At 46.4% G+C, this 144,179-nt stretch overlaps 1 long non-coding RNA gene across 1 annotated transcript; it reads right to left on the bottom strand.

Moving 5' to 3' along the window:
• Window positions 1-41,646: 41,646 nt before the first annotated feature.
• LOC142309872 (uncharacterized) lies at window positions 41,647-95,882 on the bottom strand. Its single transcript, XR_012754020.1, has 3 exons — window positions 95,828-95,882; window positions 93,077-93,207; window positions 41,647-41,952 (listed from the first exon to the last, which is right to left on the bottom strand). It is a non-coding gene; the product is annotated as an uncharacterized LOC142309872 (long non-coding RNA).
• Between the last annotated feature and the right edge of the window lie 48,297 nt (window positions 95,883-144,179).

Below are 144,179 nucleotides of genomic sequence, written 5' to 3'. Positions count from 1 at the left end.
GACGGGATGATGGGCATGCATATGAAATGATCGCCCCACGTGGTCAGGGTAGCGCTGCTACAGCCTGCTTGTGCCTCTGATGACCCGCTCCACCGCACCCGGCTTCACCCACTTCACCACCACTGCACCGCAGCCATCGGACTATAAGATGCACCCCCCACTTTCACCCAAAATACGGTAAATTTACCATTTAATATAAATGGAATGTGATAGAAAAAAAATACAATCTCAAAATATTGCAGAGTTATTACCACATAATGAGCTGTCAGATTTTGTCTGGTCACTGAGGGGTTAATACCATATTTGCAGGTTAATAGCATTTTTAAAGTAATAGGTTCCCTTTAATATAAAATATATACTTGTATTAATTTTGTATTTTACAAAGTTTTATAAATAAATATATAAGCTTTATATGGTGTTGTTTATGTGTTTAACACCTGTATTTTTCTCCTTTTATTTTTTTAGGGGGTGGAGTACAGACAAGGCTAGTACTGTGAAAACACACTGCCGCAGCTCTGCTGTATCACTGTAAACTGATAGCAGAGCTGTGTACTGTATGAAGCACTACTAGGGCACATTATATTATGGAGCATGATATAGGGTGCATTATATTATGGAGCATCATATAGGGAACATTATATTATGGAGCATCATATAGGATGCATTATATTATTATCGTATTCCATCATTGCACAATTTTCGCAGGATGCAGCTAGGCCCTCCAGGGTGTCAGTCCTGTGTGCTCAGTGCACTTTAATAGTGCTGGTCAGCCTGCCTGATCTAATAGAAGGGCGTGATCAATAGGCTGTGAACCGGACACTGTGCATTGCACATATCTGTGTGACTGGTGCCCTATGTATTCAATACCAGCAGCCACCCCCTCCATGAATTGGTAGGTTGAGAGTGGCTGTTCCATCGGTATTCCGCACCTGTGTTACCTATACCTTTATCATGGTCGTCCGGCTGCATCCTGCGAGTGCTATTGCCATTTTGACCTGAGTTGGCTGATGGCTTTTTTCTGGTGAGTTTTTTTTTATTTTTTTCCTTGAATTTGTCCTTTTCGGTGAAATATTTTCTCACTATATTATGGAGCATAATATAGGACACATTATATTATGGCGCATCATATAGGACTCATTATATTATGGCGCATCATATAGCATGCATTATACTGTATGGAGGGCTATGTGGGGGCACATTATTCTGTACAGAAGACTATATGGGGCACACTGTATGATATGGAAGGCAGTGTAGGGGAAATTCTAGTATATGAAGGATTATATAGGGAATCTAGGTGGTTCAGTATGTGGCACCCCTAGGGGTATTAGCCACAGTAAAATCATGATTAGTTACTCAATACAAGCACTAGAGCAGACACCGCACTACCACCTCTGGCCAGAAGGGGGAGCTCAAGAGACTCCCCTAGAGATATTCTGATCTGAGGTAAAATTGACAGTTACTTTTTCATTTGGAGCCGGGACGCTCAGAGGAGCAGTCACAGGGAAATTGCTCTGAGGTCCTTAGGAGAGACTGACAATTTCCAGGCCCAAGCCATCGGTCTGAGGAGGAGGAGACAGAGAAGAGGAACATTTTAGGAATCGGGTAGCCATTAATATCTACCCCTGAAAAGGCGCAGATACGGACACCGGATCCGTGGCTGCATTAGTTTCACACAATACAGCAACCAGGAAAAGTGAAGGCGATTCAAGCTTCACCAGGGTCAGACACAGCAACATCCAGAGAGTTCAGCGGTCCTCCCGGAGGGGGTAAGCAGAGGAAAAGGACTCAAGTTGCCTGTTGAATTAGGACCCGGGAGGGACAGTTTTGGCCGGCAGCCAGTTCACAAACAGCAGCAGGGCCACACACAGACAGCACAAAGAAGGAGGCCAAGGACCTGGCAGGGCAGAGTAACTTAGTCCTCCTTATACAGACTCCGGTGACGGGACTTGTTGTTATGTAGTTTTTGTTAAAGTAAACCGGTTAAACGTTGCCTGCGCCTCAGTCTCTCATTTGGACAGTTGCCACATATCTAGGATTGGGACCATCGAAGCTGAGAAAACTTGTTGCTGATCAAGTAAGTGTCTGCGCCCCCAAAGTCTCCTCACAATACCATCATCTATAACCACCATTGACTTTTACCTCACCTGCCTGGGACCCACAGCCCTACCCGGAAAGGGCTTTCCACCTCAGCTGCCCCACATCATCATCCCCGGCCAGCTACAGGCAGCGGTGGCCATAAATAGCCACATTTATTCCGGGTGGCGTCACGAAAAACTCTTATAAACTTTTATTTATCCCCTGTTTATACCCCCTCATTGCACTGTGCATCGCCTGAGACCACAGCCCGGGTCCAGCCACCCGTGACATCCCCTCAAGAAATAGACCCCGATCCGGTGCTGGGTACCCCGGTCTCCTGGGCGTCACAAAATGGCGTCACGAACAGAATCTACCGTGCCCAGCTAAACTGGGTATTGTGTGCCGTGATTTCCAGTAAAATTGGCCAAAACCTGTGTGAAAAACATCAAAAATTGACTTTATTAAATAAAATTTATTTTCCCCATTGAAAACCATTGAAATTGACTTTTTCCCATTGAAAGACATGGGGACAAAATGGCCGCCATCCTCTGAGGTAATCACATTATAACTGCCTGGACGCAAGACTGTGTTATTTGAACTGCGCCACAGCCTGAGCTCTGACTAAAAAAAAATAAAAAAAAACAAATCCTGCTGCACCGCCGAACTATTGTGCGCCATCCCGGCGGAAGCAGAGGACCGGAGGGGTCCAAATTATCTAAGGGGGCGCAACATGTCGCAACACGGAGATGCTGATGCACCAGGTGATGCGACCGCAGCAGAAGGACAAAATATGAATAGAGCGTCTGGCAGCCCAGCGGCGCAAGGAGCAGCGCCCATTATGCCACTTCTGATGCCCTATACTCCAGGTGCCCCTTGGCTACCACACTATGAAGGTAAGCCAAATACTCTTGATAACTTTAATGAGAAGCTGCAAGCCTACTTCAACATGTACCCTGCCCTGACAGAGATTCAGCGTGTTGGTCATCTTATGGGACAATTAGCTGGTAGTGTCCTGCGGGAAGTCACAGCCTGGCCAGTAGATGCAAAAGACACTGTTGAACATGTAATTGCCGGATTGAAAGCAGCTTTTGAAATCACTGCCGGCAGTAAGGCTAAAACAAGATTCTTTAATTGTAAACAGAAATCCAATGAGAGCGTGAGAGACTTTGCTTTAAATTTACAGGAGGCTCTCAAAGCACTTACATTAGCCTCAACCTGCCCTGGAGAAAACCTGGGATGAAACCCAAAATTGCAGAAAAACTGAGATAAAGTAGCAGAGCTAGCCCAATTATTGAGAGCAAACTCTGCCAATGGCAAAAACGAAACCCAGTTATCCTGATCCGCAGATACAAAACACCTCAAATAGGTTTCCAAGGTCTGGTTTGCTCTCTCAGTCTGAGCATTGGTCTGAGGATGAAACGCTGAAGAAAAAGACAGCCCAATTCCTTATTTAGAACAAAATGCTCTCCAAAATCTGGACACAAACTGAACTTCTCTGTCTGAGACAATATTCTCAGGAATACCATGTAAACGAACCACCTGTTGAAAAAACAAGGGCACCAACTCTGATGAAGACGGTAACTTAGGCAATGGCACCAAATGGATCATCTTAGAAAATTGATCACAAATAACCTAAATAACCATCATCCTCAAAGACAGGAAGATCTGAAATAAAATCCATAGCGATATGAGTCCAAGGTCTCTCAGGTACAGGTAATAGCAATAACAACCCAGTAGAACGTGAACAACAAGGCTTGGATCTAGAACAAACCCCACAAGATTGCACAAAACTCCTGACATCCTGAGATAAAGAAGGCCACCAAAAAGACCTACTCACTAGATCCCTAGTACCAAAAATCCCAGGATGACCAGCCAAGACGGAACAATGAATCTCGTAGATAATGCTACTCCTCCATTGATCAGGAACATACAGTTTCCCCACAGGACATCTCTCAGGTTTGTCCCCCTGAAATCTCTCAAGTGCTAACCTCAAATCGGGAGAAATGGCAGAGAGGACCAAACCTTCATTCAGGATGGTAGATGGCTCAGCAGCATCAAGAGAATCAGAAAAGAAACTTCTAGAGAGGGCATCTGCTTTAATATTCTTGGTGCCCGGTAGAAAAGAAACCACAAAATGCAAATGCGTAAAAAATAGAGCCCACCTGTCCAAATAATCCAAACATGAACAGGGAGCAAGCTCGCTTTCTTGCTGGAGGAACTGCCCTGCTGACAAAAGCAGAGAGACAGATCCTCACATACAAGAAACCAAACACAGAACCAAATGGAATAAGCAGAAAAACCATTAAGTGCAATTCCAGCAATTAAGCAAACATACTAGCAAACTTATCTGGAGTAGATTCAGGCACAGAATAAATGGGATAAACTGAAGGGAAAACTCCCAGTTATCTTCAGAAGCAGCAGGAAACAGCTATCACCGGCAGCCACCATGCAGAAACTGCTCTCCTAAATATACTAGGCAGATTTGCAATAGGACTTCCTGGATTCCTAATTAATTTCAACACCTATTTGAGTCACAGATTCAGACTTCGCTTCATTACCATTCCTGGCCACAAGAGGGAGCTCCATACCAGCACCCACTCGGATGACAATCACAACACTATGCCCAATCTTCAAAAAAACTCCTTTCTAGTCACCTCAGCACCGACCTGTCGAGAGTGGAGACTACGATGAGGTCCTCAAAAAATCCACTCCAATTTAGCCGGTTCACTAGTGAACCATCTACAATGGGGTTGCTAAAATGAGGGCCTCAAAAAAATCAACTACAATCCAATATTGTAGACTGTGACGACTCTGCTGCGCTCTGCTACACTTTTTTATTATTATTATTATTATTTATTTATAGAGCACCATTAATTCCATGGTGCTGTACATGAGAAGGGGATTACATACAAAATACGTATACAAGTTACAGTAGACAGACTAGTACAGAGGGAAGAGGGCCCTACCCTTGCGGGCTTACATTCTATAGGATTATGGGGAGGAGACAATAGGTGGGGTGTAGGTCGGGCGGCAGCTCCGCACGGTGGTCGGGCGGCAGCTCCGCACGGTGGTCGGGCGGCAGCTCCGCACGGTGGTCGGGCGGCAGCTTCGCACGGTGGTCGGGCGGCAGCGAGTTCATTGTAGATTGTAGGCATTTCTGAACAGGTGCGTTTGTGAGGCTCAGCACAATCTTAAAAAAAAAAAAAAAACCCAAAACCTTCATTCTAGTCACCTTAGCACTAACTTGTCCAGGGTGGAGGCTATAGGGAGATCCTCTTCTACTTCTCCTTACCATTAGGAGGTTAGAAGGACCACACAGGGTATAATATAATGCAGGAAGGCTTGATTAAGGGAGAGAACACATTCTGCCATGGGCTTCAGCATTCATCACCAGGATAACGTCAGGGGATATCTGCATATGTGACAATAAGCTATGCAGCTGTATGATAACCCACCACAGCTTCCTTTGTTCAGCGAGTGCGACATGCTCCCCTGCTGTGCTGAAATCTGAATGTAAATCTGCTGATCCAGCTTTCCCTAGCTTCTGCACGGCAGGTGCTCGTTATGTCCCTGCTCACTCTTGTGCCCTGATTCAGAGCAGGGGGCAGGTGTTGTTCTCTTCAGTGGCACCTCCCCCATCCACCGGAGACCCGATGGAGGAGTCCTGTACTGAAGTCTACCACAGGCGCCCAGAGTACCTGGGAACTGACCACGAGGTGTAGCAGTAGGTAAAGGTTCTTGTTAGGCCACAGGCCTGTCTCCACGCTGCTCCAGCAAGTTATGCCCCCAAAGTCCTGCTGCACAATCTTCTCGGTCCTCAAATTGCTCGATTGAGATCCGTGGACACTTCCCTCGCACTCCGCTCCAAGTCGGCTCTTTTCCATGTGGGTGCTCAGAGCTCTCAGCAAGCACATCTAACCCGTGCCATTGCCAGGCCACGCCCCCCATTTATTGCTTATTTTAAACTTTTTTAAAAATAAATCATGGAAAAAAGGGACGTGCAATATTATTCATCCCCTTTCAGTTACTACTTTGTAGCGCCACCTTTTGCTGCGATTACAGCTGCAAGTCGCTTGGTGTATGTCTATCAGTTTTGCACATCGAGGGACTAAAATTCTTGTCCATTGTTCCTTTGCAAATAGCTTGAGCTGAGTGAGGTTGGATGGAGAGCGTTTGTGAATAGCAGTTTTCAGCTCTTTCCACAGATTCTCAATTGGATTCAGGTCTGGACTTTGACTCCTGGATACGTTTATTTGTGAACCATTCCATTGTAGATTTTGCTTTATTTTTGGGATTTTTGGTCTTGTTGGAAGACAAATCTCCATCCCAGTTTCAGGTCTTTTGCAGACTCCAACAGGTTTTCTTCAAAAATGGTCCTGTATTTAACTCCATCCATCTTCCCATCAATTGTAATCATCTTCCTTGTGCCTGCTAAAGAAAAGCAGGCCCAAACCATGATGCCGCCACCATCATGTTTGGACAGTGGGGATGGTGTGTTCAGGGTCATGAGCTGTGTTGCTTTTACACCAAATGTATCGTTCGGCATTGTGCCCAAATAGCTCGCTTTTGGTTTCATCTGACCAGAGAACTTTCTTGCACATGTTTGGTGTGTCTCCCTTGGCTTGGCTTGTAGCAAACTTTAAACATGTTTTATGGATATCTTTGAGAAATGAGTTTCTCCTTTGCACTCTACCATAAAGTTAACAACCTCATGTCCTGAATGCGTATAGCACTCCAAATATCATTATTAGACACAACTTTTGGACATCAGTAGATGACCAAATCAAAGGAGTGACATAAATGGCAATAAAAAACAATCTTTATTTATATTTCATAAAACAATTAAAATGTTAGCATAAAGGTACCGAATAAGTAGAGAGACACAAGCAGGAAATCAATTGAGTCCCTAACGTTATGACAAAATTACAACTGGGACATTCACATAAAATCCAAGTACATGTATTTTTTAAAACAATACTGCACGTCCATTCATCAAAGTAAAAGTGCTATTCTGTGGTCCTGTTTGCGCTAATAGCCATGAAGGATAGATGAATTTTATTCCGACTGCAAGAGCACCTCATCCATAAATAATTCCCATATAAATAAATGAATAAAAGGGTATGTGGATTTAAGGTTCTTAATGCAGCAGAAAGTGCTCAAAATTCCGTCTTTATACCTAATCCCAAAAATCCACAAGGATCCAACTAACCCCCCAAGGCAGGCCCATAATATCAGGGAATGGCAGCCTCATTGAATTAGTGTGTCAGGTTATAGACTATTATCTGAAACTGTTGGTGTGCGAGTTGCCATCTTACATCCAGGATACCACAGCCGCTCTGAGGCATCTGGATGGTATTCACCTGGAGGATAATATGTTGATGGTGTCTGCTGACATCGAATCCTTATATACCTCCATCAGACATTCAGACGGCCTGAGAGCAGTCTCGTGGTACCTGGAGTCTAGTAGTATTCCGCGACCAACGGTTGAATTAATCCTAGTTTTACTGGAGTATATCCTGACACACAATATTTTTACATTCAATGGGAAGATCTACCTTCAAACACAGGGCACTGCCATGGGTGTGTGTTGTGCGCCATCTTATGCCAACCTTTTTTTTGGGGGCGTAGGAATGGCAGATCTTTGTGAGTGACAACAATCCATGCACACATCAGGTTTTAAATTGGATTAGGTATATAGACGATGTGTGGTTTATCTGGGAGGGTGATGTTGATGGTTTACAGGATTTTATGCAATGTTTAAATCATAATAATTTGAACATTAAACTTACCTTCGAGTATGGCCGTGAAATCAATTTTTTGGATTTAAGGATTATGACTCTGCCGGATGGCCTCCTATCCACTCAAGTGTTTCGTAAGCCTACTGCTACAAATTCTCTTCTGCTGGCGTCATCTGCCCACCCTAAAAATACCATCAAGGGGATCCCTGTTGGCCAGTTCCTCAGAGTGAGGAGAATTTGTTCTGATGATATCAGTTTTATGACTCAATCTGAGGAACTTTCTCATAGGTTTGAATTGAGAGGCTATAGCCGTAGGACCATTAGACATGGTTTTAAAAGAGCTGGCAAATCATCCAGGAACTCTCTTCTGTTCTCTAACACCATGAAAACTAAAAATGACCAAGTAGTGCGTCTTATCACCACGTATAACAACAAGTGGGGCAGGATGAAGGCTATTGTCCAAAAACATTGGAATATCCTTTTGACGGACCCGGTCTTGAGAAAGATCCAACCTTCATGACCATCCATGGTGGCCAAGCGTGCCAAAAATTTGAGGGACTTGCTGGTCCATAGCCACTATAAACCACCTCGGGTGGGTTTATCCAGTCAACCGCTACCAGTGGGCTTCTTCCTGTACGGTTTATGCAAGGCCTGTGGAAATCTTGTTAAAACCAAAAAAATTTCACAACTTTGATGGGTCACGTGAGTTCGACATAAGACATCGGATCACGTGTTCCTCCAAAGGAATAATTTACAGGATTGAGTGCCCGTGTAAAAAAGTTTATGTCGGTTTAACTACGAGGGAGTTAAAAATTAGAATCCGTGAGCACTGTTTGGACATAGATAAAGCTAAAAACATTACTGATGAGAGTCTGCTAAAAACCATTCCCAGACATTTTAAAAAGTTTCATGGTTGTAATTCAAATTTTTTGAAAGCGAAGGGTATAAATCTCATCTCAATGGGATCCAGAGGAGGTGATTTGGGCAAGGTTCTTGCCCAAGTTTAAAGCAAATGGATATATAGACTGGGAACCTTGACCCCTAATGGTCTGAATGAGAATATGGGGTTTTCAGCCTTCCTTTAACATATACAGTAGCATTCCTGTTGGGGTTGTCATTCTGAGCCCATATGGCTCTTCATGCGTCCTTGCATAGTCGCACCTGGTTTTTAAGTCTAGGTGTTTGTTGTGGGTTTTGTTTCATATGATCTTAATTTTTTGTTTTGTTTTTTTAGTACATCAGGTTACCGCATGTCCGGTCTATTCTTCAGCCATACAAAATGGATACAGCCGCACACTAAATACCATCAATGTATAAGGGAACTCTGGTACTGCATTACTGCTATATGAAAAAATGAGTCTTTTCAGTCTTTTGAAATATTTGCAGTGAGTTTTTTTCTGACTGAGCACTCCGCCCTATAAACCAGGCTGTGTTCACAATCCTTATACCAGGAGTCCTAGCTGCCCAGACATGGAGGTTAGTCCAGATAGTGGCATTTCAAGTTAGATTTTTAGTCTAGCTGCCCAGACAAGGATGTTTTTAACCTAGATAGTGGCATTTTAGTTAGGGACCCGGAATATTGAGATTTACCTTGCCGTTTGGTTCCGGGCTTACATGCATTGGCCAATTCATAAACTAAAAATCTCATTTTTTCATATAGCAGTAATGCAGTACCAGAGTTCCCTTATACATTGATGGCATTTAGTGTGCGGCTGTATCCATTTTGTATTTGCTAGTTTTTTTCAGCTGGCACCTATACACACTTGTAGGATGTGCAGGTCAGACTTTTGAAATATTTATTCTTCAGCCATGTGACGTTCATCATCTCTACATCTAAAGATATTTGCCCATGATAGTCCTCAGACGGCCTGAAGTGGGAACTTGTTTTCAAGCATTTAAAAATGTTACATAATTTTGTTATAGTATATTGTTGTGCATAGAAACAATGCAATGTTTTTTTGAGCATTATTATATATTACTGTTATACAATGATATTGAATTATAACTAGTGTGATGTTGTCTATTTATATAAATATCGTTTTATTCTTCTGCACCTGTATGACATTATTATCTAAATCAGCAGGTTTCTTCATGACAATTGTGATCTAAATGCCCATTTTCCTTATACGAAGCATGAAAGGGTTAAAACGTCTCCACTTATCTTCTCACTTTTGTTTAAGTGTAGTAATCTGTCCAGTGCGCATGACTGCTGTGCCGTCCGCTGACTTCCCACATCGCGTCAGATAGCGTCCCGTGGTTTCCATGACTCACCACCATGTGGGTCATGACATCACGGTCACATGATCGCGATGTATGGGAGGTCTATTGTATTAGCGGTTATAGCAACGGTTGTCATGCGCCGCTCTATTGGATAAGTTTGCTTCCGTCTCAGGTCTAAACACATGATCAGGGTTCATTCATTTCATTGGCTACTGCTTGCTATTAAACCAGCCTGCCCCTCACCTCTGACACGCTCCTCGAAAAAGCTATTGCGAAACACGTGTCGGAGTGTGAGGGTCACAGCAGGACATTATCTTTCAGGTGATGTAATCTACTCCGATATTATTCTGTTCTTTGTCTGTCCACTTAAATGACTTGTGCTTCCTCTCTGCATTCTGTTTGCGCTTCCCATGTATGCACACATTGTGCTTAGCACTTGTGAATTTTGTGCACTTTCTGCTGCATTAAGAACCTTAAATCCACATACCCTTTTATTCATTTATTTATATGGGAATTATTTATGGATGAGGTGCTCTTGCTGTTGGAATAAAATTCATCTATCCTTCATGGCTATTAGCGCAAACAGGACCACAGAATAGCACTTTTACTTTGATGAATGGACGTGCAGTATTGTTTTAAAAAATAAATGTACTTGGATTTAATGTGAATGTCCCAGTTGTAATTTTGTCATAACGTTAGGGACTCAATTAATTTCCTGCTTGTGTCTCTCTACTTATTCGGTACCTTTATGCTAACATTTTAATTGTTTTATGAAATATAAATAAAGACTGTTTTTTATTGCCATTTATGTCACTCCTTTGATTTGGTCATCTACTGATGTCCAAAAGTTGTGTCTAATAACTGCCATAAAGACCAGATTTGTGCAGTGTACGACTAATTGTTGCCCTATGGACAAACTCTCCCACCTCAGCTGTAGATCTCTGCAGTTCATCCACAGTGATCATGGGCCTCTTGCCTGCATCTCTGATCAGTCTTTTCCTTGTTTGAGATGAAACTTTGGATGGACGGCCGGGTCTTGGTAGATTTGCAGTTGTATGATACTTCTTCCATTTCAAAATGATTGCTTGCACAGTGCTCCTTGGGATGTTTAAAGTTTTGGAAATCTTTTTGTAACTAAATCCGGCTTTAAACTTCTCCACACCAGTATCATGAACCTGCCTGTTGTGTTCCTTGGTCTTCATGATGCTGTGCTTTAAACAGAACACTGAGACTATTACAGAGCACGTGCATTTATACGGAGACTTGATTACACACAGGTAGATTAGATTTATCATCATCAGTCATTTGGGAGAACATTGGATCATTCAGAGATTCCCAATGAACTCGAGTAAGTTTGCTGCATTGAAAGTAAAGGGGACGAATAATATTGCATGCCCCAATTTTCAGTTATTTGTTAAAAAAGTTTAAAATAAGCAATACATTTCAATCAACTTCACAAAAGTGTCCCACTTGTTGTTGATTCTTCACCATAACATTAACATTTTTATCTTTATATTTGAAGCCTGAAATGTGGGAAAAGGTTTAAAAATTCAAGGGAGACAAATACTTTCGCTAGGCACTGTATACTGTGCAGAATTATTAGGCAAGTTGTATTTTAGCGGATTTTTTTTTATTATTAATCAACAACTATGTTCTCAATCAACCCTTAAGACTCAAATATAAAAGCTTAATAATTTTGGAAGTTGGAGTGGGGTTTTCTTTAGATTTGGCTATCTTAGGAGGATATCTGTTTTTGCAGGTAACTATTACTGTGCAGAATTATTAGATGCTTAATAAAAACCAAATATATTCCCATCTCACTTGTTTATTTTCACCAGGTAAACCAATATAAGTGCACAAAATTTAGAAATAAACATGTCCCCGAGTATGGCACACCTTGTGCTTTTTGATACTCCAGTAACTTTGCAGCTCTGAAACATGGCCAACCTGGTGGCAAATGGCATCTTGGCAGCTTCACGCTTGATTTTCCTCAATTTATGGGCAGTTATTTTGCGCCTTTTTTGCCTAACACGCTTCTTGCGACCCTGTTGGCTATCTGCCATGAAACGCTTGATTGTTCAGTGATCATGCTTCAAAAGTTTGGCAATTTCAAGACTGCTGCATCCCTCTGCAAGACATCTCACAATTTTGGACTTTTGAGAGCCCGTCAAATCTTTCTTCTGACCAATTTTGCCAAAGGAAAGGAAGTTGCCTAATAATTAAGCACACCTTATATAGGGTGTTGATGTCATTATACCACACCCCTCAATACAGAGATGCACATCACCTGCTTTACTTAATTGGCAGTTGGATCTCAAGCCTATACTACTTGGAGTAGGACAACATGTATAAAAAGTATCGTGATCAAAATACTCATTTGCCTAATAATTCTGCACACAGTTTGTACGTGTGTGTATATACTGTATATATTTGTGTGTATATGTTTGTGTGTATATGTGTGTGCGTGTGTGTGTATACATATGTGTGTATATATGTGTGTGTATATATAGTGCCTTGCGAAAGTATTCGGCCCCCTTGAATTTTTCAACCTTTTCCCACATTCCAGGCTTCAAATGTAAAGATAAAAAATGAAAATTTTCTGGTGAAGAAACAACAACAAGTGGGACACAATTGTTAAGTTGAACGAAATTTATTGCTTAAACTTTTAAATAATAATAAACTGAAAATTGGGGTGTGCAATATTATCCGGCCCCTTTACTTTCAGTGAAGCAAACTCACTCCAGAAGTTCATTAAGGATCTCTGAATAATCCAATGTTGTCTTAAATGACTGATGATGATGACAAATATAAGCCACCTGTGTGTAATCAAGTCTCCATATAAATGCACCTGCTCTGTGATAGTCTCAGTGTTCTGTTTAAAGCACAGAGAGCCTCATGAAGACCAATGAACACAACAGGCAGGTCCGTGATACTGTTGTGGAGAAGTTTAAAGCCGGATAAAGTCAGATCTACAACTGAGGTGAGACAGTCTGTCCATAGGACAACAATCAGTCGTACACTGCACAAATCTGGCCTTTATGGAAGAGTGGCAAGGAGAAAGCAATTTCTCAAAGATATCCATAAAAAGTGTTGTTTAAAGTTTGCCACAAGCCAGCTGGGAGAGACACCAAACATTTAGAAGAAAGTGCTCTGGTCAGATGAAACCAAAAATCAAACTTTTTGGGCACAATGCCAAACGATATATGTTTGGCGTAAAAGCAACAAAATTCATCACCCTGAACACACCATCCCCAGTGTCAAACATGGTGGTGGCAGCATCATGGTTTGGGCCTGCTTTTCTTCAGCAGGGAAAGGGAAGATGGTTAAAATTGATGGGAAGATGGATGGAGCCAAATACAGGACCATTCTTGAAGAAAACCTGTTGGAGTCTGCAAAAGACCTGAGACTGTAGCGGAGATTTGTCTTTCAACAAGATAATGATCCCAAACATAAAGCAAAATCTACAATGGAATGGTTCACAAATAAACGTATCCAGGTGTTAGAATGGCCAAGTCAAAGTCCAGATCTGAATCCAATTGAGAATCTGTGGAAAGAGCTGAAAACTGCTGTTCACAAACGCTCTCCATCCAACCTCACTCAGCTCCAGCTATTTGCAAATAAAGAATGAGCAAAATTTCAGTCTCTCGATGTGCAAAACTGATCGAGACATACCCCAAGCGACTTGCAACTGTAACCGCCAGAAAAGGTGGCGCTACAAAAGTATTAACTTTAAGGGGATGAATAATATTTCACGCCCCTCTTTTCAGTTATTTTTTTAAAAAAGTTTAAAATAAGCAATAAATTTCGTTCAACTTCACAATTGGGTCCCACTTGTTGTTGATTCTTCACCATAACATTAAACTTTTTATCGTTATGTTTGAAGCCTGAAATGTGGGAAAAGGTTGAAAAATTCAAGGGAGCTTTCGCAAGGCACTGAATTATATATATATATATATATATATATATGTATACCGTATTTTTCGGACTATAAGACGCACCGGACCATAAGACGCACCCTGGTTTTAGAGGAGGACAATAAAATTTTAAACAAAAAATGTGGTCATGACACACTTATTGGGCGAGGATCTGCTGCTGACACTGTTATGGGGTAATGTCCTGCTCATATACTCCCCAGCCTGCTCATATACTCCCCAGCCTGCTCATATACCCTCCTTGCTGCTCATAATATAGCCCTATCCTGCTCATATACTCCCCATCCTGCCTGCTCATATACTCCCCATGCTGCTCATAATATACCCCTATCCTGTTATATGCCCTCATCCTGATGTATGGCCGCATCCTGTGGCACATAAAAAAATAAAAAATAAACGTTCATACTCACCTTACCTCACCTCACTCCCTGCAGAACCGCTCCTCTTACCGTCTATGTCAGCGGCAGCGCCGCTGAGTGGAGCCGTCCCCGATCCCCCTGCAGCATCGCGATGTCCTCCGGTGGTCTGTGCCGGCAGCTGCGTGTGGACACGTGCGCACAGCGATGACGTCATAGATTCGTTCCCGTTCCCCGCTAGATTCCACGCAAGTCAGCTGACCGGCACAGACAGAAGATCGCGATGCTGCAGGGGAACGGTGAGTAATGTGTACTGATTCACTGCCCCCCGTACTGATGATGATGCGCGGGGCCGTTTTGCCTACACTCTGCGGTCTAGCTCACCCCAAACGATCTCGATTGGGTTCAGGTCTGGTGACTGTGGAGACCAGGTCATCTTGCGTAGCACCCCATCACTCTCCTTCTTAGTCATATAGCCCTTACACAGCCTGGAGGTGTGTTTGGGGTCATTGTCCTGTTGAAAAATAAATTATGGTCCAACTAAACGCAAACCGGATGGAATAGCACGCCGCTGCAAGATGGTGTGGTAGGCATGCTGGTTCAGTATATTAGAAATAGAATACAGGAAGTCATAGTATACATATTAAATATTGAAATTGACTAAAGTCACCATATCATATACTAGTAGAGGAATTTGACTCAGAATCAAATTTAAATAGACCATTAATAAAGGCAAAATGCACAATAATATTTTGCAAATATACAAAAATAATTTTTAATGTTTTCATGCGTGACTAGAAAGGACACACACAAACAAATAGTGATTTAAAATCAACACAACAGAAAAAGGGCCGTGTGGTAAGATGGGGTTTCTTTGTATTGCACAATGCAATTAGTAGTATAAGAGCTTCTAAAAGGGAAAAATATGTAATTTTCTCCACAATTTAATGATGATCACATAATTAGAAAAGCTGTGTAGCGGTTTTTTAGAGGTCACATGACCTATGTTGGCAGTAGATAAAATAAAACACTCATATGGCATAACAGGGCTGAAGATTAATAAATAAATGTACATCACATATTAACAATGATGAAGAGAACCAGTCCTGTAATCATAATGTCCCGATATATCAGTTTGTCTAACAGCCTAGAACTATCAATGAATAAACTGCCACACAGATGCAAGAAATGCTGGCCAAAGCTGCTGCAGGAAGCAAGCAAAGAGTTAAAGACTGAGTAGTCCTGCAAACCACAGCAGCAACTGGACAGCAAATACAATTTAGATAGTATCAAAGCACATTGAATATTCAGAAGTGGCGCGTATAACATATACCAAGTGTCAAAAATAACCTGCGGATATAATAGCAGGATGGTGAACTCAAATCCGCTATCCACATAAGACACATGTGCTGAATATCAAGGATATAAACATGGTGGAAAAATGCTGGGTTCGACCCCGTTGTCACAAATGAAAAAAGACCATATACAGAAAAAATGAGAAGGAGCTCAATAGGGGATGTACCCACCAATGTGCTGATCCCACCAGAACACACTGCCCACACCTCGACGCGCGTTTCGTAACTTCTTCGTTGAGAGGTGTGGAGGCTGTGTGTCTGGTTGCTTAAATCTGACGCGTGTGCCGCTTACCAGCCTACAGCGGCGCCGGCCGGCCCGTCGATGCCCGTCCCCCACTGCACGTCGGCGTCCAGGAAAGACATGGTGTGCAAGCGCAAGCATGAATACCTAATTGGACGCCAGGTGCAGGGAGGAGAAGCATCTGGGAGCCGGCGTGCGCACAGACATGAAGCCGGAGACATCATCTTTAAATGGGGCAAAAGAAAGGGCAAGTAGCGATGATTATATTATAGGACCCATTAATGGTACAACGAATTACAAGTAAGTTTTATATATATATAAAAGGTCCTGACATATAGCCAATCATAACATATAGACAAAAATTTGTCATAACAATATAAAGGATGAATTATTAGCGATCGTGCAAATCCATTGTGGCCTTTGTTGCAGACATGTTGCCAGAGGTAATTTCTTAAATAAATAAATAAATATAAAATAAATCTTTATTTTTATATAGCGCTAACATATTCCGCAGCATTTCACATACATCAGGAACACTGTCCCCATTGGGGCTCACAGTATAAATTCCCTATTTGTATGTCTTTGGAGTGTGGGAGGAAACCGGAGTACCCGGAGGAAACCCACGCAAACACCGGGAGAACATACAAACTCCTTGCAGATTTTGTCCTTGATGGGATTCGAACCCAGGACTCCAGCGCTGCGAGGCTGCAGTGCTAACCACTGAGCCACCGTGCCGCCTTCAGCCACAATCACAAGAGGGGGAGAAAAGGACCAACCAGATCTATAAAGAATACAAACAATTAAAATCATAATTATGGCAAGGACACATAGCAACCACTTTGCCAGAGACCATGTGCAAAACTCATAGAGGTAGCACATATGGTATTAATAATATGTACAAAATCCAGCTAACCCACAGTGGAATGAGCCACAAGGTATTCAGGAAAAAAAAGCAATAATGATAAGGCATGGGAACAGACATTATAAAAGGAATGGCTTGAAACGGACAGCATCATTGAGACCTTTTGGCTTTGTAGTATTTAAAACGGTAATCCATCTGGCCTCCTTTTTATGCAGATTATTTTTAATGTCACCTCCTCTCATCCCAAGATGTACTTTGTCTATCCCACGAAATTTTAGATGCCGCCAATTACAGCCATGTTTTTCTTTAAAATGTTTAGGTATATTTTTGAGCAAAAATATTTGCTCGGGTTTTTGAATCTTGGCAGCATTTTTGATATCGCGGACATGCTCCAAGATCCGCACCCTGAGTTCACGAATGGTAAGACGAATATAGATAAGCCCACATGGGCATGTTGCCCAATACACAACATTAGAAGAGCGACAATTAATAAAGTGCAGTATTTGATAAGTCCTTGACCGCGAGGAGTCCCAAAATTCGGATGCACGGTCCATTTGTGGACACGCACCACAATCGCCACATGAGACCGATCCCCATCTAGGAGCATTGGATGTCAGAAAATTGGTAGGTCTCATGGGCGTATAGTGGCTCCTCACGATCAGGTCCCTCAAAGTTCTAGATCTCCTAGGAGTGATGGCCGGCTTAGGGGTGAGAATGGAGGCCAGGTCACGATCCGCTGTCAATATAGGCCAATATTTAAAAGTTATAGCTGACATCTCACGCCATTGTAAATGGTAGGGGGTAATCAGTCGGATGGTATCATCAGTTGTTTTAGATTTAGTTTTAAGTAAATCATCACGTGCTGTCCCCCTAGTTCTTTCATAACCTTTTTGAATAACATAATGTGAGTAATATCTGGCCCCAAACCGCCTCCTCAAATTAATAGATTGCTTTTCAAACAAGGCATCACTTGAACAAATCCTCCGCGCCCGTAAAAACTGTCCAGTAGGAATGGAGTTTATTACCTGGAATGGCTGGGAGGATCTGGCACTCAAAAGTGGACTGCGCCAAACTCAGAATCCGGAAAAATAATAGACCGTTCCCAATGTCCAAGAAAGAGGTTTGCGTATGAGGGCGCACAAGACGCCCCCATCGCAACTCCTCTCTCTTGGAGATAGAAACGGTCCTTAAATAAGAAAAAATTATGTGTGAGAATAAATTTGAGTAATAATAAAAGGACCACCAGTTGGCTATCAAGCTTGGTTGTTCGAAGAAAATATTCCGCCGCCTCCATCCCATCATCATGGTTGATAGACATATACAGCGACTCAACGTCAGCTGTCACCATAGCAATATCTGTCTCAAGTACAATACCATCCAGTCTGTTTAACAATTCCGTAGAATCACGGATGTATGATGGCAAAGTAATCACCAAGGGCTGAAGGTAATGGTCTAAAATTCTACATGCCGGTTCGCATAAATTATTGTTACCGGAAACAATGGGCCTTCCCGGTGGACAGGTTAGATTTTTACGCACCTTCGGGAGAAAGTACATAGTTGGGATAGTAGGGAATTCAACCAGCAATCCCTCAAATACAGATTTCGGGATGACACCCCTATCAAAAGCCAAATTGTAATATATCAAAAAGTTCACCCCGAAAACGGTCAGAGGGATTGATGTCCAATCTAGAATAGCAAGACCTATCACCAAGTTGCCTAAAGGCCTCTGCCTCATATTTATCTTTAGACCACAAAACAACGTTCCCACCTTTATCAGCCTGCTTAATCACCGAATCATCCATTTTTTGAAGTTCCCTTCGAGCTTTACGCTGCTGACCAGTAAGATTATAATGAGTTCTTTTTTCTGATAAACCTGTAAGTTCCTGGGATACCAGTTTAGTAAACATATCGGCCGATAAAGGTGAGAAGGCGGTTGAGCGTCTTTTAGCGTGTGCAGGAAAGATGGAGGAAGTGCCACTGTCTTTTTGAGCAAGTAATGATTCTAACATCCTTATTGCCTCACGTTCCTCCTTGGAGAGGTCTGTATCTGGTTCTTGATGTCTTCTCAAGAAATATTTCTTGAGAAGAACCTTACGACTGAATAACTGCAGATCTTTGACAGCAGTGAAAAAGTCAAAGTTGGCTACTGGAGAAAAGGAAAGGCCTAATTGTAGGGCATCAATCTGATCTCTTGTTAGAGTTCTATCAGTAAGGTTAATTACCTTTAAAGAATCCGATTGGTCTTGAATATTTCTTTTATCAGGTTGCTGCTTCTTCTTGGTTGAATTTCTAGTCTCCATTCTGTTGTAAATGTAGCCATATCTGCCTTTACCTCTCTTTGGGCCAGATGGTCTAGATGAACCCTTACCAGAAGACATGGATTCGGTGGTGTTTTGTGACACAGATCTACCAATTGAGCCTAGTCGGGATGTCTGATTATGATGCCATTTAAAAACGACCCCGTTCTTATAGTCGCTGACATCTCTCTGAAATTTTTGGCCCTTTAATTGTTTGATCTCAGCTTCCCACTTATCTAAATCTTTTTTCAATTCATCTTCAAAAATTACAAGATTATCCCTAGATATATTCTGCTTGATCTTTCCATTTACTTTCTCAATCTCAACCTCCAACGCCTCAATTCTGCATTTGTCTGCCCCAATGAGCAGTTCTATCATTGTGCGATAACAATTTTTACATGTCTCTTCCCATCTAATTATGAATGTCAAATCCTCCACTGCATAGGATGGGAAGATCTGAATGCGAAGTCCCCTAGGGAAAATGTCCCTACTAAGATATTGTTCGAGTGAAGCCTTGTTCCACCAAGTTTTAAACCTTTTGTACATAAAATTCTTTAACCCCTTCACGACCTTTGACGGATCTTTCCGTCATGGAGCGCGTGAAGTTAAGCCCCGCCCCCTGCCGCGGGCAGGATGCGGCGATCGGCGCACATATCAGCTGTTTTCAACAGCTGACATGTGTGCCTGCATGTTACGAGTGGAATCACATTCCACCCGTAACATTAACCCCTTACATCTCACTGCCAAATTCTGGTAGCTAGATGTATACATGCGCAGTCACGATTTTTACTTACCGCCGCCACCAACGGAAGTCACGTGAGTGATCACGTGACTTTCGGTGGTTGCCATGGTAGCACAGGGTCATGTGATGGCGCCTGTAGTTAACATGAGTCACTTCCTCTCAATGCCGGAATACAGCCGACATTAAAAGTAAAGCACCAAATCTGCAGTTCTCTCTGTGTAGCTGAGATCTGCAGATAGGGCAAAGCGATCGAATTGCTGATCGCTATAGCCCCCTAGGGGGACTAGTAAAATAAAATAAAAAAAAAGTTAAAAAAAAAAAAAAGTTTTAAAAAATTAAAATAAAAATAAAAAAACCTAAAAGTTCAAATCACCCCCCTTTCAAAATTAAAGGGTTAAAAAAATAAAAAATATACACATATTTGGTATCGCCGCGTTCAGAAATGCCCGATCTATCAAAAACTAAAATCAATTAATCTGATCAGTAAACGGCGTAGCGGCAAAAAAATTCCAAACGCTAAAATTACGTTTTTTGGTCGCCGCAAATTTTGCGCAAAATGCAATAACAGGTGATCAAAACATAGCATCTGCGCAAAAATGGTACCGTTAAAAACGTCAGGTCGAGACGCAAAAAATAAGCCATCACTGAGCCATAGATCCTGAAAAATGAGAACGCTACAGGTTTTGGAAAATGCCGCAAAACGTGCACCACTTTTTTCGGTCAAGCTTGTGAATTTTTTTTAACCCCTTAAATACAAGTAAACCTATTTCATGTTTGCGATCTACAAACTCGCACTGACCTGAGGCATCACAGATACATCAGTTTTACCATATAGTGAACACGGTGAATAAAATATCCCAAAAACTATTGTACGATCACACTTTTTCCTGCACTTGGAATTTTTTCGCCGGTTTCCAGTACACTATATGGTAACACTTATGGTTTCATTTAAAAGTACAACTCGTTTCGCAAAAAACAAGCCCTCATATGGCAGGATTGACTAAAAAATAAAAAAGTTACGGCTCTCGGAAGAAGGGGAGCAAAAAACAAAAACGGAAAGTGCCCGGGGGCTGAAGGGGTTAATTGAGCGTGTAGCTCACGACACTGAGTGGGGGTGGGGGACTCTGGAATGACAATGGTGGGAACGTTGTTTTGTGGTCTAAAGAAATATGAGGCAGAGGCCTTTAGGCAACTCGATGATAGGTCTTGCTATTCTAGATTGGACATCAATCCCTCTGACCGTTTTCGAGGTGAACTTTTTGATATATTACAATTGGCTTTTGATAGGGGTGTCATACCGAAATCTGTATTTGAAGGATTGCTGGTTGAATTCCCTACTATCCCAACTATGTTCTTTCTCCCAAAAGGTGCATAAAAATCTAACCTGTCCACCCAGAAGGCCCATTGTTTCCGGTAACAATAATTTATGCGAACCGGCATATAGATTTTTAGACCATTACCTTCAGCCCTTGGTGATTACTTTGCCATCATACATGCGGGGGTTTTAAGCAACCAGACACACAGCCTCCACACCTCCCGACGAAGCAGTTGTGAAACGCGCGTCGAGGTGTGGGCGGTGTGTTCTGGTGGGGTCAGCACATTGGTGGGTACATCCCCTATTGAGCTCCTTCTCATTTTTGACTGTATATGGTCTTTTTTCATTGGTAACAACGGGGTCGAACCCAGCATTTTTTCCACCATGTTTATATCCTTGATATTTAGCACGTGTCTTATGTGGATAGCGGATTTGAGTTCACCATCCTGCTATTATCTCCGTAGGTTATTTCTTATATACTTCTGAATATTCAATGTGCTTTGATACTATCTAAATTGTATTTGCTGTCCAGTTGCTGCTGTTGTTTGCAGGACTACTCAGTCTTTAACTCTTTGCTTGCTTCCTGCAGCAGCTCTGGCCAGCATTTCTTGCATCTGTGTGGCAGTTTATTCATTGACTAGAAGGTGGCCCGATTCTACGCATCGGGTATTCTAGAATTTACATATTGTGTAGTTAATGTATGATTTTTGTTATATATATAGATGTTGTTGTGTGTAGTTACCAAGTGTTTGTGTAGGGCGCTGTACATGTTCTGGGTGTTGTCTGGGTGTAGCGGGGGGTGAGAGCGGTGTTGTTTGTGTGTTGCGTTGTGTGTCGTTATTTGTGGAGCGCTGTGTATCTGTATCGTTGTGTGTGTGTGTTGCGCGGTTTGTGTGGGTGTGTGTGTGTGTGTTTTGGGGGAGGTATGTTTTGTGCAATGTGTGTGTTGTGCGGCATGTGCGTATATTTGTGTGTGCCGCGGTGTTTGTGTGTTGGGGGTTGTGTGTGTGCGGCGTTGTCTGTGTGTGTGGGTGTCTGTGTAGGGTGGTGTTTGTGGTTCCCAGTGTGTGTGTGGTGTGTTGTGCAGTGCGTGTGTGGCAGTGTGTGTGTGTTTTGGGGGGAGGTGTGCACCCCCCATTGTGGTCCACCCCCCATCGTGCTCCATCCCCCATGCTGCGCACCCCCCATCGTGCTCCATCCCCCATGCTGCGCACCCCCCACCGTGCTCCATCCCCACTCCCAATTGTGCTCCATCCTCCATGCTGCGCATTCCCCATCGTGCTCCATCCCCCATGCTGTGCATTCCCCATCGTGCTCCATCCCCCATGCTGCGCATTCCCCATCGTGCTCCATCCCCCATGCTGCGCACTCCCAAACGTGCTCCATCCCCCATGCTGCGCACTCCCCATCGTGCTCCATCCCCCATGCTGCGCACCCCCCATCGTGCTCCATCCCCCATGCTGCGCACACCCCATCGTGCTCCATTCCCCATGCTGCGCACTCCCCATCGTGCTCCATCCCCCATGCTGTGCACTCCCCATCGTGCTCCATCCCCCATGCTGCGCACTCCCCATCGTGCTCCATCCCCCATGCTGCGCACTCCCAAACGTGCTCCATCACCAATGCTGCGCACTCCCCATCGTGCTCCATCCCCCATGCTGCACACCCCCCATCGTGCTCCATCCCCCATGCTGCACACCCCCCATCGTGCTCCATCCCCCATGCTGCACACTCCCCATCGTGCTCCATCCCCCATGCTGCGCACTCCCCATCGTGCTCCATCCCCCATGCTGTGCACCCCCCATCGTGCTCCATCCCCCATGCTGTGCACCCCCCATCGTGCTCCACAGTCACACATCAGACAGTAAACACGCACACATATGATCGCATACACTCACACACACCCCACTTCTCCCTGTGCCCACCGGTGGGCGGTCCCAGCAGCTGTGCTGCACGCCGTGCTCCTCTGCCGACACTCACAGATCCGATCGTATACACTCACACACACACACACACACACTCACACACATCCGATCGCATACACTCACACACTTCCGATCGCATACACACACACACTGACGATATCGCACATACGCGCTGACACACTCACAACATCCGGAGATACCACATGCTTCCGGCCATGTGATCCTCCAGCAGGTCCTGGAAGCTCACAGCACAGTATCGCCGCCGAGAAGCAAGCGATATCACGGGATGTTGTGAGTATGTGGATGCGAACTGATGTGTGTGTGAGGTGTGTGTGAGAGTGAGTGTGATCTGATGTGTGTGTGTGTCTGTTCTTATGTATGTGTGAGGTGTGTGTGTTCCGCCGCTGCAGGACGTGGATGCGATCTGATGTGAGTGTGAAAGTTTGAGTGTGCGTGTGAGTGTGCGTGTGAGTGTGCGTGTGAGTCTGAGTGTGAGTCTGAGTGTGAGTCTGAGTCTGCGTGTGAGTCTGAGTGTGAGTCTGAGTGTGAGTGTGAGTCTGCGTGTGAGTGTGAGTCTGAGTGTGAGTCTGAGTGTGAGTGTGAGTCTGCGTGTGAGTCTGAGTGTGAGTCTGAGTGTGAGTCTGAGTCTGAGTGTGCGTGTGAGTCTGAGTGTGCATGTGAGTGTGAGTGAGTGTGCGTGTGAGTCTGAGTGTGCGTGTGAGTCTGAGTGTGCATGTGAGTCTGAGTGTGCGTGTGAGTCTGAGTGTGCGTGTGCGTGTGAGTCTGAGTGTGAGTGAGTGTGCGTGTGAGTGTGAGTCTGAGTGTGCGTGTGAGTCTGAGTGTGAGTCTGCGTGTGAGTGTGCGTGTGTGTGTGCGTGTGAGTGTGCGTGTGAGTGTGCGTGTGAGTCTGAGTGTGAGTCTGAGTGTGCGTGTGAGTGTGCGTGTGAGTGTGCGTGTGAGTGTGCGTGTGAGTGTGCGTGTGAGTCTGAGTCTGAGTGTGAGTCTGAGTGTGAGTCTGAGTGTGAGTCTGAGTGTGAGTCTGTGTGTGTGAGGTGTGTGTGTTCCGCCGCTGCAGGACGTGGATGCGATCTGATGTGAGTGTGAAAGTGTGAGTGTGCGTGTGAGTGTGCGTGTGAGTCTGAGTGTGAGTCTGAGTGTGAGTCTGCGTGTGAGTCTGAGTGTGAGTCTGAGTGTGAGTCTGAGTGTGAGTCTGAGTGTGAGTCTGAGTGTGAGTGTAAGTCTGAGTGTGCGTGTGAGTCTGAGTGTGAGTCTGAGTGTGAGTCTGCGTGTGAGTCTGAGTCTGAGTGTGCGTGTGAGTCTGAGTCTGAGTGTGAGTCTGAGTGTGAGTCTGAGTGTGAGTCTGAGTGTGAGTCTGAGTGTGCGTGTGAGTGTGAGTCTGAGTGTGAGTCTGAGTGTGCGTGTGAGTCTGAGTGTGCGTGTGAGTCTGAGTGTGAGTCTGAGTGTGAGTCTGAGTGTGCGTGTGAGTGTGAGTCTGAGTGTGAGTCTGAGTGTGAGTCTGAGTGTGCGTGTGAGTCTGAGTGTGAGTCTGAGTGTGAGTCTGAGTGTGAGTCTGAGTGTGAGTCTGAGTGTGAGTCTGAGTGTGCGTGTGAGTCTGAGTGTGAGTGTGAGTCTGAGTGTGAGTGTGAGTCTGAGTGTGAGTCTGAGTGTGCGTGTGAGTCTGAGTGTGAGTGTGCGTGTGAGTCTGAGTGTGAGTGTGAGTGTGAGTGTGAGTCTGAGTGTGCGTCTGAGTGTGAGTCTGAGTGTGAGTCTGAGTGTGAGTCTGAGTGTGAGTCTGAGTGTGCATGTGAGTGTGAGTCTGAGTGTGAGTCTGAGTCTGAGTGTGAGTCTGAGTGTGAGTCTGAGTGTGAGTGTGAGTCTGAGTGTGAGTCTGTGTGAGTCTGAGTGTGAGTCTGAGTCTGAGTGTGAGTCAATTTTGGAGCATGACAGACAGACAGACAGACAGACAGATAGACAGACAGACAGAATAAGGCAATTATATATATAGATATTTCTAGGCTGTTAGACAAACTGATATATCGTGACATTATGATTACAGGGCTGGTTCTCTTCATCATTGTTAATATGTGATGTACATTTATTTATTAATCTTCAGCCCTGTTATGCCAAATGAGTGTTTTATATTATCTACTGCCAGCATAGGTCATGTGACCTCTAAAAAAATGCTACACAGCTTTTCTAATTATGTGATCATCATTAAATTATGGAGAAAATTACATAATTTTCCCTTTTAGAAGCTCTTATAATACTAATTGCATTGTGCAATACAAAAAAGCCCCATCTTACCACGCCGTCCTTTTTCTGTTGTGTTGATTTTAAATCACTATTTGTTTGTGTATGTCCTTTCTAGTCACGCATGAAACCAATAAAAATATTTTTGTATATTTGCAAAATATTATTGTGCATTTTGCCTTTATTAATCCCTTCACCCCCGGCCACTAAAACACCCTAATGACCGGGCCATTTTTTGCAATTCTGACCAGAGTCACTTTGACAGGTTATAACTCTAGAACGCTTCAACGGATCCTGGCGATTCTGAGATTGTTTTTTCGTGACACATTGTACTTCATGTCAGTGGTAAATTTAGGCCGATATTTTTTGCGTTTATTTGTGAAAATTTAGGAAATTTTGCGAAAATTTTGAAAATTTCGCAATTTTCAAACTTTGAAAATTTATGCCCATAAATCTGAGAGATATGTCACACAAAATAGTTACTAAATAACATTTCCCACTTGTCTACTTTACATCAGCGTAATTTTCGAAACAAATTTTTTTTTCGTTAGGAAGTTAGAAGGGGTCAAAGGTCATCAGCAATTTCTCATTTTTCCAACAAAATTTACAAAATAATTTTTTTTAGGGACCACATCACATTTGAAGTGACTTTGAGAGACCTAGGTGACAGAAAATACCCAAAAGTGACCCCATTCTAAAAACTGCATCCCTCACACTGCTCAAAACCACATCCAATAAGTTTATTAACCCTTTAGGTGCTTCACAGGAACCAAAGCAATGTGGAAGGAAAAAATGAAAATTTTACTTTTTAACACAAAAATGTTAATTTAGCCATAAAATTTTCATTTTTACAAGGGAGAAAAGAGAAAGTGCACAATACAATTTATTGTGCATGTTCTCCTGAGTACGCTGATACCCCATATGTGGTAAAAATCAATTGTTTGGGCGCACGGCAGAGCTCGGAAGGGAAGGAGCGCCATTTGAATTTTTGAACGCAAAATTAGCTGCACTCATTAGCGGACGCCATGTCGGGTTTGAAGACCCCCTGAGGTGCCTAAACAATAGAGCCCCCCCACAAGTGACCCCATTTTGGAAACTAGAGCCCTCAAATAATTTTTCTAGATGTTTGGTGAGCACTTTGAACACCTGGGGGCTTCACAGAAGTTTATAACGTTGAGCCGTGAAAAGAAAAAGTTTTTTTTTTACCACAAAACGGTTGCTTCAACTAGGTAGCTTTTTTTTTTCACAAGGGTAACAGGAAAAAATGCACCATAAAATGTATTGTGCATTTTCTCCTGAGTACGCAGATACCTCATATGTGGTGGAAATCAAATGTTTGGACACACAGCAGTGCTCGGAAGGCAAGGAGCGCCATTTGAATTTTTGAGTGCAAAATTAGCTGCACTCATTAGCGGACGCCATGTCGGGTTTGAAGACCCCCTGAGGTGCCTAAACAATGGAGCTCCCCCACAAGTGACCCCATTTTGGAAACTAGAGCCCTCAAATAATTTTTCTAGATGTTTGGTGAGCACTTTGAACACCTGGGGGCTTCACAGAAGTTTATAGCGTTGAGCCGTGAAAAGAAAAAATTGTTTTTTTACCACAAAACGGTTGCTTCAACTAGGTAGCTTTTTTTTCACAAGGCTATCAGGGAAAAAATGCACCATAAAACGTATTGTGCAATTTTTCCTGAGTACGTAGATACCTCACATGTGGTGGAAAGTAATTGTTTGGGCAAATGGCGGGGCTCAGAAGAGAAGGAGCGCCATTTGAATTTTCAAACGCACAGACGCAGTGCACTGATCGGCCGCTGCAGGACGCACGGTCGGATGCGATACAAAAAGCGTCGGGGATACGTAAAAAAAAAAGTCCCGCCAAAAATTGACCATGGATGCAGATCCGTTATGTGCATCCCTGATCAGCGCTTGGCGGGACGCACAGACGGATGCGATACAAAAAGCGTTGCAGATACGAAAAAAAGTCACGCCAAAAATTGAGCAGGGATGCCGATCCGTTATGTGCATCCCTGATTAGCGCTCGGCGGGACGCACGGACGGATGGGATACAAAAAGCGTTGCGGATACGTACAAAAAAAAGTCACGCCAAAAATTGAGCAGGGATGCAGATACGTTATCTGCATCCCTGATCAGCGCTTGGCGGGACGCACGGACAGATGCCATACAAAAAGCGTCGGGGATACGGAAAAAAAGGTCCCGCCAAAAATTGAGCAGGGATGCAGATACGTTATCTGCATCCCTGATCAGCGCTTGGCGGGACGCACGGACGGATGCCATACAAAAAGCGTCGGGGATACGGAAAAAAAAAAGTCACGCCAAAAATTGAGCAGGGATGCAGATACGTTATCTGCATCCCTGATCAGCGCTCAGCGGGACGCACGGACGGATGCCATACAAAAAGCGTCGGGGATACGGAAAAAAAAAAAGTCACGCCAAAAATTGAGCAGGGATGCAGATACGTTATCTGCATCCCTGATCAGCGCTCAGCGGGACGGATGAAGTGTAAAAATGGACAGGGGATACAGAAAAAAAAAAAAGTTATACTCAAAGTACCCAGAGGATGACTGACCAGAAGTGCTGCAGAGGAACAGATGGCAGAGAGATGGACAGCTTTACAGGAGCAGCAGGCAGATCAGCAGAATTCCCAGGAAGGACCCAGCGATGGAGGCAGATGTGATCGGGCCGGTGAAGACAGGTAAGAGGACGTCGGGGGAGAGCAGAGGGGGAGAGGGGGGGGAGAGCAGAGGGGGTGGGGAGAGCAGAGGGGGAGGGAGGAGAGCAGAGGGGGAGACCGGAGAGGGAGCTGCAGAAGCAGAATAGAGATAATGGGGGAGGCAGTCAGATCGCGGGGGGAGCAGATCGCAGGGGGGCACGGGCAGGGGCTAACACGGGAGCGCGCAGGGGCACCACGGGAGCGCGCACGGGCTGCAAGGTGAGCACAGTACTCACGTGCAGCAGGAGCGGTGACCCCAGCAACGGCGGCGGCGGCAGCAGCAGCGGTGGCGTGGTACCACAAGTACCAGCCACTGCACGCTGCATACATGTTGGGGGATGGCTCGCAGGCCAGCACAGGCCTGGGGAGGGCGGCCACCGGCAGATCAGACCGCCCCACTGCACACTGATTGGAGCGATTGCGCGTCATAGCACGATCGCTCCAATCAGTGCTGCAGGGGCTGGGGGTGACATGTTTGAGGTCCACCTATGATATGCTGCAGCAGCTGCGGCATCTCATAGCTGGATCTCACAGTATCGCACTATTTCCGGCATTATTTTTGCCGAAATTAGTGCGAACGATGTGGTTGGCGGTTCAGATTTGAACAGCCAATCACATCGATCGTCAATAGGGGGTGGCGATGCCGCCCCCCCTGGGGTCAAGCAAAGGCCCCTGCTGTAAGAAACAGCAGGGGACATCATTTGAAAGCCATTGCTATGGCCACGGCAATCAAATGAAGTTTAGGCAGTAAAATTACGTCCCTGGTCATTAAGTCACGTTAAAATAGGACGTAATTTTACTGCCCGCGGTCGTGAAGGGGTTAATGGTCTATTTAAATTTGAGACTGAGTCAAATTCCTCTACTAGTATGCTAGTTCAATATGCCTTCAATTTTGAATAAATCCCCAACAGAGTGAGCAGCAAAGCACCCCGACACCATCACACCTCCTCCTCCATGCTTCATGGTGGGAACCAAGCATGTAAGTCCATCCATTCACCTTTTCAACAAAGACATGGTGGTTGGATCCAAAGATCTCAAATTTGGACTCATCAGACCAAAGCACAGATTTCCACTGGTCTAATGTCCATTCCTTGTGTTCTTTAGCCCAAACAAGTCTCTTCTGCTTGTTGCCTGTCCTTAGCAGTGGTTTCCTAGCAGCTATTTTACCATGAAGGCCTGCTGCACAAAGTCTCCTCTTAACAGTTGTTCTAGAGATGAGGTGTGTCCAAACTTTTGGTCTGTACATGTATACGTATACGTACATGTGTACGTGTATGTACATGTGTATGTACGCATGTACATGTGTAGGTGTGTGTGACGACGTGGGCCCCGAGCGTGTGGGGAACCATGCGTCAGGTAGCGGAATTGAGGCACCAGGGCTGTGGAGTCGGAGTCGGTATAAAATGCACCGACTCCGACTCCTAAAATATATAATAAATTGGGGACAGTAGTGCAATGCAGAGTGTGATGAAATTTTTTTCATACGAATTTGGGAAACTTATGAAATGTCCTATAAATGTCTGTTCTATTCCTGATCTAAGGCTGCATTCACACACACAGCGTTTTTGCTGCGTTTTTTGAGGATACATTTTTTAGCTGCAAAAACAGATCAGCTTTTTAAAAAACTGCATCACCTGAAAGGTTTTTGAGCTCATAAATAATGTTTTCAATAGCAAAAGCAGATTAGAAAAACACCACACAAACTGACATGCTCATTCTTTGTGTGGATCCTCACAAAACGCTGTGTCTAAATGTCCTATCTTGAAACCCATTGCCTTTGCTGGGATGCCCAGAGTCACTGTATTTCACTGAATTATTTTGCCATCAATGTTCGATATGTTAGTGACAAGAAAGAAATTGATAGTAAGACACTGGCAGTAAAAGATAGTAAAGCTCATCACACCGGCCAGTTTCTCCAGGCCTTAGTGGAATAAGTTCTGCAAGATTACAAACTCAAAAAAGAACAGGTTCTTGCCATTGTAACGAACAATGCTTCAAACATAAGTACAATTAAACTGATGGATGAGAGTAATGAACAACAGCTAGAAGAAAATTTAGGATTCAGTATGTTTGAGATGGAAGGTCACAGTGCTGTTCATGTAACTGAGGAACAAACAGATATTACAACAGAAAAACAGCAAAATGATACTTTAGGATTAGATGATCTTGTTGAAGCTGCTTCAAAACACTTTTCTATTCATCACATGTGCTGCATTCTGCACACGCTGCAGCTGGCAATAAGAGAGAGTCTGCAAGAGGGACCCCGGTTTCACACATCCGTCTATTCGCCGGTTTGGCGGATGCGGCGCACTCCTGTACAGTGTATACAGTACAGTGGCGGCACGACAAACGACGGTCACATGCTTTCATGTGACCGGAGCATGGTGACCCGGAAGTTGTGGTGCTGCCACTGTACTGTATCGTACTGTACTGGCGTGCGCCACATCCCCCAAACCGGCAAAAAGACGGATGTGTGAAACTGGACGGACATACTGGAAATCTGATTGCAAAAGTGAGGAAGTTGGTTATTGCCGCCAGAACCCTTAAAATTGATTCCATCTTGAAGAGATGTGCTGGGAAAGGGGCAATTGTTGATCAAGCCACTCGGTGAGGCAGCACTTATTTAATGACTGAGCGATTGCTTGAACTAAAATCGTTTCTTATAGATATGGTAAACCCTCAAGTAACCTTAAATGATGGTCAATGGACACAGGTGGCTGAATTGAAGGAATTGCTTAATCACCCATTTACCGTGACTAAAAAATTACAAGCTGAGGATTTACAGTCAGGGCCAGAAATATTTGGACAGTGACACAAGTTTTGTTACTTTAGCTGTTTACAAAAACATGTTCAGAAATACAATTATATATATAATATGGGCTGAAAGTGCACACTCCCAGCTGCAATATGAGAGTTTTCACATCCAAATCGGAGAAAGGGTTTAGGAATCATAGCTCTGTAATGCATAGCCTCCTCTTTTTCAAGGGACCAAAAGTAATTGGACAAGGGACTCTAAGGGCTGCAATTAACTCTGAAGGCGTCTCCCTCGTTAACCTGTAATCAATGAAGTAGTTAAAAGGTCTGGGGTTGATTACAGGTGTGTGGTTTTGCATTTGGAAGCTGTTGCTGTGACCAGACAACATGCGGTCTAAGGAACTCTCAATTGAGGTGAAGCAGAACATCCTGAGGCTGAAAAAAAAGAAAAAATCCATCAGAGAGATAGCAGACATGCTTGGAGTAGCAAAATCAACAGTCGGGTACATTCTGAGAAAAAAGGAATTGACTGGTGAGCTTGGGAACTCAAAAAGGCCTGGGCGTCCACGGATGACAACAGTGGTGGATGATCGCCGCATACTTTCTTTGGTGAAGAAGAACCCGTTCACAACATCAACTGAAGTCCAGAACACTCTCAGTGAAGTAGGTGTATCTGTCTCTAAGTCAACAGTAAAGAGAAGACTCCATGAAAGTAAATACAAAGGGTTCACATCTAGATGCAAACCATTCATCAATTCCAAAAATAGACAGGCCAGAGTTAAATTTGCTGAAAAACACCTCATGAAGCCAGCTCAGTTCTGGAAAAGTATTCTATGGACAGATGAGACAAAGATCAACCTGTACCAGAATGATGGGAAGAAAAAAGTTTGGAGAAGAAAGGGAACGGCACATGATCCAAGGCACACCACATCCTCTGTAAAACATGGTGGAGGCAACGTGATGGCATGGGCATGCATGGCTTTCAATGGCACTGGGTCACTTCTGTTTATTGATGACATAACAGCAGACAAGAGTAGCCGGATGAATTCTGAAGTGTACAGGGAAATACTTTCAGCCCAGATTCAGCCAAATGCCGCAAAGTTGATCGGACGGCACTTCATAGTACAGATGGACAATGACCCCAAGCATACAGCCAAAGCTACCCAGGAGTTCATGAGTGCAAAAAGTGGAACATTCTGCAATGGCCAAGTCAATCACCAGATCTTAACCCAATTGAGCATGCATTTCACTTGCTCAAATCCAGACTTAAGACGGAAAGACCCACAAACAAGCAAGACCTGAAGGCTGCAGCTGTAAAGGCCTGGCAAAGCATTAAGAAGGAGGAAACCCAGCGTTTGGTGATGTCCATGGGTTCCAGACTTAAGGCAGTGATTGCCTCCAAAGGATTCGCAACAAAATATTGAAAATAAAAATATTTTGTTTGGGTTTGGTTTATTTGTCCAATTACTTTTGACCTCCTAAAATGTGGAGTGTTTGTAAAGAAATGTGTACAATTCCTACAATTTCTATCAGATATTTTTGTTCAAACCTTCAAATTAAACGTTACAATCTGCACTTGAATTCTGTTGTAGAGGTTTCATTTCAAATCCAATGTGGTGGCATGCAGAGCCCAACTCGCGAAAATTGTGTCACTGTCCAAATATTTCTGGACCTAACTGTAACTCCTGGCATTTTCATAAGGGAGTGGAAGAACTTGCTATTTTGCCTGTCCCAAAGAGGAGGTTTAATCGCAGATGGCATTTCTACTTCAATGAAACGGAGAAAGACACAGCTATTGGAAAATAAAATTCTTCTGGCAGTTGTTTATGTGGACCCAAGTCATCATATACTGCTTGATGATCAACAGCTTACTAAAGGAAAAGAAGCTTTGAGTGAGGTAGCAGTTAGGATGAGCAGCTACAGGACTGCCAGGTGCAAGAGGACTTGGGGCATGACAGTGCTACTGCTGCCATATCTTCATCCTCATCAGATGAGGAGTTTAACTTTGACAAGTATTTGGATGACATGGAGCAGCAAAATATTGCCGCAATGAAAAAGATTCCACTCCATCTCCTATAGCAGCAGATTGACCAGATTTCAGTAAAATTTTTCACTTGCTCTCAAAGAAATAGAATAATTCAACCGTTCATCAAAACTGACTGTGCATGAGGCAATTCCTTTATACCCGGAAATTATTAGAGATGTTGCCCATGTGGTTACGGCTTTGCCTCCAACCCAAGTTAGTGTAGAGAGGTTGTTCTCTAGCCTTAAAATTATTAGGTCAGATTTGAGGTCATCTGCCAAGAAGGATCTGATGGAGGCAATTCTATTTCTTAGAACAAATTCATAGACTGCACAAATGTTATTTAGTAGGTTTTTGTTGAAAACTTTTTTCTGCCACTTACATAGTGTTATATATAACACGATGTAATACACTATGTAAGTGGCAGAAAAAAGTTTTCAACAAAAACATACTAAACATTTAGCATATTGCTTATATTTAAGTGAAAAAGTTATTGTAGTACAATGTGAACATCAGACAATCATTTTTATGATACAATAATCAAGATATTTAGATATAATATAATTATTGGAATACTTTAGAACACAAAACTGTAATAAATTGTAAATATGTAATACAATATATTATATATAAATTATATAAATATATATTATACATGCACACAAAATATATCTGTAATCTACTGTATATTACATATTGTATAACATATTTACAATTTATTAGTTTTTTTGTGTTCTAAAGTTGTATTCCAATAAATATATTTTATGTTCTACCTAAACATCTTGATTATTGTATCATAAAAATGATTAAATGTCTGATGTTCACATTGTGCTACAATACATTTTTCACTTAACTATAAGCAATATATGTGGGAGTCGGAGTCGTGGAGTTGGTGCAAGGGAAATTGAGGAGTCGGAGTCGAAGGTTTGGTTTACCGACTCCACAGCCCTGTGAGGCACACAGGAACACTTTGTCACGTAAACAATCTAGGTGATTTATTCAGATCCTCATAAACCGCGTCGTATAACGGGCCACAGCCGCTCTCCCCGCAGTACAACAATGTCTCACTGTCGGTTTCAACTGCCGAGTGTCCATACAGTTCATTCTCTCGTATCAGCCATACTTCTATAAATTTAATAAAATTTTGATTAATGAAAAAATAAGCAATACATTTCGTTCAACTTCACAATTGTGTCCCACTTGTTGTTGATTCTTCACCATAACATTAAAATTTTTATCTTTATATTTGAAGCCTGAAATGTGGGAAAAAGTTGAAAAATTCAAGGGAGCCGAACACTTTCACAAGGCACTGTATATATACACACACACTGTATATACTGTGTATATATATTATATATACACACTGTATATGTGTGTGTGTGTATGTATATGTATATATGTATGTGTACTGTGGAGACACGGGGGTCAGTGAGCGCTCTCGTCCACTGGCCGCCTTTAGAAAGACAGCATGGCCCAGGGCTCATCCCAACTGAACGCCCGACCTCCTTAACCGTGGGTGGAACACTACTCAGACAACACAGGGTGATGGAATCACAATATTAAGACTTTATTAGATCCCCAAACAATTAACGGCACATAACCAGCAAAACACAAATGTAACAGGCAACAGAGTCTCACCCTTCCGCTGGCTCACCAGGGATTTAGAATGTCCGTGCCTCAGAACTTCCAGGGCTACTTACTCCAATCCAGGAGCACCCCGCTTTCGGCGGGCACCCACAGAGAATGGAATAACGCCAGATTTAGGAAGCTGGCTGTGGTCTGCAAAGTCTGTAGTCCAGTGACTGTATTGTCCCAAGCTGGATTCCTTCCTTAGGTAGTCCTTGATATCTCAGCCGAATCCTTGCATTTGATGCTGAAGTCCATATACAGTCATATGAAAAAGTTTGGGCACCCCTATTAATGTTAACCTTTTTTCTTTATAACAATTTGGGTTTTTGCAACAGCTATTTCAGTTTCATATATCTAATAACTGATTGACTGAGTAGTATTTCTGGATTGAAATGAGGTTTATTGTACTAACAGAAAATGTGCAATCCACAGTTAAAATTTGATCGGTGCAAAAGTATGGGCACCCTTATCAATTTATTGATTTGAACACTCCTAACAACTTCTTACTGACTTACTAAAGCACTAAATTAGTTTTGTAACCTCATTGAGCTTTGAACTTCATAGGCAGGTGTATCTAATCATTAGAAAAGGTATTTAAGGTGGCCACTTGCAAGTTGTTCTCCTATTTGAATCGCCTATGAAGAGTGGCATCATGGGCTCCTCAAAACAACTCTCAAATGATCTGAAAACAAAGATTATTCAACATAGTTGTTCAGGGGAAGGATACAAAAAATTGTCTCAGAGATTTATACTGTCAGTTTCCACTGTGAGGAACATAGTAAGGAAATGGAAGAACACGCCAGCTACATTTTGGAAGAAGGTCCTGTGGACTGATGAAACAAAGATTGAGTTGTTTGGTCATACAAAAAGGCGTTATGCATGGAAGCAAAAAAAAAACACAGCATTCCAAGAAAAGCACTTGCTACCCAAAGTAAAATTTGGTGGAGGTTCCATCATGCTTTGGGGCTGTGTAGCCAATGCCGGCACCAGGAATCTTGTTAAAGTTGAGGGTCGCATGGATTCAACTCAGTATCAGCAGATTTTTGACAATAATGTGCAAGAATCAGTGATGAAGTTGAAATTACGCAGGGGATGGATATTTCAGCAAGACAATGATCCAAAACACCGCTCCAAATCTACTTAGGCATTCATGCAGAGGAACAATTACAATGTTCTGGAATGGCCATCCCAGTCCCCAGACCTGAATATCATTGAAAATCTGTGGGATGATTTGAAGCGTGCTGTCCATGCTCGGCAACCAAACTTAACTGAACTTGAATTGTTTTCTAAACAGGAATGGTCAAATATACCTTCATCCAGGAACTCATAAAAAGCTACAGGAAGCGACTAGAGGCTGTTATTTTTGCAAAAGGAGGATCTTCAAAATATTACTTTTATGTCACTTTTATGTTGAGGTGCCCATACTTTTGCACTGATCAAATTTTAACTGCGGATTGCACATTTCTGTTAGTACAATAAACCTCATTTCAATCCAGAAATATTACTCAGTCCATCAGTTATTAGATATATGAAACTGAAATAGCTGTTGCAAAAACCCAAATTGTCATAAAGAAAAAAGGTTAACATAAATAGGGGTTGTGACGACATGGACTCTCATGGGTTAAAGTTTCTTAACATTCAGCCAGACTATTGTTCTTATGTGTGCTAAGTCATGTTTGCTTAGCTATTGCTCTCCAGACTTTTCCAGTAATCATTGTATTGTAGTTGTGTATTGATAATGTAATTACCTTAGTAGCCATTGTCTAGTCGGTGACTTGCCGACTCCATGTAGATATAATGAGTCTTTCTATGCACATCATTTAAATGAACATTATCCATGCAGCTTGAAATTCATCCAATGGGAGAAGCAATCTTGTCCAACCAATCGATGAGGACGCAGTGTATCCTAAGGGAAAGTTATGGCTATAAAAGGGACTTCTTTAAGCCACCAGGGTGGATGAAGGTTGATGGATGCTGATGGATCCAGTCTAAGCTCTTTGGAGCTGACTAGAGGATCAGGATATCTTATGGCTTCAATCTAGGGATTCCGGTCCCGGTTGGAGACCATATCCACAGTCTAGGGATTTCGACTCCGGCTGCCAGGATTGTAACATCATACCAGGACTACCTAAGGAGGACACTCAGGTTGGGACAGTTCAGTCACCTGGAACAGACTTTGCAGACCTCAGCCAGCTTCCTAAATCTGGCATTATTCTTTTCTCGGTGGGTGCCTGCCAAAAGCGGGGTGCTGCTGGATTTGAGTAAATAGCCCTGGAACCTCTGAGGCATGGACATTCTAAATCCCTGGTGAGCCAGCGGAAGGGTGAGACTCTGTTGCCTGTTACATTTGTGTGTTTTGCTGGTTATGGGTTATGTGCCGTTAATTGTTTGGGGATCCAATAAAGTCTAATTATTGTGGTTCCCTCACCCTGTGTTGTCTGAGTAGTGTTACGCCCATGGTTAAGGAGGCCGGCGTTCAGTTGGGATGAGCCACGCTGTCTTTCTAAAGGCGGCGGGTTTTAGTGGACGAGAGCACCCACTGAGCCCCGTGTCTCCACAGGGGTGCCCAAACTTTTTCATATGACTGTAGTATTATAATCCAGGTTTGGTAATGGCTTGCCAATCGGATCCACAGATCCTAGATTGGTAGCATGTAGCAGGAGTCTCCCTGGGCAATGGACAGTCCTCCTTCTTATACCCCTGAGCTCTCCATTCAGACCATTGGGGTCTTCACGATTGGTGGAAAAGACTGGGCTCTTATTGGCTAGATTTCAAGCCATATTCAAATATCCAGAGACAAGGGTGAAACAGGTAAAGGCCACGTCTCACTAAGCAACATCGCTAGCAACATCGCTGCTGAGGCACGACTTTTGTGACGCAACAGCGATGTTGCTAGCGATGTTGCTGTGTGTGACATCCAGCAACAACCTGGCCCCTGCTGTGAGGTCGCTGGTTGTTGCTAAATGTCCTGGACCATTTTTTAGTTGTTGCTCTCCTGCTGTGAAGCACACATCGCTGTGTGTGACAGCGAGAGAGCAACAACTGAATGTTCAGGGAGCCGGCTTCTGCGGACGCTGGTAACAAAGATAAATATCGGGTAACCAAGAAGCCCTTTCCTTGGTTACCTGATATTTACCTTCGTTACCAGCATCCGCCGCTCTCACGCTGTCAGTGCCGGCTCCCTGCACACATAGCCAGACTACACATCGGGTAATTAACCCGATGTGTACTCTGGCTAGGAGTGCAGGGCGCCAGCGCTAAGCGGTGTGCGCTGGTAACCAAGGTAAATATCGGGTCGGTTACCTGATATTTACCCTAGTTACCAAGTGCAGCATCGTTCCACGCGTCGCTGCTGGCTGGGGGCTGGTCACTTGTTGCTGGTGAGATCTGCCTGTTTGACAGCTCACCAGCAACCCGTGTAGCGACGCTCCAGCGATCCCTGCCAGGTCAGGTTGCTGGTGGGATCGCTGGAGCGTCGCTTAAGGTACCGTCACACATAACGAGATCGCTAGCGAGATCGCAGATGAGTCACCGTTTGATGACGCAGTAGCGATCCCGTTAGCGATCTTGTTATGTGTGACACCTACCAGCGATCAGCCCCCTGCTTTGAGATCTCTAGTCGTTGCAGAATGGTCCAGGCCATTTTCTTCAAAGGCGATGTCCTGCTGGGCAGGACACATCGCTGTGTTTGACACTGTGTGACAGGATCACAGTGACTGCTGAGATCGTTATACAGGTCGCTACTGCGACCTGTATTGTTTCTGCATCGCTGGTAAGATCTATCTGTGTGACATCTCACCTGCGACCTCCCAGCGACTTACCTGCGATCCCTATCAGGTCGCATCGTTTTCGGGATCGCTGGTAAGTCGTTGTGTGTGACTGGGCCTTTAGTGTGATGGTACCTTTAAGGCCCCGTCACACTAAGCAACATCGCTAGCAACATCGCTGGTAACAAACAACTTTTGTGAAGTTGCTAGCGATGTTGCTGTGTGTGACATCCAGCAACAACCTGGCCCCTGCTGTGAGGTCGTTGGTTGTTGCTGAATGTCCTGGGCCATTTTTTAGTTGTTGCTGTCCAGCTGTGAAGCACAGATCGCTGTGTGTGACAGCGAGACAGCAACAACTAAATGTGCATGCAGCAGGAGCCGGCTTCTGCGGAGGCTGGTAACCAATGTAAACATCGGGTAACCAAGAAGCCCTGTCCTTGGTTACCCGATATTTACCTTTGATACCAGCCTCCTCCGCTCTCACTGTCAGTGCCGGCTCCTGCTCTGTGCACATGTAGCTGCAGCACACATCGGGTTAATTAACCCGATGTGTGCTGTAACTAGGAGAGCAAGGAGCCAGCGCTAAGCATTGTGCGCTGCTCCCTGCTCTGTGCACGTTTAGCTGCAGCACACATCGGGTTAATTAACCCGATGTGTGCTGTAACTAGGAGAGCAAGGAGCCAGCGCTCAGTGTGCGCTGCTCCCTGCTCTCTGCACGTGTAGCTCCGTGTAGTGGTAACCAAGGTAAATATCGGGTTGGTTACCCGATATTTACCTTAGTTACCAAGCGCAGCATCTTCCACGCTGCGCTGGGGGCTTGTCACTGGTTGCTGGTGAGCTCACCAGCAACTTGTGTAGCGACGCTCCAGCGATCCCTGCCAGGTCAGGTTGCTGGTGGGATCGCTGGAGCGTTGCAGTGTGACATCTCACCAGCAACCTCTTAGCAACTTACCAGCGATCCCTATCGTTGTTGGGATCGCTGGTAAGTTGCTTAGTGTGACTGGACCTTTAGGGGTGCTTCACACATAGCGAGCTCACTGCCGAGATCGCTGCTGAGTCACGCTTTTTGTGACGCAGCAGTGACCTCATTAGCGATCTCGCTGTGTGTGACACTGAGCAGCGATCTGGCCCCTGCTGCGAGATCACTGCTCGTTACACACAGCCCTGGTTCGTTTTCTTCAAAGCCGCTCTCCTGCTGTGACACACAGATCGCTGTGTGTGACAGCAAGAGAGCGACAAATGAAGCGAGCAGGGAGCAGCAGCCAGCGTCTGACAGCTGAGGTAAGCTTGTAACCAAGATAAACATCGGGTAACCAAGGTGGTTACCCGATATTTACCTTAGTTACCAGCCTCTGCAGCTCTCACGCTGCCTGTGCTGCCGGCTCCGGCTCTCTGCACATGTAGCTGCTGTACACATCGGGTTAATTAACCCGATGTGTACAGCAGCTAGGAGAGCAAGGAGCCAGCGCTAAGCAGTGTGCGCGGCTCCCTGCTCTCTGCACATGTAGCTGCATTACACATCGGGTTAATTAACCCGATGTGTACTGTAGCTAGGAGAGCAAGGAGCCAGCGCTCAGTGTGCGCGGCTCCCTGCTCCCTGCTCACACTGGTAACTAATGTAAACATCGGGTAACCATACCCGATGTTTACCTTAGTTACCAGTCTCCGCAGCTTCCAGACAGCGGCTCCGTGCAAGCGCAGCGTCGCTTGCACGTCGCTGCTGGCTGGGGGCTGTTCACTGGTCGCTGGTGAGATCTGCCTGTTTGACAGCTCACCAGCGACCATGTAGCGATGCAGCAGCGATCCTGACCAGGTCAGATCGCTGGTCGGATCGCTGCTGCATCGCTAAGTGTGAAGGTACCCTTAAGCTGGTGTCACACATAACGACGACGACAACGACGTCGCTGCTACGTCACCATTTTCTGTGACGTTGCAGCGACGTCCCGTCGCTGTCGCTGTGTGTGACATCCAGCAACGACCTGGCCCCTGCTGTGAGGTCGCCGGTCGTTGCTGAATGTCCAGCTTCATTTTTTGGTCGTCACTCTCCCGCTGTGACACACACATCGCTGTGTGTGACAGCGAGAGAGCGACGAAATGAAGCGATCAGGAGCCGCCAGTGCGGTAAGCTGTAACCAGCGTAAACATCGGGTAACCAAGGGAAGACCTTTCCCTGGTTACCCGATGTTTACGCTGGTTACCAGCCTCCGCTCTTGCTGCCAGTGCCGGCTCCTGCACTGTGACATGTGGCTGCAGTATGCATCGGGTAATTAACCCGATGTATACTGTAGCAAGGAGAGCAAGGAGCCAGCGCTAAGCAGTGCGCGCGGCTCCCTGCTCTCTGCACTGTGACATGTAGCTGCAGCACACATCGGGTTAATTAACCCGATGTGTGCTGCAGGAGAGCAAGGAGCCAGCGCTAAGCGCGGCTCCCTGCTCTCTGAACATGTAGCACAGCGACCTTATGATCGCTGCTTCTGCTGTGTTTGACAGCTAAGCAGCGATCATAACAGCGACTTACAAGGTCGCTGTTACGTCACCGAAAATGGTGACGTAACAGCGACGTCGTTGTCGCTGTCGTTTAGTGTGACACCAGCTTTAGTTACATCACATCTAGCAAATCACTTAGTAATACAATGGGAAGTTTGCATAATTGATTTATCTGTGTGTCTGTCATTCATTAGCCAAGGCAACTACATGAGTCAACAAGAGTCTTGTAAAACAATGAGGGCTTATCCCCAATCTATAAACAATCTAGCTTCATGTCTGGCTGAATTTTAAGAAATTTAACCCTTGCTAAGCACTGACAAAGTCCATGTCATCACATGTCTATGTATATGTGTATATAGGTGTGTGTGTATATATGTATATGTAGGGGTGTGTGTGTGTGTGTGTGTGTGTGTGTGTGTGTCCTGTGACGACGTGGGCCCCGAGCGTGTGGGGAACCATACGTCAGGTAGTGGGATTGAGGCACACAGGAACACTTTGTCACGTAAACAATCTAGTTGTTTTATTCAGATCCTCATAAACCAAGCCGTATAACGGGCCACAGCCACTCTCCCCGCAGGACAACAATGTCTCTCTGTTGGTTTCAACCGCCGAGTGTCCATATAGTTCATTCTCTGGTATCAGCCAGTCCACATTTCCTTTTCTCAGGGTTACCTGTCAGTCGCTTTGCAGGTTTCTATGTAGGCTCGACCTCCAGAGAGACTCTCACTGGGCTCACTAACCTGGCCCTCGGACCAGCTCCGTTCGACGGCACCTGCTGTCAGGCCAGAGCCCCAGTAGACTCTGCAACTCCATGGACTTTCACAGCCCTTTGCTGTCTCAGCATGCACATGATCTCCTGACCATGTGCTTTCAGCAAGATGCTGTTACGTCCGGGTGGTGGAACCTCTGGGCCGTACACCGGTTTCCCTTGAGGAGGCAGCCAGGCAGGTCACCCCGCCAGAGGGTCTGGGTGCACGGTAGCCGAAGCACTGGTGGTAGTCAGACAGTCCGTAGGGGAGCAGGAAAGGTGGATGGAGTTCTGGACGGTAGTCCGGGTGACGAGGCTCAGAGTCCGAGGCCAGGTGGTAAGGTCAGGCGGGATCCGGAACCTGCTGAGCGATGGGACGGGTCACCAAACGGAGCCAGGGACTGGAGACTGGCGGAGCTGCAGAGGTGGTGGCACATCCGCCGAAGTCACCGTCAGGGTACGGGAAAGAGCGTGGTTCGGAGCGGCTGGCGTGGCAGGACAGGCTCTACGAGACAGGACAGGGTTAATACAGGCAAAGCACAAGGCAAAGCAATAGGGGACCTGAACACTAGCTTGCTAAACACGTAGAACAGGCCCCGCCCACCAGGAAAGTGAATCTTAATATACCCTGTACCTGTCTATGCAATTTCCTGTTTCTAGGTGCTGGCCCTTTAAGAGAGGGTCAATGACCGCGCACGCGCCCTAATGCGCATGTGCGAGGCCCGGGTGCCAGAAGCCAGAGGAGGGAGCGGTGAGTAGGAAGCAGGAGAGCCGGGCAAGATTTTAATGGCGCAAAAGTCCACACTGTTACATTTTTTATGTATGGTAAGATTCCATTTTGACTTTTACTTTATGCCCTCTAGTCCCAGCTGCAACAGCGACAATTTTGAAGAGTGGGTGGAGCCTCATGGGGAGAAACATCTAGCTGTGGGCACACAGTGCATTTGTTTTGCAGATTTGGTGCAATTTGTAGTACAAATCTGCATGTCTATCTTTATGCCAGCTATGGCAGCAAAGTCAATGTAAATGCTGATGTGCTGTGCGCATGTTATTTTTTCTTGCAGATTTGGTGCAATATACAGCATGCGATTGTAGTTGTTTTTCCTGCATTTTTTTAGCCCTTCAACCCATTGATTACATTAAGAAAAACGTATGGCACAAAAATGTACCAAAACGCATGTGTTTTTTGGTGCATTTTTCTGTCAGAAGCTGCAGATTTCATGGAGACCATTTCTGCACCAAATCTGCAACATGGGAACAGAGCGCAGCCAACAGAGTAGTCATAATTTACAACATTTGATTGGAGTGGATTTTTTGAGGACAACATTTTAGCAACTCCATTCTAGATGGTTCACTAATGAGCTGTCTAGATTGTAGTGGATTGTTTGATGATCTGCCCATAGCCTGCACTCTGGACAGGTCGGTGCTGAGGTGACTAGAATGGAGTTTTTGTGGAGGAATATAAGGCTATGTGCCCACGGGAGCTTGCATCTGCAGATTTTGCCGCGGAAAACATGCGGATTTATCCTGATTTTCCAGATAAATCCGCAGGTTTTAGCATGTATAGTCACTTCCCATGTTATCCTATGGGACATGGAGAGTGCTGTGTCCACGCTGCGGAAAGTGCGGCTGCCAAACATGCTGCGGATGTCCGCATCCGCAGGTATAATTGCATGTCAATTATTCATGCGGAATTACCTGCGGATGTCCCGGCCCTCCACTATGGAGATAGAGGCCGGGACGTCCGCAGGTAATTCGCATGAGTGTCCGCATGGGAAACATGCGCTCGTACCTGCGGATACATCCGCAGGTACGAGCGCCCGTGGGCACATAGCCTAAGGGTTGCATAATATTATATGGAGGAATATGGGGGCTGCGAGCTGCATAATGCTATATGGCTGCTGCATAATAGTATATGGTGGAATAAGGGCTGCACACTACTATATGGAGGAATATAGGGTCTGAATAATAGTATATGGAGGAATATGTGGGCTGCATAATAGTATATGGAGGAATATGTAGGCTGCATATTATATTATATGGTGGAATATGGGGTTCATTATAAAACAGATGACTATGAGGAGTGCATTAATATGAAGGACTATGGGGTGCATTATAATATATGGATAACTATGGGGAGTGCATTTTGATATATGGATAACTATGGGGAGTGCATTATAATATATGAAGGACTATGGGGTGCATTAAACTATATGGAGGACTATTAAGGTGCATTATAAACACATGGATTACTATGGGGTGCATTAGATGATATGGAGAACTATGTGGGGCCTATTATACTTTATGGAGGACTATGGGGGACCACATTATATTATATAGAGGACTATGTGGGGTCCATTATATCATATAAAGGCTTTGTTGGGCGGGCCCATTATATTATTTGGAGGGCTAAGAGGGAGCCTTTATAACTTTATCTAGTTATTTGAGGGTCATTATACTGTAAGCATATATGCCGTGTAAAGGTTTGTGAGGGGTCTATCATACTATGCAGAGGGCTGTGGGGGGGCATTATACTATTTAGAGGGATAGTATGGACCATTATACTCTATGTATGCACATTATACTGCATGGAGGGCTTTGTGGGGGTCACAGTTTGGGATCTTACTGTGTGGAGGTCACCATTCATTGCTTGGGTAACTGAAGGGGGGTACAGTAGGGTCATCATACTCTACTTGTGGAAGTTGCTGTGGAGGATTTTACTGTAGGGTATCATACAGTGTTTGTCGGACACCTTTGTTGGCGTCATACTTTATGGCTGCAATGGAAGGGGAATCTAGGGGCTTCAATAGGAGGAAAATTATTCTCCAAGGGTACGTGCACACGATCAGGATTCACTGCGTCCTGGACTCAGCGGGTTCTGACCTGCGGGGCCACGAGTCTTCTACGCAGCAGACCACAGTTGCCTATGATCAGTGTTTGGGGTGCTGCAATCTCTTGCTTCTGTTTTCCCTATGGAGAATGCTTGCGACTCCGCAGCAAACAATTGACATGCTGGGGCTCGGAAAGCCGCCCCGCAGGTCAGTGTTTGCTGCAGGAAAAACAAGTGGGCACGGGATTTTTTGATATCCCATCCACTGTGCTTGTACTGTACAACGCAGCATTTTTGAAACAGCTGAAGCATGCGGTGTCCAAAACACTGTGAACATGTTAACAATCATCGTGTGCACATACCCAAATAAGTGCTGTAAAGTTGTGAAGTATGCTTCTGTGGCCCAGACGATTATTTTTTTTGGGAGGGGCCCAATTAGAAATTTTGCTATGGAACCCCATGATTTCTATGTACGCCCCTGGCCTTCACTCTGTACAGTTAGGTTGAAGTTGCTGGAGCAAGGTTCTCACTGGATGAACAACAATCTAGACGACTCATCACAGAGACCACTAGAATGCAGCAGATTCCAGGAGCTCCTCAGACTACAATCTAGTGGAGTAGGAATTATTGAGAGATATATATACACCGTATTTTTTCGGACTATAAAGACGCACCGGACCATAAGACGCACCCTGGTTTTAGAGGAGGAAAATAGGAAAATAAAATTTTAAGCAAAAAATGTGGTTATAACAAACTGTTATAGGAGTAATGTCCCCAAATTCTCTACTAAGGTACCCCATCCTGGAAATGATCTTCCTGCCTTATTATATATAGATGTATATATAATTATATACAGTTAGGTCCAAAAATATTTGGACAGTGACACAAGTTTTGTTATTTTAGCTGTTTACAAAAACATGTTCAGAAATACAATTATATATATAATATGGGCTGAAAGTGCACACTCCCAGCTGCAATATGAGAGTTTTCACATCCAAATCGGAGAAAGGGTTTAGGAATCATAGCTCTGTAATGCATAGCATCCTCTTTTTCAAGGGACCAAAAGTAATTGGACAAGGGACTATAAGAGCTGCAATTAACTCTGAAGGCGTCTCCCTCGTTAACCTGTAATCAATGAAGTAGTTAAAAGGTCTGGGGTTGATTACAGGTGTGTGGTTTTGCATTTGGAAGCTGTTGCTGTGACCAGACAACATGCGGTCTAAGGAACTCTCAATCGAGGTGAAGCAGAACATCCTGAGGCTGAAAAAAAAGAAAAAATCCATCAGAGAGATAGCAGACATGCTTGGAGTAGCAAAATCAACAGTCGGGTACATTCTGAGAAAAAAGGAATTGACTGGTGAGCTTGGGAACTCAAAAAGGCCTGGGCGTCCACGGATGACAACAGTGGTGGATGATCGCCGCATACTTTCTTTGGTGAAGAAGAACCCGTTCACAACATCAACTGAAGTCCAGAACACTCTCAGTGAAGTAGGTGTATCTGTCTCTAAGTCAACAGTAAAGAGAAGACTCCATGAAAGTAAATACAAAGGGTTCACATCTAGATGCAAACCATTCATCAATTCCAAAAATAGACAGGCCAGAGTTAAATTTGCTGAAAAACACCTCATGAAGCCAGCTCAGTTCTGGAAAAGTATTCTATGGACAGATGAGACAAAGATCAACCTGTACCAGAATGATGGGAAGAAAAAAGTTTGGAGAAGAAAGGGAACGGCACATGATCCAAGGCACACCACATCCTCTGTAAAACATGGTGGAGGCAACGTGATGGCATGGGCATGCATGGCTTTCAATGGCACTGGGTCACTTGTGTTTATTGATGGCATAACAGCAGACAAGAGTAGCCGGATGAATTCTGAAGTGTACCGGGATATACTTTCAGCCCAGATTCAGCCAAATGCCGCAAAGTTGATCGGACGGCGCTTCATAGTACAGTAGTACAGATGGACAATGACCCCAAGCATACAGCCAAAGCTACCCAGGAGTTCATGAGTGCAAAAAAGTGGAACATTCTGCAATGGCCAAGTCAATCACCAGATCTTAACCCAATTGAGCATGCATTTCACTTGCTCAAATCCAGACTTAAGACGGAAAGACCCACAAACAAGCAAGACCTGAAGGCTGCGGCTGTAAAGGCCTGGCAAAGCATTAAGAAGGAGGAAACCCAGCGTTTGGTGATGTCCATGGGTTCCAGACTTAAGGCAGTGATTGCCTCCAAAGGATTCGCAACAAAATATTGAAAATAAAAATATTTTGTTTGGGTTTGGTTTATTTGTCCAATTACTTTTGACCTCCTAAAATGTGGAGTGTTTGTAAAGAAATGTGTACAATTCCTACAATTTCTATCAGATATTTTTGTTCAAACCTTCAAATTAAACGTTACAATCTGCACTTGAATTCTGTTGTAGAGGTTTCATTTCAAATCCAATGTGGTGGCATGCAGAGCCCAACTTGCGAAAATTGTGTCACTGTCCAAATATTTCTGGACCTAACTGTATATATGGCCCACGTGGTCACGGCAGGTGCTGCTACAGCCTGCTCGTGCCACCGATGACCCGCTCCACCCTCATTCACCACAGCCCTACATTCAGACTATAAGACGCAACCTCCACTTTCCCCCAACATTTGGGGGGAAAAAAGTGCGTCTTATAGTCCGAAAAATACGGTGTAATATATATTATATATGATGGATATAATTTTTATTACAAAAGCTAACACTGATTGTTCAGATTTTCCCAAATTTGACTTTTCCTGTATGCCCACCAGTCCCGGACGCAGCACCAACATTTTTGAAGAGTGGGCAGAGCTTCACGGGGAGAAGCGTAACAGAACCGTCACTTCTGTGTTATAAATTTTGACAGGAATATCCAAGGTACTGAAGTATGTTTATGTTGTAATGTATGATTTTATTTTTTTTTAACATAACACAAAACTAATACACAAAGTGACCCAAATTTCTCCCCCTCAACCTTTATTAATACTGACAAACAAAATTCTGATCTTCATTAATTGAGGCTGTAATCTTTTATGACTGTCTGCCAAAAAAAATAACTGCAGCAACTCCATTCTAGCTATTTCACCACAGAGTTTCTAGATCGGAGTTGCTGCTCTAAGGTTCATGATTTCTAATCTCATAGCACTGTCTATAAGGAACGTCCTCTGTACAGTAATTCCATTCTCTCACTACAGAGGTGACTAGATTGGAGTTGCAGAGAAAAAGAGAAAGCTGTGTAACAGGATCACCAAGTTTTTCAAAAATAGAAAATATTTTTATTGTTGACAAAAAACACCAAAAAAGTGTTAAAATCATTTAAAACACTAAAAAGTAAACAAACATACTGGGGTTTGCATCTAATAAAGCACAATAATCCCCAAGATTCCTCCTCAGTCAAACTATACTACACATGGGAAATGTACTTATAGCCATGCAAAAAGCAGCAATTTAGCAAATATATAACAGCCATAACACTTCATATAATGTGACAACTATAGTGCCTTGCTAAAGTATTCGGCGCCCTTGAATTTTTCAACCTTTTCACACATTTTAGGCTTCAAAGATAAAAATTTAAAATTTTATGGTGAAGAATCAACAAGTGGGACACAATTGTGAAGGTGAACAATATTTATTGCTTAAGTTAAATTTTTGTAAAAAATAAAAAAAAAACTGTAATAAAACTGAAACGTTGGGCGTGCAATATTATTCAAGCCCTTTCAGTTAATACATTATAGCACCACCTTTGGCTGCAATCACAGCTAACAGTCACTTGGGGCATGTCTTTATCAGTTTTGCACATCGAGAGACTGAAATTTTTGACCATTCTCCTTTGCATACAGCTTGAGCTGAGTGAGGTTGGATGGAGAGCGTTTGTGGACAGCAGTTTTCAGCTCTTTCCACAGATTCTCGATTGGATTCAGGTCTGGACTTGGCCATTTTAACACCTGGATACGTTTATTTGTGAATCATTCCATTATAGATTTTGCTTTATGTTTCAGATCAATGTCTTGTTGAAAGACAAAATCTCCGTCCCAGTCTTTTGTAGACTCCAACAGGTTTTCTTTAAAAATGGTCCTGTATTTGGCTCCATCCATCTTCCCATCAATTTTAACCAAATTCCCTTTCCCTGCTGAAAAAAAGCAGGCACAAACCTTGATGCTGCCACCACCATGTTTGACAGTGGGGATGGTGTGTTCAGCGTGATGAGCTGTGTTGCTTTTACACCAAACATATTGTTTGACATTGTGCCCAAAAAGTTCGGTTTTGGTTTCATCTGACCAAAGCAACTTCTTCCACATGTTTGGTGCGTCTCCCAGGTGGCTTGTGGCAAACTTTAAACAACACTTTTTATGGATATCTTTGAGAAATGGCTTTCTCCTTGCCACTCTTCCATAAAGGCCAGATTTGTGCAGTGTACGATTGATTGTTGTCCTATGGATAGACTCTCCCACCTCAGCTGTAGATCTCTGCAGTTCATCCAAAGTGATCATGCAAGAGGTCACCTGCATCTCGGATCAGTCTTCTTGTTTGACATGACATTTTTGGGGGACGGACAGGTCTTGGTAGATTTGCAGTGGTATAATACTCCTTCCATTTCAATATGATCGCTTGCACAGTGCTCCTTGGGATGTTTAAAGTTTAGGAAATCTTTTTGTAAGCAAATCCGGCTTTAAACGTCTCCACAACAGTATCACGACCTGCCTGTTGTGTTCCTTGGTCTTCATGATGCTCACTGTGCTTTAGGTCCTGTGCGCACACTGCGTTTTTACCTGCGGTTTTGCTGCGGAAATTTCTTGAGAAATGTTTGTAATCTTTCTGCAGACATTTCCCAGCAAAACCTATGGGAAAAAAAAATAGCTGTGCGCACACTGCGTTTTTTTTCTCAAGAAAATTCTTTCTGCAGAATTTCTTGAGAAATTTCTTGAGAAAATATGCATGTCACTTCTTTTCCGTAGGTACCTGTGGTATTTCACTCCATTCACTGTAATGTAATCGCGAAAAACCGCGGGTATACCACAGGTAGCAAATGATGTGCGGTATACCCTTGGTATAGCCGCGGTTTACCTGCGGTAATGTTCATCACTGCCTGCGTTTTGCAGGGAAGTGATGTCATTTTGACAGGAAGAGGAAGCGGAGCAGAGCATAAACACACATCACACTCCCTGGACGCCGCACGGAAGCACTTCCGTGTGACCTCCGTCGGGTGCCCGTGCAGTCTGTGTCCCGCTCCAGCCCCGCGGCTGCTCGCATAGCAGTGTGTCAGTGTCTGGCCGCACTGCAGTGTCAGCAGCTTCTCACACTGCAGTGCTGGCAGCCACGGGGATGACGAGCGCTGCTGTCAGGTTAGATGAGATCATTACCTGCTGTGATGATCTCCTGCTCTCCTGACGTCAGCACTGTCACTGCCTTCCATTGCCCGCCGCAATCTCACGTCTCGCGGGTGGCCCGAGACTGTCACTAGCGGTGATGTCACGGGCTCTCGCGATACTGCTAAGAACGCGGCGGGCATAGAAGGCAGTGACAGCGCTGATGTCAGCAGATAGTCACTGCAGGTAATGATCTCATCTAACCTCCTGACAGCAGCGCTAGTCATCCCCTGCAGTGACCTTGGCTGACCTATTGATGTTAGCTCAGGTCACTGCACTACCCTCCCAGCCAATGGGGAACATTCTGTTCTTCATTGACTGAGACAGTGGCTATGGTATGGATCATCGTGGGACCCCCTTATTGGATTACACCGGACCCGGATTTGATTGTTCTTTTCAATAAATTGGTGAAAGAGGGAATGTTTTGGGGAGTGTTTTTTTCAAATAAAACTTTTTTTGTTGTCTATTTCTTACTGACTGGGTTTGTGATGTCAGGTATCTGATAGACGCTTAACATCATTAACTCCAGGGCCTGATGCCAGGTGACATTACACATCTGGCATCACCCCCATGTATTACCCAGTTTGCCACAGCACCAGGGCAACGGGATGAGTTGGGGCAAAGTGCCAGGATTGACACGTCTAATGCATGCACCACTTCTGGGGCAGCTGCAGCCTGCTATTTTTAGGCTGGGGAGTTTCCAATAATGGTGGACCTCCCTAGTCTGAGAATACCAGACCACAGCTGTCCGCTTTACCTTGGCTGGTGATCCAATTTGGGGGGGGACCCCACGTTTTTTGTTTTAAATTATTTAATTTAAAATAACAGCGTGGGGTGCCCACTGTTTTGGATTACCAGCCAAGGTAAAGCTGCCAGCTGTGGTTTGTAGGCTGCAGCCGTCTGCTTTACCCTAGCTGGCTTCAAAAGATAGGGGAGACCTCACATTGTTTTTTAATTAGTTATTTATTTTTTGGCTAAATACAAGGCTAAGCACCCTTTAGTGCCACATGAAAGTCACTAAAGGGTGCCAGCTTAGAATATGCAGGGAGGTGGGACATTATATAGGTCTTTCTTATCTATTATCTATTCATCTATCCATCTTTCCCTCTATCCATTGTCTGTCTATCGATTATCTATATTATTTATCGCAGTTACAGCTTTAAAAAAAAAAAAAAAAAAAAAAATCGCAGGGACCAACCTGTGGAAAAACCTCGGCAAAAACGCATGCGTTTTTCCCCGCGGTTTTGGTGCGTTTTTTTTTCTGCAGGTGCAGTAATCTTCAACTCCCAGAAGTTTCTCAAGAAATTTTCTTGAGAAAAATCACTTTTCTAGTGTGCACATAGCCTTAAACAGAACACCGAGACCATCACTGAGCAGGTACATTTATACAGAGACTTGATTACACACAGGTGGCTTATATTTATCATCAGACATTTAGGACAACATTGGATCATTCAGAGATCCTCAATGAACTTCTGGAGTGAGTTTGCTGCACTGAAAAATAAAAGGGGACGAATAATATTGCACGCCCCAATTTTCAGTTATTTTTTACAAAAATTTAAAATAAGCAATAAATATCGTTCACCTTCACAATTGTGTCCCACTTCTTGATTCTTCACCATAACATTAAAATTTTTATCTTTATGTTTGAAGCCAGAAATGTGGGAAAAGGTTAAAAAATTCAATGGAGCTGAACACTTTCGCAAGGCACTGTATATAAAGCAGCTGTAATTGCATATAATGTAGCAGCACTCAAAAAAGTATCAAGCAGCATATAAAAACGGATTTTTGTGTACTCACCGTAAAATCGTTTTCTCTTTGCCATCATTGGGGGACACAGGACCATGGGTGTTATGCTGCTTATCCATAGGAGGACACTAAGTAGATGCAACAGACATTAGCTCCTCCTCTGCAGTATACACCCCCTGGCCGAGCCAGGCAACCTCAGTTTTAGTACACAAGCAGTAAGAGAAAAAAAATAGTAAGAACTTATCTTAACGGAGGAACATGAGAAAAAGAATCATAACAAAATAAGGTACTGAGAGAACCAAGGCCCAACAGGGCAACAGGGTGGGTGCTGTGTCCCCCAATGATTGCTAAGAGAAAACGATTTTACAGTGAGTACACAAAAATCCGTTTCTTCAGCGCTCTATTGGGAGACCCAGACGATTGGGGTATAGCTACTGCCCTCTGGAGGCCACACAAAGCACTACATCAAAAGTGCAAGGCCCCTCCCCCTCTGGCTATACCCCCCCCGTGGTATCACGGGTTCTCCAGTTTTAGCTTTGTGTGCGAAGGAGGTCAGACATCCACGCATAGCTCCACAGATTTTAGTCAGCAGTAGCTGCTGACTATTTCGGATGGAAGAAAAGAGGACACATATAGTGTCCCCAGCATGCTCCCTTCTCACCCCTGGATGGTGTTGTAAGGTTGAGGTACCTATTGCTGGTACGGCGGCTGGAGCCCACATGCTGCTTTCCTTCCACATCCCCCTGAGGGGCTCTGTGGAAGTGGGATCCTGCCGGCCTCAAAGCTCTGACGCCGGGCTCCATCCACAGACCCATTTGAACCTGTTGGATACGGAGCTGGAGTACCGTTCAGGGACTTGGCCCTGCACCATTACAGGTACTCTGTGTCCCCGTACACACAGGCACAGCACACTCCAGACTTGCTGGGTGTGCTAGTGCGCCGGGGACAGTAAAGGGTTACAGTCACTGCAGCTTTGCTGAGTGACTTTGTGTTTTGGGAACTACCGCGCCGGACGCTCCGGGAGCGGCGGCGCGGCTGGGACTTGTAGTTCGCCGGGGACTGGGCGCCGACCGCGCTTTTACGGCGGCGGCGCTTATAAATCCAGTCCCCGGCTTCTGCGGCCTAGTGCCGCTTCGTTCCCGCCCCCTCCCTGTCACTCAGGGAAGGGGACAGGCGCTGAGCAATCAGCAGCGCCGAGGGCTGGAGCCTTTTTACATGCTCCAGCCCTCTCACTGCACACTGTCGGGCGCCGGATTCCCGCTCTGCCTTGGGGGCACGCCCACGGCCCGCCCCTCCTCACATGAGCTGGGGAAGAAGCCGGCAGCCATTACTGAAGTCCGAGCTCGGATTTTCAGCAACCAGGCAGGACGGTGGCGATCATACACCCGCTTATAGGCGGGCGGTAAGCGGCACACATAGTGCTGACCACAGATAACTGCAGTGTGTACATGTGTTGTTTTTAACTGCACAGGTCGCTATATGCCCGCTTGGGGAGCGACACATCAGCAGCAGGAAAGCAGGTGTGCTAAGGCACAGGCTTTCTAGGCTGCTTGTATTGCACGACTGAGGTGTTCATTTGTGTTTATGTGTTATACATTGCACTGTACAGTCGCTAGTCTTAGCTATATTCTCCTGGAATGGCTAGACTACAGCAGCAGAAAACCAAGGGTGCTGGGGCACAGGTTTTTTTCTATGCTGCTTGTATTGCATGGGCTGCAGTGTGCATTTGTACTTGTGCTTGTATGCTATACATTGCACTGTATGGTCACTCTTCTGGGCCATATTCCCCTAGATGACTTGTCTACAGCAGCAGAAGAGCTGGGGTGCCAGGGCACAGGCTTCTATGCTGCTTGTATTGCATGTGCTGCAGTGTTCATTTGTACTTGTGCTTGTATGCTATACATTGCACTGTAGGGTCACTCTGGGCTATATTCCCCTAGATGACTAGTATACAGCAGCAGAAGAGCAGGGGTGCCAGGGCACAGGCTTCTATGCTGCTTGTATTGCTTGTGCTGCAGTGGTCATTGTACTTTATGCTTGTATGCTATACATTGCACTGTACGGTCACCAATCTTGGCTATATAATTCTACATAGCTAGTCGGCAGCGGCAAAACAGCAACACAGATTTTCAGTGCTGTTTTTACTACATGGGATGCTGTTCATGACACCGTCCCATTGTGTGCATGTTCCCCCGTAGCACGTGCCGGGGTCTCTAGCACTTCGTCTGCCTGGGTCTCTACTAGTTGTGGCCAAAGAAACCACCTGTCAACCCTGTCCATGGACAGGGACGGAGTAGTCATAATATAGAGACTTGCAGTCCAGACAGGCCATGGGCAATCTACTTGACCAAAAGGCAGCTCTTCAGGGCTTTGATACTGACATAGCTATCGATCCGGATACACCGGGTGGTAACGCCATACGGAATGATCCTATACCGTCCATCAATGGAAGGTTGGATCTTTCTCCCTCAGCTCCCCCAGTGGAGATAGGAGACGAACAGGAGAAGTCCCTTTTCAGTATCTCACACAGATGTTGAGTATTTTTCTGGCCACGCTGACTTCAGAGAAGCAGTCCAGGAACACCACGCTTACCAGATAAGCGTCTTCTCCAAACGTTTTTAGGATACACGTTATCCCTTTTCCCCTGACGCGGTCAGTGCTGGACCCAGGGTCCAAAGGTGGATTCTCCAATCTCCAGGCTTGCGTCTAGAGACATAGTTGCACTGGAGATGGGGCTTCACTTAAAGACGCCAGTCACAGACAGATGGACTCTGGTTGAAATCTGTCTAGGAAGCTATCGGCGTGTCGGTTGCTCCGGCATCCACAGCCGTATAGGCAACCTAACCTTTTCAGCTGTTCTTGCGCAGCTGGCCTTGAGCACAGGGACATCTGTACCGCAGAGGCGTCCGTAACCCGCAATGTCTGCACTGCGACTTACCCTGTTAATACTGTCCTAAAAGTACAGTCGAGGTTTCGGTCCTTCCCAAGCTCCGGTAGGTCCCAATTGTCCTCGGGCAAAAGGGCTACTAAACCTCAGACGGGCTCAGATTCCGGCCGGGCTCAATCACGCCCAAGGAAGGCAGTCGGAGGAACCGCTACAAGGCGGTCTCCTCAGGACTCTCAGTTCTCTCTCTCTCTCCGCATCCGCGGTTGATGGCAGAACCCCCCGCCTTTGGCGACATTTAGCTGCCACAGGTCACAGACCGGTGGGTGGCGAACATTGTGCTCACGTGCACAGGACAGTGTTCTAATCTCGTCCTCCGACTCCATTTCCCTGCTGCAGGCGGTGGAGGCTCTAAGAGCAGAAGGAGTGGTGATCCCTGTCCCCCCTCAGGAACGAGGGCGAGGGTTTGTACTCCAATCTCTTTGTGGCTCCAAAAAAGGACGGTTCCTTCCGTCCCGTTCTGGTCCTGACACTGCTCAACGAGCATGCGAACTCCAGGCGGTTCCGGATGGGATCCCTCCGATCCGTCATTACCTCAATGTCTCGAGGAGACTTCCTTGCCTCAACAGACATCAAAGATGCCTATCTCCACGTGCCAATTGCTACGGAGCACCAACGTTTTCTACGTTTTGTGATAGGAGACGAACATCTTCAGTTCGTAGCTCTGCCATTCAGTCTGGCGACAGCCCCACGGGTGTTCACCAAGGTCATGGCAGCAGTGGTAGCAGTCTTGCACTTTCAGGGACACCCGGTGATTCCATACTTGGACGATCTACTCGTCAAAGCACCCTCCCTCGAGGCATGCCAACGCAGCCTGAATGTTACGCTGGAGACTCTCCAGACTTTCGGGTGGATCATCAATTTGGCAAGGTCAAATCTGTCTCCGACTCAATCACTAACGTATCTCGGCATGGAGTTTCATACTCTATCAGCAATAGTGAAGCTTCCGCTGAACAAGCAGCGTTCACTGCAGACAGAGGTGCAGTCTCTCCTTCAAGGCCAGTCGCACCCCTTAAGGCGCCTCATGCACTTCCTAAGGAAGATGGTGGCAGCCATCGAGGCAGTTCTCTTTGCGCAGTTTCATCTGCGCCAACGGCAATGGGACATTCTCCGCCAATGGGACGGGCAGTCAACCTCCCTGGACAGGGAAGTCTCCCTTTCCCAGACGGCCGAGGACTCTCTGCTATAGTGGCCATAGCCCCCATCCTGGGCACTGGTCACGACAGATACGAGTCTGTCAGGGTGGGGAGCAGTTTGTCTCCGCCACATGGCTCAGGGGACGTGGACTCAGCAGGAGTCCACCCTTCAGATCGATGTTCAAATCGGGGCAGGGTATCTTACCCTATTAGCCTTCCAGAAGTGGCTAGAAAGAGAGCAGATCCGAATCCAGTCGGACATCTCCACAGCGGTGGCATACATCAACCACCAAGAAGGGGCGCGCAGTCAGCAAGCCTTCCAGGAAGTCCGGCGAATCCTCATGTGGGTGGAGGACACAGCATCCACCATATCCGCAGTTCACATCCCGGGCGTAGAAAACTGGGAAGCAGACTTCCTCAGTCGCCAGGGTATGGACGCGGGGGAATGGTCCCTTCACTCGGACGTGTTTCAGGAAATCTGTTGCCGCTGGGGGGTGCCGGACGTCGACCTAATGGCGTCTCGGCACACCAACAAGGTCCCGGCATTTATGGCACGATCGCGCGATCACAGAGCTCTGGCGGCAGACGCCTTAGTGCAAGATTGGTCGCAGTTCCGGCTCACATATGTGTTTCCACCTCTGGCACTCTTGCCCAGAGTACTGCGCAAAAATCAGATCCGATTGCAGCCGCGTCATACTCGTCGCACCAGACTGGCCGAGGAGATCGTGGTACCCGGATCTGTGGCATCTCACGGTCGGCCGACCGTGGTCACTACCAGACCGACCAGACTTACTGTCCCAAGGGCCGTTTTCTCCATCGGAATTCTGCGGCCCTGAACCTGACTGGGTGGCTTTTGTGTCCTGGATCCTAGCGTCTTCAGGATTATCCCAAGGGGTCGTTGCCACCATGAGACTGGCTAGGAAGCCCACGTCTGCTAAGATATACCACAGAACGTGGAAGATTTTCTTATTCTGGTGCTCTACTCAGGGAGTGTCTCCCTGGCCATTTGCATTGCCTACTTTTCTTTCCTTCCTACAATAGGAGTCAGAAAAGGGCTCGTCGCTCGACTCCCTCAAAGGGCAAGTCTCAGCACTATCCGTGTTTTTTCAGAAGCGGCTAGCACGTCTTTCTAAGGTGTGCACGTTCCCGCAGGGGGTTTGTCATATCGTACCCCCGTACAAGCGGCCGTTAGATCCATGGGATCTGAACAGGGTTCTAGTTGCTCTCCAGAAGCCGCCTTTCGAGACTCTGAAGGAAGTTTCTTTTTCTCGCCTGTCACAGAAGGTGGCGTTTCTCGTTGCGATCACATCGCTTCGGCGAGTGTCTGAGCTGGCAGCTCTGTCATCCAAGGCTCCCTTCCTGGTGTTTCACCAGGACAAGGTAGTGCTGCGCCCCATTCCGGAGTTTCTCCCTAAGGTCGTATCCTCGTTTCATCTTAATCAGGATATCTCCTTACCGTCTTTTTGCACTCATCCGGTTCACCGGTATGAGAATGATTTACGTTTGCTAGATTTGGTGAGAGCACTCAGAATCTACATTTCCCGCACGGCGCCCATGCGCCGTGCCGATGCATTTTTTGTCCTTGTCGCTGGTCCGCGCAAGGGGTTGCAGGCTTCTAAAGCCACCCTGGCTCGATGGATCAAAGAACCAATTCTAGAGGCCTACCGTTCTGCGGGGCTTCCGGTTCCTTCAGGGCTAAAAGCCCACTCAACCAGAGCCGTGGGTGTGTCCTGGGCATTACGTCACCAGGCTTCGGCTCAACAGGTGTGCCAGGCAGCTACCTGGTCCAGTCTGCACACTTTCACCAAGCATTATCAGGTGCATACCTATGCTTCGGCGGATGCCAGCTTAGGTAGAAGAGTCCTGCAGGCGGCAGTGACACCCCCGTAGGGGAGGGCTGTTTTGCAGCTCTAACATGAGGTATTTCTTTACCCACCCAGGGACAGCTTTTGGACGTCCCAATCGTCTGGGTCTCCCAATAGAGCGCTGAAGAAGAAGGGAATTTTGTTACTTACCGTAAATTCCTTTTCTTCTAGCTCTTATTGGGAGACCCAGCACCCGCCCTGTTGTCCTTCGGGATGTTTTTTGGTTGTTTGCGGGTACACATGTTGTTCATGTTGAACGGTTTTTCAGTTCTCCGATGTTATTCGGAGTTAATTTGTTTAAACCAGTTATTGGCTTCCTCCTTCTTGCTTTGGCACTAAAACTGGAGAACCCGTGATACCACGGGGGGGGTATAGCCAGAGGGGGAGGGGCCTTGCACTTTTGATGTAGTGCTTTGTGTGGCCTCCAGAGGGCAGTAGCTATACCCCAATCGTCTGGGTCTCCCAATAAGAGCTAGAAGAAAAGGAATTTACGGTAAGTAACAAAATTCCCTTCTTCTCTCTGACGCCTCATTGGGGACACAGGACCATGGGACGTCCTAAAGCAGTCCATGGGTGGGAAAAATAAAAGAAAGACAACAACCCAAGGACCAGGAACCTGTCCCAGACAGTTTGGAGCGCCTACTGAGAGAGGTGCTCTACTGCCGTTTGCAGAATTTTCCTACCCAGATTTGCCTCAGCTGAAACCTGGGTATGGACTCTGTAATGCTTTGAAAAAGAATGTAGGCTAGACCAGGTCGTAGCCTTACACACCTGTTCCACTGAAGCCTGATGCCGAATGGCCCACGAAGCACCAACTGCTCGCGTGGAATGAGCCCGCAGCCCACTAGGAATGGGCTTGAGTTGCAAGCGGTAGACTTCCAGGATCACAGAGCGAATCCAGCGAGCCAGACTTGCCTTTGAAGCTGCCTGTCCCTTCTTAGGCCCCTCAGGAATGACGAACAAAGAGTCAGTTTTCCTAAAGGGGGCTGTCCTGGATATGTAATATCTGAGAGCTCTGACGAGGTCTAACGAATGCAGAGACCTTTCCACCCTATGAACTGGGTGCGGACAAAAGGAAGGCAGAACAATGTCCTCGTTCAAATGAAACAGGGTAGGAACCTTTGGAAGAAATTTCGGAAGGGGTCGCAGAACCACCTTGTCCTGGTGAAAGATCAGAAAAGGCTCGCGGCAAGAGAGTGCTGCCAGCTCCGAAACCCGTCTGATGGACGTAATTGCCACCAGGAGTGTTACCTTCCAGGACAGCAGAGCAAGGGAGGATTCCTTGAAAGGTTCAAAGGGGGACCTCTGGAGACCGTCCAGAACGAGATTGAGGTCCCATGGGTCCAGCGGCCGTTTGTACGGGGGAACTAGATGGGAAACGCCCTGGAGGAAGGTCTTGACTTGCGGTTTTTGAGCCAGGCGGCATTTGTAGAAGATTGAGAGCGCTGAGACCTGCCCAATAAGGGAGCTGAAAGCCAACCCCGCTTGCAAGCCAGACTGCAGAAAATCGAGAATTCTGGGGATGGCCAGAGGCATAGGCTGGACGTTAGTTTCCCTGCACCATGAAAGGAAGATTTTCCACGTACGGTCGTAAATGCGGGATGAAGCAGGCTTTCGGGCGCGATCATGGTGGAGATAGCCGCGGGGGAGAATCCCGCTCTTGTTAATACCCAGGTCTCAATGGCCATGCCGTCAGCTTCAGGGCTTTGGAGTTCTGATGGGAAATGGGCCCTTGGGTCAGCAAGTCTGGGATGTCTGGAAGGCGCCACGGTACGTCTGTGAGCATTTGTACTAATTCGGCGTACCAGGCGCGCCTGGGCCAGTCTGGTGCTATCAGTATCACTGGGACTCCCTCTGTCTTCATCTTCCTGATTACCCGCGGCAGCAGGGGTAGAGGTGGAAATATGTAAGGCAGGCGGAAGTGGTGCCAGGGGCAGACTAGAACATCCGCGCCGATGGACTGCGGGTCGCGTGACCTGGCTATGAACGCGGGTACCTTTGCGTTCAACCTTGAGGCCATTAGATCCACGTCTGGTGTACCCCAGCGATTGCAGATGTGTAGGAACACTTCTGGGTGGAGAGACCACTCTCCGGCGGCCAGGCCTTGGCGACTTAGAAAGTCCGCTGCCCAGTTCTCTATTCCCGGTATGTGTACCGCTGATATCACTGACCCAGTCTATACGGCCCAGCTGAGGATCCTGTGGGCCTCGAGATAAGCCGCTTTGCTGCAGGTGCCCCCCTGCCGATTGATATAGGCTACAGCTGTCGCATTGTCCGATTGGACTCGAATCTGATGACCTGCTAGCAGAGGGCGGAACGCCCTGAGCGCGAGGAAGATTGCGTGGATTTCCAGGATGTTTATGGGTAGGGAAGACTCCTGGGGCGTCCAACGTCCTTGAGCAGTGTGGTGCCGGTACACTGCTCCCCAGCCTAGGAGGCTGGCGTCCGTGGTCAGGACCAGCCAGTTCACTGGGAGAAAAGATCTCCCCTTGCATAGGGATGAGGACCGAAGCCACCAGTGGCGTGCATACCTGACTGCAGGCGTCAGGTGAAGATGTTTGCCCAGGGAGAAGGGAGAAGGGGCTCTTGTCCCAGGCAGCTATAAGTGCCAACTGCAGTGGACGGAGGTGCAGCTGAGCAAAGGGCACTGCCTCCATAGCCGCCACCATCCTGCCTAGCACCCTCATGCTGAATCGAATGGAGCGAGACGGAGGACGTAGAAGGCAGCGTACCGCTTGTCGTAGAGCGATCTCCTTGTCCTGAGGGAGAGATATCAAGCCCCGATGGGTGTCCAGGGACATGCCCAGGAAGGTGATGGATTGTGATGGGACCGGGGATGATTTGTCTAGATTCAGTAGCCACCCTAAGCGTGAAAGGGTGTCCGCGGTGATCTGCACACTGGTTGAGCAGTCGCGGAAGGAGGGGGCCTTGATGAGGAGGTCGTCTAAGTAAGGCAGAACGACTACTCCCCTGGCATGAAGGACACTCATGGCGGCCGCCATGACTTTGGTGAAGACCCTTGGTGCAGTGGCAAGGCCGAAGGGTAGGGCTACGAATTGAAAATGGGAGTCCTGAACCGAGAAGCGGAGGAACCTTTGGTTAGCTGGGGCGATGGGTATGTGCAGGTACGCATCCTTGATATCTATGGAGGCAAGGAATTCCCCTTTGACCATGGATGCAATAATGGACCTTAGGGACTCCATTCTGAATCTCCATACGTGCACGTTTGTTCAGTTGTTTGAGGTCCAGGATGGGTCGAACTGTCCCATCCTTTTTGGGGACCACAAAAAGGTTTGAATAAAACCCCCTGAACTTCTCGTCGTCCGGGACAGGTATTATCACTCCTGCCATTTGGAGCGAGTGGATTGCTGAGAAAAAGGCCTCGCGTCGTTTTTGAGTCTTTGGGGGTTTGAGAGAAAGAATTTTGTACCCGACCCCCGAGTCGGTTCTATGTGGTAACCAGAAGACACAAGGTCTCGCACCCATTTGTCGTCTGAGGCGGCAGCCCAGATGTGTTGGAAGAGCCGCAGTCGACCCCCTACAATGAGTGTGTCTTCCGGGGCGCCAAAGGAGTCATGAGGGGGGAAAACGTCATGGACGAGCCTCCCTAGTCCTGGACTGTTTTGGTCTAGGCTGCCATGACGAAGTGGGTTTCGGGGAGAGCTGAGGTCGGTCTCTGCGTAGTCCGCGGCTAGCGGCGGAGGCAGAGCGGGATGTCGACCAACCAAATGAGTTCCGAAAGGAGCGGAACGAGGACTGTGGATGTCTGGTGAAGGTCATCCTGGGCTTTAGCTGGGGAAGGGAGGTACTCTTTCCTCCCGTGGCGTCCAAAATGAGCTTGTCCAGACATTCGCCAAACAATCGGTCTGGAAAATAGGGGAGGCCCGTGAAAGACTTCTTGGAAGCAGAGTCCGCTCGTCACTGTCGGAGCCAGAGAGCTCTACGGATGGCTATGGTATTTGAGGCAGCAAATGCTGCGCAGCTAGCAGCATCAATGGAGGCCTGCATGAGGTACTCCGCCGCAGCGGCAATTTGAGCTGTTACCTCTGTGAAGGTATGAGGAAATTGGGATTCCTCAAGCGAAGTGTTAAGGGATTCTGCCCAGACCGAGATCGCCTTTGCGACCCACACAGAGGCAAAGGAGGGAGAGAGGGAAGAACCCGCAGCCTCAAAGGCAGTGCGGGCGAGGTGCTCCACCTGTCTGTCGGGTCCTTGATGGAGGAGCCATCGGGTAAAGACAGGAGTGTCTTTGTGGCAAGGCAGGAGACTGGGGGCGAGGGGGGGTCGACTGAGGGCGGATCGGCCCAGCCCTTATGGGCAGGTGAGGCAAAGGGGTACCGGGCCTCCATGAGTTTTCGGTTACCGAAGCGCCTGTCAGGTTTCTCCCTTTGCTTTGTGAGGATATCTTGAAACTCTGGGTGATCAGCGAAAACCTTTTGGGATTTCTTTGCCCTCTTAAAGGAGACCGCATGGTCAGTGGTAGTCGATGGGGAATCCTCCACATGCAGAGTTTGGTTGATTGCTGCGATAAGGGAGTCTATTGCAGTTTGATCATCTGGAGAGGTTGAGACCAAGGAATTATCCTTGTACAAACAGCATTCTCCCTCCTCCAGCTCTTCAGAAGCCGTGGAACGTGTGGGAGAGTCTGCCCTGTGTGCTCCCGAGGAAGAGCCCTGGGGGCCATGAAATAGTGCTGGAGCCACCTGGTCGTGTGCCCTTTTTCTGATCCCTGCAACCAGTGAAGCATGGGCCTGGATTTCCTCAGAAGGACCCTCCATAGGGGGTGACAATAGGCTGCGTTCTGACCGGGGGCCCAGAAGGGTGCGGAGGACAACATTGCATAGCCAGCACCAGGTTCTGGGACAGTTTTTCCATGGATTGGGACAGAAACTGTGCACATTCTGGTGGGCTGGGAGCTCTAGGCTCTGGACTGACGGTTGCAGCGGTTGTGGCGGGGGGGTCTTCGGGGGCTACAGGGACACAGGACTCACAGAAAGAAGAGGTGTGTTTACGTGGTAGCTCAGCGTGGCAGGTAGTGCAGGCTGAATAATAGACTATGTGAGCCTTAGCACTCTTAGAATTTTGCATGCTCCTAGTTGGAGTATGCCAGGAGGGGGAGCAATGATCTGCAGAGCTTCAGTGAAGCAGTGAGAAGCAAGGTTCGTATTTGCTTCGGTGTACCTCACCAGAATCAGCCGATGGCCCTGCGTCCTCAGGAAGGAGTAAGCCCGCTCTGTGTGGAGATCTTCACGCGCTTTCCTAGGGGGGGGTTGGCTTATCGCAGCTCGAGGGGGGCAGGGCTTAGCGCTAAAAAAGGCGCAGAGAAGTCAGTTGTTAGTGAAAAAACGGCAGGAAGGGGACTCCCCCTCCCTCCAGCCAGCACACAGCTAGTGGGAATAAAGACTGTGAGTTCATGAGTCCTGGGAGCCCTCCCCCATGACCGGTAGATTGTCTCTGCGGTGCTCCTGTGATCAGCGAGGGACTCCGCCTCCCTCCAGCCAGCATGCAGCTATGGTGGGAATAAAGCCTGTGAGCTCATTAGTCCTGGGAGCCGTCTTACTCCCTTTGCCTGGGAAACAAGTCAGGGAGGATCTCACCTTAACACTGCCTCAGTCCAGGCAGTGGAAATAGCCTGTTGTGTCCGGCCACACAGGTGCAATATATCAACTCAGTGCCTGCAAAAGGAGCTGAGGAAGTGTGCCTCTGCCCTGGGCCTCTGGAAAAATCGGTGTCTGTGGGACCCGTCGTCCAGTAAGATGCAGCCCGGGATTCAGCGTCGCAGGAAGGGGTACGGGGAGGCGACACTCCGCGTTCCCGCCCGTTGATGGTATTGGGAGATCGGTCCCTAGGAGAACCGTCGCCCTCAAAAAATAACAAAAAAAACCTTGAAAGGATGTGCCTCCTACAGACACTAAGCTAAAACTGGGGTTGCCTGGCCCGGCCATGGGGTGTATACTGCAGAGGAAGAGCTAATGTCTTTTGCATCTACTTAGTGTCCTCCTATGGATAAGCAGCATAACACCCATGGTACATGGTCCTGTGTCCCCCAATGAGGCGTCAGAGAAAACTGTATATAGCAAGTCAAATACAGAAAATTGCATGCACAAGACAGATGGTAATCAATAGATACCAAATCTGCACAGATCAGATGAAGGAATACCGATCAGAAGCAAGTCCCAAGCGTAAGGTAAAATGACCATTCTGGAGGAGGAATCCAGAACAACTCCCTCCAACGCGTATCGCCACCCTAATGGCAGCTTCTTCAGGGAAAAATGGGGCAGCAACTCCATTCTAGCTGTTTCACCACAGAAGTTCTAGATTGTAGTTGCTGCTCTGAGGTTCACAATTTCTGATCTCATAGAACGGTCTATAAGGAACGTCCTCTGTACAGTAATTCCATTCTCACTACAGAGGTGACTAGATTGTAGTTGCTGCACTGAGGCTCATAATTTCTGTGCACGCTGTACTGTCTGTAACGGGTGGGGAACCTTTTTTCTGCCGGGGGCCATTTGGAAATTTCTACCAACCTTCGGGGGCCGCAAAAAATTAACAGCTTGAAAGTTACCATAATATATTTGGTCAAACAATTTAACTCACACCTACACCCCAACTATGGTGGCTGGAGTTGCTTTTCTTTGTTGTGGCTGTGATATTCGGCAATATTGAACATGCTGCTTCTCACAACTGCTTTTCCAGGTTTGTCTCAGTCTGAGCGCAGTCAACAAATTGGTAAATCATAAACATCACAGGAGGGGCTGGGGGCGTATATACAGCACAGTAGGGGCTGGGGGCATATATACATCACAGGAGAGGCTGGGGGAATATATACATCACAGGAGGGGCTGGGAGCTTGGACCGCACTGGGGGACACACACAGACAGCACTGGGGAGTTAGGAGTCACACAGCAGTGAGAGGCATAAACTGCAGGGAGGCATGAGTCACACAGCCAGGGGAGGCATGCAAAGCAGGGAGTCAGGACTTGCACAGCACGAGAAGACATGCACAGCAGGGAGGGGGAGGGAAGTCACACAGCACAAGAATCAGGGCTCACACAGCACGGGAAAGCATGCACAGCAGGGAGGCATGAGTCACACAGCCCAGGGAGGCATGCACAGCAGGGAGGCAGGACTCGAACAACACGAGGAGGCATGCACAGCAGGGAGGCATGAATCACACAGCCAGGGAAGGCAGGATTCACTCAGCATGGTGAGGCATGCACAGCAGGAAGGGATGAGTCACAAAGCACAGGGAGACATGCACAGCATGGAAGCAGGACTCGCACAGCCCGGTGAGGCATGCAGAGCAGGGAGGCAGGAGTAAGATAGCACGTACAGCAGGGAATCTGGTAAAGCTGCTCCTCTTCTTCTGTGGGACAGGAGCACACACAGCGTGAGCGTATCTCACGTTTATCCTGCCCACAAAGTACGTCGGAAGCACACTGGTACAGGCCAGTGTGCTGAGAGCCTATGCTATGCGCACCACAATGTGTGATTTAAAGGGCCGGCAGCCGACATGATCGTGGCTGCCGCCGGAGTAGTGCGGTCACCGGCAATGTGCCCAGGGGCCGTATAATACAGCCCGCGGGCCTGAGGTTCCCCACCCCTGGTCTATAAGGTTGTCCTCTGTACAACACCTCCATTCTAGATGTTTCAGTACAGATATGACTAGATTGGAGTTGTTGCACCTAGGTCCATGATTTTTGGGTACTGTACTGTCTTATCAGGATGTCCTCTGAAGCAACTCCATTCTAGCTGTCTCACTACAGAGATGTAGAATATAGAAATGTGGCACTCCTTCTATAGTCGCTGGTGCTTGGATAGGGTCCCACCCCAGATCAAAAAATTGAAAAAAATCCAGCACTCAAAGCATTCAACTGAAATTGTTTTATATTTTATTCATTGATCTGTGTAATTATTAAAGACGTTTCGGTCATCCGACCTTCATCAGTTTACACTACAATAAAAAGATACATAAAAATTTTTTAAGTATACAGAAATAATGGCATTATACAATCATGGTAACAAAAAAAGGCAGAAATATTCACCACATTATAATGCATGAACCATAAACTATGATATACAAAAAATGTCAACAAAAAGACAAAAAAACAAAAATGAAGAATCTGTCAGTTGAGCCGCTTCACTAGCAGATATACTGTCCACCTAAAGATATAATTGAAATACAGATAAAATGTAGCATAATAGAACTATTATACAACAAAAGGGGAACCAAACAGGAAACCCAAAAATTTATCCAAAAAATGTATATCTTGCTAATATAGAAGGACAAAGAGCCTAAGCACCAGCACTGAGACACTATTCTAATCTAATAAAACAGACAATACACAGAAATGCCATGTAATGAACACTCACCAGAAAGGGCTCTGTAGAAATATATGGAAAAGCTGGACCAGAGGAAAAAGCTGCCCGTCCGGGTCTGCAGTCAATGTAATCTGACAGTCCAATGTCCAGATTTAAATAGACCGCTCAATTAGCTCATTAACAAGTTACAGAGCGTCACTTCCGGTCCGAAGACCGGAAGTGACGTCACGGAGCGTCACTTCCGGTCCGAAAACCGGAAGTGACGTCACCGGCTGGCAAAGTGTAAATCCTGATGGTTGGCAACTGTAGACATACACAGACAGCCGCTCCTCACCGCAGGACGTCACTTCCGGTCCGCAAACCGGAAGTGACGATCCTGGTTGGCAAAATGTAAACCAAATGGTTGGCAATTTAAAGACAAATTACCTAAAAGATCAAATGAAAGAAGAAATAGGCGAAACCACCCAGACTGTTAAGGAACGTATATCACAACATAAATCCACCATTAGGTGTGAGAGATTGACTTTACCTCTTCCATCTCATTTTCATAAACAGGGACATAGTGTTAGTCAATTACGGTTTCAGGTGTTGGAGCAGGTCTTGCCAAATAGAAGAGGAGGTGATAGGGTTAAAAAATTGAAACAAAGGGAGGCGTATTGGATTTTTACTCTTCAGACTTTGGAGCCCAAAGGCCTTAATCGTGATTTCGATACTTCTAGTTTCTTATAGCTTGTCATTTATTTATGCCTACTTATTATTATCTTTTTCAGAGGAGTTGATCACTGATTTGATGATGGCCGGTCCCTTTAGGTATTGTCTTATAATCTTCTTCCTGTTTCTTTCTTAACATAATCCTTTTTTCTGCTTTTTCCCTAGTTTTAGTTTTTTCTACGCATTACTAATTTTCCCTGGATCCCCTTTTTTCCATAGTCTTTCCTTTCCCTTTCCCCTTCCCTCCAACTTCCCCTTCCCCCCCCTCCCTCTTCCCTTCCCAATGCCCACCCCCTTTTCCTTTCCCTTCCCTTCCCCCCTTCCCCTCCCCCCTCCATTTCCTTACGTATATTCCTCTTAGTTTTTCTCTTTTCTTCTTTTCTTTCTTTCCTTTTTTTACTAGGGTTGATTATAGTTGATAAAAAATTAAAAAATTATTAAATTGATTCTGAATAAATACACCATTCCCTTAGTCCTCTTATTTTATTTCTTCTATTTTTTCTTTCATTTGATCTTTTAGGTAATTTGTCTTTAAATTGCCAACCATTTGGTTTACATTTTGCCAACCAGGATCGTCACTTCCGGTTTGCGGACCGGAAGTGACGTCCTGCGGTGAGGAGCGGCTGTCTGTGTATGTCTACAGTTGCCAACCATCAGGATTTACACTTTGCCAGCCGGTGACGTCACTTCCGGTTTTCGGACCGGAAGTGACGCTCCGTGACGTCACTTCCGGTCTTCGGACCGGAAGTGACGCTCTGTAACTTGTTAATGAGCTAATTGAGCGGTCTATTTAAATCTGGACATTGGACTGTCAGATTACATTGACTGCAGACCCGGACGGGCAGCTTTTTCCTCTGGTCCAGCTTTTCCATATATTTCTACAGAGCCCTTTCTGGTGAGTGTTCATTACATGGCATTTCTGTGTATTGTCTGTTTTATTAGATTAGAATAGTGTCTCAGTGCTGGTGCTTAGGCTCTTTGTCCTTCTATATTAGCAAGATATACATTTTTTGGATAAATTTTTGGGTTTCCTGTTTGGTTCCCCTTTTGTTGTATAATAGTTCTATTATGCTACATTTTATCTGTATTTCAATTATATCTTTAGGTGGACAGTATATCTGCTAGTGAAGCGGCTCAACTGACAGATTCTTCATTTTTGTTTTTTTGTCTTTTTGTTGACATTTTTTGTATATCATAGTTTATGGTTCATGCATTATAATGTGGTGAATATTTCTGCCTTTTTTTGTTACCATGATTGTATAATGCCATTATTTCTGTATACTTAAAAAATTTTTATGTATCTTTTTATTGTAGTGTAAACTGATGAAGGTCGGATGACCGAAACGTCTTTAATAATTACACAGATCAATGAATAAAATATAAAACAATTTCAGTTGAATGCTTTGAGTGCTGGATTTTTTTCAATTTTTTGATCTGGGGTGGGACCCTATCCAAGCACCAGCGACTATAGAAGGAGTGCCACATTTCTATATTCTATATAGTATATCCTTTAGTGTGTGCACCCTCATTTTTTCTTATAATGGCCAATGTGGCGTTTTCTTATACTGCGGATGAAATGGCAGATATTATGAGCCGTACCACAGTGCAGAGTGATTTTTTGCATATTCCTACTTCTGAGCTTCGAACCCGTGATTTCCAGAAGGAATCTAGAAAATTACAAAATTTGGAATTGCACTGTGCCACTATTGCAGAATACGTACGTGTTCAAAGAATTCCAAGAGGACTACGGGTTGGTGTAAGACCGACCATCTTCAGTGACAACCCTGATTTTTGTAATCGTTTTGAACAGATTCTTAACAAATGCTCTTTTGACTTAATGACTTTGACTTTGGATTATTTAAATCAAGCGATCATTACCAAACGTGAAGAGATTGTCGTGATTGAGCAACAATTAAATTCCACCTCTTCGGCTGAGGATCTGGCAAAAATCAAAGATCAAGTCACAAGAGATTTACAAATCCATAAAATTGAAAGTCAAAAAATTAAAAGAGAAAAATTCCTACGGGATACTGAGGACTATAAAAATAATCGAGTTTATCGGTGGCGTGATACATCCTCCAGAGTGTTTCCAAGACGTTTCCAATATTCCTCTAGTGGTGATTCAGCTTCGGATTCGGAATTTTCCTTTACCAGACGACCAAAACCACATTTTTTAGGTCAAAGAAGCCGCAGAGGTCAAAGAGGAAACCTAGGCGGGGGGGACAACGCCACCGAACCTGCAAGAACAACGATGGTCACCAGATCCCAGGTACGCCGGATACCATTGTAGTTAACATTTCTTCTAAGAATTTGTTACCGGATCAAATTAGTCTTCTTCAGAAGGGTTTATCTTTTTGTCCTTCCTACAAATTCAATACATTCCAGTTACAAATGGACTTACTAAGATTTTATCGAAATTTACGTATTAAGGCCCATTTTTCATCATTATCTGATATAGGTCTGAGACCATCGACACAATCTACTTCTATTGCTCCTATCAATCTCCAAGGATTGGGACTCAAAACTAAGAGCACTTTCATGCCTCCCAAAAGTAACCCTCCAGTGGAAACGTTCATAGGTTTATTGGAACATGACATTACGTCATTTTTCAAAGATGTGTCTAACAAATCATTACACTGTCCTTCCAATTTTTCAGATAAGGATAAAAATGCGTTGGCATCTCTTATGCAGGATAAAGACATAATTATCAAACAAGCCGATAAAGGCGGAGCTTTGGTGGTTATGGACAAATCCATGTATTTACAGGAAATACTGAGACAATTGGGGGACAGTAATGTTTATGGAATATTGGCAAGTAATCCGACGAATAGGATTCGAGATAGGATTAGATCCGTGACCGGCCACTATCTACAAAAGGGAGTAATAGATCAGAAGACATTTGATTTCTTACAAAAGCAGAATCCAATCATTCCTGTCTTTTATGTACTCCCCAAAATTCATAAGACCTTAGTGAACCCTCCTGGTAGACCTATAGTGGCGGGCACGGATTCTATCCTTTCCCCTTTAGCTATTTTACTTGAGAAGATTATTACTCCTTTGACTAAAAACATTCCTTCTTTCCTGTTGGATACTGGTCACTTCCTAGAGGTGATTCGTGGACTTGATACTATTCCATTTGATGCTTTTCTCGTGACTTGGGATGTGACAAGTTTATATACGTCTATTGTACATCAGAAGGGCATGTCAGCAGTTCGTGAGTTATTGTTACAACATAACTTTTCGAGTGATACAAGTGATTTCTGTCTGGACTTATTACAAATAGTGTTAACTGAAAATTTCTTTTTGTTTCAGGACATCTATTATATTCAAAAACAGGGGACCGCGATGGGGTCCAACGTAGCGCCCCCGTATGCAAATACGTACATGTCTTATTTTGAAGATACATTCATATATCCACATAAGGGATTCCAAGAGCACTGTAAGTGTTGGAAGAGATTTATTGACGACGTTTTTTGCATATGGGTTGGCCCGTTGGATTCCATCATGGAGTTCCATAATTACATTAACAGCATTTGGTCTGAACTTCAATTTGTTATACAATATGATTTACATCATATCAATTTTTTAGATGTCACTGTTACGAAATTAGAGAATGGACATTTACAAACCGATTTGTACATAAAGTCGACGGACAGGAATAACTTACTCGCATATGATAGTTGTCATCCCAAAGCCATGAAGAATTCTATACCTAAGTCCCAGTTTCTTAGGGTACATAGGATTGTTAACCAACAAGAAATTAAAGATACCAGATTACAGGAGATGAGGACTAAGTTTCTGGCGAGGGGTTATCCACAGGAGGTTTTGAATAGTGCCAGTGTGAATACCGAATCTTCTATTGGTAAGACTAGAGATAAACGTTTGGCTTTCGTTCATACTTACCATCCTTTTTCTTACAAAATTCATAAATTCATCAGAAGTCATTGGAACATCTTGCGTAAAGGGTACCCGGAGGTGGAAGAATTTAAATCACCTTTTCTTCCTTGTTTTAGACGACCGTCCAATCTCAGTAATAAATTGGTGAGAGCTGATGTGGGCGCCGGTGTGACTGGACCCGTTCAAACTCATCTTTATACCCAGAGACGTGGTACTTTTCCATGTTTAAATTGTGCCCAATGCAGTAATGTGCTGAAAGGTGATAGAGTTTTGCATCCCTACAGTGGTCGGGGTTATCCCATTAGAGGTTTTTTCACCTGTGAGACATCTTATGTTGTATATGTAGTGAAGTGTCCTTGTGGCTTACTCTATGTAGGCGAAACCACCCAGACTGTTAAGGAACGTATATCACAACATAAATCCACCATTAGGTGTGAGAGATTGACTTTACCTCTTCCATCTCATTTTCATAAACAGGGACATAGTGTTAGTCAATTACGGTTTCAGGTGTTGGAGCAGGTCTTGCCAAATAGAAGAGGAGGTGATAGGGTTAAAAAATTGAAACAAAGGGAGGCGTATTGGATTTTTACTCTTCAGACTTTGGAGCCCAAAGGCCTTAATCGTGATTTCGATACTTCTAGTTTCTTATAGCTTTTCATTTATTTATGCCTACTTATTATTATCTTTTTCAGAGGAGTTGATCACTGATTTGATGATGGCCGGTCCCTTTAGGTATTGTCTTATAATCTTCTTCCTGTTTCTTTCTTAACATAATCCTTTTTTCTGCTTTTTCCCTAGTTTTAGTTTTTTCTACGCATTACTAATTTTCCCTGGATCCCCTTTTTTCCATAGTCTTTCCTTTCCCTTTCCCCTTCCCTCCAACTTCCCCTTCCCCCCCCTCCCTCTTCCCTTCCCAATGCCCACCCCCTTTTCCTTTCCCTTCCCTTCCCCCCTTCCCCTCCCCCCTCCATTTCCTTACGTATATTCCTCTTAGTTTTTCTCTTTTCTTCTTTTCTTTCTTTCCTTTTTTTACTAGGGTTGATTATAGTTGATAAAAAATTAAAAAATTATTAAATTGATTCTGAATAAATACACCATTCCCTTAGTCCTCTTATTTTATTTCTTCTATTTTTTCTTTCATTTGATCTTTTAGGTAATTTGTCTTTAAATTGCCAACCATTTGGTTTACATTTTGCCAACCAGGATCGTCACTTCCGGTTTGCGGACCGGAAGTGACGTCCTGCGGTGAGGAGCGGCTGTCTGTGTATGTCTACAGTTGCCAACCATCAGGATTTACACTTTGCCAGCCGGTGACGTCACTTCCGGTTTTCGGACCGGAAGTGACGCTCCGTGACGTCACTTCCGGTCTTCGGACCGGAAGTGACGCTCTGTAACTTGTTAATGAGCTAATTGAGCGGTCTATTTAAATCTGGACATTGGACTGTCAGATTACATTGACTGCAGACCCGGACGGGCAGCTTTTTCCTCTGGTCCAGCTTTTCCATATATTTCTACAGAGCCCTTTCTGGTGAGTGTTCATTACATGGCATTTCTGTGTATTGTCTGTTTTATTAGATTAGAATAGTGTCTCAATGCTGGTGCTTAGGCTCTTTGTCCTTCTATATTAGCAAGATATACATTTTTTGGATAAATTTTTGGGTTTCCTGTTTGGTTCCCCTTTTGTTGTATAATAGTTCTATTATGCTACATTTTATCTGTATTTCAATTATATCTTTAGGTGGACAGTATATCTGCTAGTGAAGCGGCTCAACTGACAGATTCTTCATTTTTGTTTTTTTGTCTTTTTGTTGACATTTTTTGTATATCATAGTTTATGGTTCATGCATTATAATGTGGTGAATATTTCTGCCTTTTTTTGTTACCATGATTGTATAATGCCATTATTTCTGTATACTTAAAAAAATTTTATGTATCTTTTTATTGTAGTGTAAACTGATGAAGGTCGGATGACCGAAACGTCTTTAATAATTACACAGATCAATGAATAAAATATAAAACAATTTCAGTTGAATGCTTTGAGTGCTGGATTTTTTTCAATTTTTTGATCTGGGGTGCGACCCTATCCAAGCACCAGCGACTATAGAAGGAGTGCCACATTTCTATATTCTATATAGTATATCCTTTAGTGTGTGCACCCTCATTTTTTCTTATAATGGCCAATGTGGCGTTGGCGTTTTCTTATACTGCGGATGAAATGGCAGATATTATGAGCCGTACCACAGTGCAGAGTGATTTTTTGCATATTCCTACTTCTGAGCTTCGAACCCGTGATTTCCAGAAGGAATCTAGAAAATTACAAAATTTGGAATTGCACTGTGCCACTATTGCAGAATACGTACGTGTTCAAAGAATTCCAAGAGGACTACGGGTTGGTGTAAGACCGACCATCTTCAGTGACAACCCTGATTTTTGTAATCGTTTTGAACAGATTCTTAACAAATGCTCTTTTGACTTAATGACTTTGACTTTGGATTATTTAAATCAAGCGATCATTACCAAACGTGAAGAGATTGTCGTGATTGAGCAACAATTAAATTCCACCTCTTCGGCTGAGGATCTGGCAAAAATCAAAGATCAAGTCACAAGAGATTTACAAATCCATAAAATTGAAAGTCAAAAAATTAAAAGAGAAAAATTCCTACGGGATACTGAGGACTATAAAAATAATCGAGTTTATCGGTGGCGTGATACATCCTCCAGAGTGTTTCCAAGACGTTTCCAATATTCCTCTAGTGGTGATTCAGCTTCGGATTCGGAATTTTCCTTTACCAGACGACCAAAACCACATTTTTTAGGTCAAAGAAGCCGCAGAGGTCAAAGAGGAAACCTAGGCGGGGGGGACAACGCCACCGAACCTGCAAGAACAACGATGGTCACCAGATCCCAGGTACGCCGGATACCATTGTAGTTAACATTTCTTCTAAGAATTTGTTACCGGATCAAATTAGTCTTCTTCAGAAGGGTTTATCTTTTTGTCCTTCCTACAAATTCAATACATTCCAGTTACAAATGGACTTACTAAGATTTTATCGAAATTTACGTATTAAGGCCCATTTTTCATCATTATCTGATATAGGTCTGAGACCATCGACACAATCTACTTCTATTGCTCCTATCAATCTCCAAGGATTGGGACTCAAAACTAAGAGCACTTTCATGCCTCCCAAAAGTAACCCTCCAGTGGAAACGTTCATAGGTTTATTGGAACATGACATGTCATTTTTCAAAGATGTGTCTAACAAATCATTACACTGTCCTTCCAATTTTTCAGATAAGGATAAAAATGCGTTGGCATCTCTTATGCAGGATAAAGACATAATTATCAAACAAGCCGATAAAGGCGGAGCTTTGGTGGTTATGGACAAATCCATGTATTTACAGGAAATACTGAGACAATTGGGGGACAGTAATGTTTATGGAATATTGGCAAGTAATCCGACGAATAGGATTCGAGATAGGATTAGATCCGTGACCGGCCACTATCTACAAAAGGGAGTAATAGATCAGAAGACATTTGATTTCTTACAAAAGCAGAATCCAATCATTCCTGTCTTTTATGTACTCCCCAAAATTCATAAGACCTTAGTGAACCCTCCTGGTAGACCTATAGTGGCGGGCACGGATTCTATCCTTTCCCCTTTAGCTATTTTACTTGAGAAGATTATTACTCCTTTGACTAAAAACATTCCTTCTTTCCTGTTGGATACTGGTCACTTCCTAGAGGTGATTCGTGGACTTGATACTATTCCATTTGATGCTTTTCTCGTGACTTGGGATGTGACAAGTTTATATACGTCTATTGTACATCAGAAGGGCATGTCAGCAGTTCGTGAGTTATTGTTACAACATAACTTTTCGAGTGATACAAGTGATTTCTGTCTGGACTTATTACAAATAGTGTTAACTGAAAATTTCTTTTTGTTTCAGGACATCTATTATATTCAAAAACAGGGGACCGCGATGGGGTCCAACGTAGCGCCCCCGTATGCAAATACGTACATGTCTTATTTTGAAGATACATTCATATATCCACATAAGGGATTCCAAGAGCACTGTAAGTGTTGGAAGAGATTTATTGACGACGTTTTTTGCATATGGGTTGGCCCGTTGGATTCCATCATGGAGTTCCATAATTACATTAACAGCATTTGGTCTGAACTTCAATTTGTTATACAATATGATTTACATCATATCAATTTTTTAGATGTCACTGTTACGAAATTAGAGAATGGACATTTACAAACCGATTTGTACATAAAGTCGACGGACAGGAATAACTTACTCGCATATGATAGTTGTCATCCCAAAGCCATGAAGAATTCTATACCTAAGTCCCAGTTTCTTAGGGTACATAGGATTGTTAACCAACAAGAAATTAAAGATACCAGATTACAGGAGATGAGGACTAAGTTTCTGGCGAGGGGTTATCCACAGGAGGTTTTGAATAGTGCCAGTGTGAATACCGAATCTTCTATTGGTAAGACTAGAGATAAACGTTTGGCTTTCGTTCATACTTACCATCCTTTTTCTTACAAAATTCATAAATTCATCAGAAGTCATTGGAACATCTTGCGTAAAGGGTACCCGGAGGTGGAAGAATTTAAATCACCTTTTCTTCCTTGTTTTAGACGACCGTCCAATCTCAGTAATAAATTGGTGAGAGCTGATGTGGGCGCCGGTGTGACTGGACCCGTTCAAACTCATCTTTATACCCAGAGACGTGGTACTTTTCCATGTTTAAATTGTGCCCAATGCAGTAATGTGCTGAAAGGTGATAGAGTTTTGCATCCCTACAGTGGTCGGGGTTATCCCATTAGAGGTTTTTTCACCTGTGAGACATCTTATGTTGTATATGTAGTGAAGTGTCCTTGTGGCTTACTCTATGTAGGCGAAACCACCCAGACTGTTAAGGAACGTATATCACAACATAAATCCACCATTAGGTGTGAGAGATTGACTTTACCTCTTCCATCTCATTTTCATAAACAGGGACATAGTGTTAGTCAATTACGGTTTCAGGTGTTGGAGCAGGTCTTGCCAAATAGAAGAGGAGGTGATAGGGTTAAAAAATTGAAACAAAGGGAGGCGTATTGGATTTTTACTCTTCAGACTTTGGAGCCCAAAGGCCTTAATCGTGATTTCGATACTTCTAGTTTCTTATAGCTTTTCATTTATTTATGCCTACTTATTATTATCTTTTTCAGAGGAGTTGATCACTGATTTGATGATGCCGGTCCCTTTAGGTATTGTCTTATAATCTTCTTCCTGTTTCTTTCTTAACATAATCCTTTTTTCTGCTTTTTCCCTAGTTTTAGTTTTTTCTACGCATTACTAATTTTCCCTGGATCCCCTTTTTTCCATAGTCTTTCCTTTCCCTTTCCCCTTCCCTCCAACTTCCCCCTTCCCCCCCCCTCCCTCTTCCCTTCCCAATGCCACCCCCTTTTCCTTTCCCTTCCCTTCCCCCCTTCCCCTCCCCCCTCCATTTCTTACGTATATTCCTCTTAGTTTTTCTCTTTTCTTCTTTTCTTTCTTCCTTTTTTTACTAGGGTTGATTATAGTTGATAAAAAATTAAAAAATTATTAAATTGATTCTGAATAAATACACCATTCCCTTAGTCCTCTTATTTTATTTCTTCTATTTTTCTTTCATTTGATCTTTTAGGTAATTTGTCTTTAAATTGCCAACCATTTGGTTTACATTTGCCAACCAGGATCGTCACTTCCGGTTTGCGGACCGGAAGTGACGTCCTGCGGTGAGGAGCGGCTGTCTGTGTATGTCTACAGTTGCCAACCATCAGGATTTACACTTTGCCAGCCGGTGACGTCACTTCCGGTTTTCGGACCGGAAGTGACGCTCCGTGACGTCACTTCCGGTCTTCGGACCGGAAGTGACGCTCTGTAACTTGTTAATGAGCTAATTGAGCGGTCTATTTAAATCTGGACATTGGACTGTCAGATTACATTGACTGCAGACCCGGACGGGCAGCTTTTTCCTCTGGTCCAGCTTTTCCATATATTTCTACAGAGCCCTTTCTGGTGAGTGTTCATTACATGGCATTTCTGTGTATTGTCTGTTTTATTAGATTAGAATAGTGTCTCAATGCTGGTGCTTAGGCTCTTTGTCCTTCTATATTAGCAAGATATACATTTTTTGGATAAATTTTTGGGTTTTCCTGTTTGGTTCCCCTTTTGTTGTATAATAGTTCTATTATGCTACATTTTATCTGTATTTCAATTATATCTTTAGGTGGACAGTATATCTGCTAGTGAAGCGGCTCAACTGACAGATTCTTCATTTTTGTTTTTTTGTCTTTTTGTTGACATTTTTTGTATATCATAGTTTATGGTTCATGCATTATAATGTGGTGAATATTTCTGCCTTTTTTTGTTACCATGATTGTATAATGCCATTATTTCTGTATACTTAAAAAATTTTTATGTATCTTTTTATTGTAGTGTAAACTGATGAAGGTCGGATGACCGAAACGTCTTTAATAATTACACAGATCAATGAATAAAATATAAAACAATTTCAGTTGAATGCTTTGAGTGCTGGATTTTTTTCAATTTTTTTTTTTCACTACAGAGATGACTAGATCAGAGTTGCTGCACTGAGGTTCATGATTTCTGAGCTCAGTGTACTGTCTATAAGGACTACCTCAACCAGTCCATGCATTGCGTTCCGAGATTGTACAGACAAGCATAAATGTTTGAATAAGCCTTAATACAGATTACATGAAGCTCCCATACACATAGGGCTAAAGTCAGCAGGATCAGACAACAGGGTGGGAGAAAAACAAGAAACCAACAAGGAGGTCGGCCAGGAAGTACAAATCAAATAAAAACGCACGGTTATTCCTTCAGGAATCAAAATAAAAAATGGCAATGAATTTACAGTGTTAAACCTTCAGCTACCATACTGTCTGAAGACAAAATTAATGTATTGAAAAAAGGTCTGAATTTTGTGCCAACAAGGAATTTTGATTTATACTCCACCTTTAAGGATGTGAATAGATTTATCAGACAACTGTAAAAAAACATTTTTTTCCAGTCGACTGTAGAGAATACAACTGAAAAGAAAGATTTTCCTAATCAATATGAAAATTCGATGTTTATGGAACAGATGACATTACAAAATTTTAATTCCTTGAGCACTGATAATTTAGGCTATGTGCGCACTAGAAAAGTGATTTTTCTCAAGAAAATTCTTGAGAAGCTTCTGGAGTTGAAGATTACCGCACCTGCGGTAAAATACCGCACCAAAACCGGGGGAAAAACGCATGCGTTTTTCCCGCAGGTTGGTCCCAGCGTTTTTTTTATGCTGAACTGCAATAAATATTATTTATTTTATAGAGCACCATTAATTCCATGGTGCTGTACATGAGAAGGGGGTTACATACAAAATACATATACAAGTTACAGTAGACAGACTAGTACAGAGGGAAGAGGGCCCTACCCTTGCGGGCTTACATTCTATAGGATTATGGGGAGGAGACAATAGGTGAAGTGTAGGTCGGGCGGCAAGCTCCGCACGGTGGTCGGGCGGCAGTAAGTTCATTGTAGATTGTAGGCATTTCTGAACAGGTGGGTTTTCAGGTTCCGTTTGAAGTTTGCAAGGGGTAGGGGATAGTCTGACGTGTTGAGGCAGCGAGTTCCAGGAGACTGGGGATGCTCGGGAGAAGTCTTGGAGTCGGTTGCGTGAGGAGCGAATGAGAGAGGAGAGAAGGAGATGGAGATCTTGGGAGGTCCAGAGGTGACGTATTGGAGTGTAGTGGGAGTTTAGTTCGGAGACATACGGAGGAGAGAGATTATGCACAGCTTTGTAGGTTAGGTAAATAATATAAATAATAGATAGTCGATAGACAGATAATGGATAGAGGGAAAGATGGATAGATGAATAGATAGATGAGAAAGACCTATATAATGTCCCACCCCCCTGCATATTCTAAGCTGGCACCCTTTAGTGACTTTCATGTGGCACTAAAGGGTGCCTAGCCTTATATTTAGCCAAAAAATAATTAAAAAAAACAAAGCGACGTGAGGGTCCCCCCCCTATCTTTTGTAACCAGCTAGGGTAAAGCAGACGGCTGCAGCCTGCAGACCACAGCTCGCAGCTTCACCTTGGCTGGTAATCCAAAACAGAGGGTACCCCACGCTGTTGGATCACCAGCAAAGGTAAAGCAGACATCTGGGGTCTGATATTCTCAGACTAGGAAGGTCCACTGTTATTGGACACTCCCCAGCCTAAAAATAGCAGGCTACAGCCACCCCAGAAGTGGCGCATCCATTAGACGTGCTAATCCTGGTGCTTTGCCCCAACTCATCCCATTGCCCTGGTGCGGTGGCAAACGGGGTAATATATGGGGTTGATGCCAGATGTGTAATGTCACCTGGCATCAGGCCCTGGGGGTTAGTGATGTCAAGCGTCCATCAGATATCCGACATCACCAACCCAGTCAGAAATAAATAAAAAATAGACAACAAAAAGTTTTATTTGAAAAAACACTCCAAAACATTTCCTCTTTCACCAATTTATTGACAAGAACAATCAAATCCGGGTTCGGCATAATCCAATAAGGGGGTCCCACGGCGATCCATACCATAGTCAATGTCCCAGTCAATGAAAAACAGAATGTTCCCCATTGGCTGGGAGAGTAATGCAGTGACCTGAGCGAACATCAATAGGTCAGCCCAGGTCACTGCCATCAGGAGGTTAGATGAGATCATTACCTGCTGTGATGATCTCCTGCACTGCTGACGTCAGCGCTGTCACTGCCTTCTATGCCCGCTGCGTTCTCAGCAGTATCGCGAGAGCCTGTGACGTCACCGCTAGTGACAGTCTCGGGCATAGACGGCAGTGACGTCAGGAGATTGTCATCGCAGGTAATAATCTCATCTCAACTCCTGACCCCGCGGCTGCACGCACTGCAGGGTGACAAGCTGCTGATACTGCGGGCAGACACTGACACTGCTGTGCTGGCAGCGGCGGGGCTGAAGCGGGACACAGACTGCACGGGCACCTGGAGGTCACACGAAAGTGCTTCTGTGCGGCGTCCAGGGAGTGTGACGTGTGTGTTTACTCTGCTCCGCTTCCTCTTCCTGTCATAATGACATCACTCCCCTGCAAAACCGCACGCAGTGATGAGCATTACCGCAGGTAAATCGCGGCTATACCGCACATCATTTGCTACCTGCGGTATATCCCCGGTATTTCGCGATTACATTACAGTGAATGGAGGGAAATACCGGGGGAATACCTGTGGAAAAGTAGTGACATGCACATTTTCTCAAGAAATTTTCTCAAGAAAATCTTCAGAAAGAATTTTCTTGAGAAAAAAAAAAAAGTGTGCGCACAGCTATATTTTTTCCCCCATAGGTTTTGCTGGGAAATGTCTGCAGAAAGATCACAAGCATTTCTCAAGAAATTTCCGCAGCAAAACCGTGGGTAAAACCGCAGGTAAAAACGCCAAGTGCGCACAGGGCCTTAAAGGACAATCTTGTAACTGACACATATTTTTCAAAGAGGGTCCCAAATCCAGAGTTTTACCCTCTGGCCTCACGTTCACCTGCCATGGATGACTACCACTATGTTGTGTTTGATGAATTAAAGAAATTACATACAGCCAGTATTGAAGCCCCAGGTCATAGGAACATGACAAATTCAGAACAAGCAGCCCTGAATCAATTGAAATTCAATGACCAAATTATTATAAAAAAACTCGGACAAGGGCGGTTTGGTTGTAGCCTTGGACCGGGGTCTTTATGAAAAACAATTACAACTCATGCTGGATGATCAACACATTTACTGTAAGATTGACAGTAACCCAACTAATGTTATATGGACACGCTTACAAGAGCTGCTGCAGAGAGGTGTGGACTTGGGGTTAATAACGGAAAGACAAAAGGGAATTTATGACTCCTGAAAATCCGAGAGTCCCTTTGTTTCATGCATTGCCTAAAACCCACAAGAATGTTTCCCTCCGCCGTTCAGGCCTATGGTGTCCGGAATAGGGGCTCTATTGGAGAACACTGGAGCATGGCTGGATGAGACTACAACCTCTGATGAAGTCTTCCCCTTCTTACATTAGAGACTCCAAACATGTATTAACGGTTCTGCAGGGGATTGAATGGAGGGAGAACTATTCTTGGATATGCAGTGATGTAACAGCATTGTATTCTTCAATACCGCATGATCTGGCCATAACCGCATTATTACTTATGACTAAGGACCCTTTTGTTTTTATGATATAGGTCCGAAACGCGTAAAGTTTCACCTGTATGCAGATTATACCTTTGTGTGATGTATTTCCAGGAATGATTATTTTAAGGAAATATCAATAAAGAAAATATTTTTATATTTTATTGGATTTGTGCTGAGCCGACTCATCACTTTTTCGCCCGTTATACCAGCTAGGACTGACCGGCAGGCTCGTGCACTTTGGAGCATTACTAGGAGATGAAGAACAGGTGAGCTAGAAAAATCCCCCCCTTTTTTGTTCTGGCCATAACCGCATTACAGGAGCAACTGATGACTTGTTCGAATTATTCTGAAATTTTGCAGGATTTCATTTTGGATGTTACTTTATTTTTGCTCAAAAATATTTTGGTTTTTTTTTTAAAGCAGCACTATATTCAAATCTGTGGCTATAGCATGGGAGCGAGATTTTCACCCTCATTGGCCAATATTTACATGAATTGGTGGGAAAAACAATTTATTTATAACTCCTGGAATCCTTTTTTATCTGATATTTTCTGGTATGGTCGTTTCATAGATGATATTTTGATAATATGGCGTGGAGGTGAGGTGACCATACCAGAATTTTTCAAATACATCAATTCCAATAACTTTAATTTAAAATTTGTTTCCAGCAATAAGGGGAAGTCTATTTCCTTTCTGGATTTAACCCTTACTAGTGATTCTGAGAATGGACAGGTTAATTCGGAACTCTATAGAAAAGCTGTGACAGGAAACTCTCTCCTCCATGCTACCAGCAATCAACCCAAACATATAGTGAGCAATATGCCTATTGGGGAATATATTAGAGCGAAAAGGTCATGTAGCACAGAGGCAGCTTACACTAAAGAATGCGAACGTATTGATAATAGACTGCACAGTAGAGGTTACGACAAAATTTTGGTTGACAGAGCAAAAAGGAAAGTAGATTAAAAATCTAGAACAAATTATTTGAGACAAAAAAATTCCATGGAAAAAACGGATCAGAATGGTGCTTTAGTCTTTTCTACTCAATATAGTGGCAGCTGTCATAAAAATCACACAAATAGTTCGTAAATACCTACCCATTTTACATGTGGATGAAACCGTCAAAAATATTTTGGATGTAGGTTGCCGCTATATATCTAGACGTGCACCTACGATCGGTGATTTGATTTCCGCCTAGTGACTTATATCTGAGGAAGCCCGTGCATATTGATGAAAAGAATTGGTTACCCAGATGGGGTTCCTTCAAGTGTTGCAAAAAACAATGTGGTATATGCGCCTATATGTAAAATAACAAAGAGAGCATCAACTCCATCACGGGAAAGCGCCATAGAATCAATTCTTTTATTAACTGTGGCACGGATTATTGTGTCTATGTTATAACATGTGAAAAATGCCAGAAACAATATATTGGTTGCACGAGCCGCACTTTGAGGAAACGCACAGGGGAGCACTTGTATGACATCCTAAATCCTACCTCCAGGAGTTTGTCAGAAGCATCGAGGCATTTTTTATATGACCACAGTGGTGATAGTTTTTTTTTTCAGGTGAATGCCATAGAACAAATTCCACTCCCTAGAAGAGGGGGAGATCACATTCACATGCTGCGAGATAAAGAGGCCAAATGGATTTTAACATACAATTCCTGCATGCCAATAGGTATGAATATTAGAAGCGACCTTATGTATATACTAGAAGGTGGCCCGATTCTAACGCATCGGGTATTCTAGAATTTACGTATTGTGTAGTTAATGTATGTTTTTGTTATATATATCGATGTTGTTGTGTGTAGTTGCCAGTGTTTGTGTAGGGCGCTGTAAATGTTCTGGGTGTTGTCTGGGTGGGGGTGTGTGAGAGCGGTGTTGTATGTGTGTTGCGTTGCTTGTGGAGCGCTGTGTGTCTGCAGCGTTCTGTGTGTGTGGTGCTGTGTGTGGAGTGCGTATGTGCGTATATGTATGCCACGGGGCGTCTGTGTTGGGGGGCGTCTGTGTTGGGGGGCGTCTGTGTTGGGGGGCGTCTGTGTTGGGGGGCGTCTGTGTTGGGGGGGTGTTTGTGGTTCCCAGTGTGTGTGGTGTGTTGTGCGGTGCGCGTGTGCGGTGTGTGTGTGTTTGGGGGGGGTGGCGGTGTGTGTGTGTTTGGGGGGGGTGGCGGTGTGTGTGTGTTTTGGGGGGGTGGCGGTGTGTGTGTTGTTTGGGGGGGGGGTGGCGGTGTGTGTGTGTTTGAGGGGGGGGGGGTGGCGGTGTGTGTGTGTTTGGGGCGGGGTGGCGGTGTGTGTGTGTTTTGGGGGGGGGGTGGCGGTGTGTGTGTGTTTGTGGGGGGGGTGGCGGTGTGTGTGTGTTTGGGGGGGGTTGGCGGTGTGTGTGTGTTTGGGGGGGGGTGGCGGTGTGTGTGTGTTTGGGGGGGTGGCGGTAGTGTGTGTGTTTGGGGGGGGGGGGAGGTGTGCACCCCCCCATCGTGCTCCATCCCCCATGCTGCGCACCCCCCATCGTGCTCCATCCCCCATGCTGCGCAACCCCCATCGTGCTCCATCCCCCATGCTGCGCACCCCCCATCGTGCTCCATCCCCCATGCTGCGCACCCCCCATCGTGCTCCATCCCCCATGCTGCGCACCCCCCATCGTGCTCCATCCCCCATGCTGCGCACCCCCCATCGTGCTCCATCCCCCATGCTGCGCACCCCCATCGTGCTCCATCCCCCATGCTGCGCACCCCCCATCGTGCTCCATCCCCCATGCTGCGCACCCCCCATCGTGCTCCATCCCCCATGCTGCGCACCCCCCATCGTGCTCCATCCCCCATGCTGCGCACCCCCCATCGTGCTCCATCCCCCATGCTGCGCACCCCCCCATCGTGCTCCATCCCCCATGCTGCGCACCCCCCATCGTGCTCCATCCCCCATGCTGCGCACCCCCCTTCGTGCTCCATCCCCCATGCTGCGCACCCCCCTTCGTGCTCCATCCCCCATGCTGCGCACCCCCCATCGTGCTCCATCCCTCATGCTGCGCACCCCCCCATCGTGCTCCATCCCCCATGCTGCGCACCCCCCATCATGCTCCATCCCCCATGCTGCGCACCCCCCATCGTGCTCCATCCCCCATGCTGCGCACCCCCCATCGTGCTCCATCCCCCATGCTGCGCACCCCCCATCGTGCTCCATCCCCCATGCTGCGCACCCCCCCCATTGTGCTCCATCCCCCATGCTGCGCACCCCCCCCATCGTGCTCCATCCCCCATGCTGCGCAACCCCCATCGTGCTCCATCCCCCATGATGCGCACCCCCCATCGTGCTCCATCCCCCATGATGCGCACCCCCCCATCGTGCTCCATCCCCCATGATGCGCACCCCCCCATCGTGCTCCATCCCCCCATGCTGCGCACCCCCCCATCGTGCTCCATCCCCCATGCTGCGCACCCCCCCCCATCGTGCTCCATCCCCCATGCTGCGCACCCACCCATCGTGCTCCATCCCCCATGCTGCGCACCCCCCCAACGTGCTCCATCCCCCATGCTGCGCACCCCCCCTATCGTGCTCAATCCCCCATGCTGCGCACCCACCCATCGTGCTCCATCCCCCATGCTGCGCACCCCCCCCAACGTGCTCCATCCCCCATGCTGCGCACCCCCCCTATCGTGCTCAATCCCCCATGCTGCGCACCCCCCCCCATCGTGCTCCATCCCCCATGCTGCGCACCCCCCATCGTGCTTCATCCTCCATGCTGCGCACCCCCCCATCGTGCTCCATCCCCCATGCTGCGCACCCCCCCATCGTGCTCCATCCTCCATCGTGCTCCATCCCCCATGCTACGCACCCCCCCCATCGTGCTCCATCCCCCATGCTGCGCACCCCCCATCGTGCTCCATCCCCCATGCTGCGCACCCCCCCCATCGTGCTCCATCCCCCATCGTGCTCCATCCCCCATGCTGTGCACCCCCCATCGTGCTCCATCCCCCATGCTGCGCACCCCCTATCGTGCTCCATCCCCCATGCTGCGCACCCCCCATCGTGCTCCATCCCCCATGCTGTGCACCCCCCCATCGTGCTCCATCCCCCATGCTGCGCACCCCCCCATGCTGCTCCATCCCGCATGCTGCGCACCCCCCATCGTGCTCCATCCCCCATGCTGCGCACCCCCCATCGTGCTCCATCCCCCATGCTGCGCACCCCCCATCGTGCTCCATCCCCCATGCTGTGCACCCCCCCATCGTGCTCCATCCCCCATGCTGCGCACCCCCCATCGTGCTCCATCCCCCATGCTGCGCACCCCCCCATCGTGCTCCATCCCCCATGCTGCGCACCCCCCCATCGTGCTCCATCCCCCATGCTGTGCACCCCCCCATCGTGCTCCATCCCCCATGCTGCGTACCCCCCCATCGTGCTCCATCCCCTATGCTGCGAACCCCCCATCGTGCTCCATCCCCCATGCTGCGTACCCCCCCATCGTGCTCCATCCCCCATGCTGCGTACCCCCCCATCGTGCTCCATCCCCCATGCTACGCACCCCCCCATCGTGCTCCATCCCCCATGCTGCGCACCCCCCCATCGTGCTCCATCCTCCATGCTGCGCACCCCCCCCATCGTGCTCCATCCCCCATGCTGCGCACCCCCCCATCGTGCTCCATCCCCCATGCTGCGCACCCCCCCATCGTGCTCCATCCCCCATGCTGCGCACCCCCCCCATCGTGCTCCATCCCCCATGCTGCGCACCCCCCCATCGTGCTCCATCCCCCATGCTGCGCACCCCCCCATCGTGCTCCATCCCCCATGCTGCGCACCCCCCCATCGTGCTCCACCCCCCATGCTGCGTACCCCCCCCCCATCGTGCTCCACAGTTACACATCAGACAGTATACACGCACACATCTGATCGCATACACTCACACCCCACTTCTCCCTGTGCCCTCCGGTGGACGGTCCCAGCAGCTGTGCTGAACGCCGTTGCTCGTCTGCCTTCTGCCGACACTCACACATCCGCTCGCATACACGCACACATCCGATCGCATACACGCACACACACACTGACGATATCGCACATACGCGCTCACATACTAACAACATCCGGAGATACCACATGCTTCCGGCCATGTGATCCTCCGGCAGGTCCTGGAAGGTCACTGCACGCACAGTATCGCCGCCGAGAAGTAAGCGATATCAATGGATGTTGTGAGTGTGTGGATGCGATCTGATGTGTGTGTGTGTGTCTGTTCTTATGTGTGTGCGTGTGTGTGTGTTCCGCCGCTGCAGGACCTTGATGCGCTCACCTGCTCCCGGTCGGCGTCTGGTGAGTATGACTGCGGGGTCTTCTTTCTTCTGTCTTCTCTCTTCTGGGGGTGCCCGCTGCCTATAATGAAGTGTCTTGCAGTGTCTTTAACTCTTTCACCGCTGCATGACACTTCATTATTGACCACAGCGTATGCCGGCTCCCTGCACGTGTGTACCGGGAGCCAGTGTTTGCTGGTAACCATGATACACATCGGGTAACTAAGGGAAGCGCTTCCTATAGTTACGCGATGTGTATCATGGTTACCAGCGTACACCGGCTCCGTCACGATCCCAGCATCGCAAGGTTATGTCTGGGCTGGGGGAGTCGGGGCTTCGTTTGAATTCGGGGGAAGGGGCGTGGCCGAGCCGTCGATGCGTGCGGAGGGTCGGGGCGAGCGGCCAATCCATGCGGGGGGGGGGGGGGGGGCGGGGCCAGGCTGAGGCGAGCGGGCCAATCCGTGGGGGGGGGGGCGCTGACGGAGCCCAGGCCGAGCCCAGAGCGGCCTAATCCATGCGGGGGCGGGGCCAAGACCGAGCGGCCAATCCGTGGGGAGGGGCGGGGGCCAGGCCGAGCCCAGCGGCCAATCCGACAGTTGTCACTTTTATGACACTGTCACGGTGACAATTTTGGAGCAAGACAGACAGACAGAATAAGGCAATTATATATATACTAGAAGGTGGCCCGATTCTACGCATCGGGTATTCTAGAATTTACGTATTGTGTAAGTTCATGTATGATTTTTGTTTATATAGGCAATTATATATATACTAGAAGGTGGCCCGATTCTACGCATCGGGTATTCTAGAATTTACGTATTGTGTAGTTCATGTATGATTTTTGTTATATATATATATATATATATATATATATATATATATATACACACAGTAGATGTTGTTGTGTGTAGTTACCAAGTGTTTGTGTAGGGCGCTGTACATGTTCTGGGTGTTGTCTGGGTGTGGCGGGGGTTGAGAGCGGTGTTGTATGTGTGTTGCGTTGTTTGTGGAGCGCTGTGTGTCTGTAGCGTTGTGTGTGTGTGTTGCGCGGTTTGTGCGTGTGGTGTGTTTTGGGGGAGGTATGTTTTGTGCAATGTGTGTGTTGTGCGGTATGTGCGTATATTTGTGTGTGCCGCGGTGTTTGTGTGTTGGGTGTTGTGTGTGTGCAGCGTTGTCTGTGTGTGTGTGTGTCTGTGTAGGGCAGTTGTTTGTGGTTCCCAGTGTGTGTGTGTGGTGTGTTGTGCAGTGTGTGTGTGTGTGTGTGTTGGGGGGAGGTGTGCACTCCCCATCGTGCTCCATCCCCCATGCAGCGCACTCCCCATCGTGCTCCATCCCCCATGCAGCGCACTCCCCATCGTGCTCCATCCCCCATGCAGCGCACCCCCCATCGTGCTCCATCCCCCATGCTGCGCACCCCCCCATCGTGCTCCATCCCCCATGCTGCGCACCCCCCAAACGTGCTCCATCCGCCATGCTGCGCACCCCCCAAACGTGCTCCATCCGCCATGCTGCGCACTCCCAAACGTGCTCCATCCGCCATGCTGCGCACTCCCCAAACGTGCTCCATCCGCCATGCTGCGCACTCCCAAACGTGCTCCATCCGCCATGCTGCGCACTCCCAAACGTGCTCCATCCGCCATGCTCCGCACTCCCAATTGTGCTCCATCCGCCATGCTCCGCACTCCTAAACGTGCTCCATCCGCCATGCTCCGCACTCCCAAACGTGCTCCATCCACCATTCTGCGCACTCCCCCATCGTGCTCCATCTCCCATGCTGCGCACTCCCCAAACGCGCTCCATCCGCCATGCTGCGCACTCCCAAACGCGCTCCATCCGCCATGCTGCGCACTCCCAAACGCGCAACCCCCATCATGCTCCATCCCCCATCGTGCTCCATCCCTCATGCTGCGCACCCCCCATCGTGCTCCATCCCCCATGCTGCGCACCCCCCATCGTGCTCCATCCCCCATGCTGCGCACCCCCCATCGTGCTCCATCCCCCATGCTGCGCACCCCCCATCGTGCTCCATCCCCCATGCTGCGCACCCCCCATCGTGCTCCATCCCCCATGCTGCGCACCCCCCATCGTGCTCCATCCCCCATGCTGCGCACCCCCCATCGTGCTCCATCCCCCATGCTGCGCACCCCCCATCGTGCTCCATCCCCCATGCTGCGCACCCCCCATCGTGCTCCATCCCCCATGCTGCCCGCAGCATCAGCCTCTCTGCCCGCAGCATCAGCCTCTCTGCCCGCAGCAACAGCCTCTCTGCCCGCAGCAACAGCCTCTCTGCCCGCAGCAACAGCCTCTCTGCCCGCAGCAACAGCCTCTCTGCCCGCAGCAACAGCCTCTCTGCCCGCAGCAACAGCCTCTCTGCCCGCAGCAACAGCCTCTCTGCCCGCAGCAACAGCCTCTCTGCCCGCAGCAACAGCCTCTCTGCCCGCAGCAACAGCCTCTCTGCCCGCAGCAACAGCCTCTCTGCCCGCAGCAACAGCCTCTCTGCCCGCAGCAACAGCCTCTCTGCCCGCAGCAACAGCCTCTCTGCCCGCAGCATCAGCCTCTCTGCCCGCAGCATCAGCCTCTCTGCCCGCAGCAACAGCCTCTCTGCCCGCAGCAACAGCCTCTCTGCCCGCAGCAACAGCCTCTCTGCCCGCAGCAACAGCCTCTCTGCCCGCAGCAACAGCCTCTCTGCCCGCAGCAACAGCCTCTCTGCCCGCAGCAACAGCCTCTCTGCCCGCAGCAACAGCCTCTCTGCCCGCAGCAACAGCCTCTCTGCCCGCAGCAACAGCCTCTCTGCCCGCAGCAACAGCCTCTCTGCCCGCAGCAACAGCCTCTCTGCCCGCAGCATCAGCCTCTCTGCCCGCAGCATCAGCCTCTCTGCCCGCAGCAACAGCCTCTCTGCCCGCAGCAACAGCCTCTCTGCCCGCAGCAACAGCCTCTCTGCCCGCAGCAACAGCCTCTCTGCCCGCAGCAACAGCCTCTCTGCCCGCAGCAACAGCCTCTCTCCTCCCAGCCTCAGCCTCTCTCCTCCCAGCCTCAGCCTCCCCCAGCCTCAGCCTCCCCCAGCCTCAGCCTCCCCCAGCCTCAGCCTCTCTCCTCCCAGCCTCAGCCTCCCCCAGCCTCTCTCCTCCCAGCATCAGCCTCTCTCCTCCCAGCATCAGCCTCTCTCCTCCCAGCATCAGCCTCTCTCCTCCCAGCATCAGCCTCTCTCCTCCCAGCATCAGCCTCTCTCCTCCCAGCATCTGCCTCTCTCCTCCCAGCATCTGCCTCCCCCAGCATCAGCCTCTCTCCTCCCAGCATCAGCCTTTTCGGTCCCCAGCATCAGCCTCTCTCCTCCCAGCCTACCCCAGCCTCAGCCTCCCCCAGCATCAGCCTCTCTTCTCTCAGCCTCCCCATCCCAGCCTTCCCCAGGATCAGCCTCTCTCCTCCCAGCCTCCTCCAGCACGCCGTGCTCCTCTGCCGACACTCACAGATCCGATCGCATACACACACACACACACACACGATCGCATACACTCACGCACACACACGATCGCATACACTCACGCACACACACACACTGACGATATCGCACATACGCGCTCACAACATCCGGAGATACCACATGCTTCTGGCCATGTGATCCTCCGGCAGGTCCTGGAAGCTCACAGCACAGTATCGCTGCCGAGAAGCAAGCGATATCCCAGGATGTTGTGAGTGTGTGGATGCGATGTGATGTGTGTGTGAGAGGGAGTGTGATCTGATGTGTGTGTGTGTGTGTGTGCTGTTATGTGTGTGCGTGTGTGTATGTTCCGCCGCAGCAGGACCTTGATGCGCTGGTAACTATGCTACCATGGTTACCAGCGTATCTCGTCCCCTGCTCGCACGGGAGCCCACACCAGCATACGCCGGGCCAGCTACAGCAATGCGAGGGTATGTGTTGGCTGGTTTGGCAGCGTACGCTGATGTGGGCTCCCGGGGGTACAGTACTCACCTGGGAGTCGTGGCTCCGTGACCGTGTCGGTTCGGGGAATGCGTGGGGGGGCGGGGCCAGAGCTAGCGTGCATTGCGTGAGGGGGGCGGGGCGTGGCCGAGTTGCCAATGCCTGCAGGGTGCCGGGGGCGTGAGGCCAATCTGTGGGGGGGGGGGGGGGGGGGGCGGAGCCTGGGCGAGCGGCCGGCCAATCCGTGTGGGGGCGCAGCCTGGGAGAGCGGCCAATCCGTGCGGGGGGGGGGGGGGCGGGGCCATGGCGATCCCAGCGGCCAACCAGCTTTGTGTCACCGTAAGGACACAATTTTGGAGCAAGACAGACAGACAGACTAAGGCAATTATATATATAGATAGATACTAATTGCATTAGCTATAAGCCTATTGAATTTTCTCTTTTTTTACGTTATTTATATTTGGGATATTGAGAAAAGTAATGTTATGTCATTTTTTGTTCCTCTAGTAAGAAAATTAATTGATGATTTCATGATTGAAAAGATTTTAGCTCATAAGGATTTGCTATGTTCAATGGCTAATGATAGGTTAAATGACTGGCAGAGACATATGGGTCATAATGTTTTGCTGTGTGTCTCCAAACAGGATATGATGTTCAAGGGAGTGATCAGGTATTTTCTATACATATTGTGTCTTATTCAAACAGCATATGTCTAAGATTAAAAGCCACACTGGCTAGAAACGCGTAAGACGTTTTTTGTTTTTTTTTTTATCTGCTCTGGATGTCCATCTAACGTCATGTCAGTTTTAGTTTTTTTCTAAAATATAATAGAGCGTAATAACGGAGAAGGGGTTTTATGCCGCGCTATTCACCAGGCACAAGGACGACAAGATATTCAATGTTCCTTTATTGTAGCTTGAGTCTACGCGTTTCAGGAGCTCTGCTCCCTTCATCAGGACATAAGGCACAAAATTAAAATATGTTATGTTTCTATTCTAAAATATAATGAAATTTTAATCAAACCATCTCTGGACGTGTTGCTGGATAGGAAACACCTTTCCAAAACCTATTGCCATTCCACTCCTGAACACGGAACCCACCTCCTTGCACCGTCCTGGATAGAGGAACAAGTTCTACTGATTACAGGGTGAGCTGAAAAAAAACTTTTTTACCTTTAGGATCAGACAACAGTCTGATGTGTATGGGGGCTTCCCAACTTAAGAATGGATGTCAAGGGAGGGTAGGAACTGGAGTGTTGGAATTCCACTTGTTAAACCTTTTGTTCTCTTAATCCACCACCAGAGGCTGACATCTGCTCTCTAATAGAGAACACAAGTACATTTGGTCAAGCACTCCTGTATGTGATAGTCAAGAGAGCTGTCGACCAAGCGATTGTAGGGATTGGGTGTTTATGGGCCTTAAAGGGTTTGTGTAGTGAAAACAAGGCATCACCTACCTATCCATGTGCTAGGTGATAATTTGCTTATCAGAGTCTGCCCGATCACTGGGACCCACAGTAATTGGGAAAATGGGGAATGTTTTCCAATTCCAAAACAGATAAAAGAGTGCTGCATTCTGCTACCATGTTTTCCCAAAAATAACACGCGGTCATACTTTTTTTTTGCCCCCAAAACAAGCACTAGGGCTTATTTTTGGAGTAGATCTTATTCCTGGTGAAACATGGTTGGGGGTAACTTTACCTCCCCAAAAAATGCAGATTCCACCCTTCACAGGAGACTCATACTTACCAGACCCTGGACGTCTGTGTGTCTCCCAGGTCCTCCCTGTGATCTCCAGTGGGCCCTCTTAGGAGCAGTGCCGCATGGGGTCCTCCCCTGCTTCTGGCCGACACACTCACATACATCAGATCGCACACACACAAGCACCGATCAGATTGCACTCACTCACCATATCCGGCGGTACAGAATGCCTCTGGCCACAGAGAAATATGGGAGGAAGTTACACATTGCAGGTCCTATAAGCTTTCCACCACACTGCGTCTCAGGATTCTGCTGGCCAGAAGAAATCTGTATCGCTGGATGTCGTGAGCGCGTGTGTGTGTGTGTGAGATCTGATGTGTGCGATCCACTGCTGGTCCTCCCACTCAGCGTCCGGTGAGTCTGATTGCGGGGTGTCCGCTGTCTATAATGAAGTATCCTGCATTATCTTAAACTTTTTTTAGCTGCATGGACACTTCATTAATGAACCGCAACTAGGGCTTATATTTAAGCCTTGTTCCAAAAATGCTGAAAATCCCTGCTAGGGCTTATTTTTAGGGGAGGGCTTATTTTTGGAAAAAACACGGTAGATAGAAGAGATGATAATGGGTTATTAGTATTATGGATATCCATCTATGTACTATAGATTTGAGTTACTCCAAATTATGATGTTCTCCTCCTTGGCTAAAAGTATTTCTCAAAATTTCTAATGAGTATTGTTACCCCTCTGTAAAATATGTAGTGGGACCTCTGCCAGCGCCTGTCCTATGGAACAGTGGTGGCAACAGCTTCAGACCCTCAGCGAAAAGCAAGTTACATCCCTAGCAGAAGGAAAAAAAAAAAAAAAAAAAAGTCTATAAAAATAGGTCTCGTCCTATATGACCTAAATCAGGCAGTATGATCCACATGGAGCTATGTCGCCACAACAGGCAGTAAACACCGAGAAACAGGGCTGGGGCCCAATAAATGTGGGGCATATGTGAGGATGAGGGGGCTGAGACAGAAAAAAATGGCAGCGAGATCTGAACCATTTAGTGGGGGTCTACATGCGAGGACTGCGAGTTGTTGTGGACACTACCTACAATAATGTGCGAACACAGCCCGATACAGAGCCAACCGGCAGTTACTGATCACTAATATCACACCGAGCTTTCTAACTATAGAAATGAACATTCATCCCATACTTCTAACAGTTTTATTAAAACAAGTTTATCAATAATTCTGTTTTTGTTTTTTTTATTTTTCTTCTTTACAGTTTTACCGGCAGCAGACTATTGTGAACGATCAGCTGAGCGCTCTCAAAAGCCGGCCGCCGGGCGCTCAGCTGAACGTTTGGCTACCGAGAGACTAAAAAAAGTTTCTGTGATAAAAAAAAAAAAATAATGATGAGCATGCGCAGTGAAAAAGAGGATTCCGCCGCTCAAAAAACGTTACACGCTGCGTTCCTTCCGCCTGGCGGAAGCAACGCAGTGTCGGCCAGCGGAAGCAACGCAGGTACTTTTGGCACAATCTATCATCCATACAAGTCTATGGGAAACAGCGAATCCGTTAAAGGATTCCGCTGTTTTCCAAAAGGGCGGATTGCGCAAGAAGGTAATTAACTTAAGTGTGAAAGTACCCTTAGGCGTAAAAACTGTTGGAAAATTTGTATTTCTACACTTACTATAAAAATCCTCTCTCGTTGAACACATTGGAGGACACAGGAGGTGTGATGTGGATTAGACCACACTGTTCTCTCAGTCTGTAAGGTGGGACAGGGGGGAGCAATTACATCCCGATACCAGTAGTCACAAACTGTATTAGAAAAACAAAGGGAGAAGATTAATAACACACAGCATCACCCCCTGACCTGTGTAATGCCCCCCCCCCCCGCAGCATCAACCCCTGACCTGTGTAATGCCCCCCCGCAGCATCGCCCCCCGACCTGTATAATGCCCCCCCCCGCAGCATCGCCCCCCGACCTGTGTAATGCCCCCCCGCAGCATCGTCCCCTGACCTGTGTAATGCCCCCCCCCCCGCAGCATCGCCCCCTGACCTGTGTAATTGCCCCCCCCCGTAGCATCGCCCCCTGACCTGTGTAATGCCCCCCCCCCCGCAGCATCGCCCCCTGACCTGTGTAATGCCCCCCCCCCGCAGCATCGCCCCCTGACCTGTGTAATGCCCCCCCCCGCAGCATCGCCCCCCTGACCTGTGTAATGCCCCCCCCCGCAGCATCGCCCCCTGACCTGTGTAATGCCCCCCCCGCAGCATTGCCCCCTGACCTGTGTAATGCCCCCCCCCGCAGCATTGCCCCCTGACCTGTGTAATGCCCCCCCCCGCAGCATCGCCCCCTGACCTGTGTAATGCCCCCCCCCGCAGCATCGCCCCCTGACCTGTGTAATGCCCCCCCCCCGCAGCATCGCCCCCTGACCTGTGTAGTGCCCCCCCCCGCAGCATCGCCCCCTGACCTGTGTAGTGCCCCCCCCCGCAGCATCGCCCCCTGACCTGTGTAGTGCCCCCCCCCGCAGCATCGCCCCCTGACCTGTGTAGTGCCCCCCCCCCCGCAGCATCGCCCCCTGACCTGTGTAGTGCCCCCCCCGCAGCATCGCCCCCTGACCTGTGTAATGCCCCCCCCCGCAGCATCGCCCCCTGACCTGTGTAATGCCCCCCCGCAGCATCGTCCCCTGACCTGTGTAATGCCCCCCCCCGCAGCATCGCCCCCTGACCTGTGTAATGCCCCCCCCGCAGCATCGTCCCCTGACCTGTGTAATGCCCCCCCCCCGCAGCATCGCCCCCTGACCTGTGTAATGCCCCCCCCCGCAGCATCGCCCCCTGACCTGTGTAATGCCCCCCCCGTAGCATCGCCCCCTGACCTGTGTAATGCCCCCCCCCCGCAGCATCGCCCCCTGACCTGTGTAATGCCCCCCCCGCAGCATCGCCCCCCTGACCTGTGTAATGCCCCCCCCCCGCAGCATCGCCCCCTGACCTGTGTAATGCCCCCCCCCCCGCAGCATCGCCCCCTGACCTGTGTAATGCCCCCCCCGCAGCATCGCCCCCTGACCTGTGTAATGCCCCCCCCGCAGCATCGCCCCCTGACCTGTGTAATGCCCCCCCCGCAGCATCGCCCCCTGACCTGTGTAATGCCCCCCCCCGCAGCATCGCCCCCTGACCTGTGTAATGCCCCCCCCGCAGCATCGCCCCCCTGACCTGTGTAATGCCCCCCCCGCAGCATTGCCCCCTGACCTGTGTAATGCCCCCCCCCGCAGCATCGCCCCCTGACCTGTGTAATGCCCCCCCGCAGCATCGCCCCCTGACCTGTGTAATGCCCCCCCGCAGCATCGCCCCCTGACCTGTGTAATGCCCCCCCGCAGCATCGTCCCCTGACCTGTGTAATGCCCCCCCCCACCGCAGCATCGCCCCCTGACCTGTATAATGCCCCCCCCCCGCAGCATCGCCCCCTGACCTGTGTAATGCCCCCCCCGCAGCATCGCCCCCTGACCTGTGTAATGCCCCCCCGCAGCATCGTCCCCTGACCTGTGTAATGCTCCCCCCGCAGCATCGCCCCCCGACCTGTGTAATGCTCCCCCCGCAGCATCGCCCCCCGACCTGTATAATGCCCCCCCCCCAGCATCGTCCCCTGACCTGTGTAATGCTCCCCCCCAGCATCGTCCCCTGACCTGTGTAATGCTCCCCCCGCAGCATCGCCCCCCGACCTGTATAATGCCCCCCCCGCAGCATCGCCCCCCGACCTGTGTAATGCCCCCCCGCAGCATCGTCCCCTGACCTGTGTAATGCCCCCCCCCCGCAGCATCGTCCCCTGACCTGTGTAATGCCCCCCCCCCCGCAGCATCGCCCCCTGACCTGTGTAATGCCCCCCCCCCCGCAGCATCGCCCCCTGACCTGTGTAATGCCCCCCCGCAGCATCGTCCCCTGACCTGTGTAATGCCCCCCCGTAGCGTTGTCCCCTGACCTGTGTAATGCCCCCCCGCAGCATCGCCCCCTGACCTGTGTAATGCCCCCCCCCCGCAGCATCGCCCCCTGACCTGTGTAGTGCCCCCCCCCCCGCAGCATCGCCCCCTGACCTGTGTAGTGCCCCCCCCCCCCGCAGCATCGCCCCCTGACCTGTGTAATGCCCCCCCCCCGCAGCATCGCCCCCCTGACCTGTGTAATGCCCCCCCCCCCCCAACACGCAGCATCGCCCCTGACCTGTGTAATGCCACCCCCCAACACGCAGCATCGCCCCCTGACCTCCCGTATTACCCCTTTCTTATGGAAGCCTCCACAAAACCGTGCTGCAGCTTCAGTACATTCTCTGAGTTATACACGACCTGCAGCCCCCAGCAGTGGCAGGAGACACTTTTTTTTTCTGCCCCCAAAATAAAGTGTGAGACACCAGAGCTATAACTATGATAAAAAGCTGAATGATTCCCCCCACCTCAGAGTCAAGATCCGTCCGCTGTGCATAGAGGAGTCCGAGCACTGCTGCTTCCCGCCCACAGATCTGCACGGCACAGAGGAGGCCCCGCCCCTTCCGGTGACGTCTTTCCCTCAAGAAATCAACTCCATTCTAGACTCTACCGTACATTCTAGCATCTTCAGCCCTAGAATCGCCGACATTTCTGACCCGCGACACCCCGGAGCCTTAAGTATTGCTGGTCTTTCATCCTGTGACCCTCCTGAGCCGCGGACACCTCCGTACTTTGAGCCCGTAACATCGCCGACCCAGCCTCCTGAGCCGCCCTGGTGAGCTAATTAATATAAGACACTACGATTATAAGTCAGACCTCCATTTTTACGATTAAAAATGATTTAATTCTTTTCCGTTTTTCCTTCTCTAAATTTGGGGTGCGTCTTATAATCCTAGGCTTATACTCGAGTCAATAAGGCTACTTTCACACATCCGGTTTTTGCTGTGCGGCACAATCCAGCACTTTGCACAAAAAACGCAACCTTATTTTTTGCTGCCGGTTGTGTTTTTTTTTGCATAGACTTTCATTAGTGTCGGGTTGTGCCGCATGGCCTTGCGTTCGGTCCGGTTTTTGCCGGATGCGACATATTTAGCCGATGCGGCGGCCGGATCAAACGTTGCCTGGCACGTTTTTTTATCCGGCAAAAAAACACGCATTGCGCCGCGTCCGGCCGATGCGGCGCATTTTCCAATGCATGCCTATGGACGCCGGATGCGGCAAAAACAGTATCCGGCTGCCGCATGCGGTTTTTGCCACTGCGCATGTTCAGTATCGTGTCGCAAGTGGCAAAAACCGGACGGGCTGCATGTAAAAAGCTTATGCAAAGGATGCGGTTTTGTCGCCACATCCGTTGCATAGGTTTTACAGCCGGATTGAGCCGCAGGGCTCAAACCGGATGTGTGAAAGCAGCCTTAAGGTACCGTCACACTAAGCAACATCGCTGCTGAGGCACAACTTGCTAGCGATGTTGCTTAGTGTGACATCCAGCAACAACCTGGCCCCTGCTGTGAGGTCGTTGGTTGTTGCTGAATGTCCTGGGCCATTTTTTAGTTGTTGCTCTGCGTGTGACAGCGACAGAGCAACAACTAAATGTGCAGGCAGCAGGAGCCGGCTTCTGCGGACGCTGGTAACTACGGTAAACATCGGGTAACCAAGAAGCCCTTACCTTGGTTACCCAATATTTACCTTCGTTACCAGCGTCCGCCGCTCTCACGCTGTCAGTTACCAGCGTCCGCAGAAGCCGGCTCCTGCTGCCTGCACACGTAGCAGAGTACACATCGGGTAATTAACCCGATGTGTACTGTGGCTAGGTGTGCAGGGAGCCAGCACTAAGCGGTGTGCGCTGGTAACCAAGGTAAATATCGGGTTGGTTACCCGATATTTACCTTAGTTACCAAGCGCAGCATGCTTCCACGTGTAGCGATGCTCCAGCGATCCCTGCCAGGTCAGGTTGCTGGTGGGATCGCTGGAGCGTCGCTTAGTGTGACATCTCACAAGCGACCTCCTAGCAACTTACCAGCGATCCCTATCAGGTTGTATTGTTGTTGGGATCGCTGGTAAGTTGTTTAGTGTGACTGGGCCTTTAGTTTACCCAGTTTTTCTGTGGTAAACTTAGGTGGCTCGGCTTAGGCCCCTTTCAGACATCAGTTTTTGCCATCAGTAAGGCTACTCTGACACATCCGGTTTGAGCAGTGCGGCTCAATCCGGCTGTGAAACCTATGCAACGGATGCGGCGAAAACACCGCATCCTTTGCATAAGTTTTTACATGCGGCCCGTCCGTTTTTTTTCCGGATGCGGCACGCTACTGAGCATGCGCAGTGGAAGAAACCGCAATCGGCGTCCGGATGCGGTTTTTGCCGCATCCGGCGTCCATAGGCATGCATTGAAAAATGCGCCGCAGCGGCCGGATGCGTCGCGATGCGTTTTTTTTTTGCCGGAGCAAAAAACGTGCCAGGGAACGTTCCATCCGGCCGCCGCATCGGCTAAATCTGCCGCATGCGCCAAAAAACGGACTGAACGCAAGCCCATGCGGCGCCAATGCAAGTCAATGCTGGAAAAAACGAAACCGGCGGCAAAAAAAAGGTTTCGTTTTTTCAGCAGAGCGCCGGATTGTGCCGCACTGCTACAGCCGGATGTGTGAAAGTAGCCGAAGGCTGCTTTCACACATCAGTTTTTTACAATCAGGCACAATCCGGCGCTTTGCAGAGAAAACGCATCCGTTTTTTTTGCCGCCGGATGCGTTTTTTCCTCATAGACTTGCATTATTATTATTTATTTATAGAGCACCATTAATTCCATGGTGCTGTACATGAGAAGGGGTTACATACAGAATACATACACAAGTTACAGTAGACAGACTAGTACAGAGGGAAGAGGGCCCTACCCTTGCGGGCTTACATTCTATTGCATTAGCGCCGGATTGTGCCGCATGGCCTTGCGTTGCGTCCGTTTTTTTGCCGGATGTGGCATATTTAGCCAATGCGGCGGCCGGATGGAACATTGCTTGTAGCGTTTTTTTGTCTGCGGCAAAAAAAAACGCATCGCGCCGATGTGGTGCGATTTACAAATGCAAGCCTATGGACGCCGGATGCGGCGGCAAAACGCATCTGGCGGCCGGATGTGGTTTTTTTGAACTGCGCATGTTCAGTATCAAACCGGATCTGTCAAAAAACAGATGGGCCACATGGAAAAAGTTATGCAACGGATCCGTTTTTTTTTGCCGCATCCGGTGCATAGGATTTTGAGCTGGATTGTGCCTGATGCAAGAAACTGCTAAGGCTGCTTTCACACTTGTGTTGTTTTGCATCAGTCATAATCCGTTGCCTTGAGGAATTATGGTATCCTGCAAAATATTTTGCAGGATTCCATTTTTTCCCCATAGACTTGTATGGACGACGGATTGCGACTGATGGCCTTGTGTTGCATCCGCCGCGTGACGGATCAGTTGTGTAACGACTGACCGTCAAGCGGCAGGGACGCAGTATGTAGCGTTTTTTGAGCGGCGGAATCCTTTTTTTTTTTTTTTCTTTTTCACTGCACATGCTCAGCTCGGGTTTAATCATTGAAATGAATGTCTCTCTCGGCGGACCGAACGATCAGCTGATCGCCCGGTAAAACAGTAAAAAAAAAACAACAACGTATCGTTGTTTTGTACCATCAGTCACATCAGTTGTGCCACTCTCTGCAACGCATCCGTTGCATCAGTCACACAACTGATTGTGACGGATGCAAAACAACACGAATGTGAAAGCAGCGTAAGGGTGCTTTCACATCAGCATTTTTTGCCTGTAGGTAAAAAAAACGCATATGACCAGATCCTGTGGATTGAATGTGCAACCATAAGTGTTATTTTAACGGATTTTTCTACTTTTTATGGCTGCTGCGATGGATGCAGCGGGACACAGAATTTATTGGCCGGCACTGGAGTCAGTTGATCTGGAGTCAGCTGAACTCCTGATCTCACAGCCCGCACACGCTGTGATGGATGCAGGTTAACAGCAGTCACTGCCTGCTGCCGATCACATGTGACCGTGTGCGGGTTGTGTGGTCAGGAGTTCACCTGAGTTCAGAGTCCAGTGTTGGCCAATTACTTGTTCTGTGTCCCACAGCATCCATCGCAGTGTGTGCGGGCTAGAGGTCAACTGAGTTTAGATCAGTCGACTGCAGTGCCGGCCGAACTCAGCTGACCTCGCAGCCCGCAGAGGCTGCGATGGATGCTGGGGGACACATAACAAGTAATCGGCTGACCCTGGAGTCAGCTGATCTGATTACTTGTTCTGCTGGCTGTGTGGTCAGGAGTAGGGATGAGTGAACAGTAAAATGTCCGACGGCTCAATGGGCGAAGCCCATGTCAATTTTGGTTTTATTCATTTTAAAATAACAAAAAAAAAAACCTAAAAAAACAAAAACAAAACACGTAACCCTAACGTTAGGGGTAAAAAAAAAATGACATGGGCTTCGCCATATTTTTGTATGCTAGCAAAGTACAGCAGGCAAGTACGGGCTGCCCCCAACCCCCAGCTGCCTATTTGTACCCAGCTGTTAACCGAAGATATAGGGAAGCCCTTTTTTAATTATTTCTTGAATTTCATGAAATAATTAAAAAAAAAAAAAACACGACATGGGTTCGCCCAATTTTTGTGTCCAGCCGGGTACAACTAGGCAGCTGGGGATTGGAATCTTCAGCAGAGGGTGGCCCAAGCTTTCTGGGCCCCCCCCCTCCGACGCTGCAAATTCCAGTCCGCAGCCGCCCCAAAAAAATGGCACTTTCATAGAAGCACCATCTTCTGGCGCTGTGTCCAACTCTGCCAGCGGCCCTGCTGCCGGGTAATAATAGGTCTTATGTCTGAGAGAGAGGCTGGTTTCAGACGTCCGTGTTTAATCAGGTACAAGTCACACACATGGGTATGGTCACACGTGTGACATCTGTGTTTGCATACGTGTGACACGTACCAGGTAAAACACGTGTCTCTGCAATGAAAAGATGTTCTATATTTACCTGTATCCAGCGATGCGGTCTTCTGCTCTGCTGCCTCCCGCTCCTAACCTCCGCTCATTATTTTCATAAATTATTCACTGCCCGAGGATTTGGAAGCCGGAGCATCTCCGGGACAGGCTGGGTACATCGCCGGTGACAGGTGAGTATACAGCAGTTTGTGCAGTGACATCCAGGGGGTCATCGGAGTTCCCAATGAACTCTCATAAACCCCTGGAAGTCACAATCGTGACACTCGCTTTAGCGCAGTTGTCGCAGAGGTGTCATCAGGAGGTCATCAGAAATGGGAAATCCGATGACCTCCTGGACGTCCCTGCACACACACTGCTGGCAGGATACTCACCTGTCACTAGCGATGTCCCCAGCAATGCTGTCCTCAACAGTGCTGTCACCACGATGCCCCTGCTCCCGGCAGTGAATAATAAATGCAAATAATGAGCGTGAGGCAGCAGAGCGGGAGACGGCATCGCTGGATACAGGTAAATATAGAAAATCTTTTTATTTAAAAACCTGTGTTTTCTCCGGTCCGTGTCACACTGATGTCACACGGATCACATCAGTGTGCGATCCGTGTGACACCCGTGCTGTTGGAGAAAACAAGGACACGTCTCCATGTGAAATAGCGGGGCCACACGGTCCGTGTGAAAACACGGCCGTGTGAGTACACAATAGGGATATATGGGTACGTGTGACATCTGTGTTAAAAACGGATGTCACACGTACCTAAAACACGGACGTCTGAAACTAGCCAGAGAGAGAGAGATTTCTGTACTGACCGCAAGGCTGCTTTCTGGAGGTCAAAAACGCTACAAGTAGCGTCTTTGAAAAAAGGTAAAATATCGCATAGCATCAGATCCGGTACGTGCCGCAGCCAACCGCATGTGACCGCATATTGCCGCAATTCCATTGTAAATGCATTGAAATGACAACACATTTGTAAAGGATCCGGCTTTGTGGCAAAAAATCCATTTGTGCCGCAGTTAAAAAAAAAAAATGCTTATGTGAAAGCACCCTAACAATCCGTTTTCTCTACAGATCTGTCGCAGATTGAGGCTAAAAACTGATGCAACGGATCAGTTTTTCGACGGATCCGACTAGCTGAGGGCTAAATAATAATTGGAGCATGCTCAGTTAAAAAAAAAAGGAATCCGTCGCCGGATTCCGTCATTTGATGGATTCTGACGGATCCGGCGCCCATAGGCTTCCATTCTAACAAACGACGGACCCGTCGCTGTCCGTTTTTTCGACGTACACAAAAAACGTTAGTTGTCCGTCGTCTCCGTCCGATAGACAATTTTTGACGGAACGGTCGAACGATTGATGAAACGTGAGGCCATCCATCGCTAATACAAGTCGGAGAGAAAAAAACGGATCCAGCGGCATCAGTCGCCGGATGTTTTTTTTTTCAAAATTCGACTGATTGTGACTGATGGCAAAAAAGTGATGTGTGAAAGGGGCCTTATACTCGAGTATACAGTACAGACCAAAAGTTTGGATACATCTTCTTATTCAAAGAGTTTTTATTTTCATGACTGAAAATTGTAGATTCACATTGAAGGCATCAAAACTATGAATTAACACATGTGGAATGAATTACTTAACAACAAATTGTGAAACAACTGAAAATATATCTTACCGTATTTTTCGGACTATAAGACGCACCGGACCATAAGACGCACCCTGGTTTTAGAGGAGGAAAATAAAATTTTAAGCAAAAAATGTGGTCATGACACATTGTTATGGGGCGATTATCTGCTGCTGACACTGTTATGGGGTTAATCTCCCCAAATTCTCTAAAGTACCCCATCCTGGTAATGATCCTCCTGCCTTGTGTATATATATGTCACTCATCCTGGTATAGTCCCCATCCCGCTATATACTGCCATCTTGGTATGTGCTCCCATCCTGCTATATACCCCATCCTGGCATATGGCCGCATCCTGCTATATACCCCATCTTGGTGTATGGCCGCCTCCTGCTATATACCCGCCTCCTGCTATGTGCTCCCATCCTGCTATGTGCTCCCATCCTGCTATGTGCTCCCATCGTGCTATGTGCCATCATCCTGCTATATACCCCTTTCCTGCTATATGGCCGCATCCTGTGGCACACAAAAAAAATAAACGTTTATAATCCCCTTTCCTCGCTCCATGCAGCATCGCTCCTCCTCCTGTCTGTGTTAGCTGACCTGTGTGGAGCCGGCCACGATCTCTGCAGCATCGCGGCCGCGGCACAGACAGGAGGACATCATCCTATCTCGTTTCTTTCTGGGTAGAGCCAAAGACTTATCAGAGGCCCTCGTACGTATGTATATACATACAAACACTGAACTGTATATTTTAGATATATATAGCGTATACAGTACAGACCAAAAGTTTGGACACACCTTCTCATTCAAAGAGTTTTCTTTATTTTCCTATTCAAATGATTTTTATTAGGTTCATGACTATGAAAATTGTAGATTCACATTGAAGGCATCAAAACTATGAATTAATACATGTGGAATGAAATAATTAAAAAAAAAAAAAAAAAAAAGTGTGAAACAACTGAAAATATGTCTTATATTCTAGGTTCTTCAAAGTAGCCACCTTTTTGCTTTGATTACTGCTTTGCACACTCTTGGCATACTCTTGATGAGCTTTAAGAGGTAGTCACCGGAAATGGTCTTCCAACAGTCTTGAAGGAGTTCCCAGAGATGCTTAGCACTTGTTGGACCTTTTGCCTTCACTCTGCGGTCCAGCTCACCCCAAACCATCTCGCTAGGGTTCATTTCTGGTGACTGTGGAGGCCAGGTCATCTGGCGTAGCACCCTATCACTCTCCTTATTAGTCAAATAGCCCTTACACAGCCTGGAGGTGTGTTTGGGGTCATTGTCCTGTTGAAAAATAAATGACGGTCCAACTAAACGCAAACCAGATGGAATAGCCTGCCCCTGCAAGATGCTGTGGTAGCCATGCTGGTTCAGTATGCCTTCAATTTTGAGTAAATCCCCAACAGTGTCACCAGCAAAGCACCCCCACACCATCACACCTCCTCCTCCGTGCTTCACAGTGGGAACCAGGCATATAGAGTCCATCCGTTCACCTTTACTGCGTCGCACAAAGACACGGTGGTTGGATCCAAAGATCTCAAGTTTGGACCAAAGCACTGGTCTTATGTCCATTCTTTGTGTTCTTTAGCCTAAACCAGTCTCTTCTGCTTGTTGCCTGTCCTTAGCAGTGGCTTCCTAGCAGCTATTTTACAATGAAGGCCTGCTGCACAAAGTCTCCTCTTAACAGTTGTTCTAGAGATGTGTCTGCTTCTAGAACTCTGTGTGGCATTGACCTGATCTCTAATCTGAGCTGCTGTTAACCTGCGATTTCTGAGGCTGGTGAATCGGATAAACTTATCCTCCGCAGCAGAGGTGACTCTTGGTCTTCCTTTCCTGGGACAGTCCCCGTGTGAGCCAGTTTCTTTGTAGCATTTGATGGTTTTTGCCACTGCACTTGGGGACACTTTCAAAGTTTTCCCAATTTTTCGGACTGACTGACCTTCATTTCTTAAAGTAATGATGGCCACTCGTTTTTCTTTACTTAGCTGCTTTTTTTCTTGCCATAATACAAATTCTAACAGTCTATTCAGTAGGACTATCAGCTGTGCATCCACCAGACCTCTGCACAACACAACTGATGGTCCAAACCCCATTTATAAGGCAAGAAATCCCACTTATTAAACCTGACAGGGCACACCTGTGAAGTGAAAACCATTTCCGGTGACTACCTCTTGAAGCTCATCAAGAGAATGCCAAGAGTGTGCAAAGCAGTAATCAAAGCAAAAGGTGGATACTTTGAAGAACCTAGAATATAAGTAATATTTTTGGTTGTTTCACACTTTTTTTTAAGTATTTCATTCCACATGTGTTAATTCATAGTTTTGATTCCTTCAATGTGAATCTACAATTTTCAGAGTCATGAAAATAAAGAAAACTCTTTGAATGAGAAGGTGTGTCCAAACGTTTGGTCTGTACTGTGTATATCTATAGCTCTCATACACAGTGGAACCTTGGATTAAGAGTAACTTGGTTTGACAAGCAAAGCTTTTTACAAACTTGTAACTTGGTTTAAGAGCAATGATTTGCATTAAGATCAAATACTCACTGCACAAACTTCCAGTTCTGTCCTTTCACCGTGCTCTGACCCGCTCAGGAGTAGAGAAGAGCCACCCCCCTAGAGTTCGAGTTCGGTTCGTCGAACGGTGCCCCGTTCGACGAACCGTTTGACGAACGGTTCGACGAACCTCTCCAACCCCATTGAAAACAATGGGAGGCAAACACATAAAAACACATTATAAATGTACACATACAGTTAATAAACATTGCCATAACACTTACAGGTCCCCGCGACGCCTCCTGCACTCTGTCACCTGCCGCAATTCCTTCCGATGATCGCTGCCTCCTCCCGGTAACCAGCACTGATGATAGGACCTATCGTGACGTCAAAATAGCATGTGACCAGTCACGTGTCTGTTATTTCATTGGCTGCAGACTGGTCACATGGCTTTGACGTCATGCTAGGTCCTGTCAGTGCATCTCTCCGGTACCCGGTGCTCGTTTGAGCATGTCCGTGTACCGGCGAAATGCTCTGGTACATGGTAGACTCCCCGTTCCTGTGGGCGCTCTTTAAGTCAGCCACATGCAGGGACTAGCTGTCACAGCCGGTAAATAGCGGCATCGGGAATCACGTGATCGGAGCACCGTTGCTATGGTAACCCGTCTTTCAGCGGTGACGCCACTGCTCACAGCCGGCAGCCTCTGCTCACTCACTGAGTGGTTACTGCACGGAGCACAGCGTCTTCCCCCATGCAGTGCTGTCTTATGTAGCAGAGCTGCGTGGGTTGATGGGTTGAAGGAGAAAGCGGACAGAAGACCATGGATCGTGGAGGGCTGACAGGGAGTAATAAGCATGGAGTCTCTAAGTGTGTCTGTGTATTTATTTCTATTAAAGTATTTTTTCTCTGTGTGGTGTCTTTTTTTTTTAACCCTTTATTGGAGATTCTTAATGGCCGGGTCAAATTTGCCTGACATTAAGAATCTCTGGCTTAATACTAGCTAGTATTAACTCTTTATTACCCAGCAAGCCACCCAACTCCAGGGCAGCTGGAAGAGTTGGATCCAGCGCCAGATGATGGCACTTCTATGAAAGCGCCATTTTCTGGGGCGGCTGCGGACTGCAATTTGCAGCAGAGGGACCCAGAAACCTCGGGCCAACATGTGCTGCGGATTCCAATCCCCAGCTGCCTAGTTGTACCCGGCTGGACACAAACATAGGGCGAAGCCTACGTCGTCTTTTTTTTTTTTTTTTTTTTAATTATTTCATAAAATTCATGAAATAATTAAAAAAAAAAAAGGGCTTCCCTATATTTTTAGTTCCCAGCCGGGTACAAATAGGCAGCTGGGGGTTGGGGGCAGCCGTACCTGCCTGCTGTACCTGGCTAGCATACAAAAATATGGCGAAGCTCACGTCTTTTTTTTTTTTTTTTTTTTTTTTTAGTTTTTTGGCAAAAAAAAAATGCTTCCCAGGATTTTCCATTGCCAATGAAGGTAACACCAAGCAGTGGGGGGTAGCAGCTAGTAGCTGCTTGGATTACCCTTAACTAGCAATACAAAAAATGCAGCAGGAGCCCATATATATTTTTTTTAATTATTTATTTAAATAACTTAAAAAAAAAAAAATGGGCTTCCCTGTATTTTGATTGCCTGACATCACAGTACTGTAAAAATAAATCAGTATAAAAAATGACGTAGCGCTCCGTGGTATTTTTGATTCTCAGCGCAGATAAATCAGACAGCTACGGGTTGCCACCCCCATCTGCCTGGCGTTACCTTGGCTCGCAATCAAAATACAGGGAAGCCCATTAATTTTTTTTTATATAAAAAAAATAGTTTAAAAAAAAATGACGTGGGGTCCCCCCATTTTTGATAGCCAGCTAGGGTAAAACAGACGGCTGTAGCCTGAAAACCACAGCTGGCAGCTTTACCGTGGTTGGGGATCCAATGTGGAGGTCACCCCAGGCTCTTTTTTTATAATTTTATAAATAATAATAATTAACAAAAAAAAAAGTAGGGTCCCCCCCAAATTGATCACCAGCCAAGGTAAAGCGGACAGCTGTGGTCTGGTATTCTCAGGGTGGGAAGGTCCATAGTTATTTGGCCTTCACAGCCTAAAAATAACAGGCCGCAGGCGCCCCAGAAGTGGCGCATCCACTAGATGCGCCAATCCTGGCGCTTCACCCCAGCTCATCCCGTGCCCTGGTGCAGTGACAAACGGGGTAATAAATGGGGTTGATACTAGCTGTAAGGTCACCAGACATCAAGCCCAGCAGTTTGTGATGTCATAGCGTCTATCAGATACCCGACATCACAAACTGTCAGTACTAACAAAAAAAAAATAGACAAAATAAAATTTATTTGAAAAAACACTCCCCAAAACATTCCCTCTTTCACCAATTTATTGTAAGGAAAAAAAATAAGGGGGTCCCTTGACGACTCTGGACCGTCTAGAATATGGGGGGACACGCTCAGGGAATGTATCCCCCATTTTCTAGGAGTGCAGACCCTCCATGTGAGGAGTGTGGGTGCAATGAATCTGCACCCACTCTCCCCGGGTCCACAGCAGAGTCCATGTCGTAACTGTTGCTACCAAAGCTGCAATGCCCTGCTCATGAGGTAAGGGCATGCCTAATCAGGAGAACTATTCTACATTTCCAAATATTGGTATTTGCAGATATTATTGCTATTCCACCTACTATATATTGGGGATATTATCTTGGAGATGGAATACCCCATTAAGTCCAGTTATCCAGCTGAATGAATACTAAACAACAGAGCTCGCTATTTAGATGTGTTTTCTTGTGGCGTATAACGGACTATCATGTTTGGTAGTCGTTCAGCAGGGCAACTATAAAATCAAATACCTCCATTTGGAAATGTAGTATAGCTCTCCTGATTAACTATGTTCCTTACCTCATGAGCAGGGCATTGCAGTAGCTTAGAGATGCTTGGTTACCACCACTCACTGTGTCTGAACACAGGAAGCTGAGCTGACAGCCGCTCTGTGCATGTGGCAGCGTCTATTGTGAAGGAGGGGGCCGTGGGGGATCAACGCTGCACAGGTACCGTGGGACACCGGGGAACACCGGTGGGGTTATAGAGGGTGACCTGGCAGGGCCTGGGGAGGAGTTTTCTGTTGCATGTGTCATGGCATATGCGACAGAAATCAGAGGAGTAGGGTGAATGCGCTGCTGTGCGCGCGCCCATCTTGTATTGTCGGGGGGGGCACTTTGGCGACATCGGGGGACTGGAGGAGACCGGGGTGGAGATTTATCTCCCATCTGAGATGTTTGTTTATGCCAGATGGGAGATAAATAATTTTTTACCGGCGCTGTCATTTACTGTAACGTGATCATCGGTATACGGTGTATACCGGTGATCACGTGTGCGGGGACCGGAAAAACCGGCCTGAATCATGATCTCCAGGAGTCTCGGCTACCCCTGAAACCCCAGAGATTTTCGGACGCTCGGGGGCGCTATTCACTTATTTCTGCCTGCTGTTTATAAACGGCAGATCAGAATAAGGCTACATTAACACGACCGATCCGTTTTTGCGGTCCGCGAAAAACGGTCCGTTTCTTTCACGGGTGCATCCGTGTGGCATCCGTTTCCGTTCCGTAGACGGTCCGTATGTCATCCGTTTGTCCAGCGTTCCTGGAGGCAGTGCAGGAATCCGGCTCATGTGTCGGGTAGGAATGTCAGGCAATAGTATTGATCACAGGACACGGCACAAGGGGGACCTGATCACCTAGCTTTCAAGACAAGGCTTACAAGACACGTTGATCAGGCCCCGCCCACATGGCAAGGCCAGTCTTATATACCCAGTACAGTCTCATGTCATATCCTGCTGCAGCAGTGCTGGGCCCATAAGACCAGGTGAGTGGGCGCGGCCCGACCCTATACAGAAGCATGAGTCAGACACATTAGACTGGGGACAGGACACAGGAAAGCACGAGCGGGAGCGGCAGCCGAGACCGGTGGACACGTGGACCGGATCAGTGGGTAAGGAGCGGTGCCGTGCAGGTGCGACCGGATCAGTGGGTAAGTAGTCGTGCCGGGATGGTGCGACCGGATCAGTGGGTAAGGAGCGGTGCCGAGGCATCGGGAGCGTGACACGTATACGGTCCGTTTGTCATCCGTGTGCCTTCCGTTTTTCTTGCGTACTGCAAAAAAACTGAAGGAGGGAAAATACATAAATTTACCCAGGATCCATAGCTTCAACCTACATGAGGCGGTCACATGTTCACTCCAGTGCCATTTTCTACTGCTTTTCACAGCGTAGAGCGCTCTGGTGATTTTCCTGTGCTTGTACCCTTCATAACAGTCTTTTCTGTCATTATAATGGCAGAAAGACACATAATATCCCACTCTCCTGCATTTTGTAATTTTGCACCCTTTGGTGCCTTTCATGTGGCAATAAGGGGTGCTTAGCCTTGTATTTAGCCAAAAAAATAAATGACGTAGGGTTCCCCCTAGTTTTGTAGCCAGCTAGGGTAAAGCAGACGGCTGCAGCCTGCAGACCACAGCTGGCAGCTTCACCTTGGCTGGTAATCTAAAACTGAGGGCACCCCACGCTGTTATTTTAAATTAAATAAATAATTTAAAAAAACACGTGGGGTCCTCCCAAAATTGGATCACCAGCCAAGGTGAAGCGGACAGCTGGGGTCTGATATTCTCAGACGAGGGAGGTCCATGGTTATTGGACTCTCCCAAGCCTAAAAATAGCAGGCCGCAGCCGCTGCAGAAGTGGCGCATCCATTAGATGCGCCAATCCTGGTGCTTCACCCCAGCTCATCCCGTGCCCTGGTGCAGTGGCAAACTGAGTAGTATATAGGGTTAATACCAGATGTGTAATGTCACCTGGCATCAAGCCCTTGGGTTCGTGAGGTCAAGCGTCTATCAGATACCCGACATCACCAACCCAGTCAGTAATAAAAAAAAAAAAATAGACGACAAACACTTTTATTTGAAAAAACACTGCTCAAAACATTCTCTTTCACCAATTTATTAGAAAGAAAACCAAATCCAGGTCTGCTGTAATCCAAGGGGTTCCCATGACGATCCATACCATAGTCAGTGTCCCAGTCAATGAAGAACAGAATGTTCCATATTGGCTGGAAGAGCAATGCAGTGACCTGAACTAACATCAATAGGTCAGCCCAGGTCACTGCAGGGCATGACAAGTGCTGCTGTCAGGAGCGAGGTACATTACCTGCGGTGACGATCTCCTGCACTTCTGATAGCAGAGCTGTCACTGACTTCAATGACCGCCGCCTTCACAGCCAAGTATTGCGAGAGCCTGTGACGTCACCGTTAGTCACAGTCTCGGATGGGCAGCGAGAGGAGGAGATATGACAAGCGGCGGCCATGGAGGACAGTGACAGCGCTGAGGTCAACTTCATCACCGCAGGTAAGCCGATCAGGGTAATGTGTGCGGAGTGCGAGGTGGGTGGAGCCAAGTGGGGTAATGTGTGCGAGGTGGGTGGAGCCAAGCGGGGTAATGTGTGCGGGCAGCGGAGTGCGAGGTGGGTGGAGCCAAGCGGGGTAATGTGTGCGGAGTGCGAGGTGGGTGGAGCCTAGCGGGGTAATATGTGCGGAGTGCGAGGTGGGTGGAGCCAAGCGGGGCCATGTGGCGCTGAGGACGTCAGTGCCGGCGACTGCATGGCTGGGGAAAGGTGTGTGTGTGTGTGTGTGTGTACATGCCGAGTGCATGAGGGGGCGGAGCCAAGCTGGGGAAGTGTCGGCTCCCTGCACACGTAACCAGGGTAAATATCGGGTTACCAAGCAAAGCACTTTGCTTGGATACCCGATATTTACATTGGTTACCAGCTTCTGGCAGGCTGCCAGCGATGGCTCCCTGCACACTGTAGCTGTAAAAAGCCCTGCTTTTGGTGATTGAACCATTCTCGAACGTAACTCGAACTGTCGAGCTTTTAGCAAAAAGCTCGAGTTCAAGTTCGATCTCGAGCACCCCCCAAAATCACTCGAACATGAAATTGGCGAACCTCGAACATCGCTCATCTCTACTCGGGAGGTAACTTTCTGTACATATGTACTCTATACCATTGTACAGTACAGTATAGAATATATAGCATGTCTATCAATTTGCATTTGAGGATACAGTATTGCACTTTCTGCTAACCAGTACAGCACGTTGCTTGTACTGTAACTACCTTTGCAGTATTCCTACCCCACATTTGGCTTAGTTCTGCCCTTATTTTGGGGAGAATAAATTTGGGGTGTGTTTTTTGTGTATTGTACTAGACTAAAGGTTGTCATATTTATACATCATTTTTTCTCTATAGTGTACCTCCTGCACATTAACAATTCTATTGTAAGCAGTTTAATTTGCTTTACATGCTTTTTACTGTACAGTATTTTGTATTGGCAGATTGTAGTAATTTTATATGAATACAGTAAATTTTATATTACTATATTAAGTTTGTATATATACCGTAAATACTTTTCTGTTGTGGAACGGATTGTCTGCATTTCAATTATTTCCTATGGGAAAATTCGTTTTGATATAAGAGAATGCTGGTTTAAGAGCACTCCCCCAAAACGAATTATGCTCGTAATCCAAGGTTCCACTGTATATGTGTGTGTGTGTGTGTGTGTGTGTGTGTGTTTGTGTTTGTATATATAATATAAAATGTATGTGTATTTATATGTATGTGTGTGTGTATATATGTGTTTGTGTATATATATATATATATATATATATATATATATTATAATAATATGCCAAGCGCATGGTATAAGGCAGTGTGGCAGTGTCACTCTGACAGGTGTAATGTCCTGCAATGTAAAGTAGGTGCATCTCAGTGGATTAAGCTACTGATCAGAGTACTACATGTTAACCCCTTCACCACCTGGTGATTTTCTGTTTTTCGTTTTCAGCTTTTCTTTTCCCTTCTTCAAAAAGAGCCTTTTTTTTTTTTAGTTTATTTTTGTCAATATAGGGTTTGTCATATGAGGGTTTGTTTTTTGCGGGATTTCTGAATGACACCATTAATTCTGCCACATATTGTACTGGAAAACGAAAAAAAAAAAATTCAAGTTCGGTGAAATTGGGGGGGAAAAAAAAGGACATTTTGCACTATTTTGTGTTTTGAGTTTCTTATTTTCCTTGTTATATATATATATATATATATATATATATATATATATATATATATATATATATAGTAAAACCCCAGGTCAATACGAGTTCGTAGATACTAAACATGTATAGTTTATTTAAGTGGTGGAAAAATATTCACCATTTTCCAAGACCCGTAGTGTTCTCATTTTTCTAGATTTAGGGTCTGTTAGCTGCGCATTTGCTTATCAGATCGGCAGACATGTGCAATGGAATAATGCGGGCTGCACTAGCCCTCATTGGAGGGAGGCGACCTAGGACGTTTGTGTATATATATATATATACACCCTATTTCGCCGAAAATAAGACACTCTTCTATTTTTATTTATTTACTTTTTTTGCCCCGAAAAAAGCACTAGGTCTTATTTTCGGGGAAGGGCTTATTTTTGCGGAGACATGGTTTGGGGTAACTTTACCCCCCCCCCCCTCCCCAAAAAAAAAAGCAGACCCCCTTTCCAGGATTGTCATACTTACCAGACCCCGGGCGTCCGCATGGCTTCCATGTTCTTCTGCGATTTTCGACAGGTACTCCCAGCAAGCATGCTGCATGCTGTCCTCCCCTGCTTCTGGCCGACAGATACATCTGATCGCGCACACATCACATCACACACACATTTCAGATTGCATACACTCACATATCAGATCACATATACACACACACACACCACAGATCGCACATACAATCACGTGTGCACACACACTTACCACATCCGGTGATACAACTAGCAGGGAACTCTGCTCTCTTGTGTCTATGATGTGTTTTACCCGCAGGTCCTTGAAGCTCTACTGCACCGTGCACAGCGTCACATTATGCATTCCACCTGCAGGTCCTGGAAGCTCCATCACAGGTCCTTAACCCGCTGAGAATCAATCAATATCGCTGGACGTGGTGAGTGTGTGTGTGTGTGTGCGCAAGCTGATGTGTGATTGTGTGTGTTCCACCGCAAGTCCTTGATGCGTTCCACTTCTCCCAGTCGGCGTCTGGCGAGTATGATCGCGAGGTCTTTTCTCTCTTTCTCTTTCTCTCTCTCTCTTTCTCTCTTTTTTTTTTTCTTTTTTCTTCTGGAGGTGTCCACTTGCTATAATGCAGTCCTGCAGTATCTTTAACCTTTTAGCTGCATGGACACTTCATTATTGAATCACAACTAGGTCTTATTTTCGGAGGATGTCTTATATTTAAGCCTTGCAGAAAACTCCTGCTGGGCCTTATTTTCGGGGGAGGTCTTATTTTCGGGGGAACATGGAGGTCTTAAAGGGGTTAAAGTCCCGTAAAGGGACTTAGAAGAAAAAAATACTATTAATGTTTTTGTTTTTTTTTTTAATTATAAAATGAGTAAAAAAATATTACCAACAAATACATATATTTATGTATAAACATAAACAAAAAACTACGCATTTGGTACAACCTGAACTATAAAACTATCAACAATTTAACCCCTTCAGTGAACATTGTAAGAAAAAAAAAAAGTAAAATGTGGCTAAAAACAATGCCTTTTCGTCATCGCCGACAAAAGTGGAATAAAAGTCTGTTGTGAATAAAAACAGTATCTCAAAAAGTTCATCTTTGTCGCGCAAAAAAGCCCCATTCAGCTCTCAGCAGAGAAATAAAAAAAGCTATAGCTCTCAGAATAAAGTAATGCAAAAACTATTTTTTTTTTCTATAAAATAATGTTAATGCTACAAATTTCACACGAGTATATTATACCAATACAATCAATTTTAATAAATAGATATTTAAAATATACAGAATTTAATAATTGAATATATAGTCGAAAATTTTGCAGACAATTAATTATGCGGGGTTACTCACCGCCTTATTATACCAATTATATGTGCAAATACCTGAAATATTTAAAGAATTGAAAATTAATGGGAAATCTATCCCAATTTGTTAATACTGTGCACCAAAATTACCACTGTATATGCTTAAATGATGACCAACCCTTAGGCTATGTGCCCACGCTGTGGAAAATTAGCGGAATTTGACGCGATTTGTTTTCGCGGATTTTTCAAAAATCCACAGTACATCGAGTCCCCAGCCATTTCTATGGCATTTGGGGACTGCTGTGCCCATGCTGCGGTTATTTCCACAGCGGAAATAATGCGGATTCCTCTGCGGAAAAATCTGCAGAATGTCGATTATTCCTCCGGATTTCTCCGCAGGGTCCCATAGTTACCTGCCTTGGTCCCATAGTTACCTGCCTTGATAGCAGACACCGGAGTCACTTTCCTCCGGTGCAGAGGACGGCAGTGGAGCTAGGAGCAGGAAGGAGGAGGTGGGCGGGGCCTGCACGAGCTCCGGTCATATGACAGCCAAAGCTAGTTCAGGCCCGCCCACCTTTTCCTGCACAGTGCAGACGGCCAGACGCTGACAGACACGGCCGGAGAGTGAATTGCTGCGTGATGGAGGTAAGTATGAACTCCCCAATCACTCCAGCACTTGTTCTGCATTGAGGATGCAGTGCCGAAGCCATGGTACTGTATCCTCAATGCAGAATGCCCACAGCATATCCGCAGGAAATTCCGCAGCATGTAAACAGACAAAAGTTGTGCTGCCGATTTCTGGGAGCTCCTGCGGAATGTCTTGCGGATATAACTGCAGGACACTTTCCCCGTGGGCACATAGCCTAAGGCTATGTGCCCACAGGACTCTGTACCCATGGATTTTGCCGCGGAAAACCTGCTGATTTATCTGGATTTTGTAGATAAAGCCGCAGGTTATAGCAAGTACAGACACTCCCCATGTTATCCTATGGGACATGGGGAGTGCTGTGTCCATGCTGCGTTATGTGCGGCTGCGGATGTCCCTGCAGCCGCACGTAATTGCGTGTCAATTATTCCTGCAGAATTCCCGGCCCTCCACTATGGAGAGAGAGGCTGGGACGTCTGCAGGTAAATCGCATGAAAGTCCGCAGGTTTACCTATTTCGCTTTCCGGGGAGCAGCTGCGGGAAATATATCCGCAGGTACATAGCCTTAATATAGAGAATCTTGAATAGATCTATTACTAAACAAAATCACAATCACTTTAATAACTATATTAATATTCAATATATATTTTGGGGTATATAGCCCTTTTAAAGTAAAAAAATATCCTTCATTAGGTGTTATCAACTGTGTATTTTGATATATTAAATGGGTATTAATCCCTTTAAAAATATTTTGGGGTCTCTATCCCAAAAAATGCTGTAAGTGCATCTATTATCTCTTAAAAGGTGCTATAGTGCAAATTTATATTGAATTTATCAAATATATTTATTAATAGGATTTATACAGCTAAAGGCTATAGGAGCACACTGCAGTTTTTCTGCAACAAAAACTGTACCTTGTCACAGTGAGCCTGGAAATGTAAAAAAAACAAAACAAATGAAAAGCTCGTAATGTCGTTGCGTTTTTAGTGGGGTTTTTTTTTGTGTTTTGTTTTTTTTTTAAGGAGAAACAAAATATTATAGGATAGGATAATTCATAGCTTAGAGGGATAGCTAGCTTGGACAGCTGTTTTTCTTTTTGGGGTAAATGACGGGGGGTCCCCGCCCCATTTTTCATAACCAGCACAGGAACAGCAGCAGCTGTAGGCTGCAACCCTCAGCTATCTGCTGTACCTAGGCTGGTTATGAAAAATAGAGGGGATCCCATGCTTTTTTTTTTTTTTTTTCTTTTTTTAATTTTTTGATTTATTTATTTAAAAAAAAAAAAAAAAAAAAAAAGACGTGGGAGAAAAAAAAGTGGGAGGAAAAAAAAAGAGACGTCCCCCCTTAGCTTAGTGATGGCAGGCATCTATGAGAAACCCCCCCCCCCCTCGCCAAATTACTAATCTGTATGTGAAAGTAAATAAACACAAACACCCAAAAAATCCTTTATTTGAAATAAAGGAACAAAAAAGCCACACTTTCACCGCTTTATTAACCCCGTACCCCCCCAGGTCCGATGTAATCCACATGTGGGCCCATGACCTCCTACCCCCCCAGTGCTCTGCGCTACCCCCCCATCTCTTAAAACTGAGACAAACCTGGAAAAGCAGTTGTGAGAAATAACATGATCAATATCACCTAACCTCACAGCCGCAGCAAAGAGAAGCAGCTCCAGCCACCACACTAGGGTTGAGTTAATTGTTTGACCAAATATAGCAGTGTAAATTTTCAAGTTGATAATTTTGTGCGGCCCTCGAAGGTTGGTAGAAAATTCCAAATGGCCCCTGGCAGTAAAAAGGTTCCCCACCCGTGCCTTGATTTTGAATATGTGAATACACACAAAAATACCCCGCAGTTGCATGACCCTCGGCTCCCACTGTGCTACGTGCGTGAGCAAAGTGTCATGCGAGGACTCGCACATAACCCTGTGTGGCCTCAGCCTAACCGTCTCTGTATCTAGTGGCGTACATAAAGGGATCTTTAGAAAAAGTATTTCTAAAGATTTTTTATCTTATGCTAATGAGCACGGGGACTAGTCCCAAGTGCGTTATATCCCCTGACTAGTCCATCCTCTTAGCATGTTAGCATGCTCCCGGGTGTGTACTAACATGGTTTTCAATTCAGCATCACCAGTGATTGTTGGTCATGTACAGTATGAAGTCGGGTGTACGCGTCCTGGCTTCAGAGAGGTCTACTGCTCATGACTGGAAGTGCTGGGCATTCAGAAGCGCGGTCACAGGGAACACAGGTACACGCATGTTAGTACACCCCTGTGGGCGTGCTAACATGCTAAGAGGATGGACTAGTCGGGGGAAATCATGCCCTTGGGACTAGTCCCCACGCTCATCAGCATAAAATAAAAGATCTTTATAAATACTTTTTCTAAAGATCCCTTTATGTATGCTACTAGATACAGGGACGGTTAGGCTGGGATTAGCAATATGCACCCAGAACTGCTCGTGATTCTTTATGCATATTACACCTAACAGGTTCCCTTTTAAATTGTATTCACTATGTCTAAAGGATCTTAATATGCTAAGTGCAGGGGCATACATAGAAATCATGGGGCCCCATAGCTAAAGTCTGAATTCGGCCCCTCCCCCAATAAAAACAAATATACCGTTAGGTCCAGAAATATTTGGACAGTGACACAATTTTCGCGAGTTGGGCTCTGCATGCCACCACATTGGATTTGAAATGAAACCTCTACAACAGAATTCAAGTGCAGATTGTAACGTTTAATTTGAAGGTTTGAACAAAAATATCTGATAGAAATTGTAGGAATTGTACACATTTCTTTACAAACACTACACATTTTAGGAGGTCAAAAGTAATTGGACAAATAAACCAAACCCAAACAAAATATTTTTATTTTCAATATTTTGTTGCGAATCCTTTGGAGGCAATCACTGCCTTAAGTCTGGAACCCATGGACATCACCAAACGCTGGGTTTCCTCCTTCTTAATGCTTTGCCAGGCCTTTACAGCCGCAGCCTTCAGGTCTTGCTTGTTTGTGGGTCTTTCCGTCTTAAGTCTGGATTTGAGCAAGTGAAATGCATGCTCAATTGGGTTAAGATCTGGTGATTGACTTGGCCATTGCAGAATGTTCCACTTTTTAGCACTCATGAACTCCTGGGTAGCTTTGGCTGTATGCTTGGGGTCATTGTCCATCTGTACTATGAAGCGCCGTCCGATCAACTTTGCGGCATTTGGCTGAATCTGGGCTGAAAGTATATCCCGGTACACTTCAGAATTCATCCGGCTACTCTTGTCTGCTGTTATGACATCAATAAACACAAGTGACCCAGTGCCATTGAAAGCCATGCATGCCCATGCCATCATGTTGCCTCCACCATGTTTTACAGAGGATGTGGTGTGCCTTGGATCATGTGCCGTTCCCTTTCTTCTCCAAACTTTTTTCTTCCCATCATTCTGGTACAGGTTGATCTTGGTCTCATCTGTCCATAGAATACTTTTCCAGAACTGAGCTGGCTTCATGAGGTGTTTTTCAGCAAATTTAACTCTGGCCTGTCTATTTTTGGAATTGATGAATGGTTTGCATCTAGATGTGAACCCTTTGTATTTACTTTCATGGAGTCTTCTCTTTACTGTTGACGTAGAGACAGATACACCTACTTCACTGAGAGTGTTCTGGACTTCAGTTGATGTTGTGAACGGGTTCTTCTTCACCAAAGAAAGAATGCGGCGATCATCCACCACTGTTGTCATCCGTGGACGCCCAGGCCTTTTTGAGTTCCCAAGCTCACCAGTCAATTCCTTTTTTCTCAGAATGTACCCGACTGTTGATTTTGCTACTCCAAGCATGCCTGCTATCTCTCTGATGGATTTTTTCTTTTTTTTCAGCCTCAGGATGTTCTGCTTCACCTCAATTGAGAGTTCCTTAGACCGCATGTTGTCTGGTCACAGCAACAGCTTCCAAATGCAAAACCACACACCTGTAATCAACCCCAGACCTTTTAACTACTTCATTGATTACAGGTTAATGAGGGAGACGCCTTCAGAGTTAATTGCAGCCCTTAGAGTCCCTTGTCCAATTACTTTTGGTCCCTTGAAAAAGAGGAGGATATGCATTACAGAGCTATGATTCCTAAACCCTTTCTCCGATTTGGATGTGAAAACTCTCATATTGCAGCTGGGAGTGTGCACTTTCAGCCCATATTATATATATAATTGTATTTCTGAACATGTTTTTGTAAACAGCTAAAATAACAAAACTTGTGTCACTGTCCAAATATTTCTGGCCCTGACTGTAATAAAATATTAACATAATAAACAGGTATATGTTACTAGGGGTGGCTTACATGTTACTGGGGGGTACATACAAGTTACTGGGGGGGCATACAAGTTATTAGGGGCTGGTGGGGGGCGTATATACACATTATGAATTATTCTTTATTCTAACCAGGCTATACATCTACTAGTCCAGTAAAACTATTACCGGGCGCAACTCCTTCTGCAGAGGACCACTCTAGGCAGTGCAGGACATGCAGGACATTCTAGTCCACCCAGTCCACTGAATCACCCCACAGGACTTCTCCAAAGTCTCTACCTCCCCACAGGACTAGACTCCATGCTGGATCATATTTGTTTATGACGACTGGCGATTCACTATTTTCCCTTAATTACGGATCTTTGCTCGACATGGTCAGATTGTCCGACCTGATGAAGGCCTTGGGCCGAAACGTCCTGGCGGATTTTCTATTCATGTACAGCACAACATTATTTTCCAATAAAGAAATAACAGATTAAAACTATTTGAATTATTGTATTTTTCTTTTTTTTGGGAAACAGCACAGTGTGCCGGAACTCTCTTCTTCTGAGTGCATATTGCACCTGACAGGTTCGCTTTAAGAGATAATAGATGCAACAGCACTTTTAAAGGGAGAGTGACCCCCAACATATTTTTTTAAGGGATTAATACCCATTTAATATATCCACACACATAGTTGATAACACCTAATAAAGGATATTTTTTACTTTAAAGGGCTATGTACCCCAAAATATAAACTGAATATTAATATAGTTATTAAAGGGATTGTGATTTTGTTTAGTGATAGATCTATTCAAGAGTCTCTATGTTAAGGGTTGGTCATCATTTAAGCATATACAGTGGTAATTTTAGTGCACAGTATTAACAATTTCTCATTATCAATTCTTTAAATATTGATTTCAGGCATTTGCACATATAATTGGTATAATAAGGTGGTGAGTAACCCCACATAATTGATTTGTCTGTGAAATACTTGACTACGGTATATATTTTTAATTATTAAGTTCTGTATGTTAAATCTATTTAATAAAATTGATTGCATTGGTATAATATACTCTTTGACATTTGTGGTATTGATCTTATGTTGAGTTGTAATACCGTATATAATTGATGGGAGCATTTTTGTACTTGATTTTATTGTGTAAAGGCGCCCCTCACCCACTCCAAAAAAATAATTATCCACCGTTATCTTGATTGTTTCAAGCCATCAGGTTGCTGGTTTTCGGCTGTGTTCATACAGGACATTTTTGCAGTGTTTTTTACCTGACCAAAACCTGACCTTGTGGTAGGATGTTTCCTGGGAGTCATCTGCGGTTTTGGTGGCATTTTTTTGTGGTGTTTTTACAGCTTTTTTATGTGATGTCAAGACCTGCAAGGGTTCAAGAGTACTTGAGTGCTTACCTTTATCCGGCACTCTGGTAGTAAAAAAAAAAAAAAAAAAAAAAAGGGAGAAAAAAAACCCCGTAAAGTAAGCGCGCTATACTAAGGCTGCGGTCACATCTATTTTTTTTTGCCGGACGGCAAAAAACCGCAAAGCGCATATGACCGGATCCTTTACAAATGCGTTGTCATTTCAATGCATTTGCAATGGAGTCACGGCAATATGCGTTCACTTGCGGTTGCGTGCGTCATACACTGGATCCAGTGGCATGCAGTATTTTATCTTTTTTTCAAGAATGCTACTTGTAGCGTTTTTGACCTCTGACAAAATACTGCATCTCACTGGATCCTTCATATTGTGGCGGTACCTGCAATGCTTTTCAATGAGCTGGATCATGCTCTACCGGAAGGCATCGCATTCTGGTAGGCAAGATCCTGTTTTCAGTACTGAGCATGCCCAGAAAGCAGTTCCTCCCCCGTGTTTTCAAGCGGAGCTGCATCAGTTAAAGAAGACAGAAGACCAGGATCGTGGAGGGGTGAATGGGAGTAATAAAGATGGATTCTCTAAGTGTGTCTGTGTATGTACCGTATTTTTCGGACTATAAGACGCATTTTTTTTCCCCCCAAATGTTGGGGGAAAGTGGGGGAGGGGGTGTCTTATAGTGTGAATATAGGGCATGGCTGTGGGGAATGAGGGTGCTGTGCTGGAGCGAGTCATCGGCGGCACGAGCAGGCTGTTGCAGTGCCTGCCGTGACCATGTGGACCCGCTCATTTAATATGCACGCCCATCATCTCAGCGCTGAAGCCGGCGCTGACAGGTGGGCGGGGTGATGGGCGGGGAATACGCGCATATTAAACAGCCGGCCGTGATCACCCCTGGCAACTACAGCCTGGAGTGATCATGTGCGGCTGTATTCACTGCCCCCCGCGCATCATCGTCAGCGCGGGGAGCAGTGAATCAGTATACTCACCCATCACCGTTCCCCTGCAGCACCGCGATCTCCTCCTGTCTGTGTCGGCGGTGTGGAGACTAGCGGTGCGCACAGCGATGACGTCATTGCTGTGCGCCTGTGTCCACACGCAGCCGGTAGAGACAGGAGGACATCGCGATGCTGCGGGGAGCGTGGCCGGCTCCACACTCCAGCGCTGCTGCTGGCACAGACGGAGGAGGAGCGATGCTGCAGGGAGTGAGGTAAGGGGTAAGGTGAGTATGAACGTTTATTTTTTTTTTTTATGTGCCACAGGATGCGGGCCGTATACCAGGATGGGGGCGTATAGCAGGATGAGGGCAAATAGCAGGATGGGGGTATATTATGAGCAGGATGGGGGTATATTATGAGCAGGATGGATGGGGGTATATTATGAGCAGGATGGATGGGGGTATATTATGAGCAGGATGGATGGGGGTATATTATGAGCAGGATGGATGGGGGTATATTATGAGCAGGATGGATGGGGGTATATTATGAGCAGGATGGATGGGGGTATATTATGAGCAGGATGGATGGGGGTATATTATGAGCAGGATGGATGGGGGTATATTATGAGCAGGATGGATGGGGGTATATTATGAGCAGGATGGATGGGGGTATATTATGAGCAGAATGGATGGGGGTATATTATGAGCAGAATGGATGGGGGTATATTATGAGCAGAATGGATGGGAGTATATAGCAGGATGGAGGTATATAGCAGGATGGGGCCATATAGCAGGATGGAGGTATATTACAGGATGGGGCCATATGCCAGGATGGGTTATATAGCAGGATGGGGCCATATGCCAGGATGACGGTATATAGCAGAATGGGGGCTATACCAGGATGAGGGACATATACTGTATATATAAGGCAGGAGGATCATTACCAGGATTGGGTACCTTAGTAGAGAATTTGGGGACATTTCCCCCATAACAGTGTCAGCAGCAGATCTTCGCCCCATAACAGTGTGTCATGACCACATTTTTTGCTTAAAATATTATTTTCCTCCTCTAAAACCAGGCTGCGTCTTATGGTCCGGTGCGTCTTATAGTCCGAAAAATGTGGTATTTCTAATAAAGTGTTTTTTTCTGTGTGTTGTCTTTTTTTTAATCCTTTATTGGAGATTCTTAATGGCTGGGTCAAACTTGGCCTGACATTTAGAATCTCGGGCTGTATATCAGCTGGTAAAACAGAGCTGGTATTAACCCCTCATCACCCAGCGTGCCACCCGGCACCAGGGCCGCTGAAAGAGCTAGACACAGCGCCAGAAGATGGCACTTCTATGAACGCCATTTTCTGGGGTGGCTACAGACTGCAATTCGAAGCAGGAGAAGTCAGAAAGCTTTGGCTACCCTGTTCTGTGGATTTCAATCCCCAGCTACCTAGTTGTACCTGGCTGGACACAAAAATTGGGTGATGCCCACGTCTTCTTTTTTTTTTTCTTAAATGAATGAAATTCGTGAAATAATTTAAGGGGTTATCCGGCTTATTTTGCTTTTTTTATTATTTCACTATTAGGTTACATTGGGGCAGGTAAGTAGATAGTGACTACTTACCTGCCCTATTGTCAGCCCCTCTCCCCAGGCTCAGAGCGGTTATGTGACTGCTCCTACAGTGATTTTGCTGCTTCCTGTGATGTCATGTCAACCATGTTGACATGCAAAACAGCCACTGCATGTTGCTGCCCTGCTGCTTAGTGGGCAGGTATAATGCGTTGAGTTCCTTTCCCCCTCTTACCCCGCCCCCTCCCACCCATTCAGTAGTCTCCCTTCCCCGCCCCCTGTGCCCAGCTATGGGATATGCTAGCTGAATCAAAGTGACCATCCTTGTGCTAGATGCCCAGGCCTGCCGTTCAATAAGAGGCAAGGAACAGGGGTTGCCCATTCACTATCCTGGACACTGTCAGCGCTGTTTGGAGGGAGGGAGGGAGAGAGCACGGGGAGGGGGGGGATTCTAAACCACTTGGCACTTTTTCATTGAATTGGTTTTGATTTGCTTTAGTAAAATTGTTGTTGGATAGGGTGAACAATTGCAAAGCACTTGGCTCTTTCTACTGAATCAGCTGTAGGACAGTTTCGTGTGTGCGCACCCTAAAAGAAAGAGGCAGCATTCCAACAAACTGTTCAAAAAGTGGACTCCTTTTATTTCCCATGTGGCAATGTTTTGTTTCCATTCTAGAACGTTTTGCTGTCTCTCCAGTGTTTATTTCAGATATACAGTATGTATGTACCGTATTTTTCGGACCATAAGACGCACCCTTGTTTTAGAGGAGGAAAATAGGAAAATAAAATGTCATGAGACACTGTTATGGGGCGAGGATCTGCTGCTGACACTGTTATGGGGGGTAATGTCCCCAAATTCTCTACTAAAGTACCCCATCCTGGTAATGATCCTCCTGCCTTGTATATACAGTATATGTCCCTCATCCTGGTATAGCTCACATCCTGCTATTTACCGTCATCCTGGCATATGGTCCCATCCTGCTCATATACCCCCATCCTGCACATATACCCCCATCCTGCTCATATACCCCATCCTGGAGTATGGCCACATCCTGTGGCACTTAAAAAAAATAAACGTTCACACTCACCTTACCTCACTCCCTGCAGCATCGCTCCTCCTCCCGTCTGTGCCAGCAGCAGCGCCGCTGACCTGTGTGGAGCCGGCCACGATCCCTGCAGCATCGCGATGTCCTCCTGTCTATCCCGGCCGCTGCTGCATGTGGACACGTGCGCACAGCGATGACGTCATCGCTGTGCGCATCGCTAGTCTCCACACAGCCGGCACAGACAGAAGGACATCGCGGTGCTGCAGGGATCGTGGCCAGGGCTGTTTATCCCCTGCCCATCATCCCGCCCACCTGTCAGCGCGGCTTCAGCGCTGACAGATGATGGGCGGGATGATGGGCGTGCATAATAAATGAGCGGGTCCATGTGGTCACGGCAGGCGCTGCTACAGCCTGCTCGTGCCGCCGATAACCCTCATTCCCCGCAGCCCTACATTCAGACTATAAGACGCACCCTCCACTTTCCCCCAACATTTGGGGGGAAAAAAAGTGCGTCTTATAGTCCGAAAAAATACGGTGTATGTATGTATGTATGTATGTATGTATGTATGTATGTATGTATATGTGTGTGTGTGTATATATAATATATATAATATATATATATATTAGAAGGTGGCCCGATTCTACGCATCGTGTATTCTAGAATTTACGTATTGTGTAGTTCATGTATGATTTTTGTTATTTTGTTATATATATATATATATATATATATATATATATATATATATATATATATATAGATGTTGTTGTGTGTAGTTACCAAGTGTTTGTGTAGGGGCTGTACATGTTCTGGGTGTTGTCTGGGTGTGATGGGGGGTGAGAGCGGTGTTGTTTGTGTGTTGCGTTGTTTGTGGAGCGCTGTGTGTCTGTAGCGTTGTGTGTGTGTTGCGCGGTTTGTGTGTGTGTGGTGTGTTTTGGGGGGAGGTATGTTTTGTGCAATGTGTGTGTTGTGCGGTATGTGCGTATATTTGTGTGTGCCGCGGTGTTTGTGTGTTGGGTGTTGTGTGTGTGCAGCGTTGTCTGTGTGTGTGGGTGTCTGTGTAGGGCAGTTGTTTGTGGTTTACAGTGTGTGTGTGTGGTGTGTTGTGCAGTGCGCGCGCGCGTGTGTGTGTGTTGGGGGGAGGTGCGCACTCCCAAACGTGCTCCATCCCCCATGCAGCGCACTCCTCATCGTGCTCTATCCACCATGCAGCGCACTCCCCATCGTGCTCCATCCCCTATGCTGCGCACCCCCCATCGTGCTCCATCTCCCATGCTGCGCACTCCCAAACGTGCTCCATCCCCCATGCAGCGCACTCCCCATCGTGCTCCATCCCCTATGCTGCGCACCCTCCATCGTGCTCAATCTCCCATGCTGCGCACTCCCAAACGTGCTCCACCCGCCATGCTGCGCACTCCAAAACGTGCTCCATCCCCCATGCTGCGAACTCCCTATCGTGCTCCATCCACGATGCTGCGCACCCCCCCATCGTGCTCCATCCCCCATGCTGCACCAGCATCAGCCTCTCTGCCCCCAGCATCAGCCTCTCTGCCCCCAGCATCAGCCTCTCTCCTCCCAGCATCAGCCTCTCTCCTCCCAGCATCAGCCTCTCTCCTCCCAGCATCAGCCTCTCTCCTCCCAGCATCAGCCTCTCTCCTCCCAGCATCAGCCTCTCTCCTCCCAGCATCAGCCTCTCTCCTCCCAGCATCAGCCTCTCTCCACCCAGCATCAGCCTCTCCTCTCTGTCCCCAGCATCAGCCTCTCTCCTCCCAGCCTTCCCCAGCATCAGCCTCTCTCCTCCCAGCCTCCCTCCTCCCACCCTCCCCCAGCATCAGCCTCCCTCTCCCAGCCTCCCCCAGCATCAGCCTCCCCCAGCATCAGCCTCTCTTCTCTCAGCCTACCTCTCCCAGCCTCCCTCCTCCCAGCCTCCCTCAGCATCAGCCTCCCTCTCCCAGCCTCACCAAGCATCAGCCTCCACCAGCATCAGCCTCTCTCCTTCCAGCCTCCCCCAGCATCAGCCTCCACCAGCATCAGCCTCTCTCCTTCCAGCCTCCTCCAGCATCAGCCTCCCTCTCCCAGCCTTCCCCAGGATCAGCCTCTCTCCTTCCAGCCTCCCCCAGGATCAGCCTCTCTCCTTCCAGCCTCCCCCAGCATCAGCCTCTCTCCTTCCAGCCTCCCCCAGCATCAGCCTCCCTCTCCCAGCCTTCCCCAGGATCAGCCTCTCTCCTCCCAGCCTCCGTCCTCCCAGCCTTCCCCAGCATCAGCTTTCCCCTCCCAGCCTCCCTCAGCATCAGCCTCCCCCAGCATCAGCCTCTCTCCTTCCAGCCTCCCCCAGCATCAGCCTCTCTCCTTCCAGCCTCCCTCAGCATCAGCCTCCCCTTCCCAGCCTTCCCCAGGATCAGCCTCTTTCCTCCCAGCCTCCTTCCTCCCAGCCTCCCCCTCCCAGCCTCCCTCAGCATCAGCCTTCCCCTGCCAGTCTCCCCCAGCATCAGGCTCCCCAAGCATCAGCCTCCACCAGCATCAGCCTCTCTCCTTCCAGCCTCCCCCAGCATCAGCCTCTCTCCTCCCAGCCTCCCTCGTCCCAGCCTCCCCCAGCATCAGCCTCCCTCTCCCAGCCTCCCTCAGCATCAGCCTCTCTCCTCCCAGCATCAGCCTCTCTCCTCCCAGCATCAGCCTCTCCTCTCTGTCCCCAGCATCAGCCTCTCTCCTCCCAGCCTTCCACAGCATCAGCCTCTCTCCTCCCAGCCTCTCTCATCCCAGCCTCCCCCAGCATCAGCCTCTCTCCTTCCAGCCTCCCCCAGCATCAGCCTCTCTCCTTCCAGCTTCCCTCAGCATCAACCTCCCTCTCCCAGCCTTCCCCAGGATCAGCCTCTCTCCTCCCAGCCTCCGTCCTCCCAGCCTTCCCCAGCATCAGCTTTCCCCTCCCAGCCTCCCTCAGCATCAGCCTTCCCCTCCCAGCCTCCCTCATCATCAGCCTTCCCCAGCATCATCCTCTTTACTCCCAGCCTCAGCCTCTCTCCTTCCAGCCTCCCCCAGCATCAGCCTCTCTCCTTCCAGCCTTCCTCAGCATCAGCCTCCCTTTCCAGCCTTCCTCAGCATCAGCCTCCCCTTCCCAGCCTTCCCCAGGATCAGCCTCTCTCCTCCCAGCCTCCTTCCTCCCAGCCTCCCCCTCTCAGCCTCCCTCAGCATCAGCCTTCCCCTCCCAGTCTCCCCCAGCATCAGCGTCCCCTTCCCAGCCTTCCCCAAGATCAGCCTCTCTGCTCCGTGCCTCCTCCAGCACGCCGTGCTCCTCTGCCGACACTCACACACCCGACTGATCGCATCCACTCACACACACCCGATCGTATCCACTCACACACACCCGATCGCATCCACTCACACACACCCGATCGCATCCACTCACACACACCCGATCGCATCCACTCACACACACCCGATCGCATACACTCACAGACACTGACGATATCGCACTTACGCGCTCACAGTCACAACATCCGGAGATACCACATGCTTCTGGCCATGTGATCCTCCGACAGGTCCTGGAAGATCACAACAGCACAGTATCGAGGCCGAGAAGCAAGCGATATCTCCGGATGCTGTGAGTGTGTGGATGCGATGTGTGTGTGAGAGTGAGTGTGATCTGATGTGTGTGTGAGGTGTGTGTGAGAGTGAGTGTGATCTGATGTGTGTGTATGTGTGCTGTTATGTGTGTGCCGCTGCAGGACCTTGATGTGCTGGTAACTATGCGAGCATGGTTACCAACGTATCCCGTCCCCCGCTCGCACGGGAGCCCACACCAGCATACGGCGGCGGCGTACGCTGATGTGGGCTCCCGTTGGTGGGGGGGTCACCTGGGATTCGTAGCTCCGTGACCGTGTCAGTTCGGTGAATGCGCGGGGAGGGGGCGGTTTGCGGGGCCAGAGCTAGCGTGCATTGCGTGAGGGGGGCGGGGCGGGGCGTGGCCGAGTTGCCAATCCCTGCAGGGTGCCGGGGCGAGAGGCCAATCTGTGGGGGGGGTGGAGCCTGGGCGAGCGGCTGGCCAATCCGTGTGAGGGCGCAGCCTGGGCGAGCGGCCAATCAGTGTGGGGGGGCGGGGCCATGGTGAGCCCAGCGGCCAATCAGCTTTGTGTCACCGTAATGACACTGTCACCGTGACACAATGTCACCGTGACACAATTTTGGAGCATGACAGACAGACAGACAGACAGAATAAGGCAATTATATATATAGATATGTGTGTGTGGTGTGTACCAAACATACATGGCGTATATATCTACTATAGACTCACATTAGATGCTCTATATAGTCTTCCTTAGGCCCCTTTCACACGTCAGTGATTCTGTTACGTTTGTGCTTTTTTTTTAAACGTACCAGAATCACTGACATATGCAGACCCATTATAATGAATGGGTCTGCTCACACGTCAGTGATTTTTCACTGCACGTGTCTCCGTGCGGCGTACCCGCGTGTGCGTGATTGCTGCACGGAGACATGTCCATTTTTTTCTGGCATCACTGATGTTCCACGGACCACGCAGTGGTGTGGTCCGTGAAACACGTGCCAGAAAAAAACGTGCATTTAAAATAATAAACATTTTTACTCACCCGGCTTCAGCCGCGCTCTCTGCAGCCCGTGCAGCCTGCTGCTTCTAAGCCGGCTGATTACTGTCGTGCATATTAATGATGCACGACACAGCCGACCCGGAAGCAGCTGCTGCAGGGGTCAGCGCCGGCCGGATGCTGCATCGCGGGAGCGATCAGCACCATGGAGAGCGGGAGCGGGCACAGGTGAGTTGATTTCTAAATGCAATCACGGGCCACGGAGAACGGAGCCCGGATTGCACTTAGACAACCCACGTGTGCCGTGATTCACGGCACACGCAGGGACATGTGCGTGTTTTACACGCCAGTGAAAAATGTCTGTGTTTTTCACTGACGTGTGAAACGGGCCTTACACAGAACATGTAACCTCTCTCTGTGTCACCATTGTAGATGTGAGGTGATTGTTCTGTCACCGATGAGAGAAGCAGGTTCTCTGCTCTGTTATTTTTAATGCTGTGGTGATGAGAGGTCAGGTGCTGGGCAGACTGCTGACAGCCAATGATTGTGCAGGGGGCAGCGGGCTAGCTCTGACTGAGGTTTGGCACAGGAAGTTATCATGTTTGGTTGAGTGGCAGGTAAACAAAGAGCTGCAGAGAAAAAAGTGATAATTCAAGAGGAACAAGAGTCAGAAAAAAATAATAATAATGTAGTGGTGTTTTATATAACAATACAGCACAGATTAGCTTAAAAACATTTGAGTTCCTGTCGAACAACTCTTTTAAAAAAAAGGAAAAAAAAGGGCTTCCCTACATTTTTAGTGCCCTGCCTGGTACAAATAGGCAGCTGGAACTTGCGGGCAGCCCATATCTGCCTGCTGTACCTAGTAACATACAAAAAATATGGCGAAGCCCATGTGTTTTTTTTTTTTTTTTTTTGTTTGTTTTTTTTTTTAAGAGGGGCTTTCTTGGATCTTCCATTGCCAGTGAAGGTAACACCAAGCAGTGGGGGTTGCCAGCAGCTGCTTGCGTTACCCTTAGCAATAGAAAATGCAGCGGGACCCCACGCATTTTTATTTTTTTTTTTTCCCTAACCCTGTTTGTTTTTTTTTTTTTTTTTATTTTTTAATGAATTAAAAAAAAAAAATATATAGACATGGGCTTCACCCATCAAGCATTTTACTGCTCCCTCATCCCTACTCCTGACCACACAGCCAGAAGAACAAGTAATCAGATCAGCTGACTCCAGTGTCAGCCAATTGCTTGTTCTGTGTCCCCCTGCTTCAGTCGCAGCGTGTGCGGGCTGTGAGGTCAGTTGGGTTCGGCCGGCACTGGAGTCAGCTGATCTGAACTCAGCTGACCTCACAGCCCACACACGGTGCAATGGATGCAGCGGGACACAGAACAAGTAATCGGCCGACACTGGAGTCAGCTGATCTGATTACTTGTTCTGCTGGCTGAGTTCAGATCAACTGACTCCAATGCCGTCCGAATTTAGCTGACCTCGCTGCGATGGATGCAGGGGACACAGAACAAGTAATCGTCCGACACTCGAGTCAGCTGATCTGAACTCCAGACCGCACACGGTCACACGTGATCGGCAGCAGCCAGTGACTGCTGTCAACCGTTATCCATCGCAGCGTGTGCGGGCTGTGAGATCAGGAGTCAGCTGACTCCCGATCATCTGTCTCTGTCTTTCTCTTTCTGTCGAGTTCCACTGACTCCCGATCACATGACTCCAATGCCCGCCCATAAACTGCAAGTGAGAGGATCCTGTAAAATAACACTTGCGTTTGCATGCGTTCAACACTGAATCAACAGGATCCAGTCATCTGCGCTTTGCGGTTTTTTTTACGTTCGTCAAAAAACCGCTGATGTGAAAGCAGCCTTACCAGTCTCCGGTAGCTGCTAGAGTGTATGGGCTCCTTCCAGGTATGACGTCATTCAACAGGCCCCTATCACATGTGGGGCAAGTGGGGCGAAGCATGATAGTAGTGGTAGGCAGAAAACGTCTCCAAGCTCATTAACCAAGCCATTCACGTCCACTAACCCAGCTGGTCATGCCCACTAACCTGGAAGGAGCCCATACATTCTAGAATCATCTGTTCCTGCTCCCACAGCCCCTCCTACTTCCGGTGCCACTCATTAGCCTCATGCATATTCACTGCTTCCCCCCCCCCCCCCACTGGAGTCTGCTGATCTATTATACAGTAAATAAAAATGACGTAGGGTCCCCCATTATTTTGATACCCAGCACAGATAAATCCTACAGGCTGCAGCCCCCAGCTGTGGGCTTTATCTTGGCTGGGTATCAAAGTAAGAGGGACCCCATGCTGTTTTTTTAAATTATTTAAATAAAAAAAAAAACAGCTTGCGGTCCCCCTCAATATTGAATTGATACCCAGCCAAGATGAAGCCCACGGCTGGGGGCTGGTATTCTCAGGCTGGTGAGACCCAGCCTAAAAATATCAGCCTGAAGCCACCCAGTATTGTTTCATCCATTAGATGCGACAATCCCAGCACATTTCCCGGCTCTTGCCGAATTGCCCTGGTGCGGTGGCAATCTGGGTAATACAGCTCATGGCTGCAACGAAGCCCTAAATTGGTAATGGCAGGCATCTATGTGAGACCCCCATCACCAATCTGTTGTAAGTGACAAGAACTAAACACAGAAAAAATTCTTTATTTGAAATAAAATACAAAAAGCCCCCTCATTCTCCAATTTATTAACCCCATAATCACCCCTTCAGGTCCCATGTAATCCGCACGAGGTCCCACGGCGATTCAGCTCTGTTACATGTAAAGATCACAGCGAGCGCCATAAAACAGGACTGAGCTCCAGAGAATGAATGAGCCACACAATCAGCGGTCACTTCACTCAGGTGATTCCCGGTCACAGCTGTGACCGTAAATAGCCTGAGTGAGGTCACCGCTGAATGAGCGTCTCACACATTCTCTATGCTAGACCTGCAGACCTGTCCTGTGATTGGTTGCAGTCGGATGCTGGAGGCACGTCTGACTGCAATCAATCACAGATGAAAGCAGTGAATATGGAATGAGCGGGGAAGTAGAGCAGCCGCGAGAGGTACAGCCACGCCGGTGATTCGGTTAATATGCTGCGCCTGCTCCAATCCTACTAACCCTGGCACCATTTAAGTTCCAGCCAGATACCCTGGATCAATTCCAGGCCTAACTGGATTTTTTATTAGCCTGGATCAGCGGATCCAACCAGGTTATCTGCAAGTCCACCTGTCACTAGGGTGAAAACCGTAGCAAAAGCACTGAAAATAATTGACATGGTCATTCTTTTCAGAACACAGCAAAATCGGAGGTGGTTCACAAAACTCGAGCAAAGAAAAATTGAGCAATGGCTCCAGCACCAGCAAATTAAAAAGTAAAATCTTTATTCCATATTCTTTAAAATAGCAACATTATATTCAAAAAAAGTAGCAACAGGAATGTACAGAATCTGTCTGCACATTACTGATGCTACTTTTTTTAATATAATGTTGCTATTTTAAAGAATATGGAATAAAGATTTTACTTTTTTAAATTGCTGGTGCTGGAGCCATTGCTCAATTTTTCCTTCCTCCGCTGCTATACCAGATCTGGCTGACCTGGAGGTTCTCATGCACCGCCCTTATAAACCCTGAGGCAACCACCTAGGTAAGCTGAAAATTTTCATTTTTCTTATTCGATTCACAAAACTATCAGGGAAAAAATCCTGACGTGTGTGTGCATAAGATTTCAAAAATCTCATAGACTTTGCTGGAACTGTAAAAAGCAGCGTTTTATTAGCATGGATTTGCATAAAACCAAGGCAAATCTGTAGCTAAAAAACGCCCAGTGTGAACATAACTTTCCTCTTTGCCTTGTTCCTTCTACTCTTCCGATAATGATGTCCTCCTCCAGTGATTGCTCTCTTCGTATGATTTATCCAAAGTAGGGAAGTCGCTGCTTGGTGATTCTTGCTTCAAGTGACCTATCTGGCTTGATTTGTTCCACAATTGAATTGTTTGTTCTTCTTGCGAGCCATGGTATTGATAACATCCTTCTCCAGCACCACATTTCAAAGGCGGTAATTCTTCATTTTGTTTCTTTATCGTCCAGGTTTCGCATCCCTATATTGCTATGGAAAAGACCAGACTATATACCGTATGAGTCGTGTCTTCGTCACCAGTGAAATGTTCCTGTATTTGAGGACCTTGTCCAGTGACTTCATTGTTGAATTCCCCAAAGCTATTCTCCTATTGTCTTTTTGTTGGATCTTGAGTGATCTTTGATCCAAGTAGGTTGAAGTCCTTTACAACTTCCAGTTCATCGCCGTCCATCTCAAATGTGTCACGGTCATACCTGGTAGTAGTCAATATTTTTGTCGCCTTTGAATTGAGTAGGAGTCCCATGTTTGAGCTTTCTATCTTGTAATAAGTCCTTCATTCCATCTACACTTGTTGCTATCAATGTTATATCATCTGCGTATTTAAAATTCTTGATGATTCGTCCATCAATTTTGATTTCTTCTTCTTTTTCTGCATCTCCAGCTTTCCTGAAAATTGCTTCTGCATATAAATTGAAGAAAAATGTTAACAGGATGCAGTCTTGTCTGTCGCATCGCTCTACCTTGAACCTATGCTTTGTCACCATGTTCCGTTTGAACTGTTGCTTCTTGGTTAATGTAAAGGTTCCTGATGAGGCTGATCAGATGTTTTGGAACACTCATATCCAGTGGTATTCCAAAATCTTTGCTGTATTCAATGAACCAACAATAGAGCTCCTTGTTATATTCTTTGCCCTTTTCCATTATCCATCTAATATTAGCAATTACATATCTTGTTACCCTGCCTTTTCTGAATCCTGCTTGTTCCTCTGGCAGTTCTTTAACAAAGTATGGGCATAACCATCTTTGTAGGATCTTCAGTAGTATTTTGCCAGCATGAGGTATGAGCACAGTAGTCCCATAATTTCCACAGTCGGAAGCATCTCTCTTCTTCATAATAGGAATACACACTGATCTTGTCCAGTCTTTGGGCAATTTACGAGCTGCCTATATCTGTTGACACAGGCGTTTGAAAACCTCATCTGCTGCTTCAGGAGACTTTATTTGTGCTGTTGGAATATTGTCAAATCCAGGTGCTTTGTTTTTTGACAGAACCTTTATCGTAGCAACGACTTATTGCTTTTTTCAATGAATATTTTAAAAGACAAAGAGACCAAAATATAACCTTTATTTAAAAGTTCTTAAAACCCTATATAGGTAGGTATGTTACCAAAAGCTGTTCTCTGGGTTACAGTAGATCACAAAAGATCAAATTCATCAACCACTGGCCATAAGCTAACAAGTAGTATTGGCTTTCCCAGAGATGCCACTGATGCATTATCAAAAAACAACAAACCAAACACAACAAAAAAACATGAATAGTGGTTTCTCTAACCCTATAAATAGACCGTGATCCTGTGGGTATAAATAAATAGAAAAACACAAAAGAAATAACTCAAATTATGTTGACAGTGGTCAACAAACCATGCAATTCCGATAGTTCACACTGGCAATACAAGTAAGAGAGAATTTGGAACATTGTCACCGGATTAGTGGGGTGTTGGGGGAGATCGGCGTCTCCATCATGTAGGTGCTGAGGTGTCCATGACGTTACTGACTCTAAATATTTCTAGGACAATTTATTAAAGCCTGTCATCCCATAAGCTTCTGCCCTTACAAGGGCAGACCACAGCTGACCCTATTGCTGAACCCCTAAAATCTCCCTAGTTTTGTCGGCATAGACTCCTTAGGGAGCATCAGTGCATATAATAGGTTCTACATTCCAGCTCCCACACAAAATGAACTACGGAAGCAGGGCAGCTCCAAAGTATATATACAAAGTTCAACCACTCACAGGTTCAAATCAATCAACTCACCCGGTGGCTAATGCATCAATTTCCACTTCGTGGAATCCCATTAGTCACATGGAGAGAAAGAGGCATGGATTGGTTAAAGGCAGCATCACAAACCAGCAGTGTGCAGCGTGGCCCTGTGGAACGCTATCTGCGTGTGTTCCAGATATAGGACCTCCCCCGAGAGAGGTCACAGCGCCACATCAACATCGGAGGTTCACATGCTGACCTATCCCCATCTTGAATATCACCATGTGAATACGGCGCAGGGAACTCCCCGAGGAAGCGTCACACAGAGGGAGGAGCATCACCTCTCCAGCGTCCGGCATGTGACACTGTGGAGCCCAATGTGCTCCACAGTGTCATCACTGTCTCCACCACTGTCTCTGTCTAAACAGACGTTACGTACTTGCATAGGCATATCCGGGATCTTCCCATGTGACTGTGACACGGCAACTTTCTCGGTACGTCATACGGGGGGTGGAACTGCGGTTGCGTCATCGAGTGTAGGGCGCATGCTCCTCCTATAGGACGCAAGCTGCATGAATTCCAAGCGCTGTACATTCACCCGGAAATGGCACAAAACTGCGGAGATGGGTAGTGCACTACAGGCCTGTGGAGTCTGTAAGCCAAACCTCCCGACTCATCAGTTTCCCTGATTACAATTCCACGACTCCGACTCCCTTATACATTACTCATGTCATGTAATTATGATACAACTAGAAGGTGGCCCGATTCTAACGTATCGAGTAGTCTAGAATGTGTATGTAGGTTAGCAGATTGAATAATAATATAAGCAGTAAGTCTTGAATAATGATGGTTCATTTTTTGCTCGTTGGTCTCCTGCTGTGCAGCACGCATCGCCGTGTTTAACAGTGGGAGACCAACGATCTGAATGGGCAGGGAGCCGGGGTAAGCTAGTAACCATGTTTCACATTGGGTAACTAAGCAAAGCGGTTTCTATAGTTACCCGATGTGTACCATGGTTACCAGCCTACGCTGGCTCCGGCACACATGTGCCGGGAGCCGGGGTAAGCTAGTGGTTTCACACATCAGGCTTTTCTCCACTTTGTCGGATCTGGCGCACTGCCGTAGGCTGGTTTCAGACGTCCGTGTTTTAGGTACGTGTGACATCAGTTTTTAACACTGATGTCACACGTACCCATGTTATTCTATGATGTGCCTCACACGTCCGTGTTTGCACACGGACCGTGTGACCTTTCATGACCCCGCACGTACACATGCAAGCATCTCCGGCAGCACGGATGTCACACGGATCGCACACTGATGGGATCCGTGTGACATCAATGTAAACCATACCGGAGAAAATATGGGTCTTTTTAATAAAAAACATTGTCTATATTTACTTCTCTCCAGCGATGCTGTCTCCGGCTCTGCTGCCTCCTTGCTCCTTATCGCCGCTCATTATACTCACTGAATATTCAGTGCCCTGTGGAGCTGGAAGCGGGAACAGCGCTGGGGACTTCAGTGCCGGGGACCGCATCGCTGGGTGAGTATACAGCAGAGTGTGTGTGTGTGTGTGTGTGTGTGTGTGTGTGTGTGTGTGTGTGTGTATATACATACGTGTATGCGCTCGGTGTATCCATATGTCTGCTATGTGTATGTGCTCAGTGTGTGTGCTGAGTGTGTATATGTGTCTGTGTGTGTGTGTGTGTACATGCATGTGCGCTATGTGTGTATGCGCTCGGTGTATCCATGTGTGTCTGCTATGTGTGTATATGTGCTCAGTGTGTGTGTGTGTGTGTGTATACATGCATGTGCAGTGTGTGTGTGTGTGCTCAGTGTGTATATGTGCTCAGTGTGTGTGTGTGTGTATACACATGCATGTGCGCTATGTGTGTATGCGTTCGGTATATCCATGTGTGTCTGCTATGTGTGTATATGTGCTCAGTGTGTGTGTGTGTGTGTGTTGATAGGCGGTCAGGAGCGGGAGGAAGCAGAGCCGGAGAAAGCAGGTAAATATGAAAAATATTTTTATTTCACAGACCCATGTTTTCTCCGGTACCTGTCACACGCATGCAAACACGGATGTCACACGTATGACCATAACCATGCGTGTGACTGGTACCTGATTAAACACGGATGTCTGAAAGCAGCCATACACTGTGTACAGTACAGTGGCCGCGCCGCAACTTCCTGGTCACATGCTCCGGTTACATGACAACACGTGATCGGAGCTTGTCGCGCGGCCACTGTAGTGTACACAGTGCACGGAAGCGCGCCGGATCCGACAAAGTGGAAAAAAGGTAAGTAACTATTCAAAGCGACAGTGCTGACGTGTGCCGGGAGCCGGGGTAAGCCTGAGATTTCCCCAAATTTGTTAAAGGTGTTATGGCCGTAACAGCCTGAGCAGGGTTGGCTATAAATAAAAGTACATCATCTGCAAAAGCCAATATTTTGATCATAGAGGGGCCAACTCTCACCCCCTCAAACTCAGGCATATTTGTAGTGTTCGTAATAGTGGGTCTAGTGCCAGATTGAATAATAGCGATGAAAGTTGGCAACCCTGACGCGTAACCCGCTGAATATTGAAAAACTGAGAGTGCGAATTGTTTATCGATAGATTGGATTTAGGCGGGCTTTGCACACTACGACATCGCAGGTGCGATGTCGGTGGGGTCAAATTGAAAATGACGCACTTCCGGCATCGCATGCGACATCGTAGTGTGTAAAGCCTAGATGATACGATTAACGAGCGCAAAAGCGTCGTAATCGTATCATCGGTGCAGCGTCGGCGTAATCCATGATTACGCTGACGCGACAGTCCGATGTTGTTCCTCGCTCCTGCGGCAGCACACATCGCTGTGTGTGAAGCCGCAGGAGCGAGGAACATCTACCGGCGTCACTGCGACTTCCGTAGGATATGCGGAAGGAAGGAGATGGGCGGGATGTTTACATCCCACTCATCTCCGTCCCTCCGCTCCGATTGGCCGCCTGGCGTGTGACGTCGCTATGACGCCGTACGACCCGCCCCCTTAACAAGGAGGCGGGTCGCCGGCTAGAGCGACGGTCGCAGGACAGGTGAGTCCATGTGAAGCTGCCGTAGCGATAATGTTCGCTACGGCAGCTATCACAAGGAAATCGCTGCTGCGACGGGGCGGGGACTATCGCGCTCGGCATCGCAGCATCAGCCTGCGATGTCGCAGCCTGCAAAGTACCCCTTAGGGTCTTTGTACATCATTTTAATTACCTCACCGAACCAGGGACCAAATTTATGTGTCCCAAGAAGGCCATGCAGGTAGCTCCATGAGACCCTATCGAAGGCCTTGTCTGCATCTAATCCTACTATAATGTTCCTGGTGCAGCGGTGCAACCTAGTGTATGAAATAGCCCCTATTGCCATCCTAATATTGTAGATGATCGATTTTCCATGAATGAACCCGGTTTGGCAGGGTAATATTAAGTCAGGAATTGTTTGTTGTAGTCTATTTGCTAGAATTTTAGTTAAGATTTTGAAGTCCAAATTAAGTAATGAGATTGGCCTATACCCTTCAACTTGTAAAGGGTCTTTACCCGGCTTAGGCAAGACTATGATACTCGCTTCATTAAATCCGTCTGGGAGCTTATTACCAGTTACTATTTCATTGAACACTTCGTATAGGTGCAGCCCTACATAGGGTCCTAACAGCTTATAGTACTCGTTGCTGAACCCATCACGTCCCAGGGCATTAGCAACTTTGAGAGTGTTGATAGTTTGTATAATCTCTGCTGTACTAAGGGGTGCATCTAATATGGCTTTCTGTTCTTGAGTAAGGTATAGGGCCACATCAGAATGAATAAAGCTAGACTGGTCATTAGTATCTCCAGGGTCAGCCAAATAAAGTGAACTGAAAAAGGCCCTAAACGCCTTTGTTATTTCCTCGTCCATAGTTGTAATTGTCCCATCATTTTTTTTTTTATCTTTTGGATTCTAGTGGCCTGTTTAAATGGATTTGTCATCGAGGCTAGTAGTCTCCCCGGCTTATTCCCCCACTTAAAATATTTGTGCTTCTGGTTATCTAGGTTGTTAAGTGCTGCTTCATGAGCCAGCATGTCTGCTGTCTCTTTGGCTTCTAAGAATTTTTGCATTGCTACAGGTGCATTATAAAGTTTAAATGTCTTATATGTCTGTGTTAAATGTTTCTGTGCTTTCAAAGTACGTTCCATTAGCTTTTTATTCCTATGGCTTACATAAGCAAATATCTGCCCCCTCACGACTGCTTTAGAATCTGCCCAAAATAGATGAGCATCCTCACAATGTTCCTGGTTGTCATTTTTGTATGTGTCCCAAAAAGTCGAATACTTTCAGAAAACGTATATGCACGAAAATGGTACAAAACAGCACACGCTAACGTAGTGTGCTCCATTACAGTCAATGGCCCTGTCAGCGCATGCGTCCGAAGCACGTTTTGCAGGGTGGGGGAGGGGCAGTTCGAACGGATGCCCCTACGGGACTAATAAACGTAAGGCAAAACGTAGTGTGAAAGTAGCCTAAGGAAACCTTATAATCCTTTGACTGAAAGATACGATGGGAATCTCCAGCGCCGTCACCTTATGATCAACCTGCCCAACCTGGATTTGAATGTGATGGTCAAATAGGTATATATCTAGGATTCTCGAGGACGTAAGTGAGGGTAACAATGATGAGCCCACCAACCAGTAATCTAATCTCGTGTGGGTATTATGAACATGGGAGTAATGTGAATAATCTTTGTCAATCGATGTAACACCAGCGGGTTATTATCTTATAATTGGTTTCTATAAGAGCAACGCAAGGTATATTTTTGTAGACTGTGGCCAATGACTTTTGAAATCTTTCTTCAAATTGATTTTCTGGGATTTTTAACTCGATTTTCCACTTTTCCAAGTGTTTTAAGTTAAGGAGATTTGTGTCTTCGTTATGAATTTGGTAGATATATTTGGTTTTCCAAGTGTTTTGATTATTTGGATTCTTTAAGAGAGCTGTGATGTTACTTGGAAGGTGGAGGGTGGTGCTAGGTTTCATGAATATTTTTTCTATCTTCCAAGTTTTCTTATTTGACTTTGTTAGTTTGAATTCTTTTGCTAAGTCTTGGTAGGGTTTCAGCTTATCGTTATAGAGTATGTCTGAGATTAAGCATATTCCCTTGGATTTCCAGTGGTTGAGCTTTAATCTTGGTGAGAATGCAGAAAGTGTTGTTTCGATCTTCATCCAACCTATTGATTCGGTGCCATGTATTTTTCTAGATTGGGCTCCATATTTCCTCCATGTTATTATTGAGTCCCTGGTGATGACCTCCTTAGGTAGTCGCTTTTTAGAGTCGCATAGGTAGGCCACCACCAGGTCTCAAACTTTTATATTTGGACAGTAAGAATCTTCAAGTCCCACCCATGCAGGTTTATCATCTCTGTTCCAATACTTCTGGCTGCTTTTAATAGTCGTTGCTTGTTGCCATTATGTTTGGCATCCCCAACACCCCATTGATTCTGTTTTTGTTTAGGGTAGATTGTGCTACTCTAGGTTTAGTTTTACCCCATACAAAAGATGTTAGTTGAGTTTGGAGTTTTTGTATAAGCTGCTTCTTGATTGGTAATGGGATAGTTCTGAATATATAAAGTAGCTTGGGAAGTTCCAGCATTTTGTATGTGTTTATTTTTCCTAACCAGGAAAGCTCTACTTTGGATAGATGTTGTAGATCTTTTTGGATGGTATTACAAATGTCAGTAATATTCTGGTTAGCGCAGTCCTTTGTGTTTTTTGTTAGTTTGATTCCTAAATAAGACATGCTGTCCACATTCCATTGAAATTTGATTTCCGATTGTAGGACTTTTAATAGATCCTGATCCAGATTGAGGTGCATAGCCTGGGTTTTATCCATATTGACCCTATATAATGAGACCCTTGAGAATTCTTTAAAAACTTCCAAGGTCTGATTGACCGAGTTCAGTGGATCCGTTAGAGAGAGTAGGATGTCATCTGCGAAAAGTGACACTTTGAATTGTCTGCTATTAGCAGGGACGCTCCTAATCCGGCTGTCCATCCTGATCTTCTCCGCCAAGGGCTCAATGAAAAGATCGAACAATGACTGGGAAAGAGGACACCCCTGCCTTGTTCCATTCGAGAAGTTGAATTTACCTGAGAGGAGACCATTTGTTAAAATTCTTGCAGACGGGTTTGAGTAGAATGATTTTATAAGGTCTAATACCCTCCCATTGAAGCCAATTTTTTTTAAAGTTTGAAGTAAGTAGTTCCACTGAACCCGGTCAAATGCCTTCTCAGCATCAATTGTGATAAAGTCTGTGGGATTCTTAGTTTCCCCTGAGTGACTGAGTAGGTTTAGGATTCGTCTGGTAGCGTCTTCTGCTCGTTTGTTCGCAATGATCCCCACTTGATCTTTGTGTAGAAGGTTCGGTACTATTTTTTGTAGTCTGGTGGCTAGGGTTTTTGCCAATATTTTCAGGTCACAATTTAGGAGCGAAATGGGTCTATAGTTTTCAATGAGGTCTCTGTCTCCCTTTTCTTTATGCAAAACTGATATAGTGGCTTCTTGCATCTCCTCAGGTAATTTTAAGCCTAGTGATAGTTCATTGATGAGGGTGGTTAAATATGGGGTTAAGATTGTAGCAAACTTTTTGTAGTACTCATTAGGAATTGCATCTGGTCCTGGTGCTTTATTTTGTTTTAGAGAGTTTATTGTAGCCATTATGTCACTGTTTTTATATGCGGTGTTTAGAAAATTTAAATCTTCGTTAGACAGAGAGGGTAACTGAACCAGTCACGGAATTGATTGATGTTTTCCTTAGTGGGTTTGTCTTCTAGTTTATTTTTTAAGTTATATAGGTTGTTAAAAAATTACTCGAATTTTAGTGAAATGTCTTTTGGATTTTTGTAAATTTTGTTGTCCCGATCTCTTATCTGTAAGATTTTGGTCTTAGATCTCAGAATTCTTGTTCTTCTGGCTAAAAAACCCGAAGGTTTATTCATGAGATGGTAAAAATTGGATTTTGAGGTCAGTATGAATCTTTCGTATTCGTTTGAGAGAATGGTTTTTAAATCTAGTCTGAGTTTTAAAATTTCTTTTTGTGTGTCATCTGAAGGACTATTTGCGTGTGAATTTTCTAGTTCTCTAATTTTATTTATAATCTCTTAGGTTTTCTTTTGTTTAATTTTATTAATCTTAGCGTTAAGTTGGATCAGGGTTCCTCTGATGACTGCCTTATGGGCTTGCCACAGAGTTGTGATAGAGATATTAACTAGGTCATTATATTTTTGAAATAATTTTTTAAATCATCTTGTATTTTTAGGCTATGGTCTGGGTGGGCGAATAGAAACGAGTTAGCTCTCAAAGTTTTATTTATGTGATGATTTGTGAGGATTTCAAATGTGATTGGAGAGTGGTCTGACCACACTCTAGGGTGAATGGTAATTTGTTTAATTTTCTGTAAGGTATTGATGTCAGAAAGGACTAGGTCAATTCTTGAAAAGGATCTGTGGGGGTTTGAATAATAAGTATATTCTACTGAGTTTGTATTTAGGCATCTAAAGATGTCGTATAGCTCCTCTCGGTTCATCCAAGAATAAAGAGTGACATTGAGTACCCTGCGTTTGTTGGAAGAGTCGAATTTAGGGTTAGGTATGGCATTAAAATCTCCGAAAAGTAAAAGAGATCCCCTTTGGTGTGATCTAATTAAAGATAGTACTCTATGTAGGAAGATAATTTGTCCCTTGTTAGGAGCGTATATGTTGGCTAGTATGTATGTAGTGTTATTTAGTTTGGACTATTAGATATCTACCTTCTGGGTCAATTATCGTTTTCAGTTCTTCAAATCTTATTGAGTCTCTTATAATGAGAGCCACACCTGATTTTTTTCTTTTCATTTGAAGAGAGAAGGATTGTTGGGAATGATTTATGTTCAAATTTGGGTGTTTTTTCTAGGGCGAATTTTGTTTCCTGTAGTCCAATTATATCTGCTTTGAATTTTTGGATGTCCCTCCATATGAGAAACCTTTTTTGTGGCGAGTTTAACCCATTGACGTTGATAGTCTTGAATTTTGTGGTCATCTTGGTGGTTGATAGCTTTTTTTTTTTTTTTTTTTTTAGGCTTTTTCTCTTGGTGTTTAGATATTTGATCTTCCTCCTGCTGGGGATACTTTTTATCATGTTATTGATCATGTCAGGTAAGGAAACTATTTTAAACATAAACATGGGGTGAAGTTTCAAGGTAGATATATTGTGGGAGATATATTACAACAAATTTCTCCTTGTGGGCTAGTGTTTTCTGCCTATTAGGGTGGTCCCGATTCAGATAAGGGACTTGAGCGAGGGTGCATTGATAATTATCTATTGGGATCATCTTTTTTCCTTCCCAGGTTGGGGAGATGCAATGTTCAAGTCTTTGAACAATTTCAGCCCCTCTTCCGGCTCTTCGATTGACATGGTTTTTTGCTTAAATGTGAAGATCAGATTATTGTTTGGATGGCCCCAGCGATATAAGATGTCATTTTTCCTCAGAGCATCCGTGATAGGCTTATAGTCTCTTCTCTTTTTTAAAGTCTCCTTTGAAAGGTCGATAAATACTTTTAAGTTCTCGTGGGGGGATGGTAAAGTTTTGTTGTTTTGTAAGAAATCCATTTGTTTTTCTTTTGTTCTATAGAACGTAAATCTCGCAATAACGTCTCTGGGGATTTCTTCTGCTAAGAATGTCGGTTTTGGGAGCCTGTGAACGCGTTCAAATGAATACTCCAATTCTGGGAGGGAGGGTAAAGCTTTTTTCACTATGTTCTTTACATATGTCATAAGGTTTGTGTTTTTGATCTTTTCTGGTATTCCTCGAAATTTTAAATTACTTCTTCTGTCTATCTTCTCTATGTATCCATTTATTTCTTAGGAATTTTACCTCCTCTTTTAGCTTGTCTTGTTCTTTTTGTAAGTTCTTTGTGTCCTTTGAGAGTTCTTCCACATCTCTTTCAGTTTTCTCCGATCTTGAGGCTATCATTGCCATAGATGTTTTCAAGTCATCTAAGTCAGTTTTAAGCGATTTGTTGTAAGCTCTGAAGAGGTTGTGGAAGAATTCCCGGTCCAGTGGCTGGCCCACATTGTAGTTCACCATGAATTCTTAGTCGTTTGAATCTCTTCTGGCTTCTTTTTTGACTGGGCTTGAATTGGAAGAATTGCTCCTGTCTGAGTCTGTGACATCAGGTAGATTTGTCACAAGGGAGGATACCTACCGTGTGAGCCCCTTCACATTGTATGCTAGCCCCTTATTGGTATGTATCCATTATCTATAACCCCCCCCCCTTTTTTTCTCATCACTGTTGTCCCTCTAACTCATTCCGCTTATACTATCCATATGTCTCCACACTAGGCGCTCCCCTTGTCTGCTTCACATGTAGCAACAATTTCTTCTTACTGGAGTATTCCTTAAGCTGACTCTTCTAAGTAAGTCAATCATGGTCCTACTACTATGCTCCCTTTTTCCTCCCCTGTTTACACCTTGTTACATTTAGTGTATTTCCTTTTCTTCTCTTCCTCTTCCCAGATTTTCCCTCCTGTTTTCAGGTCCTGATGCACCTATAAGATTTCTTATCACAACCATTTACCTCGGGTATGTCCCCTATGAGTTTTTGCCTCTTGACTACTTCATACCTTTCTCTTTTTCCTATGCTTCCCTCTCCTCTCTTCTAGTCTTTCCCCTCCTTCCTTTCTCTTTCTTTGTTCCTTCTTTCTCCCTGTTTTCTTTTTCTTTTCCTTTTATCTTTAGATCTTCCTCTTTTTTATCCCTAGCGGTTATATCCTTTTGTTCCACACCCCACACCACGACAATTGTCTCCCATTACTTTCTCATTCCCAAATAGGTTATTATTTTCATGTTTTCCCCTGATGCAATGTCCTGATGCAAATTGTAAAAAAAATTTTCTGTTTGTTTTCTTTCTCATACCATGTTTGTCTTAGTACTCTTGGCCCCTGGTGAAGGCTCCTGTGTGAGCCGCAACGTTGGGCGGGTAGTACAGTATTTTTGGTGAAAAATAAAGAAACCTTGTTCAAGCATATCATACCTGGACTTGTCCTAATTTTTTCATACACTGTGTGCCGGGACTACCTCCTTGATCAGGTAGATTTGTGACTTGGGCAGGGTTGTGTTTGTTTTCCATTTCTTTTCTTTTCTTTTCTTGGTTAACCGTAACATCAAGTGATGGACTGAGATCAGGTGCCCATAGGTCCCTATTGTTGTCTCCGCTATTTTTCCTTGATGATTGGGTAGGACCTTGGGCTGTTGGGGGGGGTTTGGTCCATGCACTCCTCATACATGGTTTCATTGTCTACTGTTTTACTATTAGGATTATTTTTGTTTTTGGGTGGCATTGTGTATTAATAGGAGTTTTATAATGTGCTTTTATTCTACTTTTACAATGTAGTTTATTGTGCAGGTTAACTATTGCGGCTTTAAGGATTTTTTTCCTTCTCTTACCTAATCCTCCCCTCTCCCTCCTGTAAAGTAGTTATTTCAGTCGAATGTCTCCCCTGTCACATCTATAGTTTCTAATTGTATTTTTGGATATTCTGATATACTTAAATTCCTCTG

Source organism: Anomaloglossus baeobatrachus, chromosome 5 (genome assembly GCF_048569485.1).
Source record: "Anomaloglossus baeobatrachus isolate aAnoBae1 chromosome 5, aAnoBae1.hap1, whole genome shotgun sequence".
In the NCBI taxonomy this organism is placed as follows: Eukaryota; Metazoa; Chordata; class Amphibia; order Anura; family Aromobatidae; genus Anomaloglossus; species Anomaloglossus baeobatrachus.
Note: the sequence above shows the minus strand (reverse complement) of the source record. Positions and strands in the feature narration are given on the sequence as shown.